The sequence below is a fragment of the Danio rerio genome, chromosome 24 (genome assembly GCF_052040795.2).
Source record: "Danio rerio strain M-AB ecotype USA chromosome 24, GRCz13ab, whole genome shotgun sequence".
Classification (NCBI taxonomy): domain Eukaryota; kingdom Metazoa; phylum Chordata; class Actinopteri; order Cypriniformes; family Danionidae; genus Danio; species Danio rerio.
In genome coordinates this window covers 29221547-29365725 of record NC_141044.1, presented here as the reverse complement: position 1 = coordinate 29365725, position 144179 = coordinate 29221547, and the positions used below count along the sequence as shown (strand labels likewise).

Sequence of the window (144179 nt, the reverse complement as noted above, 5' to 3'; positions counted from 1 at the left end):
GTTAATGTTATGCTGCAGACGGCGCCTAAATTATCTGAGATTATACTTTAAGGTTCCTGACCTTAAAACTGCATCATGTTTCAACAAACTTGTGCAGGATTAGTTTTGCTATCTGATAGGACCTGATAATCCAGTGTACTCTATTCACATTCAGTGGTGATTTTTGTATGCTGCAAAGAAAGGAGCCTAATAATGCAGATACAACACACTTTGGCGGTTATGTGACACCAACATGCTGAGAACAAACACCAGCTTAATACTGAGCTCTGCAATCATAAAGGCAGTTCATGCTCAATTATAAATGAATGACTGAAATTGTTATCCCTGGAGACATGGTCAAACATCTCAGAGAACCCCACGGTTGAGAAACACACGTGATAGTCACAATCAGCTAGTCCAGACACTGGTTAATAATGATTTCCATTGTAAATGTTGATACATACAACTTCTTGAACTACTATGGGAACAAAACATTATTTTGCAAAACTCAAGCTTACAAAAAAGTTACACGTTACATGAAGCATGTATGACTATTAACACAATTAAATATTGTACTGTACGTTAAAAGCAGATAGTACAAACATAAATAAAATCCTAATTAGAACCCTTGAGGTTTGAAGGTCACTTCAGGAAAATCACTTCCTGTTCATGCGCACGTGGTCGCGCAGAATACTTATTTTTTACTCAAATAATTAATAATAAACAATGTTTAGAAAAACAATAATTTAAATAATGTCACACTATGTCAGACCTTAATATTATTGTTAACGAAATGCACTTAAATTTGTTTAAAGTGAGTGTATTTCCGCGAAGGTTACTGTCTATGGGCGATTTGTTAACACACGTAATTTTAGTGCTGTGCATCATCAACATTCAAAAGAATTAAGGTTGTCTTATTAACGCTAAACAACAATTAACTTTAGCAGCATTATTATCTGATAATAATGAAACACATTCTGGTCGAGCTGTCACATTGCAGGCCACCCTGCACATTTCTGTAATAGTAAACGTTAGTAGCACATAAAGATCAAAGCACTTACTTTCAATTAAGATAACTGCTCCTTTGAGTGGTTGTTAGCTCTAGTGTCTGTGTTAAGCTGTCAAAAACTTTTGACGGCGAATATGAAGGGCTTCAGTGATGCCCACGCGCTCGAGTACCACCGCCACAGAGCAGGGGAAGAACTGCACGTAGTAGATGCGCATGCGGAGATCTTCTCAACGTCACTTCCCCAAGGGGGTGTGTGCAGTATGTGTGAAGCGAAATAAGATGCAAGTGTGTGATAGACCATAGATAGACATTATAATATTTTATAATTGTTATAATGTCTTTGTAATAGACCATCAGTAGATGTAGTTTTCATGCACATAAAAATGCATGTGTCTGACTAATTGTTTTGACGTATTTATGACAAGTTATTGTTAATTCTTGTTGAATGTTACCTCTTTTTATGTATATTATTAGGCATTATTATTATTTCTATTATTATTATTATTATTATTATTATTATTATTATTATTATTATTATTATTATTATTATTATTAGTTGCAGATGAAAGGGCATCCTCTGCGTAAAACATATTGGATAACATGGTGGTTCATTCTGCTGTGGTAACCCCTGATTAATAAAGGGACTAAGCCGAAAATGCGTGTTTTCGTTTTTGTTGTTGTTGTTTTTTATTGTTTGCATAAACATAAACATTAAAGGGACTAAGACGAAAATGCATGTTTTAGTTTTTATTATTGTTTGCATAAACATAAACATTAAATGGAATAAGCCGAAAATGCGTGTTATAGTTTTTATTTTATTTATTGCTTGCATAAACATAAACATTAAAGGCAATAACAAAAAAGAAGTAGCCTACAGATATGAAAAAAATAATCCAAAAATAATCCATTAAATTTTAGTTGAACACAAATCGTTTAGGTAATGTTTTGTGTAAAAGACAGTTACACAATTCTGTCTTAAAACATTTACAATGCACCATGTTGTTGCCAAAAAGATAAGTCTTTTTATTGTGGTGTTTATACTGTGTGCTTAAAAGAAGCAAAGTGCTAAATTGTGGAAGCGTCATGCTAAGTATAAGTAAAAAGTGTTTGCAACACCCAAGCAATGATTCACAGCACTGTAGCAACTGCTTAGCAACTGCTTGTTGGTTTATTAAAAGACAATATTCAGTTAAACCCTTTTAAAAGATTACCTTTAAACAAAATTAGCAGAATTTAATGCTTTGTATTTTGTTTTACCAAAGTGTGAAAAAAATGATTTAAACATAGTTGCTTACTGGTATTAGCCTCCTGTAAAACTATATATATATATATATATATATATATATATATATATATATATATATATATATATATATATATATATATATATATATATATATATATATATATATATATATATACATTTATTGATGTTTTTATTATTCACATTATGAACTGTTATGTATTATTATTATTTGTCAATTTGTCAAAGGACACCCTGAAATACATTTAAAAAAAAAAGTACCTGAACATTAAAAGATGATGCTTCCGAAAAAAGAAAAAAAAGAGTTGTGGAAAATCATGGCAGTTGCATTGCAATCCGTTTATGTATTTACATGGCAGCTTTATTTATTTATTGTTTAACAAAAAGTTTATCCCACTCCTCTCAAACCTCTTCATTTTGGTCATTTTCATCCCAACTGAGGTGTTTATATGGATCTATACTATTCTGACTTGACTACGAATTTGCAATAAGCTCATTTAACATGTTTGAACATCATTTCAATACAGTGATTGAATTGAGAAATAGTTTTGTTCTGAACTCTAGACGGAAAAGAGACATTTAGTGGTTGAAGATTCAAAATGTGAAAGTAAATGAGCATTGGTTACCTGTATCCAGAGTAGATTGTGACTCCATAAGATCTGTGGAGATACAACAGATATTTTTTTGTACCTGTGGTACAAATATTTCTGTTGAGGTGAAATTATTCTGTACTTATTTGTAAAGTTGAATATTAATATAAATAATATAATACTATTTCAATCAATAGTGGGATGTCAGCACATTGAAAGAAAAAAAATACTTATAGTGATGGGTGGTCTTAAATGAGAATATATCTCTGAAATGATCAAATAAACTGTGAGCACTTGTTTAAAACTCAAAAAATAAAAAAATATTACAAAAAGTATCACAATTATGCTGATTTGTATATTTCTGGATAATTTAGTCTTACTATAGAATTCCATGTTGTTGTTTTTTTTTTTTGGGGGGGGGGGGGGGGGTTGGGGGGTAAATTGAAAGGAATAATGAATACTTATGTGTTACCATTTAATGACTAATTTAGTAACATTTAATGAAATTGCAATATTTTAACTTCAGAGGAATTAAGAAATATTTCTGGGAAAATGTTTGAATGTTTGAAATGTAAAGATATTTGATCACACCTTTAGAGAATAAAATAAATATTAGCATTTCACTCAAACAATTATACTGTGCCAAGAAACAGAAAACTTTCAATAGTCTTAATGTGATCATGTGAGTGCGGATGATAATGTGTATATAGTATTATTCAGCTGATTTAAATTTAGTCTTTTAAGAATTTGAAACTGCAGGTTTTTGAGGATATATTGCTCAACAAAAAGTATCAAAGTACAGCACAATGTCTTTGATGTCACAATATCAGTTTCCAAAAAGCAGCATTTCTTGACTAATGGCTGCTGAAAATTTAGCTTTGCATCACAGTACTGAAATAAATGTAAAATATACTCAAATAGAAAGTTTTTTTTATATTATGCTTTTTTATAGTATGCTATCAAAGTAGTATCATAGTATATCAAATAATTGCAGGCTTGTTGAGCATAGAAAGCTTCAAAAACATATACATTTTGACCACTGCTATAGAAGTGACAGAAAAAACCTGTGTAATATACACAATGCTTGATCTATATATTCCTAACTCATTTCTAAGTCACATTCAGGTGCAAACTTACCTTTGTTATCTGTGTTGAAGGTACAGACTGAAATGAAAGATTACATTTGGTGGTGTAACAAAATAAGTGGCTAGGCAGGAAATGGTGAATAAAACCCCCTTGTTTTTGTTTTCTTTTAGTCATGTGTGTGCACTGCACGATCCTCCATTTTACAGTGTTTCAGATTACAAGAAGTTTTGTGCATGTTTGTGCACTTTCGATATATTTTTTCGATTTGCAGTAAGAAATATTTTTTTTAAAAACTGAAAATTATGCATCCATATGAGTTTACATTAATAAAGTATTTCTTTTCACCTGGCTGTAAATACCCTGTTGAGCATATCTGACAGTTCATTACCCCAGCAATGAATTTTTACGCAAGTACACAGCAGTTCGAGGTGCCGTATAGGTTAAGTTGGTAATACTTGTTACGTGTTCAATGCCCTTCATAGTAATTACAATCGATTCTGCATAATTAAGTACAACCTCTAAACCTTATTCACATTCAAAACCAAACTATATTAGAAGTACATGTAATTTATTAATACTCTAAGTAGTTTATTTAACCCTGTAACAAGAATTCCTTAAAATAAAGTGCAACCATGGGGTTTACAAAACTAATGCTAGACTTGCTAAAATATACCCCTCTGTCAGCGATGCATGTAGAAGGTGCAAGCAATCACCAGCGGATCTCTTGTTGTGGGAATGCACAAAATTATTGGATTATTGGACTAAAATATTTCAAACTTTGAAAGATGCATTTGACATAGATATAGCGCTTTTGGGTTTTAGAAATGCGCGATATAAATAAAATGCATTATTATTATTATTACTACATGGACACAAATCCACTTCTGGCTAGTTTTGGATTGGCAGTAGATGTTAACCTTTCAGTAATAGTCTAAAAGGCTTTAGCTATACTTTACCATCCTGTTGAAGTGGAAACATGTTTCTCCACCCTCTTTGATGCATGGATAAAAGAAGTGTTTACTTGTATTAAATTGAAAAAAAAAAAACTAGACTATCACTTACTCGTTCTTTAAAGACATTTGACAAGTTGTGGCACTTCTTTTTAGAGTATCTGCTGACAAACTCTCTTGATTCTTAAGCTGAGCAATAATATATGAATACATAATTATTTTTAAATTTATTCATCTTTATTATGTATTTATTTATTATTATTATTATTATTATTATTATTATTATTATTATAAGCTTAATTATTCTTATTTAGTTTTATTAATGGTTAGAGGCTGCTGAGGGAAGGAAGTATTTATTTGGGGTAGTGTTAACATCAATATGGAAGGATAATTATAAAATTAAAGTTGTAATTAAGATTCCATGTTAAAGAAAATCTAATAAAAGAAACTTGAAATAAAATAAAGTGTAACTAAAAGTTAATGACCAACTAATTGGATTTTTGATTAAAGCTAAAAAACTGTGATCATTGACTTCCATAGTAGGAAAAAAGCAAATACTATAGAAGTCAATAATTACAGGTTTGCAACATTTTTCAAAATATCTTCGCTTGTGTTCAAAAGATGAAAGAAACTCTTAAAAGTTTGAAACAATGAAATGATGAGTAAATGATGACAGAGTTTTCATTTTTATGTGAACTATCCCTTTAACAACTGAACTGTCTCAATTATTGTGAAGAGGTAATAAATATTTGAATAAAAACTGCAGGTCAGTGAAGTTTTCATTTTATAAAAAACACAGAAATGTTGGGGAATCAGTAAGTGAAAAAAATCCATGTATTCTTTTCACACACATGCACTGACTGCATGATGATAAAAATACAAAAATATTTGTCAATGCACAGTTCTCAGGAGCTCACAGGTGTTTTCCAGCACTTGCTTTCAAATATGACATTGTGACGTTTGCTCTGGCCACATTTGATGTCAAAAAGTGACTTTAGTTGAGGTTTTTAGTCATTTGAAATGATATATTGTCTGCTTTGGTATTGTATACAGAACTTATACAATCACAATTAAGCTCTGGCCCTCAGTTCTGATTCAGTTTGAATATTCATACTGGAATAAATGTAGACTGTTAAATCAGATTCCTCATCACAGTTTATCATCACTGTCATACAGAACTAGTGAGGCCAGACTGTTAATCATTATATGTATTCTGATGTGTTTGAGAAGCCAGAGATGGGAATATCTGACAAATTACTGCATTTCTGATCTATGTGCTTCAGTCAACGACACCACAAGTACAAAAACATTTTGTGTTCTGCCAACAAAATGGTAAAGTAATGAAGTGATTTGTAATGAAGAAGTTGTACACTCATGTCAAATATAATGCTGTTACCAAACCACACATTAGTAAAGGCTATGTTACAGATGCCATTTAGATACAGAAAATTCTTAGAATTTTTGGCAACACTTTAGGTCACAATTCACAGTATTAACAAACCATTACAGGAGAATGGGGCACAAAGTAACACTTTTTGGTTTTCGTCAAATAATGAACAAAGTAATGGAGTTAGACCAACCATAATTTTTACCAATAACACACAAGCCTCTTCTACCAATGAGCACTGGAATTATGGTCGTCGGACTGTGCAGTATTGCCAAAAGTGCCAGGAGTAAAAATATTACTAATTACCCCACCTGCTGGGCAAGTTGTAACAGACAAAGGGTTAGTTGTAACACATATACAGGCAGATTTTGCAACATCAATTTAAATTCAGTTTACTTTAAACAGTAGCTATATTTCCTCAGTAGTTGGTTCATTTCTTTATTATTCCACATAGCACAGTATGTTTATTTATTTATTTGTTTATTGGATAAACACATTTTGAATCTATTTGCATTATTATCCATTTATCCATTATTATACAATGCATTTATTTGAATTATTAGAAATGAAATATTTATTTTCTGTTAAAACAATTTTTTTTCTATAAAAAAAATATTTTAAAAGTTCTTAACATTACACTCAAAAGTCAAAAAATTATTTTGTTTGTTTAATTGTTAACTAACCCTGCTGTGTTCCTTACATCTTTTAAAATGGTTTAAAATTGGTTTGGGCTAAAATCTTTTAGCCTGGAAAACGATAATCACAACAATATAAGATTTTACGTCCATACTTTCACAGATTTTTTTTTAAATAAAAAAAAATATCGACAATAATAAAAATGACTTTTATGCTGCAAAAAGGGTTTCTCCTGTGTTTCTCATCCAAATTTCGCCGACAATTTTCAATAATCGGCAGCAATATGTTTGCCGACACTGTGGTGAAAACCTCAGAAGCATGCCTCAGAAGCATTTATTAATAGTAATAAGGTAGAAGTTGGGTTAGGTTTTGAGTAGGATAATGATGCAGAATAAGATCATTCTTTAAACAATCTAATTAGCAGTTAATATATTAATAATATGTATTTAATAAGCCAGTAGTTAATAGCATGAGTTATGACCTAAACTAAAGTGTTACCAATATTTCAAAATACATAAACGTTTCACAAGCCACATGCTGGATCTCAATCTGCCCTGAATGGATATTTCTGGAATCGGTTTCAATTCTGATGGGTCTATAATCCCTGATAATGAAAGTCAATTCCTCATTATTGTATCAGTTCTTTATGTTTCTATTTAAAAAGACTGCAGAAACAGTTATCTCAGCATGAAATGTCACTGAAGTGAGCCTTTTTAAAAATATGAAGATATACTAGTAGCTCTGATTTGGGTAGACATGAAATGAACAACAAAAATATATATATAATGAGACATATTTGGCAGAGATAATTTGAAAATCCAGAATCAAGGTATTACAAATCTAAATAGTGAGATTAAAGCTGTCTAAATGAAGTATAGTAATGCCTATTATTATTTAAAAACTATGTTTTAATGTTTTTATGGTAGAAAATTTACAAATGTCATGATATTTAAATGATTTTTGGCTTAAAGATGCATAATTTTGATCAATACAATGGATTTTTGGCTATTGCTAAAATATACCTGTGCGTCTGCTTTAGTCATCCAGGGTGACATATATAAATGCCCAACAATAATATGATAAAACAATTAAAAACAAAACAATTAAAATGAAGCAAGAATAGAGTTTGTAAAATGCACATCAAAAGGAAACTGTGTTGAAACAAGACTACAATATACAATGTGTGTGCAGTTTACCAGTCAATCACATGTGCAAGGTGAAATATTTGTTAGAAATACAGTGCCATTTCTTATAAAGTAGAGAAAAAAAAAACTCTGAATCTATTTTTTTTGGAACTCCTATCCCCAAATGTCAAATGTCTGAACTGCCATTATTTATGTTTAACTGTACACAAATTGGCAATCTTGACAACATGGCGAACCACTTTTCAACCCTTTGGAAAGAAATTGCAAACAAGGTATTTATAATGAAACGAGGTCAATACAGAACACTCGTCCAAACATCATATTCACTCACACACACACACAAACACACACAAACACACACACACACACACCACACACACACACACACACACACACACACACACACACACACACACACACACACACACACACACACACGTTTGTTTTTGTGAAAAGTGGGGACATTACATAGGTTTCCATTCATTTTATGCAGCCCAAACCGTATATTATATTGCCCTCACCCCACCCCACCCCTAAACCCAACCATCACAGGAGATTGTGTGCAGCTTTACTCTCTGATTAAACTCATTCTGTAGGATTTATAAGCATTTTGAGAAATGAGGACGTCACCAATGTCCTCATATTTCACCTCCTTTTTGTAATACCTGTGTCATACCCATGTCATTATACAGATTTGTGTCCTGATATGTCACAAAAACACGTACACACACACACACATACACACACACACATTTTTTGTTTATTTATAAAGAGTCTACCCAAAAATGCATTGAAATGAAGGACTTTTATTTAAAAATACAATAAAGCAAGTGGAATGTAACAGAAAACAAAACCAATGTATTTATATAGCTGCACAATTGTTTATTTAATGTCACTCAAGTGGAAAAAAAATTCCTACTGTCATATACTGCCATGTTTTAAACAGAAGAGGGCAGCACTGATTAACCAAAAGCGGTCATACATTTACCAACAATAAAGACCAAAATACAAAACAACATTTGTAAATGACAGAATCTGTAAATACAAAGTCTTATATATGTAACATTTAAGAATATATATGAAACATTTATATAGTATGTGGATTAGTAAAAAACATAAACTGAATTAGTAATTAGTAATATTTGTTGACAAAATAAAAACACTTCTTAAAACAAAACAAACTTTGACTTCAGAGTAAAAGTAGTGCAATTACATAATGCCGATATAAAGAATATATTATCTTAATAAAGTAATTATAGAGTTTTAGCCTTAAGATAAAGTGGTGAACATGCTCATCGTCTTCGTCTTCATTGTTTCTGCCTTCTTCCTAAAGGGGACAGAACATTTTTACATGAATAAATTTTTTTTTAAGAGCACAACATGTGGTAAGACGGCATTTCTTAATGATGATTGCTGATAATCCTTCTCTTACTTTAGGCATAAGACTCGTTCTTGCGTCCAGTTTTGTGATGGATTAGCGCAGATTGATCTTCCTGTCACGGTGTGGAAACTGAAATGACACAAAATACCTTGAACTCCAAGACATTATCATCGAACATTTGTCTACAAAATCAAGGTCAGCTAATTATTTACTGCTGACATAACTTTTAAAAATGATAGAAATAAAAATGCTTTATGCATTACCATACTTTAGTATTAATTACAAGACAGTTTTTCTTATTTTGTCTTATATTTAAACTGTAAAATAGTGTAAAATATAATTAAAAATAACACTGTACATAAACATTTTATAATTATATAATATAATTATTCATTCATTGATTTTCTTTTCAGCTTAGTCCCTTTATTAATCCGGGGTCAACACAGGGGAATGAATCGCCAACTAATCCAGCATGCGTTTTACGCAGCACATGCCCTCCCAGCTGCAACCCATCTCTGGGAGACATCCATACGCATTCATTCACACTCATACACTACGGACAATTTAGCCAACCCAATTCACCTGTACCACATGTCTTTGGACTGTGGGGGAAACTGGAGCACCCAGAGGAAACCAATGCAAATGCAGGAGGAACATGCAAACTCCACAGAGAAACGCCAACTGACCCAGCCGAGGCTCGAACCAGCGTCCTTCTTGCTGTGAGGCGACAGCACTACCTACTGCACTACCGCGTCGTCATAATAATAAAATTAAATGTATATAATTTTTATAAAAATATTAATCATTACTTTATGATACAATCCTTTTTAAATATATGTTTAACACATTAACATATGTTTGAACAGTAAATTAGTGTGAAAACATTGTGTATCACTGTATTTCAGTCAATTAAAAATAACACTAAAGAGATTTAGGCTTAGTCTCTATTTCAGAGGTCGCCACAAGGGAATGAACCACTGACTATTCTGGCTTATGTTTTATGCAGCGGATGCCCTTCCAGCCCCAACCTAGTACTGGGAACCATACACACTCATTCACATACATTACGCCCAATTTTGTTTACCCAGTTCACTGATAGTGCACGGCTTTGGAGAGCATGTGAACTCCACACAGAATTGCCAACTGGCCCAGACGGGACTCAAACCAGCGAGTGATCTTCTTGCTGTCAGGCGACAGTGCTAACCATTGAGCCACCGTGCCGCCCTGTATATATGAAGAGATCAGATGCAAAAACCTTTAAGTGCCATCTGAAATTTCCTTTGAAAATATAATTTTTCTCAGTCTTCTTTGTTTATATTAAGATATTTCACTTTAAAGACCAGGAAAAGGACTAAGTGATATTACTGAACCTACACACAGGAGCCTGATAAAATGCTCATTTTAAAGGAAAATTTCAGCCGGCATTTAGTGGTTTTTGCATCTAAACTTTTCATATATATATATATAATAAAATTATTAATTAAATGTATATCATATTTAAATAAAAAAATTATTTCATAATACAACATTATTTAAATATATATTTTAACATATTTTTAGCTAATTAAAAGTAAATCATATAATGAATTCCTATATAATGTTTATCAAAGTATGTAAATATATACTTACATGATTGCAGGAAGATCACAACCTTCAGTCATAATTTGAATATCATATCCTTTCAGAAATCCACATCGTCTGGGATTCTTAACGTATCTCAAACAGCATATCGCTGAAAAAAAGGAGGAAAAAGTCATTTTGACATCAACAAAAAAAGTTGTCAAAAGTTGGTCAAAATAATAATAACAAAAGCAAACTTCATCACATCTGCTTTGACACCATTTGTATCGCAAGACTGTTGATTAATGTACAAACACAAGGGTTATGGTGTAAACTCAGCTGAAAGCTTCTCATAACTAAACCGGTAATCTTTTTGTTCAACATTTTCCCCCTAGAGCATGAAACATTACAATGCATATTTACAACTGAAACTGATCCATGCCATAAATGTGTTATAAAGCAGCATGTATCAGTCATAAACACATTCAAAATTTCACAACTCACCGGACTCGGTCTCCACAAGGAAGCTGAGAAGTACGATGAAGTACAAAGTGCAGATTTTAATGTTGCCCATCTTGAAAGTGCTCGAGTGTTTCTAAAAGAGTTGCTAAGAGAGCTGTTATCTTCAGAGAGAGAGAGAGAGTTGTGAAGTGATTCAATTGGATCGATGGAAGACTGGATTTATGCTCTTTATTTGGGATTTTCCCCACCTCTTGACTTTGCATCTACTCCCCTCAGATTTCTGATGCGCAGGGAATGAGTGGAAGGTACAGGTGCGTGTGTGTGTGTGTGTGTGCGAAACCATGAATCTACTTCCTTATTGCTTGCATAACCACATTCCTTCTATTCATGATCTGGCCTGATTTCAAATCTTCAGGTGTTACAGTACTTTGTAATATGTTATACTATAAAAAATATAACATAAATTCGTACTTTTTATTTCAAATTTCGCTTGTGGGGCGGCACAGTGATGCAGAGGGTAGCGATGTCGCCTCACAGCAAGAAGGTCGCTGGTTTAAGTTTCGGCTGGGTCAGTTGGCATTTCTGTGTGGAGTTTGCATGTTCTCCCTGTGCTCCGCTTTACTTCTCGCCGGAAGTAGTAAGTCATCCGGGTACTTCTCGCATACTGATATTAGAGTACTATATAGTATGGAAGTATGCAATTTCGGACGCAGCAGGGTCAGCTAGCTCATCAGTCACTTGCTCAATGGCTCTTCACTTTGCAATCGCCACAAGCCAACTTATCCAGCATATGTTTTACGCAGCGGATGCACTTCCAGCTGCAACTCATCACTGGAAAACACCCATACACTCTCATTCACACACATACACTACAGACAATTTTAGCTTACCGAATTCACCTGTACCGCATGTCTTTGAACTTGTGGAGGAAACCGGAGCACTCGGAGGAAACCCACACAAACACAGGGAGAACCTGCAAACTCCACACACAGAAATGCCAACTGACCCAGCCAAGGCTCGAACTAGTGACTTTCTTGCTGTGAGGCAATTGTGCCACTGCGCCACAGCATTGACATCTTGTTGAAACTACTTCTTTAAAATAATGCTGAAACAACAGTTCTCGTGTTTTTTAGCAACAAATTAATTTTTTTGTTGTTAAATCGACTTAAAATTGTAAAAACTATTAAGTTAATTTATTTGTATTGAGATGAGACAAAGGGATTGTGTGGAATCCAGCATTGTTTTTACAGTGACTCACCTTTTCAAAGTCAACTTTTCTCTTTTCGGCTATGGGTTTACTCACCTTTTTAAGTAAAGTAACTAATTGCTTTTTACATTTTTACAATTACACTTACTGGGTAATACCTGAACCTACCTTAAACCCACATTTTAAAACTTATTTGACCTTTTTAATTACCTTTAGCTTATAATTGTACTTTCTCAGAGAAGTATATTGCGTCTGCATTGTAAATGCACTGTAAAATAAAGTACAACCACAATTTTGCAAAAACTGCAATATGATACAAACCTCTAATTTTAGCTATAAAATTAAATGAATAAGGATTCTGAATCTGTAAAGTTAGTACGATTTAAATTTCAAATGCTGTCACTATAGTTAATTTATTTAACTCAATTTATTATATTTTGTTATGAAATTATTTTTATTTTTTAAGTAATATATTTTGCATGAAGACAAATGTTTCCTACTCGCATTCAAGCTTTCTGAAATTAAGATTTTTAAATAAAAGAGTTATCCATTTATTTGTTCAATTATTTTTTTTATCATACTAAGAAATTTGTTTTTTTCAGACATTTTTGTAAACAAATCTTTTTAGCATTTAGCATTTACAGCTGGTCACACTTTACAGTATTTTACACCATTTATACTTTAGTTGAAATTAAAATTTTTCGATTTGAACCTTCTTTTGAAAGTATTATGATCACTTACGATAAAATAAATGTAAATAAATATTTTGTCTTGGTAATTTAACCCCTGGGATTTCAAAATAACAGTATAATGAGAGTATAATTTCATTATTTGATTAAAAGTCTTTTTTAGCATGTGTTTGCACATGGCAGGTTTGGTTCAGTTTGATTATAGTCTGGTGTTATTGTTTATTTGAAATGTGAATCTGGATTAAAACTTCACAATAGTTCATGAAGAGCTTCTGGCTACGATTTCACTTGTGCTTTTGTTCCTTTTTGTCCTCACAAAATGTTTGTCCTGCTTCAAAGTAGTTCTAGATTACATTGAGAGATTTCACTTGAAATAAAATCTTTTGGTTTTCTTCACTGCAGTTTTTGCTGTTTTTGTGCAACAGATCAATTGTCTTGCAAATATTACTGAAATAGAAAACAAATTACTCTGTTAAAGTTAAATTAATTCTATAAAAGTGAATGAAGAAAATTAAATACAAATGCAATGGTTGAATAAATAACTCTGCAGAAGAAATAGGAAAAAAAACAGCAGGGAGATGGTGCAAATGACACACATCAAACAGAAGCTTTCTGTTATGAATAAATATTATTTTAATTCACAGTGTCACAAATTCCATCCCCTAAAATTGGATAAAATGTGCAGAGAGAAATTAATAATTTATATAGGAAAATGTAAAATTGCACTGGCTAATTTGGATGTGACCTTTATTTTTTTAACTTATGAAAATTGGCACAACAATAATGTGTGAACGTGAATTCAAATGTGTCCTGGTTTTGATGTTTACTATTTACATACAGTGTAGTCTAAAATTAGAAAGCTATGATGACCTTCAAGGCTATAAATAGCACAGAATGACGTTACGTACTATAACAGTGACATGCGTCAACTCCTGTGAGGTTCAAGTGTAAAATACTGCAAATGAGGAAGGAATGTTAAACAGCTTAGATAGTCAGACTAAAAAATGTGAAAAATTACTTTATGAACATAATGTGGAAAAGTTATTTAACAAAATGCATAAATACCTGTGTGCATTTGTTAATATGATTCATTAGAACCTAAATAAATAAATTAGGTGTTTATTTCTCTTGAATGAAAGTTATTTGTGAAGTAAGTTATTTTGTTTATTTTTCCATATTTAATAATATTGCTTTCATTTAGGCTACAATTATATACAGTTGCAGTCAGAATTATTATTCATGCATTCATTTTCTTTTCAGCTTAGTCCCTTTATTAATCCAGAGTCGCCACAGCAGAATGAACCGTCAACTTATCCAGCATATGTTTTACGCAGCGAAAGCCCTTTCAGCTGCAACCCATCTCTGGGAAACATCCATACACACTCATTTACTCTCATGCACTACGGGCAATTTAGCCTATCCAAATCCCCTGTACCACATGTCTTTGAACTGGGGGAAACCGGAGCACCCGGAGGAATCCCATGCGAATGCAAAGAGAACATGCAAACTCCACACAGAAACGCCAACTGACCCAGCCAAGGCTTAAACTAGCAACCTTCTTGCTGTGAGGCGACAGGACTACCTACTACATCACTGCGTCACCTGTCAGAATTATTAGCCCCCCTAAATTATTAGCCCTCCTGTTAATTTTTTCCCCAATTTCTGTTTTTTTGGGGAGCAGATTTTTTTAAATACATTTCTAAACATAAGTTTTAATAACTAATTTCTAATAACTGATTTATTTTATCTTTGGAATTTTATCTTTGTCATGATGCCAGTAAACAATATTTGACTAGATATTTTTTAAGACTATACAGCTTAAAGTAACACGTAAAGGCTTAACTAGGTTAATTAGGTTAACTAGGCAGGTTAGGGTAATTAGGAAAGTTATTGTATAACGATGGTTTGTTCTGTAGACTATTGAAAAATATATATCTTAAAGGGGCTTAAAATTATTGTAAACATATTTAGTGCCAATGAATGCATTCTGTATTTCGTATTTAAAAACATGTTTCTGCATGGTTCACATAGTGAGAGCCCTTAAACACATGTAGTTTATTAATGCTTATAATAGTTCTACATGAATTTTTGGAGTTTATCTTAATGTTTACTTAAGCTCCTAAAAGCTTGTTCTGAAATCCTAAAGTGTTGTTCTGTTAAATATTAATATTACATAGCCAACTCATTTATCACTTCAATGGCCACTTGAATTTTCTGAGCATGAGATCAGTGTTGTTCAAAGTCTGCTGTTTTTCGACAGGGCTTGATGTTAAACATTTGTCTCGAATGGAACTTTCTTATTGGCTTCTCCGTTTCACAAAATGCTCTTTAGGACACATTCATGCTGTACAAAATGTCGAGTTGCTTTGATTTAAGACAGAATGTAAAGATTTTATTCATAAATACATTTCAGGACTTACAAGCGTGTATTTGGCACCCCCTTGTTAACAGAACCGCAGAAAGTTCCTCTTCGTTGTGTAACAGAGATGCACCTTGTGTCGTACTGTTTAGATCCAGTCTCTCCTTCACCGGAGCTGCTCCCGCCTGTTTGAGATTGCGCGCGAATCAAACGCCTAATCTAACCAATGAGTCTATAAATCGGCTAATTTAAATAAACCGTGGATTAATTTAACGGTTGTTGTATCAAATGTAATAAGACTTTGCAGTTTTGGACGTCAATTTGCTAAAGTTCAAAAGTCCAAACTTTAATTAATTACTAAATAATTAATTAATTAATTAATTCATTCATTCATTCATGAAAAAATGAATGCCTCACAGGCTATGAAATTGCCACTATGTATGAGTCATATGACCATATTGTACAGTCGCATATGTGGTAATAAATAAATATATATATATATATATATATATATATATATATATATATATATATATATATATATATATATATAATCATAGACTATGGCCTGTTTACATTTCATTGATCACACATTGGACAATTTAAAAATATTTTAACATACTCTTATCAAGAAGAAAAGTTGTACAATTTTCATTTCCGTTACTGATTACCGATTCTGTTACTGTTACAGTCATGTCACTGTAACACTCTTTTGTACCTGTGTATCCACATGTGAAATGTCATCTTGGTTGCAAGTGTTGAAATATAAGGACTGGTTATATAATTAAAATAATATAATTAAAATGAAAAGTATATTTTTCTTGCTATGATTTATTGTTAATTTTACACATTACCTTATTTGTCCATAACAGAGATGACTTACAATATAAATAATTTTTGTATTCTCAAAAAAATTTATTTATTTTTTTGTATATTTTATTTTACAAGAGTTATTAAAATTGCATTTTCTTTATTTTGTGATAAATATTTATATTTATATTATATATATCTTTTTATCTATGCTTTTTCAATTTCAGTCTTTTATATATGTCATTTTATACTTTTATACTCCTCCGTATTTTCGAACAGAACATTGAACCGGAGCTGAAATGTGCCCGCTCGGCTTGATTCTCTGAGTCCATGGTGCTAGCATGCGACCAACTCATCTGATTTTTCTCATTCTGGTTTTTAATGAAGCGTTGGACAACGCCTACAGTGGTTGCTTAGATTTGAACATGTTTACTTACTCTGGAACAGACCTTTACCAACTTCAACACACTATGCTTCCTGCGGTGGACGTGATACAAGTGCTTCTCTCTCTAAAACTACTACAGTGCCCCTCGTACACTCATCGAGGTTCTCGGTAGAGTTTTCTGGCTCACCAGGCTGGGTTTGTAAACACAGTCTGGTCTCGGAGGTGAGTGGGTTATCCTTACTCTTCAGCACAGGTTTGTTCGACGAATCTTGCATCCGTCCGGAAGGCTTCATCATCCAGTACAGTTCAGCTAAACAATGTCAGGTTTGCCAACTTAAGCGCACGTTGTGTCAACAAAGCAGCTTTGATTTGTGTCTTAATTATTGCCAACAATCTGGACTTTCTTTGCATTTGTGAAACTTGGCGTCAGTCTAATGACTTGTTTAATTTAAATATTTGTGCTTTGCCATGCTACACATATCTTAAGTGCTCTCGCTCCACTGGCAGAGGCAGTTACTTAGCAGTTATTTCCCACTCTCATGTGACTATAATCAAGCTAATTCTGCCTTGTTTTACTACCTTTGAACACTTGGCATTAGAATTGACTGGCACTTCTCATGTGTTATTATTGAACATTTATCGTCCTCTAAAACCTGCTTCCGAATTTTTCTCAGAACTTACCGATATATTGACGGTAGCTAGTGCGCTCTGTCCTTCTCTTCTCGTTACTGGTGATTTAAATTTTCACGTTGAGTGATGTGGACTGTGCTCAAGCTGCTTGTTTACCGGACATATTTGACTTGATCCCGCATGTTGACTTTCCTACACACAAATGTGGCCACACGCTGAATTTGATTTGTGCCACAAGAATGAATATTCAGTCACCTAAAGCAATTGTGGTGCCTTTGAACATAAACTCATTACGTTCGATCTTAGTACACCATCTTTTTCGACTACTGTCAAATGCACAATCACTTTTAAGAAACTTGGTGACATTGACCTTGACCAGCTTAGTCAACACATTGAGGGTTTGCCTATTATGTCTACAGTGGCCCAATACAAATCTGTTTTTAAGTCTCTCTTGATGATATTGTTTCATTGAAAACTCGTTCTGTTTATTTTACGAGATCGTCACCCTGGTTTAAGCAGGAGTTAAGAAAAATGAAGGCTGTTACCAGGCAATTGGAGAGAAACTATATTAAATCTGGGCTTGTGATACACAAACTTATGCTTGAGCAGCATCTCACAGAATATCATAATGCGTAGACGGTCATGAAAAGGAAATACTATTCGCATATCATTTGTGGTCAAAATTCCAACTCTACGACTCTGTTTAAAACAGTCACTAATCTGGATGCACCTCCTAATAATTTCACCCCTGCAACTGCTGAGCACTGTGATGAATTTTTACATTTCTTCACAACCAAGATTACCAATATTTTCTCTTCCATTTCCGGTGATTCTGATTCCACATATGTTGAGCCTTCACCCTCTGTTCTTCCTACTTCTGCCTTCATAACATAGCTGATAATGATTTTATTGCGAAAAACTGTTATGTCACTGAACTCTTCATCTTGTGTTCTTGATCCTTTCCCAACTTCTGTTCTGAAGAATTGTCTCTCAGTGTTCGTGCCTCATACTACCACTATTGTGAATGCTTCACTTAGCACTGGTTTGATTGAAACTGCTCTGAAAACTGCTGCTGTTACACCAATTTTAAAAAAGCCTGGCAGTGACTCCTCTGATCTGACTAATTATCAGCCAATTTCTAATTTAACTTTTCTGGCGAAGGTTCTAGAGCGGTTGGTCGTGGGGCAACTGCAAGAACAATTGCAAGCAAACGCTCTGTTTGATGCATTTCAGTCTGGTTTTCAATCACGACATAGCATGGAAACTGCTTTAGTCAAGGTCGTTAATGACCTACTCCTGATTGCTGGTTTAGGGGCTTGTGGAATTTTGTGAAGTTTATTCATAAACTAATTTTGAGAGGATCTCGTGGTTATGATTGACACGGCTGGCCCCGAGTCAAGCTTATGTATGAACCACCAATCAGACTATTCCTAACCAAGTATAAATAACCAAACACCTTACCTTTAGTGATCTTCATCTTGAAGAATCCCCCCTTCCACCCCTTCTCCTCCTCTTTGTCTACAGGGCAGCACGGCGGCCCAGTGGCTAGCACTGCGGCCTCACAGCAAAATGCATCTGGTTCGGGCAACTACCCAAACGGATAGCATTTTCATGTGGAGTTCATGTTCTCCCCATGCTTGCGTGGGTTTTCCCCAGGTCCTCCGGTTTCCTCCCACACTTCTAAAAACATGACTCTTAAGTAAATTGACTAAACCAAATTAGCACCAAATTTGATTCAATTCTGTCAGCAAAGCATCACCTTAGCAACCCTTACACAGCAGGAGGGGGGGTCCTGCAACGGGAGGGAGCCCCGGGCTCGAGGCTCTCATGAGCTCGGGTCTCTCTCCCGGGACAGCATGCCAAACTAGCTTATTACCAATCATCAGCTAAGTGTGAACTCTTGAAAGTGCTTTTAGACTTAACTGCAGCTTTTGATACAGTTTCTCATCGTATACTTTTTTACAAACTTCATAACTGGGTTGGTGTGGATGGGATTGTGTCAAGTTGGTTTAAATCCTATCTTTCTGGATGCTCACACATCCATGTGGGGGCTCACAGATCGCGTACTGTTCTTTTATGTCATGGTGTCCCCGAAGGGTATGTACTTGGTCCACTTCTCTTCAGTATTTATATGTTGCCTCTTGACCAAATCCTGCCAAAAATTGGGATTAGATATCATTGCTATGCTGATGACACAGATCTATATTAACACTTCTCCCAATTCGTCTGCTTAATGCTTGCTCAATTGAAATTAAAGCTTGGATGCAGCATAATTATCTTAAACTGAATAGTTCAAAACCGAGATTTTATTGGTTGGCACTCCTTCTAACATCAAGATGTGTAGTGAATTTGAGTTAACGGTTGAGGGGTCTGTCTTATCACCATCCCCGCAGGTGCATAATCTTGGTGTTCTCTTGGACTCCCAGCTTAGTCTCAAGCCTCATTTTTAACATGTAGCTAAAATGGCCTTTATCATCTTCGAAATATAGCCCGCTTACATCCTTTCCTCTCAAGGCTTGATGCTGACAGACTTGTCCATGCTTTTATCACGTCTCACTTGGATTTTTGCAATTCTTTGTTCAGAGGGTTACCAGCTAATTCTGTCAAGATTTTACAATACATCCAAAATTCTGCTGCACGTGTGTTGACACATATATCATCTCGGTCTCACATCACTCCTGTACTCTCCAACAGCTTCACTGGCTGCCCGTCAAGTCTCGTATTGATTTTAAGACATTGATTTTAGCATATAAAGCAGTTCATGGTTCTGCTCCAGGTTACATTTGTGACTTAATATCTATTTCCTCTGCCTTTCGCTGTCTACACTCTGCCTCGGGTCCCACGCTGTTTCAGCCTCGCTGCAAACTCAGCACCATGGAGGTAGGGCGTTCTCTTTCCGTGCACCCAAACTAAGGAATGCTCTTCCCACAAACATTAGGAATGCTGGTTCCTTGAATAGTTTTAAGAAGCTACTTAAAACTCATCTTTTTAGGACTGTTTTTAATTTGTGATATCTTTTTTTATTCTTATAGTTGTTTTTTTTAAATATTTTTATTGTTTTACTGTGTTTTGTTGTTTTTGATGTCTTATATGCACTTTGGGTTTTAGAAAAGCACGTTATAAATACAATGTATAGTTATTATATAGAATGCTTGTTAATGGTAATATTTGACCACTTATATCAAAAACATATTTTTCAGCATCTTTCACATATATTTTTAATCAATGCACATACATAGCAATGCTGAGCGCTATGCTTTACAATAGGACTCAAAATAGGACTAAATTTTCTATATTGCATTACTTTACGTTGAGCACCACAGTATCTAAGCTAACTAGTGTATCAGTGATATTAGAATGAGAACAGTTACCAAACTCTAGAAAGTGTGTCACTGTGCAGCGCATGTCAGCTCAATGCTGGTGAGAAGAGAGCACGAGCGAGTAAAGCAAAAGCAAGATTATATCGTTTTAAATATATCTCCAGATTATCTTCCTCAGTGCTGCTTAACTGTTTACGTTCTTTAAGAATTTCTGTTTTATGCTTGACGACTGCATGAAATTATATAAAAGGAAAGTGCGTTTTGTGCTGAGAGTTGTGATGTGCACAGAAATCTGCGCTTTAAGTTCTCCTTCATTTAATGCTGCTATAATTGTTTCATTGAACTGTCATCATTAAAACGGCCAGACATTAATCCAGATAGTAAATGAGCCTGGTTTGTAAAAAAACAGATTTTTATAACCATGTTCACATTGTATGCTGCTTCCTCTGTTAAAATTATATAGCAAAAAAAAGCTATTATCTGATGTGGTGGCAGAGTGGGGCAAGCTCCTGATTGGGTGGGCCACACCCACCCTGGCCCCCCGTGGAGCCCGGCTTGGTAGTATAAAAATTAAGAAAAATATCCAACATGTTGTCATTTTGACATAGCCTCTTTGCATTCCTCTCAAGCTCTATCAGATTGGATGGAAAGCAACAGTGTACAGCCATTTTCAGATCTCTCCAGAGATGTTCAATAGGATTTGGGTTTGGGCTCTGGCTGGGCCACTCAAGGACATTCACAGAGTTGTTGTGAAGCCACTTCGTTAATTTTTTGGTGGTGTGCTTTGGGTCATTGTTCTGCTGGAAGATGAACCGTCGCCCCAGTCTGAGGTCAAGAATACTCTGAAGCAGGTTTCCATTCAGGATGTCTCTGTACATTGCTGAATTTATCTTTCCCTCTATCCTGACTAGTTCCTGCTGCTGAAAAACATCCCCTCTGGATGATGCTGCCACCACCATGCTCCACTGTAGGGATGATATTAGCCTGGTGATGAGCTGTGCCTGGTTTTCTCCAATTGTAATGCCTGTCATTCACTCCAAAAAGTTCAATTTCCATCACTCAGTGTCTTTTGCAAACAGAGCTTAGATGACCGGCCAGCTCTAGGAAGAGTCCTGGTGGTTCCAAACCATGCCCAGGCCCATTTTCCAGATCGTTTGCAAAGTGTGAGTGCTCTGAATCTTGTTCAGGCACGGATCACTTGGCCAGCCCTGGCCTGATTGGAAAAGGTGTGCCTGAGCGTGGTTCACTTGGGCTTTAGCGCGATACGCTTGTATGTAAGTGCAAAATGCGCCTAAGCCCAAAACTGAAAGCAAGACGTGACTTTTAAGGGACTGTTTCATATGGATTAATTAATCATTCTTACTGTTTAATAAACACAAACTGTCGTAGTTTATTAAATACACAAACCCCTCATGCATGACAGCTGGGGACCTTCAGCAAACCTCCTCATTCCTGCAGCACGAGGACTTCATGATTGTTTATGAGCGTCAAATGTGGCTGATCTGTTCGGCAAAATATTTGACTGCGTCACCGCATATCAAACAAATTTAACAATTTAACTGAAGAAATCTCCACTGTGAAATCTTTAAAAGCGCTTCCTGGAAAGTGCTTCATCGATGACGTAAGCCTGCCCAGGCCTGAATGTAATGTGAGTGCGGGCTGTTGGGGGAGACTGGAGGGGGGACAAGCGTGCTTTGGCCCAGTTCAAGGCAACTGTACATAGTGTGAGTAAGCCCTCAGATAGGACCCCAAGTGATCCCACTGGTTCAAACTAATAAGCCTGATAGATTTGTTTATACAAATTTGTACAACTTTATCTATTCACAGGCAATGTAAAAAAATTGAGGTGTAACGGGTAACATGGTGACAAAAACAAACAAGCAAGCAAAAAAAAAAAGGTCTTGTGACATCATATCCTATTTTTGATTAATTTAGATGCCCTTTGTAAGGGTTCCACAAAACTCCATCATGTTGTTCCAAAACAAAACAATTTAGTTAAATTAATTGTTTTTTTTACAAATTTAAGTGGATAGAACAATTAGGTTGTCCCACAAAAACTCAAGAATTGTGTTGATTCCGCTTATTTTAAATAAGGAGTTTGAACAAGAAGCAAAAAGTGTTTACCAGAATGTGACTATAAAATAAAACTAATTTAGTACTGTTCTGTTGTTTAATATTTGTGATGTAAGCAAATATGTGTGATGCTAACTCTATTTTTATCATAACATGAGCTTTATCTTTATCATCAAATGTTTAGTTTGATAACAGAATATGTAATACAAAACGTCCAAAACATAAGGACATTTGCAAATTACGTCAATTTTCTGTTTGACCTTTAGTTTAAATCCTATCTATCATGTCACAAAGATAAAATGTGCAAAAAAAGTGTAGTAAATAGACCCAAACCTGATCATAAAAATAAACTCTTCCTGATGGACACTCAACTTGTTGTTCTGATGCTTTGGCCAATATCCATTTTTAGCTGTCCACAGAAACAGATAATGAGGAATCTATATGTGTGTGGTCATACAATATTCAGCAATCAATTCCACTGAATTAATTATGCCTATTTGTAAAACTATTAAATATATTTAAAACAATTTAAGTAATGTAATGTAATGCAATGTACCAATGTACAAGCTTTATTTTTTAGCAGACACATCCAACGCAGTTTTCCTTAAGTCTATCTTATTTGTAAGATAGAGTAAAAGAGAGAAAGTTCATTTCCATGACTGCATGGGTTGAATACCGGACATTCTTTTAACTTGACTAAAGCTTCCTATTATGCTTTGCGTCAACAACAGATCACATGCTTAAATATCTTTCCCTATAAACTTTAACACAGGTTTTTTTTTTTTTACATTTGTAAGCATCAGTTTTCTTGCTATTATTTTTATTATTTTTTTCTGGAGAAAGTCTTGCCTTGTTTTATTTTGGCTACAAAAAAAAAGTTTTGAAGGTTTTTCAATATTATACACCCATATACGCGGTATTTCCCCCTAACTGTTTACAGAACCAACCATTGTGTTTAGAAATGTGTTGAAAAAAAAAATCTAACTTCCGTTAAACTGAAATTGGGGAAAAATATACAGGGGGCTAATAGTTTAGGAGAGCTATAATTCTGACTTCAACTGTACAGTGCATTTTGTTATATTACAGCCTCATTCCAAAATGGATTAAATTATGTATTTCCTCAAAATTCTACACACAATAGCCCATAATGACAATGTGAAAGAAGATTTTTTTAAATTGTTGCAAATTTATAAAAAATATAAAAACCTGAAAAATCTTGTACAATACTGTAAGTATTCACAGCCTTTGCTCAATACTTTGTTGATGCACTTTTGGTAGCAATTACAGACTCAAGTCTTTTTGAATATGGCATGTGCCTTTGGGAATTTTTGCCCATTCCTCTTTGCATTCCTCTCAAGCGCTATCAGATTGGATGGGAAGCAACAGTGTACAGCCATTTTCAGATCTCTCCAGAGATGTTCAAAAGGATTTGGGTCTGGGCTCTGGCTGGGCCACTCAAGGACATTTACAGAGTTGTTTTGAAGCCACTTCATTGATATTTTGGTCAGGCCCGAATTGGCCAATCGGGAGGACCGGGAGAGTTGGGCTGGTGTTTCTAGCTGCTTGCACTCTCAGCAGTCGCACTTTTTTCATTTACTTATTTTTTTGACCACAGCCTCACTCTTTTTATTCATTATTTTGCCGCAGCTCTGCTCTTCTTATTTATTGTCTCGCAGCCCTATGAGCAAAATACTGCCTGCAGGGTAATGATCATGTAACTATCATTCCGGCCAGACAACTGTAACTGCACCATTGTGATGCACCAATACTGATGTACTGTACATGTGATTTTTCAGGTTTTTTATTTTTAATAAATTTGCAACAATTTCAAAAACCTTTTTTTCACATTGTCATTATGGGCTATTGTATGTAGAATTTTAAGGAATTTAATTAATTTAATTAATTTTGCAATAAGGCTGTAACACAAAAAAATGTGGAAAAAGTGAAGCGCTATGAACACTTTCTGGATGCACTGTATATGAAGCATTGCTCTGAAAATGTTCTTCTAGAGTTATTTTTTTCAGCCTCCTATGTTCATTTAATTCATGTTAAAGACTAAAAATAACATATTCTTTGCCATAAATATGAAATTAATGAACACACACTGTAGGAAACTGTGAAAAATGCTAATTTTAGAAGGCATGTGTCTTTTGCATCGAAACTCTTTATATTTTTAGTCATAGCAAACAGAAACAAACTAAAAACTTTCCAGCTACAGTCTTTACGAATGTAACAGCCCATATAATTGAAGCTTTTATGTACAATCTTGCTTCAAGGAACTCGCATGATCCCTGCTTGATAAAGATAGCGACATATTTACCCCTTCAAAACTACTTCATACAGACTGTTTTATCTGCGCATACATCAAAACATGTCATTATGCACCATTTCCGCAGTACGGATGTTGTTATGTTCTTTACTGTGCTTGAGCTGTTGTTTTTATTCCCTTATGAGTGTCTAATTGACAGACAAGGACTTCTACTGAAAACCTCAGTATGTAAAAATCCCCCTACACTACTACCACATGTTTTGAATAGCTGAGAAACAAATATGAGCTCATACACAAACGGATAACACAGGTCAGTTAAATTTAAAAACAATTCTTAACATTGACTTGACAAAGCCAGGACTAAAGATTTAAACATGACTGAGTTCTAAGTAAAACCTAAAAAAAAAAAAAAAAAAAAAAAAAGCACAAACATTATAGAGAAACATATTACTAACATGTTTTAGAAGGTTGCTAACATGTTTAGTATATTATTAGCATATTTTCTAGCATGAATTAACATGCTGCTAGCCTGCTTTTAGCATGATTAATTAGTATGTTGCTCACGTTTCACGCATAATTAATACCCTGTTAACATAAATTTGGCAAGGCAAAGCAAATGTGTTTATATAGCACATTTCATACGCAATAACGATTTACATAAACGTGAATACAATTTTTTTGGGTTCTGGTAAGAATCCTGGCAGCAGCATTCAAGATGAAATGCAACCGTCTCACTGTTTTTTGGGATGGCCAGTGAGGAGTTCATTACAGTAATCTATCCTGCTGGTCATAAAAGCATGAACAAGATTCTCTAAGTCTTCACTGGAAATGAAGTATCAAATTCTTGCAATGTTTTTGAGATGATAGTATGCTGATTTAGTTACTGCTTTGACGTGACAACTAAAACTCATGATCCTGAGTCAAGGTACTCATTTACCTTGCGAACCTCATCTCCATTCCCAAATGCAATGACTTCACTGGAAGTCAATGACATGTGGTCACTGTGGAGGGGAGGGCCTGTCCGGGCTGCCCACAACAGAAAAAAAGCAGGTTGGGAGACCGGCGGCTGAAAAGTGTAAAATTTAAGACTTTTTAAGACCTTTTTAAGACCATTAAGTTTTAAATTTAAAACTTATATCGCAATATCAAAAACACGCACACACAAAGAGAAACTACAAAAAAAAAATCCCAAAATTAGTGGTAAAATAAATGTATTCATATTGAACAGTACTACATACAGGTTAGATGCACCATTGAACTACAGAAAAAACAAACAAACAAACATCTTAAGGCTGATTTATACTTTCGCCTGGCGGCGCATCGCGCACCTCACGAAACTGATGAGGCTTTCATACTTGACACGTTCACCACTGAGATATTCTTGTAAATAAAAGGGGGCGGTTAAAAGAAACAGACAGTAAAAATCAGACGGATAAACAGAGAAGTGGAGGTTTCAGGAAATTGGTCATATCATTAATATCATTAAAGATTTTTAAACTAATTATTTTTTATCGTTTTTATAATTTATTATATAGATTTTTATAACCATTTAAGATATTTTTAAATCAAATTTTATTTAATTTAAATGATGCATCACTTGCTTTTGATCATATTTCGGACCGTTCTACCTATTAAAGTTAAATATTAAATGGCAACAGAACTTAAGTTGCTCTACAATTATAATTTTTTTTTTATTTACGGCAAGAATAAAAGCAAAAAAGTACACTCACTAAAAATAAAACTGATCTTTTTGCTTTGCCATGATGACAGCAAATTATATTTTACTAGATATTATTTAAGACACTTCTATACAGCTTAAAGTGACATTTAAAGGCTTAACTAGGTTAATTAGGGTAACTAGGCAGGTTAGGGCAATTAGGCAAGTTATTGTATAATGATGGTTTGTTCTGTAAACTATTGTAAAAAATATATTGCTTAAGGGGGCTAATAATATTGACCTTAAAGTTTTTTTTTTATTATTATTAAAAACTGCTTTTATTCAAGCCCAAATAAAAACAAATAAGACTTTCTCCAGAAAATTTATCAGACATACTGGGAAAATTTCCTTGCTCTTTTAAACATCATTTAGGAAAAAATAATAATATTTCAAAGAGGGGCTAATAATTTTGACATCAGCTGTATCAAATACGTAATTTGTTACTATAATTTTAGTTTGCAACTTGTAAATTGTTTTAAATTCAAAATTGTAATATAGGCCTATACATCAGTGTAAAACCTATGAATGATGGAAAAACATATTCTGTAATTTTAAAACCACCTGGGTCTCCACTTTTGCATGGTCTCTTTTTTTAACAAACTTATCCTTCAGGTTTCTCCAAACTTTTCCAAAAACTTTCCTCCTTTCCCACTGCTGTTGCAATTTCTAGCCAAGAATTATTGTTCATCTGGTTCTCCCTGTGATCACGCATGGACGGATCGTTAAGATGTCTGTACAGTCTGTTTTAGACAAAATCTCTTCATATTCAACAAATGAAACACGGCGCCGCAGGAACTGTTCACTTGAGTCTCAAAACATTTTGTGAGCTCCGCCAGCCGAAATCAGTGCGCGCCCAAAGAGAAAAAGAACTACAACACACCGAAAACATATTAAATGAGCATTAGATGTAGCGTTACATGGACATCGGAAAAATAAGACCTGTGCAAAATATTTAAGACCTGTACAGCAAATTTTATTATTTTTTAATTAAATTTTTAAGGCCTTAAATTTAGATTTTTTAATTTTAGACTTTTTAAGACCCCGCGAAAACCCTGTCCTACATCCAAAACTAACTTTACTACACTGGTGCTGAAACCCAGGAGAAGAAGGCAGGGTCGGTTATAAAGGTACAAACAGTTTTCATTTAATTTTCAAAATAAGGGAGCACTTGTGGCAGTCGTACTCTCTAGGCACATCTATCTCTCATTCTGGACCACCGTCTCGCTTTTCAAGCATCTCTATGGCCTGGATGAGCTCTTCAGGCTCTCCTGCTTTGATCGACCCACTCTTTCAGCAGCCGATCTCCCAATCTGCTTTTCTCTGTTGTTTGCAGCCCGGACATGGCCTCCCTGCCACAGTCACCTATTCTGACATAGAAACCTCTTCCTTCAAGGTAAGATCTGAACCATTTGAGGACCATCCCAGTTTTCCAGTCCATCAAAAAGTATGCTGTGATTGATGCTGTCAAATGCAGCACCGTGATCAAGCAATACCAGCACTGTTAGTTTGCCTGAACTGTATTTAGGCAAATAGCACTGATTATCTTTTGAGGGGCGCTGTCTGTACTGTGATGTGCTCTGAAACCAGATTGAAAATTGTCTAAACATCCCTTGGAGGTTAGGAACTTGTTAACCTAACTTTTTCAATACTTTTGCCAATAAAAGTTATATTTGAAACCAGCCTGTAGTTGCTCAATAAGATGATATCCAGGTTGCTCTTTTTCAAGAGGGATTTACAAACTGAGTTTGAAAAAGTCCCTGAAAGAAGTTGAGCATGTATCATTTTTAGGAGATCTCTTTCCAAATCATTCAAACACCATTTTGAAGAATGATGTGAGAATAATGTCAATACTGCAGGTTGATGTTTTCATAATCTGTACAATCTCTTCCAAGATTTTAACCTTAATTTAGAAATTGTTTTATTTCTTAAGTTGTGGTTGAGCCTGTCTGCCAACATGTCAGTACAACATGGCTGATTAGATGAGCTGATTGCCTTTCTGATATTATTTATCCTTTCAGAAAAGACTCATTGCATTTGCTCTTAGAGAGAATAATCCTACTGGGGGTTGTGAGTCTCTATACAGTTGCAAAGAGAGTATAAGTGTTATTTAGGTTGCTGTAATATATAAAAAAAGAAATTCTGCCTAGCCATGCCTTAGTTTCATATTAAAAGCATGACGTTTCATCTTTCTCCACATGCACTCAGCTGGGCTTTTCATCATTTGTACTGCTGAGTACTAAGGAGCAATGATCCATGATGTTCTTAACTTTAGATGTTAAACAAATCAAAAAGAAAATCAAGTCTGCAGATATGCTGTCGATATGACCTTCAACATGTGCTGGTATTTTTTTTATCAGTTTAAATCTACTGATAAGCTTATAAAAATGTAACATCAAACAACACCAGGACAATTCTTCCACACAAATAAAAGTCTGCTGTACGGAGATGGGTTTCTGATGGTTGAATTGAACTGAAATGGCCAACATTCCACTTTGACAAAACATGACAAATAAACAGGCATGTTGGTTTACTGTATTTTTTTATTGTCGCATCTTGTGTCTTATTTGGATTTCTTTAATCGCCTTTGGTCCAAACTGTGTTCATGTTAAAGTCAAACCACACAGTTCCAATCTTTTCAGAGGCTTGTTTAGGGGAAACTTGGATTCAGATAGCAAAGCTTGCACATCTACAAAAACTGCACTACTGTACAAAAGCACAGTAATGGACCTCAACTTTAATTTTGTATAAGATACAATTTTAAAAAGGTTGTGGACATGATTGTTTATTTGCTGGTCTGTGATTGTATGGGGAACTAAACTAAATAAATAACCGAACCAGGATGCAATGAACCACATTTTTTTGTTGACATTGACTACTAATGAATGGTTGTGCTGCCAACTTTATCTTTATCATCTAATGTTTTGATTGTGAATCGAAACATGATCTATTGTCCAACACCTGATGTTTTCAAAAGCAAATAACTCTTAAAGGGATAGTTCACACAAAAACAAAAATTGACTTACTATTTACTCACACTCAAGTGCAGTGCTTCTCAATCACGGTCCTGGAGGACCACCATTACTGCGTGTTTTGGATGTCTCCTTTGTCTGTCACACTCATTACAGGTCTTTCAGTCTCAGCTATTGTGCTGATTATCTGAATCAGGTGTGTTTGGTTAAGGAGACATGGAAAATGTGCAGAGCTGGTGGTTGAGAAACACTACTTCAGTGGTTCCAAACGGTCAGGAGTTTCTTTCTTCTATAACAATCATTGACTTCCATAGTAGGAAAAAGAAATATTATGTAAGTAAATGATTACAGCTTTCTTAAAAGTATATTCTTTTGTGTTTAACAGAAGAAAGAAACTTATGAAGGTTGAAAACAAATAAAAAGTGAGTAAATGATGACAGAATTTACTATTTGAGTTAAACTATCCCTTTAATACATTTGCAAACACATAAAATGTGTATGACTGACCTTCAGTTGACATCATATCTATATTAAAATAAAAAACATTGCAATGCAAAGAAAAAAGCTCAATGACAAAACAACACAAATGCCTAAAGGCTACATGATACACGATAGCAAATGCTACAACAATTTAGGTCCTTAAAAACATTTGATAGTCGTTGAAAAATAACTTGATTGCATGTACTGAATGTAAATGCACATCATTTCGTTGTGTTCCCATTAACTGCAACATTTTTCATGGCATCCACTACGCTAAATATCTGGAGCTGGCCGAATGACTTTCTTTTTTATAAACCAAATGAAGCGACAATTCATCGGAAAAGCTATTAGTTGCTATTAGCCATGACGCTACCTCATGGCTGTAAAGACATTCCCACTTTCTTCGCCTGAAGTGTTTTGCAATCCAGCTAACGAAAGTTGGCATTTTGTTTCAGCCACAGCCTGAATATCCGGTTTACTACTACGTTAAGTCATGTTCATCATGGACACATCAGTTTGGAAATAATTGAAATAGCTTAGACAAAACAATGCACCTCAAAGTGCAACCACTCCACCAAAACGCATTAAATTTCTTGCGTCAACATTCAAACACGGCAGCTGAGAAATCATGGAAAAGTTGAACAGACAGTTATCTGTACCGATCACTTATTGGTTGGCTGGTTGATTCATTGTATCACAGTTCAAACTTGATACGTCTGAAAAAAATGTCACATTCAAAAGGCTGCTTCCTTAAAAAGAAAGCAGATACACGTTTGTGAAAAGTGGCCTGATCTGATATTTTGGTGAACCGCATGGTTTACTTTTTGCAAGACAGGTCTTGCACACATTTATAGAAAAAAATGCACCAGAGCTACTCAAGTTACAGATGAACGTTAAGGCACGTGTTATTTAGCTATGTACTGCACTAGCAAATTACATTCAAACTTATTTGAAGAGGCTCTACAGCCCTGGTCCAAGAGGTCTGTAATCATTTTGTCAAGACAGTCCCTCCAAAATCTTTTATAATACACATTTTCCAGACTTGTAATGCTAATGTAAACAGAAACCTAAAAATGTTTTCTGTCATTTTAAAATGGCATGATCTGAAGTCCCACGTGAAGCAGGTAACACCATTCCCAGGTCATTTGGAAAAGGCCAATCCTCTCAGCGCGGAAGTGTACAAAGCGGAAAGAACGGTCTTTCCTGGGTAGAGCCGTTTTGCATCCCTTTTGGTTTTTCTATTAAAACTGCATGGAAATAAGATGGAAATCCTGGAGAGAGTTTAAACTTATACTAAAATAACACATAAACATTAGGTCATAGCTGAAAGACAAATAAACAGGTTAACCAGGGCACAGCATGATGAAATGATGGGGATGCTCTCTCGTTTTAGGAAGGTGGATTTTGCTGGCTCAGGTGTTCATTTTCAACCACTTCCTGTTGACTTCATCCTTCTGAATTTCCCTCGTCGTTTTTGACCTTTCGAAGTCCTTTGTTGCGATGTTGTTGAATGGCTTTCCAGATCCGACACAGCATTCCACCCCTATGTAGTGCACACAACAACATTTCAAATCAATTCTGCCATTAAAATGTGTTTTAAATCAATACAATAAAGCAGATATTTATACACCCTTGCATTCAAATGTTTGGAGTCAGCAACTCTTGACCTTTACCTTTAAACTAATTAGTGCCACAAAGTTACATTTGAAACCTTAAATACAGATGTTTGATATACTGTAAGCTACCAATCAATAGTTTTGGGTTGGTATTATTCAAATTAAACAAAGAAATTAATTCAATTGATTGAATTAATAATAATAATAATAATAATAATAATAATAATAATAATAACAATGATAATAAAATAAATTTGTGACATATAGTCTGGAGGTAAACTCCATTGTTACCCCTAAAAGGGTCTGGGTTTGTTCAACATGACAATTTTTGACACCCGGTGTCTGCCTGGGTAACATCTTTTATCTATCAGGACACTTACAGTAGCAGATTGCTTTGGCCCTCTCTATTTGGTTTTCAAAGGAACATTGCAGACAAGAAGAAAAAAGGAGGAAAAACCCTTGGTAACATTTTTTTTTAATTCATTTGAATTATATATAATATTTATAATTAATAATATATGTTGATACTTAATATGATGATGCTTAATATATGTTGATACTGCTCCTTAATATATGTTGATATGCTCTTTCAACAGACATTTAACTGACTATAAGAGACTTTGCAAGTACATGTCAACTTACACTAACCCCAACCTTACAGTCTACTTATAATCTAATAAGAATGAGTTGGCATGTAGATGCAATGTAACTTAAATTCAACAAACAGACCATCAAAATAAAGTGTGACCAATCTCTCTCTTTGCTTTCCCTTTTTGTCTATACTTAAACAATCTCCAATATTGAAAAGGACATTTAGAACCCAAGATTTTACCCCAAAGTATCTGTAATGTGTTTGTAACATATGTATTCTCTCCTTTCATTTTCTCTTAATTCTTACACTTGTATATACTCTTTTCAAGGCATTAGACAAACTAAGAATGCATGAATTTATGTATTTCTTAAAGTGTCATGTTTGGTGTCATACTTCTCTGTACACAATTCTACAGCTCATGGTCTAGGACAGGGATTACCAAACTTGTTCCTGGAGGGCCGGTGTCCTGCAGATTTTAGCTCCAACCCTAATCAAACACACCTGAACAAGCTAATTAAGGTCTTGCTAGGTATACTTGAAACACCCAGGCAGGTGTGTTGAGGCAAGTTGGAGCTAAACCCTGCAGGGCACCGGACCTCCAGGAACGAGATTGGTGACCCCTGGTCTAGGACATATGATAACTTGTATGCTTGGTGTAATTTTATACTATGAGTTAAAGTCTGTATGTGTCTTTGGACCACACAGACCAGCGAGGAGGAACAAAGAAAGATTCCCATGCAACTTTTACTCTCACGCCATTGGTCAGTCAGAAGAGATTGGGAGTGACTTGACCAATAATAAAAATCCATCTACACCTTCAAATCCTGGCAGAAGGTCCCAGACACCAGGGAGGACCCTGTTTCTGTACCCGTGTGACATGCTTGAGTCCACGTTTTTTACTTTCCAGCAAATTATAACTTAGCTTAAAGTTTTGTGCTGCACGTATCCTCCGTTCTACGCCGCAAACTCCACGCAAATGACAAAAAGGACTTTGTCAGAGACTTTATCTTCCAAACATCAGAGAAAACTCACACAACACGAGAAAGGAACCCAAAGATACCAGTATTAGTCATGCGTTTGACGCTGTGTCCTTTTTAGGGTGTTTGTATACATGGTGGTTCTTAATAGTCGTGAGAGACTGAAATAGATTTGCCATTCTTTTATCTAAACTCATTATTTTCCTCACTGTTCTTTGTTTTTGTTTATTGTATGTTTGTTTGTTATATGTTAGATTAAAGTGATTAAATAATTTTATAACCACGTTGGATTGTCTTTGTCTTGCCTCACAGAAACCAGAAACAGTCACTTTATTGGTAAAAGATCTTGCTACCAGCCTATTAAGTTTATTAAAACTTCTAAAATTATTCTACTTCACAAGAAGTAAGCTATAATCCCCTTACTAAATAATAAACAATTAGAGTCTGCTCAGACAAGCGGGTGATTTTAATTTTGTTAAATTAAATATAAGCTAATTCTGAATATTCATAATTAATAATAACTTGTTATTATTAATCATTAATATTCACAAATTGAGCTAACTTCATTACAACATTAATTCAGCAAGAGGGCATTAAAGTAATTAACACTGACATTAATTATATTTATAATGTTTCAAAAGATTTTGATTTCAATAAAATGTATCATTAAAAAACATTTTAAAAATGGCGAAAATAATAGAGCTCATCAGAACGCAAAATGTGGGATGTACAGATTGTAAATTCAGGAACACCCCAAAGAGGTAAGGTACTGTTGTTCCTTTTGTTAATTTATCAAGTTTATTGTGGATATTTGCCAGATAAGTTTGTAATTTGAGGTAGCAAACACATGTAGAGGGCTGATTGTTGTGTTTAATACAAATTGAAGCATCATGACTTATCAGCTCTTACTGCAATTTCTCTGAAGTGGAAAAAACAGCAATACACTTTATGAAAGTCATCTGTTTATGTAGACGTAGATAATAAATCCTGGTTGTGTTTACATTTACTTTATAGCTATTTTAGACTCTTTTGTCAAATTATATTTTATCCACAACACAACTAGGGAGTAGAACTGGTTTTTCTGGTGATTTATATTTAATAGCTCCCTCACTCTAAGTTAAATAAACTTCTCCACCACATCAGTTTAAAAGGTTTTAAAAGTTCACTTAGTTTTATTTACTAAATAAAAAACTAAGCTGTCTCCAAAAAAAGCTGTGTTGCGTCAGCTCATTTTAAATATGTAGTTTGAAAAGGTAAAACAATGTTTTGAGTGTACTCTCCATTTGTCTATATATTTTGTACACTTTTATTTCAGAGTACATTATGCTGTAATTTGTTATGTATGTATGTGTGTGTTTGTGTGTGTTTGTGTGTGTGCGTGTGTGGGTTGGGGGGGGGGGGGGGGTTGGGGTAAAGTACTAGAGGGCCTTTCCAGATGTAGATAAATAAAACACTTTTCTCAGGAAAGCCAAAAAAGGTCCCAATCGAAAGTGAGTAAAAATGTTTGTGAATGCCACACCTGGGTTCATCCTGTAATACTGTATACCACAATTTGCCACTTTCCATTACGTTTTGCACTACCTGAATAAAAAGATGATGCTCTAGCAAAAGTTGTTGTAGTCAAAGAGGAAGCCAAAAAAAAAAAATTCTTCAAGAATTTCACAACAGTTCAACAGGTTCACAAAACTCTTGATGCAATAAACAAGAGATTATAATGGCCAGGCATGTCTGAATATGGGTACTGTAAACGAAATCCTGGTTACCTTAAATTTTTAAGCTGATTCAAATTAACCTTATGACTCCATTGCACTTATATTTTGTTAAACTGACTTAAAATAGCTTGCAAAACTTAAGAAATTAAGTTAGAACATGATTAACTTAGTTTAATAAGTTATAATGACCTAAAACATATGCTGTCAGACTAATATATATATTTTTTTACAGTGTAAGTGCTATTGTATTAACTGTCATATGCTTAAAGATTTTCTTATCAATCAGAAGTGTCCGAAAACATTTCATTCATTCATTCATTTTCTTGTCGACTTAGTCCCCTTATTAATCCGGGGTCGCCACAGCGTATTGCACCACCCCGAAAACATTTAAGATTAAGATAAAATAAGATTAGGATTAAGATAATTCAATTTCAATTCATGTTTATTTCTGTAGTGCTTTTACAATGTAGATTGTGTGAAAGCAGCTTAACATAAAAGTTCTAGTAAACTGAAATTGTGTCAGTTCGGTCATAGTTGAATTTCAGTTCAACACACTGTGAGGCTTGTCAGAAAAAAACTCAAACAGAATACACGCCTAAGTAATGGTAATTTTGTAAATCAGGAATAATTTGAAGCAATTATGTGTAATATACATTTGAATGTTTATCCGGAGTCATGGGAACTAGTGGGCATGGGTTTGGTGGTAAAACTTACACCAGCAAATGATGGCTAACAATGCATTTGTTTTAATGTTAGACTTTTTTACAAAGTGGTCTGAGGCTTTCCTACTTAAACCCAAAAGGGCTAAGGAGGTAACACATTGCATTGTCAAGGTTTTTTTTTTTTTTTTTTTTTTTTTTACAAATTTGAAGCTCTTAAAGGCTTTTTAAGAAACTTTTTTTGTTTTATACTAGTTGGTTTTTCCCCCAGGACTTGTAAATATGCATTCTAACCAGTTACATCTGTAAATTAATGCATTCTAATTACCACAACAGCGTTGACTTTTATTTTATTTTTAATAAGCGTGGCACTGTTGTGATGACACCACCACCACCTGTGTGCAGCATCCACTTGGATGATGTGACGGCAGCCACAGGACAACGGCGCCAGTGCGCTCACCACACAGCAGATATAAGGGGAATGGAGAGACAGTGATAGAGCCAATTTGGTGGATGGTGGTTGATTGGGCGTCCTATGGAGGGCTGATGGAGAGAATTTGGCCAGGACACTGGGGTTACAACCCTAATATTTATTAGAAGTTCCATGGGATTTTTAATGACAACAGAGAGTCAGGACTTCGGTTTAGCAACTTATCTGAAAGACCGATATATTGTCATCAAGATTCTCAATACAACACATGGTACAAAAAAGCAACCTTTTATTTAGGGTAGGGTGATAAAATCGTTATTGATATTAATTGACTGAACACTATTGTCAATATCGATTAAAAAGATTTGGTATGAAGTTTCAGTATAAAGCGCAATAGTTTTATTAAAATGTGGCTGCTGAGGGCACGCCTTGGAAGCAGTGCCAATAAGCTTGGGGTGTAAGTTTGTAATTTCCAATGGAGGCACGCGACTTGCACCACATGGATATGGGAGCGACTCGCACATGTTCACACGCACACATTTTCCATTCGCACATAGTTAAAAAAACATCTGAACTTTTCCGAATGCCTCAATTCATGCAAGTACAACTAACAAAACTGTTACAAAATACACATATTTCAGTAATAACAGCAGACTAGTTACCTCAGACAAACACAGTAAAAGGATGTCGCCAGAGTGGCTTTTTGGTTTCTTTTCTTGTGCATCCCAGCCACTAGCACCTAATATAAAAGATTATTTAGCATAGGGGTAATGTAGTCATTCAACTTCTGCTGCAGTGTGTATTTGAATAATAAGGGCTGGTTCCTTTACTTGAAAGCTCAGATTTGATTATCATAATTTGTGTTGCGGACAGATTTACTGTATTATTATTATTCACACCTTAAAGTTTGCTTTGTTCAGCGTTTACACTTTACCATTGCACACACTTTCTAGCATTTTATTATAAAGAGATCAGATATGTTGTTTTAATATTTTTGTTTTTGCCTATTAAAACTATTTGCCTTAGTAATGTTGGTAAACTAAAATAGAGGTTAAATAAAAAAAAAATCATAATATTCCTAAATGTATTGTTAAAAAATATTGACATATGAAACAGGATATCATGATATTGTTTTTGCAATATCGCCCAGCTCTACTTATATTTATAGTCATGCATTCTTAAGCTAAGTAAGACTGAGGGCTCTATTTTGACGGTCCATGCGCAAAGCAAAAACGCAGGACGCAAACGCTTTCAGGGTGTGTCAGAATGCATTTTTGCTAATTTTAGGACGGAAAATCCGCTTTGTGCCATGGCCTAGAAGGGTTGAGTTTATTTTCTTAATGAGTTATAGGTGTTGTTTGAGAATAAACCAATTAGAGTCTCATCTCCCATTCCCTTTAAGAGCCTTGCGTCGCGCCATAAGTGCATTTGCTATTTACATGACAAGTGTAAGTGGAAAAACTGAGCATTTCACAAGCAAACAGTTAACAGTTTTTTTTAAAACAGAAAAAAGTTAAACAGAGCATCTACTGCGTGAGAATGAGAGATAAATAATCTACTTTCACTTGCGCTCTTGGGAAACCTTTACACACAGACATCAATTAGCTTTAAATAATTAATTTTGTTTGTTAAGCGCAAAGATTTGTTTCAAAACTATTTCTAAATTCAGTTCTAATTTCCAGCAAATGAATAAATGAACAATAATAACGAAGTGTGTTCAAAAACCTGAGTTATATCCTAAAACACACGCTGTGCCCCATATGGTCTAAAACTGGCAGGTGGGCAAATCTAAGCTTGTTTTTAGTAAAACAAATATAAATATGGATATAATAAATAATACTGCTAATAATAATAACATTATACAAAAGCAAATTTTTATGAATTACTGAAAAAGCCTCCCGAGATGAAGAAGGCATAAAAGCAGTGGTTTTTCATATTTATGTAGGCTAGAAAATAATATGTTTTATAATATTTTAATCCTTTATATTTATATACTATATATATATTCTTACTACATCAAATATATATCCTTAATATTTTATTTTTTTCATATGTAAAGATATTTGCGTATTGGTCTACATCTTGTGTGTATTACGCAGTGTGTAAGCGAGGCGCAACTCTGCACTCGACTTTAGACCGGGTTTGTTTTGGTCTATTGAAAAATCTGTTATAGTTTCTCAAAATAGCAACGCGACAGAAGAGCGCCTCAACACGCCTTCCTTTTTAGACCAGAACGCCTATGGGTGCACATATGAGCACTAATGCTTTTGCTATTTAAACAGCGTAGCGCAACGCCTCAAAACGACTCTTGCGCCAAGCTGAGCTTTGCGCCGGGTGTATGATAGGGCCCTGAGGCTGCTCAATATATTGTTTCAGCATCGATAACGCAATGTGCACATCCGCAGTAGTTACATATCTGTTTAGCATGAGCCACAGTTCAGAACACAGAAGACTTTTGGAGTAACTGAAAAGTTTAACCATAATGCAGTGAAAGTTGTTAAGGCTACTGACTGTGTAAGCATTTAGATGTGAGAGTTTAAAGTATTCAGGCACATGGAGTTGTTTGCAACATTTGTAACTCTAATAAAGATATATTTATTGAATTATTTATACAGTGTCATTTTACATTTGATTGTTCAATTTCTGTACCTAAATACAGTGATACTACTCCTATCCTATAAATAATAATCCAGAACAACGCTCATAAACTTCCAGAATAATCCCAGAATAATCAGTCAGCTTGAAACAATTCTTTCCAAATAGAGCTCTCCTGTGATGTTATGTTCATGTCACAATATAAATCGAAGCAAAATAAAATAATCGCAACATAAAAAATTTCCCAATATCATGCAGCCCTAACTTACGGAATGCAGTGCAATTTGCAAAAAAGTTTATTATGCCAAAAATACATTTGTTCAGGTATATTTGCTGTTGCAGTTTTTCTATAGCTCAATTTAAAAATGCTGCTGTGACCTCACTGTGAACATCTGTATTTATTCATGCCTGTAATTATGATGAATTGCACAAAAAGAACAACATTAAAAATGACAAAGTGCCAAAACCAGACAGATGTCATTGCGCATTAATCATAATTGCTCATCTAAACACCTTTTCTTAAAAATTCTTTAGATCCTTAGAAATCTGACTCACTCAAAACTGGCATTTTTAGTTTTATGCGCATGAAGTAAAGGTTTATAAACAAATTTTGAGAAGAGCAGATCATTAACAGGCTAATTCAACATTGACACCATTATATAATTATCCAACCAGCAGTAGAACAAGCCCATATAAATAATCTGGTATGTCCTCCCCCATCCCCTCAATCTTCAGTATACCTCCACCACTTTCCATGCACTTACAAATGAATTTACTTAAGGGGGAGCGTTCTGAGGACGGGCTATACACTACATTCTGACCCCTCTCATACTCTCTCTGACCAGGGGAATAACAGGAGCTAAAGTGTCCTTCTGAGCTTAAAGCTCTCTTCCTGGACAGCACAGCAAATACGCCTACATTATTATCTCAATTATCTGTAAGTGCGAACTCTTCAATGTTCATGTTAACTGCACCCAGTGAAAGCGAAAATCCCAGACCAGAAACCGAAAAACACCGGAAACTGTTATATGATTATGTAAAGTTAATTAAGGCATTTTGTCTTGCAAATATAATCAGGACATAGCGCAGGGTGCAAATAAAAAAAGTAAAACTTGAAAATTATTAGCTCTAGCAGAATTAGCACTTCCTGAATTATTAGCATAATTAGCACTCCTTGTGTGTACTGCCTTTTCGGGTGAATTTGCTAAATGTCTCCTCTATTGTAAGTGGCTTTGGACAAAAGCATCTGCCAAATGACTAAATGTAAATGTGAAATGAAGCTATGATGCTCAAGTGGTTTTTCATCTTCATGTTGAGTCTTTTACAGCGCCACTGTTAAAGTGTGTGTAGTCATTTAGTACACTCAAAATAAGATTTTTCTGCTTGTTCAATCTATGTATTAAAAAAGAGCTGAAAGTACAAAATTCTTGAGATTGTTTTAGGGACAACTTGATCGTGTTATGCTAAATTCAATAAAATTTTTGATTTGTGCTAGGACAACATGAATGATTTGTAGGCTACATATGAGTTTATTTACAACCGTTTTTATCTGCAAGCGTTTCCAGAATGCACTGATAATCTACAATAATAATACTGTGAAAATAAAACTTATTTACAGTGATGCTGCTGATTGAACATCCACTTAAGTGGTGTATTTATAAACTAATTTCGAGAGGATCATGTACTTATGACTGCTTGCAGTCGGTCCCACATTATTCAATTTATAAACCTCCAATCAGATGATTCCTGAGCCTCTATAAATACCTGAAGATCCATATAACAGCCATCTTTATTTTGAAGAATCCCCCCTTCCACCCCTTCTCCTCCTCCCTTCCTAGATGGGTGGCATAGTGGCTAAGTGGTTAGCACTGTTGCCTCACAGCAAGAACGTCACTGGTTCTAGTCCTTACTAAGCCAACCGACATTTCTGTGTGGAGTTTACATGTTCTCCCCGTGCTCACGTGGGTTTCCCCCGGGTTCCCTGGTTTCCTTCCACCGTCCAAAAACATGCAACTTAAGATACCTGACTAATCCAAATCTGGCTCTATAGACATGCTCCTAGTAAATAGTTATCTCTTATGAGCATCTGTTCATTAGCTACTGTAGGGGAGTTCTTGAGATCTACCTGAGCTCAAACTCCCCTCTCACCTTGCAAGCGGGAGGGAATCCCATGCTTGAAGATCTTATATGCTCAGGGCTTTGTCCCGGGTTATGCTAAACAAGCTTTATAATCAATCATCAGCTAAGTGTGAACTCTTGAAAGGACAATTAAATGCTGACATTGTTGAGTTATGATAATGCCAGCTAGATGGCCCCGGTGTACTCGACATTAGCTTGAACTTGCTGATAATATATGACTGGTTAAAGGCTCTACTATACAAATACACTACTAGAAGCAGCATAACCAAGGGAAAGAATATAGGAAATAATGAAAGAAATATTCATAGAAAAATGTATTGAAAATAAATAAGGGATTCTGATGTGTACTCTGTTTGGGCCAGCATAGAAGGCTTTACTGGCCATAAAGGCCCACCACTGATAAATACTGTATAGGATATTTTTGTTCTGCAAGCTGAGGCATGCATAATATAGTATAAATAGCAACAGAACGATAGTAATCTTGCCTAGAGTGATAAACGTCTACAAATGGCCCTGCCCACACACACACACACACACACACACACACACACACACACACACACACACACACACACACACACACACACACACACACACACACACACACACACACACACACACACACACACACACACACACACACACACACACACACATATATATACTGTATAAACTGTTTATTAAGAGAGAGTTGAAGTTAAAATGTTTAACCCTCCTGTACAATGTGTTTACTTTAAAAATATTTTCAAAATGCTGTTTAACAGAGAAAAGTTATTTTTCACATAATAGCTTTAATAACTAATTTCTAATAACTAAGACTGTAAGATATTCAGCTTAAAGTGAAGATTAAAGGCTGATTTATACTTTCGCCTGGCGCCGCTGACCTCCGTTGACTGCATGTGCACCTCACGAAATTAATGATGATTTTAAACTTGACGCGTTCGCCATAGTCATATTCTTTAAAAAGACAGGGGGTGGTCGATAGAAACCCACTGTAAAATCAGACAGATAAACAGAGAAGTAGGAAGTCTCCAGAACTACGTCATATTATTATTATCGTCCAAGATTTTTTAAACTAATTATTTATATTATTTGTTTTTGTTGATTACAAAGATTTTTATTCATTCCTTCATTTTCTTGTCAGCTTAGTTCCTTTATTAATCTGGGGTCGCCACAGCGGAATGAACCACCAACTTATCCAGCAAGTTTTTAAGCAGCAGATGCCCTTACAGCCGCAACCCATCTTTGAGAAATAAATATTTTTATAATCGTTCAATATTTTTGTAATCAATGCATCACTTGCTTTTGTTCATATCTCAGACAGTTCTACCTATTAAAGTTACACATCAATGACAACAAAACATGGTTTGCTCTACAAATATAGTTTTTAATATGGCAAGAATAAAAGCCAAAAAAAGTACACGTTGAGTAGAAATCAGGCTTAAACTAAGGTAGGTTAATTAGGTGAACTACAGTAGGCACGTGAGGTTAATTAGGATAGTCATTGGGCAACACTGGTTTGCTGTGTAGACAATCCAAAAATAAAATCATAATTTTAATAATATTGACCTTAATTTTTTTATTATTTAAATGTAAAAACTGGTTTTATCAACCTATTTCTTTAATACACTCAATGTAAATTGTAGGGTCCAGCCAGTTAGTCCAATGACGATTTCCACTGGTGGATGAAGGTTCACTGCATGTTCGGTCTTTCCAGTGCACAATGTTGAATTACTTTAAACTTGACTCATATCTGACTCCAATTTTAGTGTGAGGTGGTTTAGAATATTAATATATTTATCTTTGTTTTATCTGACTCCAATTACAAAACATTGATAAGATTATTATTTAGTTTCCTTTAACATTATTTTAGATTATGAATGAATATTCTCTTCGGTTCATTATTTTATGTTATTCTCGTTCATTCGGATTCCTATAACATCTTGAGTCTTGTACCGTCTGAGTATACAATCTCTTAAGCACAAGCTTGTCAGTCTTGGTCACTAAACAGTGGCGATTGACCGCTATCCTAAAAAGGCAGAACCCTACTTACTCAGATTAGGATATATTTTTATCAAACAGAGCAATTTAGTCATACAATGATCATTACTATAGAATTAAGCAGACCAGTCATACTTAAACTATTAGTAATTTTGAGTAATCACTATACTATCCAAATAGTAATATAAGTTTAACAGATGAAGGTCTATCCCCTTAGATAACCTTTTACAGTCTAAGTATACATGAATTAATGCCAATGTGTCAGTCGGATCTTTAAAAACATTGTATCACGTGCCACGCTGCTCCGTCTACCGTGTTTTAGTCCGTTACTAACCTGTAGAGGGGCTTGTGGTGCTTTAGACTTAACGTAATCTACTAGAGATAATAACATGAACTCTGTTTGAATAATTCAAAACACAATTTATTAGACAGGTAAATGTGTATTATGCCAATTCATTCAGTCAATTCATAAATGATCAATACAAGACATCATATTCTCAAAGATAAATCCAAGATTAAAAAATGCATACCTGACTTCAAAATATACATAACATGGAGTGTAAGCTCCATGTTACGGGCTGATCTGGCTAAGAAGAATCGCGCAGAACATTGTTCAAACATTCCCTTAAGTAATCCAAGAATCCCCTCAAGGAAAAGGGTGTGTGAATAACAAAAGGCATTTGCATTTAGTGCTGCCTGTAGGAAAGGCACACTCTTAACAGTGGTCAAAAGATACCTGAAGTTATATATTTATTGTTTTGATTATGTCTATTTCTTAGTGAATGAGACCATTGTACCAGTCGCACTGAGGCATTTTAAATGATATCAAACATGATAGAAAAAGTCACTTGGGTTGATTTAGAACATTCAGATTTTGAAATGACCATACTGTATGAGTACAGTGTGTAGAGGTGGTGGTTGAACATGGGATTCAAATGTAAATGGAGCAAAAGAGGGGAACTGGTCTTTTCCAGCATTCCCGCCTGCTGGGTTGTGGAGTCAATTTGTCTTTGTTTTTGGCTCATGTATGAATTGTCAAAGACATCAAAATATTTGTGATATTATATGTGTGACCTTCTCTGGGGCATTCGGGGTGGAAGCAGAGCATCACCCATTCACGTTGTTCGGGGTGGCCCCTGAGAACTATCCTCTCAACACAAGACAAATTAAAATGTTAGTCTTTGGTTCTCTTCTGGCTAGAAGATTGATATTGTTTAAATGGTAAGAGCCTATTCCACCAACACATAATCACTGGATAAGAGAAGTTATATCTCATCTTAAATTGGAGACAAGACAGGACATACTATTAAATGCTCTGTTGAGACTTTTTATAAGCTCTGGCAAGCTTTTTTAACTCTTGTGATGGAAATGAACGCACACAACATGACAATATGAGAAAAAAAGGAACTTGTGTCATATTTTCATGTCATGCTTTTATCTTTTATTTTCTCTATGGACATTTGATTAAATATTGTTCCTAGATCTGGTGTTCTGGAAAAAAGGTGTTCTGTTTTTGTTGTGTGTTTGCCCTGTATAATGTGAAAAAATGTATACTGTATATATAAAAACAGTAGTTCATCACAGGAGGGCTAATCATTTTGCCTTCAACTGTATATAAATAATTTTATTCTATACACATCATTTCATTACATGACCCAATTTCGTGACCTTTCACCTTGAGCCAAGTTCATGGAGCAAACAAGTGTACACATTCAATCCCAGCTTAAAGATCTTCCTGCTGAATCTCTCACCTAAGCCTCAGGCATCGAAGATCTTCTTTAGTAATATCGCAGAGAACGTCGCTGAGTGAATAATCTTCTGCAACAAACTGTCACAGACAAAAAACCACAAGCACTTGGCATGAGGGGTTTGTTCGTTTATAAGTAGAAACGTAAAACAATGAGTCATTTTTCCAGCGTGAGAAAGATAATACACAGATAAGGGGTAGAGGTGTTAAATGTTTCACCTTGTCTATCGTCTCGCTGTCTGCTCCCTGCTCCTTCAGCCAATCCGTCAGCTTCTTGTCAGGCTCGGGTTGTGCAGTAACGTGAAATACTGAGGGTGTAGTGGGCATCTCTGCTTAGGGCAAAAAAGAAGCATGTGGGTTTAAGTGATCTAGACCAGTGCTTTCCAATGGGGTCACTAAAGGTTTATGAGAGGTTACTCTAGTGTGGAAACCAGTTTGCTGATACAATAAACTATTGACAGATATCTTGAGGAAGCCTGAGGTAAACCTGAGGTAATTAATCAACAGTTTACCCTTCACTTGTCACAAACCTAGGTTTCTTTTTTTCTCTGGGTTTCTTTTTTTCTGTTAAACACAAAAGAAGATCCTTAGAAAATGCTGGAAACTGGTAACCATTTACTTCTATAGTAATTGTTTTCCTACTACGGGTGCCAATGGTTCAATGGTTACCGGTTTGTAACATTCTTCAAATGTGTTCGTTTTCATCAGATGATAGACTGGATCACACAAAAACAAAAATTGTAGCTTTTATGGACTTAAATGGACATAAAATGGTTCATTCTTGTAAAAAAATTTAAATTTATTTAAATATGGCAAAAAATTAGCAGTTAACACTTGTAAGACAACAAGATTTTTGTTAAATTAAAATCTGGCCTTCATTGTTACTGTTATTTGAATCTTTACACAGTTTCTGCAATTATTAAATACTTCACTACTAATATTTTAAATTCTTGCCTGCTATGGTTTCTTAAGGTTTAAGGACTTATAAAGAATTTTGAATGGTAAAACAGGGGTTGAGAAAGAATCCAATGAGAAGACTACTCAAGCAAAAAGTTACGATATACTTTTTAAGCCAGCTGAAAACCATCTGGTGAAGTGTTGGTGTAAGTTTATCATCAACAGCATTGATAGTGTAATACTTATATCAGAGCTGCTTAATTGCCTGGAGGAGCCCTGAAAAGCACTTGAAAATTACAGGCAGGTGTGTCTGATATGGGTTGCAACTGAAATCTGCAGGAATGTTGATTTCCAGGAACAGGGCTGAGCACCCCTGACTAATATACTCAGAATATAATCTGTGAAAAGTTATATGGATCCATTTAAATGTTTAACTGTAAAATTACTTGAAAAATATGTTTAATTTGTTATGTGAAGGGCTGCAGCTGTGCATTGTACTGTACATCCATAGAAAACAGCAACCCAGGCTCATTCTAAAAATGTACCACTATATACATTTCTGGAGAGCACCAAATACATCCCAGGAGCTAAGTTTTTTTTGCAGATTTTGTTTTTGGGAATCCACCAAAGGCCGCTGTGTATGCTCTTTAAGATTTTAAATTTCACTCATGAGTACCATTTGCGACTGCTGTTCTCGCGTAAAGGCCGTTGTAGACTGACTTGACTGATTGAAAGACTGACTGACTGTCTAATCAACTGACTCACCCTCCTCCTTCCCTAAACCCAACCAATAGTGTTTTCAAAAGCACCGATTGACCCGCCCACCCAATTCCCTAAACCCAATCAAGTTTTTAAACAATCCAGAAAAACAAAAGCCCTGATTTTTACAACTTTTCAGTTTTCTCCACATTCTCTCCCTGCTATTTACTTTTTTGTTTTATTTTTGGCTTCTGTTTTTGTCTTACATGCTTTCTGGAACCGTTCTTTGACAGACTCGAACCCTGTCATTGTGGTCAACTCCTCTCTGCGTCTCAAATCCACCAAATGTACATGGCGAGCTAACTGGACAAACTGGTAACAGCGGGAAAGCCGTCTATATAAAGGTAATTGGTCAGCTGGTAAGTGTGAAAAAGAAAACGGCGTCATACCACCCTGTAGCATTCGTTTTAAAGATGAAATGCAGCCATAAGTACTTCTGGCTACATAATTCCTAATCTCCAGAAATATATATAGGGCTACATTTTCAGAAAAAGTCTATGTTGGAAAATAGAGTGTTAAAATAAATGTTCATATTTTAAAGACACGTTGAGGGACAATGTGCTACGGTGCAGAGCTTCCAGCCCTTTTACCCACTTTAAATTTTGTCGCAATCACAGTAAACACAGTGATGCTGTAAAAAACATTACAGCAATATCATTAAAAGAATAACAATATACTTTAATAAGGCATGAACATACTAATTAACAGTAATGACTAATTATAATTTATTATAAATGAATTCATTATGAATGTAATATTAGTAATAATTGAAAGACACAAACAGTATCATTCTCTATTTGATCAATCTTAGCTCTATACATACATTTTACATTTCAAGCTCTTTTGTTCTCTGAGTACAAGGTATAGCCTTAAAAAATGTAATATAAAACAAAATAAAAGCATATACTGCATTTCTACATTTTTTTCCCCACACTATTCATCATTAATAATCCTGATAAAAATTAAGTTAATTTTCATGCTATAGTAAGTTGCATAAATATTTCCTTCAATCTTCAAGCATTAAAAGTGACATACTAAAAATTATGACTTCACCTTGCAGCTCCTGTTAAAAGTAAACCCTGCCCTAACTGATTGCCATCTGAAATATTTTGGTAGTGGCAAGTGCTGTTGGGCTTATGCACGGAGCCAAAGCATGCTAAAAATGTATGGTTATAATTGAAGAGTTTTACTCTTTCATTAAATCATGTGCACTGTTTTATAATATTGCCTATAGGGATTAAACACAATGGTGCCTCAGATTTAAATAAAAAAACATGTATTTGCTTTGTCCTTTAAACTGGATGTAAACAACTCCAGAGGACATGTCAGGACAAAATCATTTGACACTTTCTCTGTTGACTGAAACCATTGGCAGACCTGTATGCTGAGCTAATAATAGGTATACAGTTGCATAGTAAGTGAGTGTTATGATTTGTTTGCTAACCTGCAGCAGGCTGCTGTCTGATCCTGATAAGCTCGATGTCATGTACCCGCTGTTGGAGAGTTTGTCTCAGAACCTGCTGATATTCTCTCTCCTTCTGCACCAGCTCCTCCAGAAGCCTACAGGGGGCGACAGAACATGGGAACGATGTCTCTCAAAAGCATTCAAAGAGTAGTACACATGCAATTTAGTTGTCTACCAATCACACAAGACAAGACAGAACATGTCCCTCCCAACATAAAACATTCCAAAACCATATTTTAGTTCTTCCTTTAAATCTTGTTTATCATGAATGTTGAGAAATATGCACCACACGTTATATCGTGATAGCATGCTGTAAAATTTTGCTAAAATGTAAAGAAGTAAAAATCGGCAATAAAACTGTTAAAACTTCTTCTAAACGTGCTAGCAACATGAAAATTCATGATAGCAACATGTTAATTCATTGCCAATAACACAATACACAATAAACATACTATAATTCGGTGAGCTGTGTTTATTCTAGCAGCAAGTAAAATGTTAAAACATCAACAATATGCTAATTAATACTAACAAAATGCTAAAACACATTAGTTAAAATGTGTACATATGTTAAAATGTGCTAGCATAATGCTAATATTAATGTGAAAGTTCTACTAACCATGCTAGCAACAAGGAAATTCATGATAGTAGCATGTTAATTTATTGCCAATAACACGATAAACATACAATAATCCTGTCAGCAGTGTTAGATCATTCTAACAGCATGTAAAATGTTAAAACAGGTCAACAATATGCTAATTCATGCTAACAAAATGCTAAAACACATTAGTTATGTTAAAATGTGCTATCATTATGCTAATATGCATGCTAGACTTCTACTAAACGTGCTAGCATCATGAAAATTCATGATAGCAGCATTTTATTCATTGCCAATGAAACATGCAAGAAACCTGTCAGCAGTGTTAAATCATTCTAGCAGCAAGTAAAAATGTTAAAACATGTGAACAATATGCTAATTTATGCCAATATAATGCTAAAACACATTAGTCATGTTAAAATGTGCTAGCATTACAATAATATCCAAGTTAATCTTCTACTAATTATGCTAGCAAAATGTAAATTCATGACGACAACAACATGTTAGTTCATTGTCAACAACACAATAAACATACAAGAATCCTGTGAGCAGTGTTAGATCATTCTAGCAGCATGTTTAAATGTTAACACAGGTCAACAATATGCTAATTCATGCTAACAAATGCTAAAACACATTATTTATGTTAAAACGTGCAATCATAATGCTAATATGCATGTTAGACTTCTACAAAACACACTAACAACGTGAAAATTTATGACAGTAGCATGTTAATTTATTGCCAATAAAATGATAAACATGCAGGAAACCTGTCAGCAGTGGTAAATCTTTCTAACGCAGCAAGTAAAATGTATAACATGTCAACAATATGCTTATTTATGCTAACAATAAGCTAGAAACTTGTTAGTCATACAGTATTAAAACAGACTAACAACAACAAAGTAAAAACATACACAAATTCATGCCAACATTCTACAGGAAACATGTTAGCAATATGTTAATTCATGCTAGAAAAAATACATATACTTGCTGCTAGATAAAAATATACTTGCTAGCAGCAAGCTAAACATACTAGCCCTGTGATGAAACATGGTACAGGCATTCCAGCACCACACAGATCCATGCTAGCAAGTGTTTAAACATGCGAACAACATGTTACAGTAATCCTGCTAGCAATAGCAACATGTTAAAATCTTCTTTTGTTATTTACTCTGAGTTTAAACTTAAAATGTTCAAAGCTATTTAAAAGATTCAGACTCTTTGTCTCCACCCATAGAACTGTTCTATCTAGTCAAATAGGCCTACATATACATATATTGTGTTATGTACCTGCAAGTTTCCTGTTTGAGTCGTCCCAGCTGTGCTCCTAGGGGGTGCTGTAGCCGCTGCGCATCATGGGATATGACTGAACTAAGTGTGCTGACTCCAGACGTGAGAACTTGATCTTCCTGTGTTGTACGTGCTACTGATCCAAAGTCTGCATCGTCCTCTTCATCTACTTCATCTGCATCTTTATCTGCGCCCTCGCTCTCTGATGCGGGACCGAAATGTGTCTGCAGCTCTAGTAGACACAGAGAGATACAAAAGGAGTCACAATGTCCTTTTATTCACCTGCATGGAGGAAATCTTTGAGTTTCTTTCATATACCTGGAATTAAAATGGTAACAGCTGCCTGCACAGCCCGTCTGATGATGTTATCCATGGCAAACATCCAGTGTGGTTTAATGTGGTGGTTCCTTAACACTTTATTCACCTGAGACACAAACAGAGATGTCTTTTTACCCAATGCAAACACAGGAGGGAGACACTGAAGTTCTGATTACATCTGGTCTTTTTGCACCTGTTTTGCATGTAATAGTATTATTTGGATGTTGATATGTTGTAAACATTTGATTTTGTTAAAAAGAACTGAATGGAAAATAATTTAACTTATTGTTAATAAATATTGTCTTTCTATCTTGTGCTACTTAAAATTCAGAGTTTGTTTTAGTATTTAAATTAAATTTTATTGTTTAATATTAATAATAATAATAAATGACATGAAATAAAAAATAAATAAATTTCATTATGCAAAAATCAAATTTAAACCTTTTTGCGTGAATTATTGAATCGCAACATAATATTTTTCCCAAAATTGAACTTAATCATGTAAAAATCATGCCCTTTTGTCAATATCCTATATTTGAGGGAGTTACATAAGTTTACATATGATTAAAATCTGAGTAAAAGTATTTCCAATGACTTACGGTGCTTTCACATCTGTGGTTCGGACCAAACCAGTTGAAAAGAATCAAAATGAAGACATGTGACAAAATCCACATCACTTATTGGCCAGATGTAATTGAACGTATTTCCTAAACTGCTTTTCGGTTGGTCAGAATTACGTGGAGGGAAATGCCAATGGAACTCTCGCAAGTCAACAAACCGGCTAACACAAAATGTTGCCTTTTACTATGGAGCTACGACTGCGCTGGCTGATTGTATCCCTGGTCATAGTATACTATATAGTTTGTACACATCCTATTGTTTTACACGAACTATACATTGCGAAAATGAAGCGTGGCTGAAAAACAATGTTTTAATGCATTGCAAACAACAAAGGAGCGTTGCAAGTCACTTCAGGAGGAGGCGTGAATTAATTCAGCTAAACTGCGACATGATCATCTTCTGAAAACGATTATCAACAATTCATCAGTAATGTTTTTTCCATCTCTTTCTTTTTCTCTCTCTCACTCACTCTCTCTCACTCTCTCTGTTAAAAAGTGTTGGTAACGTGATGTTAACAAATATTTTTTTCTCCACATTCCATAATGCAAGCCCATCAGACAACAGCAGCTGAATTAGTCCAAAAAGGCACAGTACTTTTTGCGGTTGGGTCTGTTTTAGTTTGGATCGTGTTCTCCCCACAAATGAACCGCTCCAGGGTTCTTTGGAAAGTGTATCGAGACCAACTCTTCAAGGAGGACTGTACAATTTTTTGGTCCACTTTTGGTGTGTGATTGCTACATTCACACCTGCCCGAACGAACCGCATAAAGAGGGAAAACGAACTAGTGTGATTTAATCAAACTAAATAAGGCAGGTGTGAAAACACACTCATTTACTTATTTTTATTTATCCGGTTTTGTGAGAACAAAATTATCTAACACTTATTCCTGTGTTACTAATAGCCACCCCTCTGCTATTTTGGATTTCTCAATATTTCAAAATAACAAAGGGAAATACAGACAATTATTAAATGAAATTACAGTTTAGTAAATTGTTTAGGAGTTCTGCACTTTGGTTGGGTTATGGTCCTATATTTTAAATGGTTTAAAATGGCTTCCAAATACCTGTCCAACATTCATGAAAGGTTAAAATAAGTCATTTTTGGGATCTAACCAAATGCGCCCAGAAGATTCAGTTTCAGCCCATAATTAAAATTTTCAGCATAGCTAATTCTAATTTCTAAAAAGCCACTTATTTTACCAAGATTTTAAATGATTGCGAATTGTGTCTGACATATGTTTTTTAGAGAAACCCTCCACTATTTGTTTGGAAAAAGACTTATTTTACAACTTTTGTAGAGTTAATAATTTAGCCAATCTTCAGGTCTGGCGGGAACTCTTTTAGCTTAGCTAAGCATAGAACACTGAATCAGATTAGAGCACTAGCTTCTTGCTCAAAAATGACCAAAGAGTTCCAATAATTATTCTTTCGTAGTTACATCGTGGACTGGCAGAAAATAGAAAGTTACTAATTTTAAGGCATTATCAAGGAACTTTCATCGAAGTTCTAGAGATGCTAACGCTCTAATCCGATTCAATGATATATGCTAAGCTAAGCTAAAATTGCTACCGCTCGACCTGAAGATTGGAAGAATAGTTTAAAAAATTGTAGAAAAATAAAATAAAATACCTCTAAAGGACTTGCAAATTGAGCCTATTTTGAACAAAATAAATGAGTGCATCAACAAGATTTTAAAGTGTAGCATGTACATTTCTATTTACACTCCACGTACAGAGTCCTGAAAGCCGAACAGAACGAGTTGAATCTGGTTGATCGATGTGCTATCAAAGTCCAGGTCCAGTTTGAGTTTTGAGATGGTGGTGGCCATAACACGACGTTCAGGGCAGCGTATGAAGTCTCTCAAGATGCAGATGATTTGTTTAATGTGATCCACAGACAACTTCAGCTCCTCTTGACCCTACAAGACAAAGACACATCTATCACTGTAGGATTCACACACATTCACAAACACACAAAACTAGACAAGTGCACAATTATACACACCTGGATGTGGTTCTCCATGAGGTTGGAGGTTACTTTATCCTGGTCTTCATTGAGGACCTTGTAGAGAATGGCCCGTCTTTCACTGTCTTTCTTGAGCAGGAAGAGACCAGAGTCGCTGTTCTCAGAGGAGGCTGGAGAGCTACGGTCTTCTGCTGTCGGACTCTCATCTGGAACACTGAAGCACACACATTATTGATAATGATTTTCATATTGAGAACACCTCAGTTGAAATTGTACTATTTTGCTTTGCCCAGTGCACAACTTTTCAAAAGCTTGGACTTGACAAGATTTATGTTATTCAAGTAAGTCTCCTATAGTAACAAAGGCTACATTTATTTGATTAATACAGTAGTATTATTGCCACATAATCCTACGGTTGATATTGGGGTGTAGGGGGGCGCAATGTTTGTCTTGAGTAACACCGTTGAGTACCAGGGAAGTGGGGGTGACACGGTGATATTTGTGGTGTTAGTAACTGTACTATGTACCCGGGGGTGTTACAGACTGTACCAAAAAGCTATAAACTGGGTTGGGTGGGGATGTATACAGAGTTTGCTGGGAGAAATAACTAAAAGGGTGGCAGGTGTTGGGTTTAAAATACAGGAGACTCTCAGGAAAAACAGGAGTGTTGGCATGCATAGGTATGCATATTACTACCATTAACGGTTTACTTTCAAAAACATATTCTGAAATTTAATTTATTCCCGTGATACAAAGCTGAATTTCCATCATCATTACTGCAGTCTTCAATGACACATGATGCTTCAGCAATCATTATTTAAAATAGCTTTAAAATAATACATGTCTTTACTGATTAATTTAATGCATTCTTTATAACAAATGTCTTTTCCTTTTCATGATCCAATTTTTTTGTTAGCGATTTGTAAATATTAACGCTTTAAAATACAATTTACCTTTTCGTAAATGTTTGCATTTACCAGAGATGCCCAAACTAGGGCCCGTGGTAAAAATTTTTTGTCCCGCCATCCCATGTGAGAGGAGATGAAGAATGATGGGGATGGTTTAAAGATTGTCATTTTGGCATCCCTGGCATTGACAATGAAATGTTTGATGATACTGTAAAAGTTGCAGTATAATTTTATTAAGCAATATATAATTTATATATAAATAATTATATAATTATATAATTAATATATAATTTACCCAATATATTAAGTAAAAGAAGAAATATTATTTAAAGTTTTCTTTGTGGATTTTTTTTTAAAAACTAATGAAAACTGAGTTTAATTAAAATACACACACACACACACACACACACACACACACACACACACACACACACACACACACACACACACACACACACACACACACACACACACACGTGTTATTGTGTTTTTCCCCATTCATTTAATTAATCTAAGACCTCAATGTTAACTATAGCAGCCAAAGTATAAATAAATCTGAAGTGGTGATTAAAGCATGATTTCATTTGAGCAAAGAGGAAGCGTGGTTAATATGTAACGGTGCCGAAACCGAGGTGAAGAAGTCATCAGTAAAGTGTTCATGGGATTATTTTATGAGCGGCCAGAGAGTACCTGCTGTAAAAGGCATTATCTCATTACACACACAGTACATCCACCTGCCCAGCACACCTGTCTCCTCATTCCTCCGTGTTAATTAAACACCGTTTCCAAGCAGTCGAGGGGGCTGTCAAGGCAAGCTTCAGCGCATTCATCCCCAGGATGGTTGATTTACTGTGAGGCTGAGAGGCGAAGTGGCTGCTGCGACTCCAGCTCCATAAACACAGTCTCATCATTAACATTCCAGATGCTAACCATCAGCATAACCGCATACATATACACACTGTTATCGCTGTGTTAAACCTGTCCGGACTGGATTGATGATGGTTTCCATCATTTCCCAAAATATCAACAGAAAAAAAGAAACGCATACAGTTTTGGAAAGTTTGAAGATGAGGGGATTTTTGGTGGAACTGTCCCTTTAACACATTCACAACACTCTGACAACACTCTGATTAACAATCTACCTTGTAGACAGAGATTTTAATTAGCCTAAAGACTTGTAGATATATTAATCTAATAGCATAGGATTTTTTGCGGCTTTTTGCGAAAGGATAAACACAAACAGCATCGCTGAAATCTCTGACAGCAAAAAAAGTTTTCACTTTACATTAAAGGGCTCCGATGATGAAAATCCTCTTTTATAAACTGTTTGGACAGAACTGTGTGTAGGTATAGTGCGTCCACAGTCATGTTGGAGTTTTATAAACCCAATGAGTCTCTTTGTTATAAATTCCTGACGTTAAAATAGGATTTTATTAAACTTTGAGGCTCACAGCAACGTAACGTAACAGTGCGGTTTTCCCCGCCCACCGAATTGATTGACTGGTGCCATGTTGCTATAATAAAATGCATACATATATCCACAGAACTTTTTTTTTTTTTTGCAAATGAACTGGGATTAAAATATGTCTTTCATCTCTCCGTGATTTTTATACGTTTTATAAGTTAAAACATTTTTAAAACAGAGCATGTTTGTATTAAAGAAAGAAAAATTGAAATCTAATTTCCAAATTACTACAATCACCATGGCCGCATAGTGTCTTTAAATGCACATACTGTAAATAATGTATATGTGTGCGTGCATTAGTGACGGGAGGTTCGGATTATTTAACTGACTCTGACCTTTGAGTCTCGTTCATCAAAATGAATAAATCTTTTTGAGTCATTTCATTCATTTTATTCAATTTGACAAAATAACATTAAAATGTTACGATATCCTTTAAAACACATCTATAACTTGCCCAAACGTTGATTACACTACTAACAATTGTACGATTAGTTTACCTATTGAGTCTTTGGGTTTATGTAAAGAGATGACTCAAAACCAAAGACTCAAGAAATTAATGGATCAATTCTTTTTCTGGCTCTGACTGCATATGATTGGCTCCTGTGTTTCACGTAATGAATGAAAGACTCAAACCAAGAACTCGAGAGATGAACGGATAAAATCTTTTTCCGGCTCTAAATGCATATGATTGGCTTCTGTCTTTCTCTCGATGAATGAACGACTCAAACACGATATAGGACTCGAAAAATTTACCAATCTTCTACCCCACCTGCACAAATGTGCACACGCCCAAATTAACAAATCACTTCCTAAGGGGACTCATCGTTCTTGAGTCACATAAAAGATTTGTTCAAAATGAATGAATTGTTCAAGAATGACCTATCACTAGTGTGTGTGTGTGTGTGTGTGTGTGTAATGCAAACGGCATTTGTCCGTGACTCATTTCAGAAATGAGCTATGAGCTATGTTTGAGCTATGAGCTATATTTCAGCTTCATCCGAGTCTGTCTCTGTCACTGACGGCTGTTTATGTGGTATAATGCAGGAGAAGCAGACACGCATGTGGTAACGGTGGGCGGGGAGAAGCAATTCATCAGAATTTAAAGCCACAGGCTACAAAAACAGCTACACTGTAGTCAAACACCAAAATGGGCAGATTCTGGAGGCTATAATAAAAAATCTGATGGGTCTTTGAGCTGAAATTTTACAGACACATTGTGAAGACACCAAAGGCTTATCTTACCTTTTGTAAAAAGGGTAAAATAGGCACCCTAAAATGTCCTTGACTGATATGTACTTTATCAAAATATAATAACAATATACTTACTGGATGCATAACGTATAGCAGAACACTTCTGGTGTTTTTGTGGTGGGAAAGAGGTAGGGTTAGGGACAGGTTTGGCGGTATGGATAGGTTTAAGGGTGGGATTAGGTGTAAGGAAAGGTAAACAGTGCAATTACAGAAATTAATTACAGATGTAAATTCATGCAGGTTTTTAATAAGTCATAAGTACAATGTGAAAACATGTATTTACACAAGAAGTGCATTGTTATGAATTATTAATTTCAGAGTAAGTGCATGCTAGATAAAACCACTTAATAAAAGTGGGAATAAAAAAATGCTTTAAAAAAGATTTGTGTATGTTTTTGCCATTATCTGTTTGCAAGTATAGCATGACTATTAATTACCTTAAATGAACGCCCAAAGCTGTATATGTTGCCATAAGGAAGTTAAACAATAAGTTCATACCTAAAATTCTGGAGGGAATGTCAGGGTGTGCCATCAATTAGTCTGTGTGTGTAAAATGAGAATGTGTATAAAAGCAACTCATGTGAACACCACCGCACAAATTGTTTTTTGGTTTCGCACATCAGCTATGAATAATCACAGCCCAGGCTAAGCTTACATTTTTATTATAGACCATTTTGAGGGATGTGAACAATAACAATGGTCCTAACGTTTTTCCTGTTTTACACTTTTAATTTCTAGAGCTTCCAAGAGTCGAAAAAAGAGCCACAAATTGATCAATAATGTTATGATCACTGTTTTAACTTTGAGCAATGATTGAATTGCTTCCTCCCGTTGGCAGAGCGAGAGGGGAGCCTGAGCTCGGTGGATCTCAGAACTCCCCGGCTGCGGTAGCAAAGGGAACACATGAGAAAAGGGGCTAGACAAGTGCTTGATTGTTATGTATGTTGTATATATTTGGATGGTGGGAGGGAACCGGAGAACCCAGGGAAAATCCACGCGGACATGGGGAGAATATACAAACTTCTCACAGAAACACCTACCGGCCTGGCAGGACCAGGGCCAGCAGTGTTCTTGCTGTGGGGCTCACAGTGCTAACCACTGGGCCGCCATGCTGCCCGATCAGTGGTAAAGGAGGAGAATAGGGGAGGAAGGGGGGTTTCTTCCAAACGAAGATAAAATGGACTGAAAACTGTGGTTTTTTATAGTAGCTTACGGCTCATATTATTGGAGGACAGTGATTAGCTAATACGAGACGGCCATGATAAATCATAAGCACGTGGTCCTCTCGAAATTAGTTTATGAATAAACTTCATGTAGTATTAGTAATAAGTAGTACCATACATTGCTCCAGGTACATTTTGTTGCAGGTTTCAGATGACTAAACCACTAGTGGGCGCTGTCTACATTTCTACAAATCTGAATTGCATTACTTAGGATGTGTTTTGTTGTACATTAATTATAAAAGCCCTAATGAAGATAAATAGGCGAGATAAATATAGATAGATAAATATAAACATTTTCGATTAGAAATCAGATACCTTTAAGTTGTTTTGTGGTATTTATTTTGGTGTTGATCAAAGAATTACATGAAAGCAATCCTTGATTTGGTGATTATATGTCAATGTAAATAGAATTAGTGTGAAAAGGATGAAAGCTTCATGCTGCCCCATAGTGTTTATTTTACAAAGAAACTGCAGTCAAACTTGTGTTCAAGTATGATTATCTGGTTTCACCATTGAAGGTGGAAACATGTATTTCTGTTGAATAATTAAAATCAGTGCAGTACTACTTGCGATCTGACCTGAGAAAGGTTGAGCTGGGTGGTTTAATGAGGTTTTCGGAGCTTGAACGCTTCTTCTTCTCGAAAAACACATCTTGTTTGGAGTCGCAGTCTGGAGAGACGGAGCCCGGCTCACTGCTGCTGCTGCCTGTGGCTTCTGTCTGCAGCTGGACGGGTAGAGAAACACTGCGGATGTAGTCTAAAACACAGAGACACACTGCATTAAATCAAATACACACATTCAGACAGAACAGCTTACTAGCAGTTCTCACTTATGTTCTAATCTTTAATAATCTAAAATAATACTGAAGGAAAAATAATAAGGGGATCATAATTAATAAATCTATACAGTCAAGCCTGAAATTATTCACCCCCCAGGCAAATTCTGACTTATAGTTTTTGTTCAAATGTAAATAAAAGCTTTTTGAGACATTCTTTTCCCCCCCAGAATGGTTCCTTGTAAATCATCTTATTTTCCCAAAAAAGTAGAATAAAAGTAATTTTAATTCAGAATTTGCCAGGGGTATGAATAATTTCAGGCTTGACTGTATTGATTATTATTATTTAGGCTTGACTCTAAGTAAGATCTCAAGTAAAGGGTTGTATTTTTATTAAATTAGTTTTACTCAGGTGCTATCCACTGAACATGTAATAAATTTTTATTAGTAATAAAAAAATATTCATATATCACATAGGCCAATAATATGCTCCAGGGATGATATGGGTATGAACTCAAACCATTTTACTCACTTTAATGACAAATTTTCTTAATGTCTGACATATACTGAATATTGACGAGACTAACTTGGATTATTAAAAATATTGAATTAAAGTAATTAAGAGCTCCCAAATTTCTGACATTAAAAGTATAATGTACACTGATTAAACAATGAAAAATATATTAGGAATAAAATAAAACATAAAAATTAAATTAAATTAAATTAAATTAAATTAAATTAAATTAAATTAAATTAAATTAAATTAAATTAAATTAAATTAAATTAAATTTAATTTAATTTAATTTAACTTAGGTGTCCATCACAGTAGGGTAAAGACTGAATTGTTATTAATTTAACTACAAAACATAATCATAGTAAAAATTATGAAAAGTACTCACCGCAGTTAAAGCATTAGTTAAAATAATAAATTAATTAATAATAAATTAAAATAATAAATTAATGGAACTTAATTGTAAAGCATTAGCCACAATGCCACAAAAAAAAGCTCGAAGCGAAATAATAATAAACCACAGAAAAACAGAAATCAAACGAAAAATCAAGAGAATGAGGAAAATACTCACAGTAGGACACAAACCCAGGGCACAAGAACACAAACACAAACAACCACCAGAAACTGTCAAAACATCACTGATCACAAGATAAGAGTCCTCAGGACACACAGACGGGAAACACAAACCTTGCCACACTGTTATACAGAATCCAAGCCAAAACAGCCGATCGCAGGCGTGTAGAGAAAAGGAAATATTAAGTTGTTAATATCATTGCATGCATGTTTCAGATGTAAAGTCTGTATTAAAATATACCTGCTCATAAAAGAAACATTTCACTTATCTGCATCTTTCACGTGAATTACATTTTAAACAAAGCATTGGAGTAAAGTGAAACTTAATTCAATATAAATGTTAATGATAAATTACTGTTTAAAACTTGTGGGGCTTGTAAGACTTAAAAAAAGAAAAAAAAAAGAAATTAATAAGTAATTACAAAATATTTCTATTTAAAATAAATGCTTTCTATTGTACAAAAAGCCATGTAAAAAGTACAGAGGTTTTCACAAAAAGATTAAGCAGCACAACTTTTTTCCCCATTCAAATAACAATAAAAAATATTTCTTGCAATATTAAAATGCATATTAATTAAGCAAATTAAAATGATTTCTGTATAAAGCAATAATTTATTAATTCAGCTTTGCGTTAAAAAATTATTACATTTCATAATACATATTTATTAAAATATAACACAGGCAAAATGTAAATTGTTTTTCAAATATTTCCAAAGGGCTGTTTATGTAAAGAAGATTTTTCAACACATTTTAAAACATAATTAATAACTCATTATTGGGACCAGACAGAATCTGCAGACATTTTATTTGCTATTACTGCAAAAAAAATATTCTACAAAATCTCTGGATTTATGCAGAATTATTTTACTAAAAACTTAACATATGAAATAAAAAATAATGCTGTTTTAACTATTATTTAATGTTTACAATGTAAATTCGATTAGATCCATTTATCTGGTAAACGAAGTCTATTGTGTAATGTTTCTACTAAAAGACAGAATATATGACTTTACAAAAAGCATTGTAAATAAACCAAATAAACACTTTCATATTAGTCAATAATATTACTGAAATTAATACAAAAAAATTATTATTATAAATGTACACACATTTACATAAGTAAATAAATAGACTCAATGATGGGCCAAAAATCTGCGAAAATCTGCAGGAAAAGTGGGCCTACTCATTTCTAATAACTCATTTATTTAGTCTCTGCTACAAGATGTTAGATTTCAGGTTATTGTGCAATTAAAAGGTTTTACCTGGCCTGTTACGTTAATTAGGCAAGTCATTGAACAACAGTGTAAAATTTAATAACAACAGTATATAATATAATATAACATAACATAACATAACATAACTTGACATGACATGACATGACATGACATGACATGACATGACATTATATTATATTATATTATAATATATTATATTATATTATATTATATTATATTATATTATATTATATTATATTATATTATATAATATAATATAAAATAATATAATAAATACAAAAATAACGTGTATTTATATAGCTCATTTATCATATATGGCCATACACCCAAAGCGATTCACAATCATGAGGGGGGTCTCTCCACACCGCCACCAGTGTGCAGCATCCACTTGGACGATGCGACGGCAGCCACAGGATAATGGCGCCAGCACGCTCACCACACACCAACTATTGGTGGAATGAAGAGACAGTGATAGAGCCAATTCAGTGGACGGGGATGATTGGGAGGATGTGATCGGTAAGGGCCGGTAGACGGAATTTGTCCTGGACAACGGGGGTTACAACTAGGGCTGGACAATAATCGGAAAAGTTATCAAAATCGACATTCAGAACCTATAATCTAACAAATTTTTTCCAGGTCAACATTTAATTTTGTTTCCAAAAGTGCAAGTTTTGTTATTTTCACTTTTTATAAGAAAAAAGGTGACTGTTGGTTTTAGGCAATTCGTGTTTTCTGTAGTTCAACGTTGATGTTCAATAAATAATTATAAATTATAGATAGTGTGCGTTTCCTTCAATTCTTTTAAAATCAAATAATGCACCTTTCATTTAACGATCTCTCACAAGTAAAAATCAGAGAACTATGAGGGCAAAAAATAAATAAATAAATAAATAAAATAATTATTCATCAATCGTGATTGATTTAAAATGTTAATCAATTAATCGTGATTTAGATTTTAGGTCAGATCGCCCAGCCCTAATTAAAACCCTATTCTTTACGCTCACTGACAGTATGGTGTCCCCTTTACTATACTGGGGCATTATGACCCAGCTCGCCTCACTAACACCCCTTCCAACAACAATGTGGTCTCCCATCCAGGTACTGACTCAACCCTGCTTAGTTCAGGGTCTTGGGCTGCAGGGTGATATGGCTGTGGAGGCAGTAGTTTGTTCTGTAGCCAATAAAAAAAAAAGTCTAAAGTGGGACTAATAATATTGACCTCAAAATGATTTAAGATACCCTAAAGAAATGAAGACTTTTTTTCAGAAGACAAATATAATAGGAAACACTCAAAATGTCTTGCTCTGTTTATCATCAGTCAGGAAATATTTGAATAGTAATTCAAATGTCCCAGGAGAGCTAACTTCTTCTTTTAAATAAATAAAAGTGTACTACTGTACACGGTTTTATAATTAGAGTATCATCCCATCGGCTTGTCAACACGCTCACATTAATCTGCTCACTACTTATTGAAACAAGACAATATATTTGCTTAGCAGTTGACAGCTTTCAAGCATTCGTCACTCACTACTGTTATTATCTTCTGGCAAGTGTCAAAGTGAAACCCGGAATGTTTTCTGAGAAAGCCCAGCGTATGTTTGTGTGTGAAACACCACACCCTGAGAATGTGCTTCATGGACAGCATGTGCACACACTTTTCTAGTGTAAGCTCAATCTGGCCAGCAAGCATCCGTCCGGCTGAGGGCAGTTCAGGCCTGTTTCAGTCTCCCAGACAGAGGAGAGATGCAGGAATGCTGCACTGTGGGGGGAATTCGACAGCTCTGTGTGTTTGCCAGCAAAACGGTCTCTCTCACGACACCCAAAATGCCTTGCACACCATAGATATGACCAGGAGATAAGAGCATTATTGAGCAGGTTCACATGCAAGCCACTACATATATCACATATAAGTTCATATTTGGATTCTACATATATAAATGTCATATAAGCAACATGCTTTTTGAAATATTGCAAATGGGGTCGCTTTTTTTTTTTAATTGTTACTCAATTATAAATATGTACATACTGTATATGTTCAAATATATTAGGTATATTTATCCATTATATATATATATATATATATATATATATATATATATATATATATATATATATATATATATATTTATATATATATATATATATATTTATATATATACACAACAGTTCTGTCTGGCTTTCGAATCTAATTTGCTAATAGCTGTATGATATATTGCAATATCAGACAGCCTCTTCACTCTTGTGTATTCCTGAGTGGTTCCACGAGTGGCGAGCAGAGGACTACAGTTTGACAAATATTGCAGCTGTTGGACAACATAATGCACTTTTGAGTCTTTTATAGGTGAGAATGTAGCTGTTTAGATTGCATCTATGAAGTTTATTTATAAGGATAGTGCCTATTTTAAGATGTTGATCATTTTGCAGATACAGCGTGTCGGCTGTATTAGCTAGTCATATTGAGCAGAGCAAAGATGGTTGACATTGTCCATCCATAAGATGGTGACAGAGACCGCATAATAAGCCCTCACAGGAGAAAAACTCAGCATAAAACTACAAACTACAGCCGATCAAATCATTCTAAATTAGGTAAGTGACTTTCTAAGTTGATCTTTCTCTTCTGTATGTTGTAGTGGTGTATTTATAGCATAGTAATGGAGTAATTTGTATTGTATGGAGTGTGAGATGAGACTCACATATCAGGAATGTTTGTATTTTGTGTTGGCCACTCTGTAAAAGCCTAAGTTACTTTTTTGTTTGCCCTCTGTTTGTTTTTAATTAAATTTCTGTTTTTGCTACTGCAGACTAGTTCAGTAAAAAGAAAGAAAGAAGAAATGCCTGTATGTGTTTAGTGTTTTTCCTTATCGCAAACACAACAGTAGTGTTTGTGCTGCTTTGGCTTTTTCGGGGTTAATTATTGTAATGTCCCGATTGCAACAGGGAAATACTGGGAAATGTCTATAGACTGATGGCATTTCATGCCGTTCAGCCTAATAATCTTAAAATGTCAGCAAAATAATCACCTCTTTGTCATCACTTTAGATATTACGCTAGAGAATCATTCAAATACTAGCTCTAAAGTGACGTTTGTGAACTGGCAATGGTTTCTGCTGTTCTGATGTCAGCTGCAGATGCGAATAAATGTAAAGCACTTCCTCGTACAAAATGGTTTTTAGACTCTCGTCTTTGATTTTCTTTTTTATATACATGATTATGCTTTCAAATTGTTGTATAAATGCAATATCACACTTGTAGCACTGTGATATAGCTGTATATCGTCACTGGTGAGACACTAAGGCACTTGACTTGCGGCCTCGTGCCAAAGTACGCCTCCCACCAGTGCTGATATACAGCCATATCGTGCTGCTACGAGAGTAATATTGCTCATTCATATATGGCCTTATATGAACACATTACATATATGCAACACATTTGAAATACTGCAAAAATAGTCACTAGTGTAGTTTAACATTTGACTTATATTTGATACATGTGAAATCCAAATATGAACTTGTATGTCATATGTGTCATTTGCATATATTGCCATAACAGATCTCTGTAAGAGATTATTTTCGAGCAATGACAAACAAAATGTAACAATTTGCATGTCTATCTCTGTATAAGACTATAGTAGCCTGACTTTTGTAAATGTGTGTGTGTATGTGTGTAATTTTCATTCTAACATTGTCATTTTATTAAAATTACAAAACACAAATCAGTTCTGAGTATTTGTACCTTAAATGGCCATAAAATCACTGCATGCATTTCAGCCTCGTCTACCCATTCATGTGCCTTTGAATATGCGTGCCTCTGTTGCCTAGCAACCTTCTGATGACAAAAACATAACTTTCTGTTACGTCTTTTAGACTTTCAAAAAGAACATTTTCACTGCAGTGAAATAAATAGACTTTGCTCTCTTGCTTGACAGACAAAGTGAGTGTTGCATGTTCTCAGGCAGTCTATAGTAACCAGTACACAATTATAGTTTATATAAGGGCTGCATGATATTGGAAAAAGATGACATTGCGATGTTTTGTTTTTCTGCGGTATATATTGTGAAATTAATATAATTTCACCGGATGACTTAAATAGATTTATTTGGAAAGAATTCATAGTCTTATATTGATTTTGTAGAACAAATAATCTGCATGAATTAAACAGATAGTGTTTTTTGGAGAGTCTAACAGTATTTGGGTAGGGAAATGAATTAAATGTGAATAAATAACACTGCATATAGTCTTCATTTTATTAAAAATAACTACTATTATTTTTTGATAATACTACAGATGTTATAAATTCTTATACACAAATGGTTTAAAAATACATGTGAAATCTCATAGGCCAGTCACAGGCCTGAAAAACAAAGAAAACAATCAAATGAAATACTTTTACTCTAATAAGGTTAAACTTCACAGTGACCCCACACAATGTGACTCAAAACTAAATTTTCCAAATAAATGAGTAAAATAAAACTGAACTTAAACATAACTGGCATTGCAGATCCTGCGATGTGACTATTGTGGATTTGCACATTGCAATATCGATGCTGAAACGTTTTATTGTGCAGCCCTAGTATATATTATTAAAAAAGATTTTAAAAGTTAGGGTATATGACTTTATAAAATATAATGACAGACACTCAAAGCTGGGGGTTCATTTTGCTCTGGTGACCCCTGATAAATCAGGGACTAAGCTGAAGGAAAATGAATGAAAGAATGACATTCAAAGCTTGCTAAAAGCTAATGCTAAAATGCTAAAAGCATACAAAGCTACAAAAATCTCAATACTAGCTTCGAGTTTTGAACAACTTCAAACTGCATGAGACGAGAATACATTTTTATAAGTCTTTGGTTCAGCAAAGCATCTATTAGAGTGTATATTTCCTCCCCTAAGTTACTGCAAAACACTTTTTCTGTCACATATCGTATATACGCACTTCAGTAAACCCACAGAAAGTACATTAAAGGGATAGTTCACACAAAAAATGACAACTTGCTCAACCTCAAGTGGTTATAAATCTTTTTTTCTTCTGTTGAACACAAGAGAAGATATTTTGAAAAAAAAATGAAATCCTGTAATTGACTTCCATAGGAAAAACAAATAATATGGATGTCAAATCTTACAGATTTACACAATTTTTTACAATATTTTTTTGTGTTCAAAGAATTGAAGGTTGTGTAAATGATGACAGAACTTTTTCATATTTGGATGGACTATTTCATGAACTATAAACTATCATTGTAAAGCATTTATGATCATACTGATAAAAGAAAATGTGTAAACAGGTTTTCACAACCACTACATAGCCCAATAAATAATCCAGTACATTGTTGGCTTATTAAGGATAATCAGGTTAAGAATGTGCATGTAAACACACTCATTGCAGATGAACAGTGTGTTTGTTTTGGTCAGAAACATTACCTGAGGGTTTGAAAGCGATCTTGTTCTTCTTGCCTTTGATGTTCTGCCGCAGGAAGGGGTCTTTGAGCAGGTCGCCGGCCATCGCTCGTTTATTGGGATCAGGCTCAAAGCTGGACAGGATAAAGGATTTTGCCTCCGACGAAAGAGACTCCGGGATCTCCGGATGGATCTTAAACATGCCCACCTGATGCAAAAGAGAAGAGGAATGGAGGAGATGAGGTTTAATTAGAAATTTGATTAATATCCTATTAAGATGCCCTATAAGATGAATAAGTCTATTAAGATTAAAGAACAGTGTACCATATTTTACAACAATATTTTATTTTACATTATTTTTTCTTTAAATAAAAAAATAAAATATATTAATATAATATAATATAATATAATATAATATAATATAATATAATATAATATAATATAATATAATATAATATAATATAATATAATATAATATAATATAATATAATATTCATTAATTCATTTTCTTTTCGGCTTAGTCCCCTTAGTCCGCCACAGTGGAATGAACTGCAAAACAACACAAAACAACATGCAAAAAGTAATGTGTTTCTCTAATTTAATAAAATCAGACTGAGATGATCCATATTTTTTTTTGTAAAACTAATTTTATTTTATTTAGTTTTTTTGAATCAATAAATATTTATAGAATTATCCTTTATAAAATAAATGGTAAATATCTTAGAATTTGCACTAAATGGAATTTTTCTTAAGTATATTCAATTATATTTAATGCATAAAAAAGCAACAAATTACAGACACTTAATTATACCATTATATTTTTAAATTTAATTATTGTTAATTATATTGCAAACATTTTGTATTTGAATTATTTACAATTTATAGGACTACACATATACAATTATCAGCCCCCGTTTATTTTTTCCCCAATTTTTGTTTAATGGAGAGCATATTTTTTCAACACGTTTCTAAACATAATAGTTTTAATAACCCATTTCTAATAACTGATTTTTTTTTTATCTTTGCCATGATGACAGTAAATAATATTTTACTAGATATTTTTTAGACACTTCTGTACAGCTTAATGTAACATTAACAGGCTTAAATAGGTTAATAAGGTTAACTGGGCAGGCTGGGGTAGGGTAATTGTTATTGTAAAACAATGGCTTGTTCTGTAGACTATTGAAAAAAAATAGCTATAGGGGCTAATCCTTATTTAATCCTTAAAATGTTTTTTTAAAAATAACATTTAAAAAAATGTATTTTATTTTTGCCGAAATAAAACAAATAAGACTTTTTCCAGAAGAAAAAAAACATTATCAGACATACTGTGAAAATGCTCTGTTAAACATAATTTGAGAAATATTTTAAAAAGCAAAAAAAAAAAAATCAAAGGGGGGGGGGGGTCTAATAATTCTGACTTCAACTGTATATTTGCAGCTAAATTAACTGGGGTGCATTTCTCAAACAACAATGTAACTCGAGGCTGAACTATCATAGTACGATGCATCATTTGGGAAAAGAACGATGTAGTGATGAGTTTCCCAAAATTGTAGTTTCTCTGTCGCAGATTCATCATTTAAACCACATTAGTTATGACATAAAACGTCCATAGTGACACTCTAAACTACTTCTTTAATAAAAAAAAACATCATTTTTGTGCAAATTATATTGTTTTACACATATGCATAAAAAAATCCAATATTAGTTTTGGATGCACTGAAATTGAAATAATTGAAATGTATGTACTCGACATATTTAGTACCTACAGTATGTTTCCTTTAAAAATGTTAGTCCATTTAAGATTGAAGAATCCATTTAAAATCACTAAGCTAACATGTATTCCAATCTCATATATGAATCCTTAATGGTCGTAGGCCTAATTTACAGCAGGCTATTTATTAACAAATGAAAAAAATACTTAATAATAATTATTATTATTTATTTATTTTTTATTTTATTTTTTTCAATTCGACACATTCAAACCACTGCAGAAATGTTCTAACCAATAGGCCCATGTCATATACAGTACAGTAGGCTACAGATACTGTATATTTATTATTAAATAACCTACTATAAATTATAATCATTAACGTATGCTATATATTTTTTGCTTTGGAGACGTAGCATAAATATCACTTTTAAATAATTGGTCACCTATAGCTTTCGTTATGCTGTTCTTCAAAATGGCATAAATGTTTTCAAAGTGCACTACAAAGGGTACACAATTGTCAATATGAAGATCACTAAAAATTGAACTGTAAAACTACTTTGAAAGTGAATAACATGCAAGAGAGATTACTTCAATGTATTTTTTTTTTAATAATTTCAAGTTTAAATGTTAGAAAGTTTTAAAGGAATGGGTCATAGGCGAGATAACTGGGAATAGAACACAGCCAAGAACTCTGCTTCTAACTATAGCTCTAGAGGTGTAGCTGCAAGTGTACAAGTTTGCGATGCAGTTTGCAAATGTTTGTTGGAACAACAGATTTGGGAAATGCCAAATCAACGAACTATGTTTGTAACAACGGAACTTGCGACCTTGGTTGGCTAACGATGGTTTTTCTGAAATGGACCCCTGTACAATTAAAAAAACAACATATATTTAATGATTCAGTTAAATTTATAACAATTTAACTATTTTAAAACTACTTCAGCACTATAATAACTGTTCAACATGACTTATAAGTTGCTACACTATTCATATGTTAATGGTTTTTAATGTCACTTTCAATCTTTATATAAAACTCAAGCTGCTATACGTTGCATGCATTCTTAACAATCTTCATTAATACCTTAAACATGGCGGCCTGTGGCTCTCCCAGCTCATGGAAAGGAGGTTTGCCTGTCGCCATCTCAATGATGGTGCAGCCCAAAGACCAGATGTCAGCAGGGGCCCCATAACCTCTGGGTCCCTTATCGATGATCTCAGGGGCCATATACTGCAAGGTGCCTGGACACAAATTTGCAAGCAAACCGTCATTAGGCAAGAATGCGCTTGTGACAGGAAAAACTAAATAAAAGACGGAGAGCAGAAGTGCTGAGGATGAGCGCACCTGCCCTGATGCTTCAGCGCTCACTAATGAAACACAAACACACTCCTGTCGCAGACACTATGCTAATCTAATTACTCTCCCAGAGGAGACATTCTCAGGTTACCAGTGATGAGCAGTCGTAATCACTCGCAGTGCTGAAAACAACACTGTCAGGAAATAAGGGTTATCTAAGCCCAGGAAAGGTGAACCGGTTCATGCCAGCGGTTTGGTTTGCCAGCTGGCCCAACACTATTTTTGGATATTTTAGATATTTAACTTTTAATAAGGAATTAATATAACTTTTCGTGAAAAATTATTATTTTTTGCCATTACAGGTATTTTAAGTAAGGGATAATGCACATCCAGCCGGTTGTGTTGTTGTATAAAAGACTAAAGGGCTTTATACTGAGTTAACAACAGTCTGGATGTACATTATCCTGCTTAATGGAAGACTCCACTTTTTTGGACATCAATTCAATTCAGTATCAATATCAATTCAGCTGATCTCCAGGTCTGGGGGGGGGTCACTTTTAGCTTAGCTTAGCATAGATCATGAAATCATATTAGACCATTAGCATCTCACTCAAGATTAAAACAAGATGTCCTCGCTGTAGTGTGTAACCATGATGAAGTACTGGACCAGGCCCACTACGTAGTGGACATTGTATCGCCCACTAAGATAACACCCATGCTACTGTGACGGTTGGGTTTAGGGTTGGGGGAGGTGTAGGCGATTGTTCATTACGTAGTTGACCTGGTCTAGTACAACATCAAGCTGCGAGCTGCAGTAAGGACTGTCTCCAAAAAAATCAAAAAAGAGCTTTGATATATTTTAATATAAAGCTTGACACTTCTGTAGGTACATCAGACAGACAGAAAATTAAAAGTTGTAATGTTCTTGGTCAGAGGTGGGCAAACTCGGTCCTGGAGGGCCGGTGTCACTTTTAGCTTAGCTTAGCATAGATCATGAAATCATATTAGACCATTAGCATCTCACTCAAGAATAAAACAAGATGTCCTCGCTGTAGTGTGTAACCATGATGAAGTACTGGACCAGGCCCACTACGTTGTGGACATTGTATCGCCCACTAAGATAACACCCATGATACTGTGACTGTTGGGTTTAGGGTAGGGGGAGGTGTAGGCGATTGTTTATTACGTAGTTGACCTGGTCTAGTACAACATCAAGCTGCGAGCTGCAGCAAGGACTGTCTCCAAAAAAAAAAAAAAAGAGCTTTGATATTTTTTAATATAAAGCTTGACACTTCTGTAGGTACATCAGACAGACAGAAAATAAAAAGTTGTAATGTTCTAGGTCAGAGGTGGGCAAACTCGGTCCTGGAGGGCCGGCGTCCTACACAGTTTAGCTGTAACACTAATCAAACACACCTGAACAAGCTAATCAGTGTCTGCAAGATCACTAGAAATCTATAAGCAGGTGTGTTTGATTAGGGTTGGAGCCAAACTGTGCAGGACACCGGCCCTCCAAGAACGAGTTTGCCCACCCCTGTTCTAGGTCAATATGTCTAGGAAATATACTCTTAATTATCAAGAAACATTGCTGCCGTACCATAGCTAAAGCATGCACAATAATTACTCAGCACTTGACAACATTACCCAGTTAACTAGGTAACTATATTAACATGTAAAGTGAACACTGTAAAAGTTCTGAAATTATTTATTTAATAATGGGTTATTTTACCCCAAAAATTATAATTTACTGTTGATTTTTCTTTAGTAAACAATAAAGAAGATTTCTTTTATTTACTTTTTTTTGGTTGTTCATAAAATGCAAGTAAACAACTTTGAGATTCTAAAAAAAGTCAGGCAAAATTAATATCTATGGCTCCTGCTGCTACACAGAACTGTTTTGCTTTATAAGAGCTACTGTAATTGAATCATCAGGAGCCAAAGTTATATATCTTGTTTTGCTGTTGTTGTTTTTCTCAAAGTGCAGTAAGTGCTAACTTACATCTTATAAATCACCAAGAACCTCAGATTCTGCAAAAAAAAAACTTTTTTATTCTACTGAAGAAAAAAATGATTGGTAACACTTTATTTTGATGATCCATCTGAATATTAGTAGACTGTCTGCTTAATATATGTTGATACTGCTTCTTCAACAGACATTTAACCGACTATAAGAAACTTTGCAGGTACATGTCAACTTACACTAACCCTAACCCCAATCTAACAGTCTACTTATAATCTGATGAGAATTAGTTGGCATGTAGATGCAATGTAACTTAAATTCAACAAATGGACCATCAAAATAAAGTGTGACCAAAGTCTTCAACACATTATACAGCTTGAGATTGAGTAAATGAATATCTAATTACCATTTTTGATCAAACTATCCCTTTAATACATTCTGACTGAAAAGAGCAGGTGCCAGACACTGAAAGAGGGGGATTGGAACTCCCTCAGATGCTGTTTGGCAGGGCTAATGAGAGACTAAACTTTAACTTAACCCAAAAACCCTGACAAGGCAAGACCAGCAGACTGTATGATGATTCAGGACACACAGCACAGGTCAAATGAAAAACCAAGAGGGTCAAATTCTGTACCTAACAAATAAACAAAAGTGAAAGAGTTACTGTACCAGTGAAGGTCTCAGTGCAGGGATTGACTCCAGCCAGTCTCTTTGACGTGCCGAAGTCGGAGATTTTCAACACGCCACTGTAAGTGTTGACTAAGACATTGTCTCCCTATAGAAAAATAGATAGTCAACATTGAAATATAAGCTACTGCTCAAAGTATTTATTTACTATTATTCTGATACACTTTACAATGTGTATTAGTTAATGTTAATTAATGCATTTACTAACACGAACAAACAATGAACAATACATTTACTTTAGTATTTGTTGATGTTAGCTAATGTTAGTTATTGAGAATACAGTTCGTTCATGTTAACTCACAATGCTTTAAGTAATGTAAATCAACTTGAATTTGGATGTTAATAATGCATTAGTTAATGTTGAACTATGATTAATAAATGCTGTATAAGTATTGGCCATACTTAGTTCATGTAAGTAAATACATTAACTTTTATGAACATTAACTAATGAAACCTTATTGTAAAGTGTGACCATTATTATTATTATTATTATTTTTAAAGAAGCCTATTATGTAACAAGGGTAAATTTATTCACTCAAAAATACTGTAAAGCAGTTGTGAACTATTATTGCAATTTAAAACAAGAGTTTTTTGATTAAATGCAGTTTGAAGGAAATAAATTGCTGTGATTCAAAGCTACTCCTGCCTCATGATCCTCCAGACATCATTATTATGTGTTATTCAGCTGCTCTTTTATGATCAATTATTATTGGAGGTCACTCATTAATAATAATTGTCATTAATAATTGTCAATGATGAAAACAATTTTCTCTGCTACATTTTACTGTTCAGAATTTTTTGATAAAATAAAGTTCAAATAAATTTTTTTTTTAAATAAAACCTTTTTTATGCTTGAAGAATTCAATAAGTCCTTGATAAATAACATTTTAGTGGTTGTTTTGTAGTGCATTTTTAGTTTCCACAATAATATGAAGCAGCCCAACAATATCAACAATGAGGAAAATAACAAGAAGTGTTTCTTGAGTAGCAGATCATCATATTATAATGGTTTCTGAAGGATCACGTGACACTGGAGTAATTATAATTCAACTTGAAACTACATTCAATAAGAAAACATAATAATATTTCCCAATATCTACAATTTTTTGCAGTTTTTTTTGCTTACAGCTTCACTATAAAAATGTTGGGTCCCACATGATCAATTTGTGTTGCAACAACATGAAAGCATTGAGCTCAACTGAAAAGTTTTTACAAATTTAAGTGGTCTGAACATAAAACAATTAAGTTGTTTATACAAAAACTCAAGAATTGTGTTGTTTTCATTTTAAATAGTTTAAACAAACAGCAAACATCATTTTGAGTGTTCTAAGCAGAAAACGCTAAAAAATATTGTAAACTCCTACTGATCCCAAACTTTTGACCAGTAGTACAGATCCAACACATTTGTGCCAGCTCTTACTTTGATATCCCGATGAACTATTTGGTTTTCATGCAAATAACGAATGCCTTCTAGGATCTGCCGAGTGTAAAAGATTATGGTGGCTTCTTTCAAAGGACCCCACTTTGAACGCAACAATGCTGACAGACTTCCTGTGGGGGTAAAAAAGATCAAATTTTAAGCTGTAAAGACATACTAGATTATTCATTTAATATTTGCACATGTACCTCCAGGGACCTGCTCCATGAAGATCTTGATATAGCCATCCTCTGACACTGAGCCCAGGTACTGAACTATGTTTCTGTGTTTTAGGTACTTGTGAAGGGCGATTTCCTCATGCAGTGGTTGGGAATACCTGAATGCATCACATGGATTAGTATTGCAGAAGTACATCTGAAAAAAATATCTTTATTTACTATTGCCTGCTGAAAAGACCATCTAAAGACCATCTAAAACATTGTTTATTCATTTGTATTTGATCAGCAACTTCTTATTAACAATTATTAATGAGTGAAACATGTTTTAAAAGTTTTAAATGTGCTGTTATAGTTGTTTTCATTATAAATTGGGCCATTAAAAAAATAAATAAATAAAAGGACTGTTAAAACATTTCTAAACCCATATGACAGACAACTGTTGTACATGTAATTTAAAAAAAAAAACAATTGAAAACAAGCAACACTGCAGCTTGTTACGCAAAAGAAAAAATTTCAAAACTATGTTTCATGTTCCATAGTTGAAAGAAACTCATACAGGTTTTAAAAACATGTGGGTAAGTGCATGATTTCCCAATTTGAATTTTGGATGAACTATCACCACCTGATAAAAATACCAGAATCCAAAACACAACATGCTGGCATGCTGGTGATCTTCTATGCTGTTTTTGTTTAGCTGTTGTTGTTATTTTTTTAGATGGGTTTGACTCAAGTCTCTCACCTGCTGTCTCTCTCAGGGATCTCCTTGATGGCAATGCGCACCTGATTGCTCAGGTCTCTCCCTGCGTAGACAACTCCATAGGTCCCCCTGCCCAGAACCACCCGGTCACCGTTCTCATTGTAGTCATACTCATACTGTAAGACCAATCAGGATGCAAGTACACCAATGTAACAATATGAGATTCTCCATGAATTTAAACATTACTATAGATGCACTGGTCGACTGGCTAGAAAATAGAACAGCAAGCATTTGCTCAAAAAGTTTTTGCTTTTGTAATAATTTTTACTTTAATTGATTACCTTTTAGGATTTTTTAATAAAAAAATATTTATAATAATTAAAAATATTTTGTCAGGAAACATTTAGAAGAAAAGTATTAATACATTATACTGCATACTGCTTTTATATTTTACAAAATAACTATCTATAATATATTTATATCTGCAGATATTCTACTTTGTTCGCTTCATACTGCATAAATAGAACATTAAAAAAGATTGTACTGTTAAGACTTTAGTGTTGTTAAAAGCTACACTAAACATCTACTGGTAATACATTATTTCTATATAGTTGCTCATCTATTGACTTCCTATAATGTGAGGCGTTTGGTTGAAACTTGAATGAAAATTCTACTGGATTTGGGGGGTGGGGTGGGGGGGTATATTTACTGTCTAATTATCTATAAGGGGAGCCCACTAATTTCAGATAAGTTTAGATGTAACTTTTTTTTGTAGATTATCTCTATATTATGCATCCTAAACACTAGCTAAGCTGCTTTGTTTACAGCAGTAACCCTGGAAGCACTGTAATAGTTTAAATAGAAAAATACAGTTTTAAATTTTTAAAAGCCATTTTAAGGTCAAAATTTTAAGCCCCTTTAAGTTATATTTTTTTTGATAGTCTACAGAACAAACTATCTTGATACATAAAACTTGCTTAATTACCATAACCTGCCTAGTTAACCTTTAATAACCTAGTTAAGCCTTTAAATGTCACTTTAAGCTGTATAAGTGTCTTGGAAAACATCTAGTAAAATATTATTTACTCATTAGAAATGAGTTATTAAAACTATTATGTTTGGAAATGTGTTGAAAAAATCTTCTCTCCGTTAAACAAAAATTGGGGAAAAAATAAACAGGGGGCTAATAATTCTGACTTCAACTGTATATATATATAAATAATTCAGTACTGATTTTTTTTTAATACAGTAGCTATGAAAAGTCAAGATTTGTGAATCAATACAAACTATGATCATAGTTTTCAATGGTAAAATAAGAAACTGTGACTTAAAGGGCCTGTTCACACAAAAATAAAAACGTCCACTTAGTTGCACTCATGTACACAAAACAAGATGCACTGAAGATTGATGAAAACAGAAGCCATTGACAACCATAGTAGGACCAAAATCAAAAAAGGCAATGATTTGTTTTTTCCAACATTCTTCAGTATATCTTCTTTCGTGTTCAACAGATGCAAGACACTCAAATAGGTTTGGAAACAAATGGAGGATAAGTAAATGATTCAGAATTTGAAAATGACAATATTTTTGGTAAACTATCCTTTTATGAAACAAATAGTTGAGTCTTTGAAGCTCTCACCTCCAAGGTGTCTCCGTCTCCTTCGCCCTCCAGCTCAACAGCATTTCCAGATCCATCTGTGATGAGCTCTTTCACCATTGAGCAGAACCTTTAAACAGGAGACAGCCATACAAAAATTAACCTTGGTGAAGAGCAAAGATTTGATACACATACAGAAATAATACAAAGTGATGGGTGTCATTGAATGCCAACCTGCCGCACTGGTCCTCTGTGGAGAAGTAGATCTGAAAGTCATCTGAATTATCATGGACGTACAGAAAGCAGCAGCGCTCATCAAACTTTGAGATACTGGGGAGCGAAAAGATGAAAAAATTGTTTTACATCTCTGAGACTATTAATAAACCATATTAAAATGAAAAGATTGGAGTTTCAGGTCCTAGAGGAAATAATCAGGAATGCCCTCATTTTAAAACGTTGGTACATTTATGTTATTTTTTTCTAATTAAAAAAACTTTGTAAATGTTACAGTACATCATTAATAATGTACAGTATAAAATAGATATGTTTAAATTTAATTCTGTGTTATTACTGTGTTATTACATATTTGTGATACTGTTTACATTTTTGAACCTTTTGTAACAGATCTTTTTATTATATTTTTTAATTTAATTTCCATGTTCATTCTCAGTTTTACTAATACTTCTATTTGGTTTGTCTAATATTATTTCACAGTTGCAAACACAATCTTTATTTTTGTAAGTCTGTATTTTAATAATATACATTTATAATGTATTTTAGTTTTCACTTTCAAATAAACATTAGACTGCTATTATTGCTTTTAAATGGTTACTTTAAATGGCATCCATGTATTAATCTTCTAAATTAAATTGGATTGGATTTTTTGTTTTAAATACTTTTGATATTATTTAAAGAGCCCTTATTATGCTTTAAGAGGGACATATTTTGGTTTAACAAATGGTTGACGAATCCCCCGTTGTAAGCATGTAGATTGCACTCGTCATAAAAATGTAGGGAACACAGCAAAAGGCTGGGGCTATAATGCTGAGGTATTTTTGCAAAAATAAACTTTAACCACTGACTATTGACAGCCTCATGTTTGGGTAGGGAAAATAACACTAACTTTCCCTCACACTTCAGAGCACAGCGTCTTCACGACATGATTCAACCGGGATCTGCTACAAGGTTTGTATTCCACTCTATCTTTCTATAGTGTTTGTTGGCAGGGCCGGGTCTGTGTTCAAATAAGCAGGGCTTGAGTTCTGTATCGACGTCATTATTAAGACGATTCATTTGAAGCACTGTAAGCCGATTCTTTTATAGATGAATCAATAGTTTTAAACATGGTGCACTTTCAGATTTAAGCCCTAGCTGGATATTTCACTTTACTTAGAGCTGTGTTACACACTGAATGGAAGTTCATTTTCAAAAACCCATAACAGGGGCTCTTTAATGTACATTTGTTTCATTTAAGCAATGTTACAGTATTACTGCAATTTATTTGCTCTATTTTTAATCCATGTCACTGTAATAACAAAATTTACAACATATTTTTAAGTTACAATTGTTCATCTGATAATTTTTTATTTATTTATTTTTTTACTGTAATTGGATATTTTGTTGATAAAAAAATAATTAGTTTTAGATTTAATTCAAATTAACAATAGTGAAGTGACTTTAATCTACATGCAAAAACTGTTTGCTTTTAAATATCTAATATCAACCAATATGATTAAAATAACTGTAAAATGTCCATTATCCAATATGATATCAGCACTATACATCTTTGTCAATAAAATCTTTGACTTTCGCTATGCTGATGATTTTGCCAGGTAGCAGAACTAGTTTCTTGAGTAACATCTTTTTTTGTTTATTTAAGAATAGCTTTCTGGTTAAACAAACCCACAATGAACGCTCCTAAATTCAAGAACAACAAACAAAAGACTTAACCCTCCTTAATCTTTAACCCTTACTTATGCTAAATGTTTTCAAATCACTCAATCTGTCCATCTATTAATCCCCCTACACAACCCAAACATTATTTTTCTAGACAAATTACTAGATTTGATCCAGGAATTCAGTCTTAGATAACCTTTTATCTAAAAAACAAATCATTTTAGGTTTGTGCTATAGATAATCCAAAAACAGTACATGGTGAAAACTGAGCGAGAGGTATGTTTGTTTTTATTTAATTTTTTATCCATCATGAAAATAACATTAAATTAACATTGAGGTCACATGGTGGCTTACAGCGAGAAGTTCGCTGGTTCGAGTCCCGTCTGGGTCAGTTGGCATTTCTGTGTGGAATTTGCATGTTCTTCTCGTGTTCACATGGGTTTCGTCCGGGTGCTCCGGTTTATCCCACAGCCCAAAGAAATGTGCAATAGGTGACTTGAATAAACTACATTGGCCGTAGTGTATGTGTGTGAATGAGTGTGTTTGGATGTTTCCCAGTACTGGGTTGCAGCTGGAAGGGCATCTGCTGTATAAAACATATGCTGGATAAGTTAGTGGTGCATTCCGCTGTGGTGACACTTAATGAATAAAAGGACTAAGCCGAAGGAAAATGACCAAATTAATTTTAACATTAACAGTATGAAAACACAGCTGTGGCTAAAGTTCTTTTGAGTTTATTGCATTTTGTATTCCCTATGGTACAGTAATCTCAATATAGATTCACAATATTGCTGTAGAAAGAGTATTTGGGGATATTCTTGGTCTGCTCAAAGAAAGGTTAGAATTAATTAGCCTTTTTAGTATTTATTTTAGTTTCATTCATTTTCTTTTTGGCTTAGTCCCTTTATTAATCCGGGGTCGCCACAGCGGAATGAACCGCCAGTTTTATTTTATGCAGCGGATGCCCTTCCAGCCGAACCCGTCACTGAGAAACATCCACATACACTCATTCACACACACATACACTATGGACAATTTAGCCTACCCAATTCACCTGTACCGCGTGTCTTCGGACTGTGGGGGAAACCGGAGCACCGGGAAGAAACCTCCGCACATGCAAACTCCACACAGAAACAGCAACTGACCCAGTCGAGGCTCGAACCAGCGACCTTCTTGCTGTGAGGCAACACCACTACTTACTGCGTCACTGCGTTGTGTTATTTTAGTTTATTAGTATTTATTTACATACTATACCTAAATTTGCTGTAAAATTCAGTTTGTTTTATTAATAGTTTAGTTTTTGGGGTAGTTTTTTAAACACATTTCTATGTATTTTTTACATGTTAAGTTTTAGTTTTAGTAAATGTATAGTTAACAGAACGCATCCAGTGTCAAACAGAGCAAAGTTTAGTGTTTGCACAGCTTACATTAACACTTGTGCAAACATTTTGATAATAAAAATGAAATATTTGTTTGAACAAACACTCAACCCAAAACCACACAAACGGAACTTAAACAAATAAAATTAAAAGATCTTTTAGACTTCTTCATATTAAAGATCATATATGCAGTTAAACAAGCCTTGTTTACATTTGTTTAACTCTAAGAAGCTGCAGGCCAGACTTTCCACCACAGAATGAGTGCTTATTAATCATTCATTCGTTTTCTTTTCAGCTTAGTCCCTTTATTAATCCAGGTCACCACAGTGGAATGAACCGCCAACTTATCCAGCACGTGTTTTACACAGCGGATGCCCTTCCAGCTGCAATCCATCTCTGGGAAACATCCATAAAGACTCATTCAAACTTATACACCATGGACAACTTAGCCTATCCAATTCACCTGTACCGCATGTCTTTGGACTGTAGGGGAAACCGGAGCACATGGAGGAAACCCACGCGAACACAGAGAGAACATGCTAACTACACACAGAAATGCCAACTGACCCAGCCAAGGCTTGAACCAGCGACCTTCTTGCTGTGAGGCAACTGCAATGCCAGTGCTTAATAATTCTGAAAATAATTATTATTATTGCTGCTAAGTCTATTTTATTTTAGTTGATTTTTAAATGGCTGCTCTTAGTTTCAGTTTTTCACATTTTATTGTGATTTATTTATTTATTTATTTGTTTGTTTACCTAATTTTTTCCAGTTAAAATGTTTTTGGACCAATGGTTTTAGTCTTAGTTTAATTTTTTGTTTACTAAAATGATCTTAGCTCAATGTCTTAATTCTATTAAGTTGCTGTTTAACATTCATTCTGTGAGGAGAATAATGACATCTCAATGAATACACTTTTAAAAACCTTTACTAATTGTTTACAATTTAACAGTAGTTAATCAAACAATTTGTGCAAAGCATCAAGTGGCATAGGAAAAGGGTGTATATGACAATGCAGAGTAAAGAAAATACAAGAAAAACTGATAGACAAAGATCTCACCTGATGCCTTTAATGGACGACGCAGTGAAGTTCCACTCGTGTATTCCCTTCTGTCACCAAATCAGTTAACAAAAATTAAACAATAATACACAAAACTATTTAGCCAACATGGTGTGAAATGAATGACTGACCGTCTCAGCGGGCGACACGTGCCATATAGACACATTCTTCTCTTCTGCTTCACTGTTAATCGATACATACGATGGCTGGTAAACTTTAGTGGGCTCGAGAATCAACACCTGTGCATTAGAAGAAACAACAAATCCATTAAACGTTGTCTTGATCTATATGTGTGTGTTTTTGGATGAGACAATCATGTGTGATACCGGAAAACGGAGGCCGTTGGTGGTTCCCTGTGTGGCCTCCACGATAATGTCCATCCAGAAGTTGAGTCTCTCTCTTTGAGGCGAGTGTTCAGTGTTCTGCTTCTTAAAATGCTGAATCAGCTGGAGGTTTTGGACCACTGACCGCAGGTACCTGAAAGGTGAAATAAATGTGAGTTGCATTAGCTCTTTTTAATTACCTTTACAGTTAAAATGGCAAGAGTAGAAGGTGGTGACAGAGTGTATGTCGAACATTGTTTCTAACAAATCCATAACAAATTTGTAAATCTTTAGATAATGAAAAAGAATAAACTCTTGTAATCTTATAATAAAGATTCTGTCCCCCAAATGAAAGTATATTCAGGAAATATGCTGATGCTTTAAAGCATTCATAAAATATTTAATAAATAATAAAGTGGTTTAACACAAGACTACTAATAAAACACAAGACTCATTAGTTATTTTGGGGTTGAGTAAGTGATAGAACATAACTTTCCTTTTGTGGTGAACTAACCCTAATAACTCTAATGCTTAATTGATTTTGTTATTGCAATTTTTTGGTGTATGTATAAAGCATATGTATACACAGTTACATGGGCATATTTTTTGAAAGTATATACTAAGAAATAATATTCGACTTTTTATGTGATAAATATTATAATAAATAAGGTTGCATTTTATTTTATGGTTCCCTTGTTAAATGTAACTATTCATTTAACAATATTAATATTATAGTAATATTAAATAATTGCATGTACGTACTATATAATTAGGGTCACACTGTAAAATATTTTAGGCCAGAACAAAAAAAATCATAATTCTTATTTTCTTTCGCTTTTTCTTGCTCACTCAACTTTTAAAAACACCAGCTGCACTGACCTCAAATTATTTGTCAATGACACAAAAACATTTAGTTGGGTCAAAATAAGATTATTTATTACTTTTCTGGAGAGGTGAACTACTCAGTAACAAAACTTTTTAGTTGTGCCAACTGAAATTTTTTGCCTGCAGAACTAGAATGTCGGGGCGTCACAGTGGTGCAGTGGGTAGCACGATCACCTCACAGCAAGAAGGTTGCTGGTTTAAGCCCCGGCTGGGTCAGTTGGCATTTCGGTGTGGAAGTTGCATGTTGTCCCCGTGTTGGCGTGGGTTTCTTCCAGGTGCTCCGGTTTCCCCAACAAGTCCAAAGACATGTGCTATAGGTGAATTGGGTAAACTAAATTGTCCGTAGTGTGTGTGTGTGAATGACTGTATATGGATCTTTCCCAGTGATGGGTTGCAGCTGGAAGGGCATCCCCTGCGTTAAACATATGCGGGATAAGTTGGAAGTTAATTCCGCTGTGGCGACCCTAGATTAATAAAGGGACTAAGCCGAAAATAAAAAAATGAATGAACTGGAATGCCTGAAGTTGAGCAAACAACAACAACAAAAAAAACAATCCTCATTTCCTTTTGATTTTTCATGTACTCAAAATTCTTCTTCTTCTTATTATTATTTTTTTCACTTTTAATTGATAGGACAACAGAAAGTATAGACATACATGGGGAGAGGAGCGAGGGGAAAGATCAGCATAGGACCTCAAGGGAGGAATTGAACTCAGGTCACCATGAACACCGAAGTGCCATGCGTTGACACAATAACCCCTACACCACTGGGGCCAACGTACTCAACTTTTGAAAACATCAGTTGCACTGACCTAAAATGTCTGAAGTTGAGTAAACAAAAAAACTCTTGTGTAAATTGGTACTAAGAAATAATACATTTTCAGAACAAACAAACAGTTCAATTAAAAAACAAAACTGAGACAAATGTTAACAAAACATTAGACACAGAATTTGAAACAGGACAGGACGTAAAACAACAATAATGGTAAACAAGACAAGGATCAAAACATGGCAGGACAAACAAGGAAAAATGCTTTGTAATGTATTATTTCTTAGTACCAATTTCCACAAGAGTTTTTTATTCACTCAACTTCAGACATTTTAGGTCAGTGCCACTGATGTTTTAAAAAGTTGAGTACACGTCGGCGCCAATGGTGTAGTGGTTAGTAGGTTGACACATGGCACTCTGGTGTTCATGGTGACCCTAGTTCGATTCCTGCCTCAAGGCCTATGCCGATCCTTACCCTCTCTCCTCTCCCAACACTTTACTGTCTATACTCTGTATTGTCCTATCAATTAAATGTGAAAAACAATTTAGTACAAAAGAAAACATTTTTGGTTCACTCAACTTCAGGCATTCCAGTTCTGCAGACAGAAAATGTTCAAAAAAAAGTTGTCAAAGAGTATTTCACCTCTCCAGAAAACTAATAAATAATATAATGTTTGATATTTTTATGACTTTTGTTCTGACACTGATATTTGTGCTTGTTAAACTGACACAAGAGCAAACATACAGAATGAATATTCCACAGGTGTCTTATATAAATCTACCATATAGGTGGTTTGAGCTTGAAGAGTTTCTCAGCGGCCTGCACAGCTTTGGGGATGTCATTGGCCAGCATGCTGACAGTAAAAAACTGTCCAACGTCCCAGTAGTTATTCATCTTCTCCAGACTGCCTTTACGGCCCAGCAGACTGTTCAACCTTACACCTGAGAGAGAAAGAGGGAGAGAGAGCAAGAGAGAGAGAGAAAGAGAGAGATGATGAGAAGGAAGCTGTGCTCTTAATGAAGTGACTGAACGGAAAAAAAAACAAGAAATATTTTTCCTCCTCACCGATCTTCCTGAGTTCTATGGAAGTCTCGAACTGCTGCCCGGCTACTATAAGCAGCACTGCTAGATTAATCCCTGAATAGAGCGTGGGCTGAAGCTCGAAACCTTTTCTATACCTGCAACACAAGCAACAAATAACAATTAGACAATATCATATTCTAAAGAGGTGTAATTGGAACTCTGCAAAGTCACAGCTGCAACAATGGCAGGGTCTCATAAAGTACATGTACATGTAGGTGGATTCCAGGATGCACATATTTGAAAGGTGTAATTTGAGTATGATTATGTGTGTATACTGGTATGCGTATCATTGTTTGTTTTGTAAGTATATACTGGAAAATTTCTATGTGTGTAAGTGGTCATTTTTATGGGGTAAACATTATAATACTTAATTGTGTAATATAGCAAATAAAAATATCCATATCAAAAATAAAAAATGCACAAAATTAATGTTTCTAATCAATGACATATTCAAGAATAATAATTCAAAATATATATATAAAAATTTTGATATATTTTTAATATAAATAAAAAAACATCAGTTGCATGCTGTAATTTGAGAGTGGCTGCAGCTAAAGCCTTTTCTACAACAAATACACAATAATTGGAAACGCACTGCCACAACGGTAAGGTCTTTGCCATTGGATTCCAGGCAACAACTACAATAAAATGTGTGTCTGGTTGTTAGTGCTTGTATTCTGGGTTTTAGCATGGTTGCTATACAAGGGTGTTCTGCCTGATTCATTGAATTGAATTGAATGTAGCTGGTAGGTATTCTCAAGAGTTTTCAATATGTAATATGCTTGCTTTTAGCATTTATTTCAGTATTTATTGCTGTTGCGGTCTCTGGGATTTCAGCACATTTACTGTGGTCACTGAGTGGTCTGAATTATTTTTAATATTAGGCATTGTTTAGCATTGTCCTCTGTGTGTTTTAGCAGATTTAATCTGGTTGCAAGAGGGTTTTATGGCATGCAACGCAACTTCAAGTATGTTTTAGTGAATTTATTAAAGCTGCTAGGGAGACCGATGCCTTTTTACTCCATTTACCTCAATGCAGCTTTTAGGTATTGTGGTTGTTGGGGTAATCTGGATGTTTACGGCACTAAATGTTTTGATAATCTCATATTAAATATGTTAATGTTTAGTGCAGCTGCTTTGTAAAATTTGAATTATTAATATATATTATGGGCTGTACTGTGATGCAATGGGTAGCATGTTCGTCTTGCACCAAGAAGGTCATTGGTTAGCCTTGGCTGGGTCAGTTGGTGTTTCTGTGTGGAGTTTGCATGTTCTCCCCGTGTTCGTGTGGGTTTCCTCCAGGTGCTCCGGTTTCCCCCACAAGTCCAAAAAAAACATGTGGTGTACAGTAGGTGAATTGGGTAGGCTAAATTGTCCTGAGTGTATGTGTGTGAATGAGTGTGTGGGTGTTTCCCAGTGATGGGTTGCGGCTGGAAGGGAATCCGCTGCATAAAACACGTGCTGGATAAGTTGGTGGTTGAATTGTGCTGAGGTGACCCCAGATTAATAAAGGGACTAAGCGGAAAAGAAAATGAATGAATGAATGAGTATATATCATTTTTTTTATCATGTTCTGTGTGTTTAGCATGGTTGCTAGGGCCTTTGAAGGGTCTTTAAAGCTAGCACATTAGAAGGGGTTACTAGGGTATTCTGGATGTTTAGTGCATGTCATGTGGCCGCTAGTTTTTCCTCTGGCTGTCAGCACATTCAATGTTTAAATCAGTACATGTAATGCCTTTTTCGAATATGTTCTAATTTTGTCCATTTTTTTTGCATATAACCTAGCCTTCTCTATTACTTATATATTTTTACTGCATTTAATGAGGCTAATAAGTAGGCCCATGTGGAATCTTCGCACGCAGAATTCTGCAGATTTTCAGCACATTTTCTTCAGATTTTTAGCCCATCATTAATTCTGTTTATTTACTTAAGCAAATGTGTTAATCTATATTTATTCAGTTTTTAAATGAATTACAGTAATATTATTTACTAATATGAAAATGTTCATCTGATTTATGTACAATGCCGTTTGTACAGTATTATTTTCTGTCTTTTAGTAGAGATATTATATGAGGACTTGCTTTGTTTAAAAAATAACGTGAATCTAATTGAATTTGTATTTTAAACATTAAATAAAAGTTAAAAAGATATTATTTCTTATTTCACATATTAAGGTTTTAGTTATGATACTCCCAAAATAATTCAGCAGAAATCCGCAGATTTTTACCAAAATTCTAAGCAGAGATAGCAAAAAACGTCTGTTGATTTCGTCTGGCCCTACAAGGTATAGCTTTGTTCGCTAGGATGTTCTGGGTGTTTCAATGTATTTAATGCAGTTACTAAGGTGTTTTTAGAGTAATTAATGTGGCTGCTAGGTATTCTCAGTGTTTTTTATTGTTTTTAAATATGTTACTATGGTGTTCGAGTCTTTTGCATATTAGCATGGATGCTGAAATATTCAGAGTATTTTGCTCCGGGCTTAAAGTATATGTACTCTGAGCATTTCTCTGCAGTTAATGCTGCAGCCAGTGTATTAGTATTTGCTGCTGATATTTTAAGCATATTAAATGCAATTAATGGGGTCTTTGAATGTGATTGATGTGATGCTGTACAGTACATGTTTTTATGTTTAAATACTAGGGGGTTTCAGTGCATTTAAAGGGATAGTTCACACAAAACTCACCCCTTACTCACTCTTTACTCATTTCAAACCTATATAAGATTTTTTCTTCTGCTGAACACAAAATAATATAGTTTGAAGAAAGCTGGAAACCAGTAACCATTGACTTCCATAGCATTTATTTTTCCAATTTTGGAAGTCAATGGTTTCAAGTTTTTAGCTTGCTTGAAAATATCTTGTGTTGAACAGAAAAAAAAATCTCAAAAACATTTCAAGTAAATAGAGAATATTTGTAATTTTTTTGCAATTCAATTTTTAAACTATCCCTTTAATGTGACTGTTCACGTTCTGTGTGTTTTAATACATTTAATGCTTTTGATAGTTACATAATTTCATGTCACTGCTTTTCAGCAAACTAAGGGACTTCCTTTATTTACTTATAAGACCTTTAAGCATCATAAAACAGTATGCTTCCAGCAGTGCATTAAACTCACTCACCACTGGATGGCGTTGTCTCTGTTCTTGGTGTCTTTACAGTCTGAGTCTAGGAAGATGTCTTTATATATGCGGCCACACAAGCAGAACATGTCAGGAGCAGGGTGTTCACACGATTGAAGAACCTGCAACATCACACGCAGCGCCTGCTCTCGATCACCAGGGCTGTTTCGTCTGAGTTTGCACACACACACACACACAAATATAAATGCATTTTTTCCTGAGATCAAATCAGCGTATAAGATAAATGTCTGTTTGCCAAGCATATGAATAGGAAAAAATATACCACACAATGCAGATTTGTGGTCACCTATTGAGCGCAAAAGCATAGTGGAACTGAATCATGGGCTGGTTGGCCAAGTCACAGGTGGGCAACATCTCAATGGTCTGCACCAGTTTAACCATAGCATCATAATCCTGAAAAAAAACATCACCAAAGCCCATTAAAACCAGCAGTACAGCTATTAATGATATTTTAAATGTTTTGATCTATTCTACACCATACCTGTATGTCTCTGTAGGAGAAAAGCAGGTTCATGACAATATCTTGAGTCAAAACCTCAGTGTTGTCGATGCGGAGTTTGATACGGGAAAGCTCTTTGGCCAGCTCCTCACCCTGGTATTTATCTCGAGCTTTTCGGATGTCATTCAGGAGTGCATCTTTGTATGAAGCACTGTAGGAATTAAATGTTAGTGATGCATTGATATGAAGATTTTGTCTGATACTAATAACTATTATACAACTGTGATATACACTCACCAGCCACTTGATAAGGTACACCTGTCCAACTGCTCGTTAATGCAAATTTCGACAATCACATGGCAGCAACTCAACGCATTTAGACATATAGACATGATGAAGACGATCTGCTGCAGTTCAATCCGAGCATGGGGAAGAAAGGTGATTTAAGTGACTTTTAACTTGGCATGGTTGTTGGTATCAGACAGGCTAGTCTGAGTATTTCAGAAACTGCTGATCTACTGGGATTTTCACGCATAACCATCTCTAGGGATTACGGAGAATGGTCTAAAAAATTTCCAGTGAGCCGCAGTTCTGTGGGCGCAAATGTCTTGTTGATGCCAGAGGTCAGAGCAGAATGGCCACACTGGTTCCAGCTGATAGAAAAGCAACAGTAACTCAAATGACCACTCGTTACAACCGAGGTGCACAGAAGAGCATCTCTAAATGCACAACATGTCCAACCTTGAGGCAGATGGGCTACAGCAGCAGAAGACCACACTGGGTGCCACTCCTATCAGCTAAGAACAGGAACCTGAGGCAACAATTCACACAAGCTCACCAAAAAGGCCGTACTTAAAAGGCCTCCATAGTCACCAGATCTCAATCCAACACAGCACCTTTATAATGTGGTGGAAAGACGAATCGCATCAATAATGTGCAGCTGATAAATCTGCAGCAACTGCGTGAAGCTATCATGTCAATATGGACCAAAAACTCTAAGAAATATTTCTAGTACCTTGTTGCATCTATGCCACAAAGGATTAAGGCAGTTCAGAAGGCAAAAGGGGGTCCAACCCGGAACTAGTAAGGTGTACCTAATAAAGTGGCCAGTGAGTGTATATGCTGATTAATATATTATAAATATATCTTGATAATAAACTTTAGTACAAAAATAGAACTCATAAAAACAAATAAAGCAGGCAACTGAATTTGTTTTAAAACATTAACTACGGAAAACATGGAAAGTGCAAAGAAACATTTAAGGTCTTTTTCCCCCAAATCATTTGCAAATAGCTACATTTCTATAGTGAAAAACCCACACACTGTGCACCTCTTGTCTTTCTTCTAGCGTAAACGCTTCTGAAATATGCACTTGGGGCATGCAACATATCACATTGTGCACAATCAAAGCCAAGGCAAGGCAAGCAACATTCATCAATTAGTAAATATTATACAATTTATTGGCATTAGCCATAACTTTAAAAAAATAAACATTAATGAGCCGATATCAAAATAGAAAGGAACATATTATGTTTTACTATTAGGAATAATGGATTAAATTCACTGTTAACAAATTAAATGTGACCCTGAAATCAGACCCTGGAAAGTCTTATGTTGCATGGCTATTTCTTGCCAATAAAATGAATCAGATCATGCCAAAACATATATATATATATTATTCCATGTAGATATTTTGCATATTTGTTATGGTGAATATATCAAAACTCAATATTTGATTAGTAATGTGCATATATGAGAACTTAATTTGAAATATTTAGAATTTTTGAAGCTTTCAGATTTTCAAATAGTTGTATCTCGTCCAAAACTGGACAAAAATTGTATCTTAACAAACCATACATCAATGGAAAGCGTATTCAGTCAAAATTCAGATGATGCATTAACTTCAATTTCCAAAAACTTAAATGATATGTATTATCAAATCTCAAACGAGAAACTCAAAGGCGATCTAATTAACTAATTAATTAAAAACATCATGTAAAATAAAACATATTGTCTTGGCCAGCTGCAAAGTGGGCTGGACTTTATACCAACAGACAAAAATCCAGTAACACAAGAGCAATTTGTACTGTGTGTTATAAGGTGTGGAAACCTTGGCACTATAGAAGTTCCAGGCTTTTGACATCTGAGCTCCAGGTGAAAGGACACCCTGATACTTGTTAGAGGCTACTGCAGTTCCTAATAAATCTTGCTGGGTCTTGTGCATGTCTGTTCTTATTATATAATATGGCTGATATAACCATCCCATTTGGGTTGAGTCCCAGTTATTCACTACATGGACGATAAGATGTGGATCATTTAATACTGAGTTCAAGGGAGAGTTCATCCAAAAATGAAAACTACCTCATCATTTATTGTGGTTTTAAACCTTTATGCGTTTCTTTCATCTGTTCAAGAAAAAAAAGAAGATATTTTGAAGAATGCTGGCTGCTGGCAACCATCAACTCCTTTAATAGAGACAATGGAAGTCCATGGGTCCCAGCAATCAGCATTTTGTACAGAAGAAACACATTTAAGGGGGAGTAAATGATGGCAGAATTTTCATTTTTGGGTAAACTATCCCATTTCAACTCTGTAATTCAATGTTAACTACAAAAAAAGAAATCATTATATAAAAATGTATTTTATATGACTTGTTTGGTTAAAATTAGGAAGTGTTTGCTTGATTTACGCTAAGCAAAACATGACATGACACCATCATGTAACGGATCTGTGAAGCACCGCATGGGAGTTGGCATCCTGCCAGGGGTGATCATAACATGAGCAGTCATACCAAGACGTGACATGAATGTCTTTGAGAAGGCTGACGAAGCGGTCCACCAAAGGGACACACAGAGGTCCTAAAAGGTTGTCCCAGTTGGGCTGCATGTACTCTGATGCTCTGCGCTGGGCCACATTCTCACAGCACAAGTACTCGTTGTTGGGTGTCATCAGGTATGGGATGAAATAGTAGTTCCCACTAGAGGCCTAAAAAAGGAGAAAGCAGTTTTAAATGCAATTTCATATCATGATAATGTAACAATAACTACACAACAAAAAAGCATGTTGCCTTAAAGGTGCAGTAGGTGATTGTCTTTAGAAACATTTTTTGTTGTGCTGGTTGAAAGTCTCTTCACATTCCAATAATAATGAATAAAGTAAATGATCTAAATGTATTTTTATATTCTGGATAAGGCGTAAGACTAAAAAATGTTTGTCCAATTAAAATTTGTCGGGTCCACAATTCCCATAATTCTGATAAGTAAATATCAATAATAAACTGATTGTAATCAAATGTAGATTTGTACATCTGTGCACCCCTCTTCACACAGACCTGCTGTTTGTGCAATCAAGTGCGTTCACTTGCACATGAGAGAGTGACAAGAGTAAAAACAAATGCTGAATCAAAACTTTTTAAAATCCTGAATAAAAAAAAAAGCTTATGCTTATGCAAAGCTTATGTAGATTGTGTTGTTTTAAAAATGGGTTATATGCACGGAAGTGTTGTTCACCCACTGAAATTTTCTGGCGAAAGATTAATGTGATTGTTTTCAATTTTATAAGGAAACTTTTACAGCATCGATAATGTAGATTTTTATTTAGATTAACAACAAAACATAGCCTGTTTAACTAGCCTGCTTTACTGAGGTGAAGTTGGTTTTATATTCACAATGGTTCATTAGTTTGGACAATGACAACCGGTGACAGACTCCCTATATCAGTGTTTCTCAACTGGTGGGTCCTTTTCAGTGGGTCGCAGAGTGTGTAGACAAAAATACAACAAAAGTTTCATTTCTAACTCGTTTTGACTTTTATTTTGAAATGCGTGCACGACCACCCTACCGTTTTACATGTGAAATTTCATTTAATTATAGCAACAAATATAGTGGAGCGCAAGTACGACCCGGAAGGTTTAAAGCAGGGGTCACCAATCTCGGTCCTGGAGGGCTGGTGTCCCTTCAGGGTTTAGCTCCAACTTGCCTCAACACACCTGCCTGGGTGTTTCAAGTATACCAAGTAAGAGCTTGATTAGCTTGTTCAGGTGTGTTTGATTAGGGTTGGAGCTAAAATCTGCAGGACACCGGCCCTCCAGGAACAAGTTTGGTGACCCCTGGTTTAAAGTATGGATTTACATATATTGACGGCAAAAAAAGACTTAAAGCTTCAGTTTGTCATAAGTAGCGAGGTGCTTTCACAAGAGAACACGAAACTTTCTAAATTAAAATGACATTTAGAAACCAGACAACATGTTTTATTAACAGTTCAGTTTAGTTCATGGTAACTAAACCTTTCCTTACCCTAACCACTTTTTACAGTATTTGTCGTTTTCCCTTTGTAATATTTCTATAACTTCATATATTTCGTTAAATAACAGCAATAAAATACTGTCTATTTGTAAGTCTTGGTGATTTTCTTATGATTTATCTGTCACTACTTGTGCATGTTAACAAATAAATACAAATTAATTATAATTCCTAAAATTGTATTATAGTTCCTAAAAATTTGGGTCGTGGCTTGATGACCTTGTAAAAATGTGGGTCCCATAGCCAAACCAGTTGAGAACCCCTGCCCTATATTTTTTACCATGCTAGTTTGTATATTCGGTCTGAAATAGCACTCAAGTATGGCTTAGTTATAGGTATAATTCCTGCACGCCGCTGGCCAAGCACTAAGCATACAGTAGTCGACTTAGTACAAAGCACATGAGAGAGTGAGACTAGCGATCTTTGCATGCATGAAATATTACACATTAAAGTTTATCTTGCTATACTGGAAACGTGCTAAATATTCATTTATTCATTTTCTTGTCGGCTTAGTCCCTTTATTAATCCGGGGTCACCACAGCGCAATGAACCGTCAACTTATCCAGCAAGTTTTTTACGCAGCGGATGCCCTTCCAGCCGCAACCCATCTCTGGGACACACACACACTCACACACACACACACACTCATACACTATGGACAATTTAGCCTACCCAATTCACCTGTACCGCATGACTTTGGACTGTGGAGGAAACCGGAGCACCCGGAGGAAACCCAAGCGAACGCAGGGAGAACATGGAAACTCCACACAGAAACGCCAACTGAGCCAAGGCTCGAACCAGCGACAGCACTACCTACTGTGCCACTGCTTCGCCACGTGCTAAATATAATACGTTTGTTTTTTATTTAGAATTGTAGTATTATAAAGTATTGTGAAGTCTTACAACTGGCGAATGACATGATCTAGTGGGCTGTCTATTGTCATTTTTAATGTGCGCGTTCATGATTTCAGGAGGTGTGGCTTTGGACAGCAGGGGAGGGACTGTGTTTTCAAAGCTTTTATGCTAACAGAGCATTTTGGCAGATCCCCCTTTTTTTATTTGAATTAAAATAAAAATTTTAGTCATCTAAAAATGTAGCCGTTGAAATGATTTTTTTGTCATATCATTTTTACAGTCTATATTATTGTCCAAACCTACAGACAATATCGTTGTATATTTTCCAAGCTCATGCTGCAATTTTGCCATTTGCAGTTTTTATTGCCCAGGCTTTTAAAGGCAGGATGGATTCTGATTGTTTCTCCTACAAAATAATTTTTCAAAAAATTCAGAGCATTAAGTGTACATGTCTCGTTACTAAATAAATCTATTTTTGAAAGAAAATTTTGAAAAAGAAAAAAAATAATTCAGGGATCTACTCAAGAAGAGAGTCATTAATTCATTTCAAAATGAATCAGCTGTTTTGAACGAATTGTTTGAATGAATGATTCAGTGAAGAGACTTGCTGCCCTCTACTGCCAGTTTTGTGTCATTTTACCATAATAGGCCTAAATCAACACAATTATTATTTACTTTAAAAGTTACTTTGCTAATATTGCACACCACTATAAGAATTACTTTCATAACTAGATGTTCATCATCATAGTTATCATCTTTGATGTAAACGGGCCTTGATAAGCACAGTAAACGCACTTTAAAGAACACTGGAATGTGAAATATGTGTCTGGAATAGTGTAGAAGTACAGACTGTTAGAAATGTCTAGGTGTTAGTGATCATGTACTCAGCTGCTGGCAGCCAAGGAATGCAAAGAGGCAAGGAAATCTTGTTGACACCTTTGTGTGATCATGTACTGTCTCAGAATTCCAGAGTGAAATGGAGGAGGTGGCCAAAGCCCATCTTAGCACACTGCCACATCAACACCTCAAATGCAAGGGGTCACTTGCAAGACTCCTTCAACTCAGCACACACTACTAGACTATTTCAATTATTGAGGCCTGTGGTCTAAGCATAAATACTGAGCACATTTTCAATTCTTAAGACTCGCAGTTGAAGCATCGTGGAGGAAAATACTATTTATAAAGCCACAGGAAGACTTTGGTTCCACTTATGGCTTGTTTCCATTGAGCAGTACAGTACAGCACAGTTTTCATTATCAGAAGAACCAAAAAAGTGTACCCTACCATACCACTTTTTAAGACCCTTTCTTAAGGGTATCTAGCATAATATATATAAGATATTCATTCATGCATTTCCCTTAGGCTTAGTCCCTTTATTCATCAGGGGTTGCCACAACGGAATGAACCGCCAACTTATCCAGCATATGTTTTACACAGCGGATGCCTTTACAGCTGCAACTCAAAACTGGAAAACATCCATACACACTCATTCACAGACATACACTACGGCCAATTTAGTTTATTCAATTCACCTATATCGCATGTCATAAGACTGTGGGGGAAACCGGAGCACCTGGAAGAAACACACAAACACGAGAAGAACATACACAGAAATGCAAACTGACCCAACCGGGACGCGAACCAGCGACCTTCTTTCTGTGAGGTGACAGTGCTAACACAAATGTCAAAAAACGGTCAAACTACTTGCTCTACAAACAAGTGTGTTCATGACTATACAGACAAAGCAGAATAATATAATAAGAGAATATCAGTTAGCAAAATCAAGCAGCATAATAAACTGTTTTTAATGTCTAAAAATAAATGGAAGTAAATAAGAGCAGAAGTCTCAAGCCAAAAAAGATTCAAACGATTGCGCCCACTCGTACACAAAGAATAAGGTCAATAGAATTGTAGTTATTATTCGTTCGTAGTGTGATCAACGATTGGGTTAGTTGTGTTTGTAAGCAACTCATAATATTTTTATAATATTTTGCCAATTAAACAAAATGAGCCAAGTGAATAGAGAAAAATGTATTAATCTCAATGAATGAGACTCAAAGGTCAGAGTCGGTAAATTGATTAAAAATCCCATAACTACTGCAGCCTGGAGACCTCCAAGTGGGAGGAATTACACCGCAAGTTGATCAGGTGACCTCCACGTGGGAGGGACTTATGACACAAGGGTTTAGCCTAGACGTTAATAAAATTCAACAGGTTACTGTGAGGTTGGGTTTAGGGTTGGGGTAGACATTCTTAAAACAGGATAGGGTGGACTCTGTGTCATGTACAAGACATTAAATAAATCAAAACTCCATTAGGATTGTGGAGCTCCAATTCCCACCCACTTGAAGCTGACCAGCCTATTTGGAGCTGGCTCCTATATTTTACACCCTTCTCCAAAAGAATGTTTGGTACGAAAAGGGTTGAGCTAAAGCTGATACTGTACGTTATTGGTTTACAGACAATCGTCACTTGCGTGTGCAGCTAGTCATGAGAATGACAACACAGGAAGTGCTATTTTTAGTACATAATACAAGACACTGCAATTATACAGAATGCAGCAATGCCCAAACAAAACTTGTCATCTTGTGACAAACTGCTACATGTCAAAGAACAAGATCAGAATCTGCTGTATGTCCTCTATTGTTATTTATGGAGCCGCTCTCTAGTCATGTGTAAACTTGGATATCACAAGGATCACCACTTCCTCTCTAAAATGTATCTGCGTCTACATTTAAATTAAATGTTCCACTATGACTGCACAAAAGATGGGATATGTGTGCGGCCCATACAGAATGCTTGATAAGATTGATAATGATAGCAACTTTCAATCTGATGTATTAATGACAAAAAATAATTGAAAATTAATCAAGTTGTTTTTGAGCAACAAATAACTAACTGATTTATTGAGTTCTTAGTTCCTGAATTGACATGTCAGCTAATGATGTAAGATTCCAACGCATGCAAACAGGAGTTCCCCACAATGCACTAGCATGCTAGAGTACCTACTTTGTTTCTTAGGCCGGAGCCTCTGTATTCGGGAGGCAGCTGCACCCAAGGGAAGCCTATTTTAACTGGTCTTGCAGCCTACTCCAGGTAACACACAAGATAAAGAAAAAGAAAGCAAAAGGAGAGCAAACAGTGAAGGGAGCGGAAAGGAAAAGAGGAACGATAGTGACAGGTAATTTATAAACACACTAAATGGTGTTAACAGAGAACGAAAAACAGAGAGTAAACAAAGAGTTTTGAGAAAGCAGAAGGAAGAGTTCACTCAAAAATTTGGTCATCGCTTACTCATCATTATATTGATTCAAATCTATATTAGTTTCTTTCTTATGTGCAACATTTTTAAGAAATGTACTGATTTTTTCCATGCATTTATGGGCCTGATACAAGTAAATGAATATGATATTAAATCCACTGTCTATTTGTTTAAATGATTAATTAAGTGTCCTCTGTGACAACCGAGATATTGGATGCAAGTGATTGGACAAGTATTGTTTTAATGGAATTTGATACTGTGCCGTATAAAAAAAGCCTCTGCATTTCGCGATGCAGGTGTCTGTGGTCCTTCACTGACTCGGTAGGTGCAGAGAACAGTGTCATAGACTATCTTGTCCCAAAATTAAAATGAAATCCTACACTTACACATAAAACTTAAGGGCTATTTTCTGAAATTTCAATCGTTTTATTGCATTATTTTGATGCTTAATTTTTTCGATACTCTAAAGTAAGAAAGTTGAAAATAACCATAGAATAATACTGACTGAATGTTTGAGTGAACTACTCGTTTCAGCTGAGAAAGTATAGTTGAAGGTGAAAGCGAACATAGAAATTCACATCTATCCACAAAATGTTGAAAAGTGTACTGGATCATTTCACAGCTATAAATCACCATCAAGGTCAGCTTCTTTTCACCAGTTGCTCAATAAGACATTTATTTAAAGTCTAGCACACAACGACCCTCTCTTTTTTATCAAAACCACTAACACCCACTAACTCAAATGACCACAACACCTTCACAACCCTTATGAACTCTTCCGGACCAGCACCAGTCTTCAAAGTGACACACTAGAACCTTCTGTGCTCTTACAACTCTTGCATACAGCTTCTGCTCACAGTGGTGGGTTTATTTTAGGGCCATGAGCATGTAAACGTATGTCATCATAAGATGTTCAAAAATAGTCTAATACACAAAGCTATTGGCACACCAACAACAGACGCCAAACCTCATCGGATTACCAGTCCTGCAAGGAGTCTTTTGACACTTACTGTGTTTTTCTGTGCCACCATGTCCTATGCAAGAGAAAAGAGAAGAGAGAAATTACTCAACTGCAATATTGCAATATGTATTTTTTTATATCACATGATAATATCAATCACAAGACCGTCTTGCAGTGTAATGCCATTCACTCCATTATTAATAGGGAATGAATCAGTTGGACATGAAAAATGTTAACAAATACACAAGTGGATCGCGTGACGCTTCTCCCCAAGCGTGATTGTCATTGTTACAGTTTGCCAGAAGAACACATGCCTTCCAATGTCTCTGTGTGCAACGTGGCCATGTGCAGCTGTCCTGGGACTGACTGCATGCCTTTGCTTGAAAACAGTGCGTGTTGTTCTGGCAGCTCTACTGTCCAGTGCCCAGAAAAGATAAACTCCTTCCTAGGCTCAGAATAGTAGGTCAGGGCCTAGTGGTGGGCGGCCTCTTTGTTCAGATGACAGAGATACTAAATGTGAGAATATGAGCCTGCAGGCTTGAAGACATAACTTATCACAAACCCTTGCAAGCGTCTTTGTAAGGAGAAATTCTAATTCTTAAGTATTATAGCTAAGTAAGGCAATGTCTATGGGTTTTTTATAAACATATTTTTTCCCCAGTTTCCTTTGGAAAAAAATCTCTGTCCACATGAAAACACAAAAACACACTGTGTTAAGGGCACGCCGAACCAATGGTCGGGGATAAAGACAAGTTTTTGCCACACCAAACAGTAATTAAGTATTTTCGTGAGTAAACTGCATACAAATCAATGCAAACATGAGAAGAGAGGGAGATTACCATCCTGCGGTGAAACAAAGTGGAATTTGCGATGTTTGTGTTATGTTTGGGTTGTGTTATGTTATGTTTGAACCAGTGAAATTTGCTTTATTCACATTTTCAAAGTTTGGTGTATTAGAAAGGAGAAAACAGAGCGCACGCTGAGCTCATATGGCGGAAAACTCCTCTTGTATTTTCTATCTAACCACACTGTACCCAAAGTTTTCCGAAAGTTTCAGTTTCAGTCACTCGATGCGTTTTTGTGTGGACAAACAGAAACTTTGTAGAAAACAATTAAGATTTTAAAAACAACTGTGCTCGTGTGAACAAACAAGTCCTTTTTTTGGATGTCGTTAAAAGGCAAAAAGTACTTATGTAAGGGTAATTTATATGATAATAAAAGAGTTGTTTAAATAATGTGTGTACAGGAGATAATGGTCAACAGAACCCTTCCACACTGATAACTGAAAGCTACGAAAAATGCTGTTTTATTCATACCAGGCCAGCAGACGGCGATGTAACTTTATAAAGAAATACTGCACATCTGCACACATACGATTTTGATGTCTATCATTATTGTTTTAGTTGTAGACATGCATGTCTGTAGACTGAGACTGCGTCCGAAATTGCATACTTCCATACTATATAGTACACTAAAAACAGTATGCGAGATAAGTAGTATGTCCAAATTCATAAAATTCGAAAAACAGCATGCGAGAAGTACCTGGATGACCTACTACTTCTGGCAAGATTTTGTAGTGCGCATTCGATGAACAATACACTATCCCATGATAAAAATTCATGAACGGGAGTGAAGTACGTCCAAATTTCATTCATACTACTCACATTCATACTCTATCGAATGTACTTTTCTAACAATCGAGTAGTACATTTAAATTCAAATGCAGTACCTACGCACTGAGTAGTAAGAAATTTCGGACGTAGTCTGAATGCATAAAACATGCACATGGAGTCACAGTTTTCACAAAATGGTGCTTTGAAATTTTACACAGAAATGACAATGTTACTTTCGAAATCTTGTATCTTAGCTAAATTATAGGGGTGTCAAAATGTATTGTTTCTTTGGTGCACCGCAATGCAGATGCAGACAATTCTGTGTCCATTCAGTAATAATCATAACAGGTTATTACGTCCTGATGTCATTCATCTCATATGCACTGTCGCGGTAGCTAACTATGGCAAGGGATGTGGCGTGAGTAATTGAAACACTACAACTACTTAAAAATGCAGAAACTGTGCACAGAGCATTAGAGAGAATTGCCGCCCATTTGTGCATGTCAGAAAAATGAGTGAGTAAATGCATGAATATACAGTTTAACCAATTTAATGCAATTAGGTTCACATCATGAGTGGATGTTACCCCAGACCACTTCTTTCAGGCACAGTTTGAGTAGTTCAGAAGACCCCGATAACATTAGCCAAATGAACTTAGCGTGAAATAAATGCAGGTGCGGACTAAAAGTGTAAATGTGAAAAACCCCTAAAAGTAAACTAGTATTTTTCAAATTATTTAAAATAAATATTAAGTATTTGCTTTAGAGGTAACATTGGTTCTGGATTATTTTGTAGTCATATAAGTGTAGCATTAACTATTAGCAAAGTCCCTTTAAGACATGTCATTTCACTCAGCGCTCTTCTTTGAAACGCCTCTTGGGCAGTATGCTTGGGCATACTGTTTGAATGGGGAAACATCAAACTCTTTAAAACCGCTTACCAAGCTTATGATTCGATTTTTATATTAGGAATCACCAATAAAATTAAACAACAACTATCTCTTTAGTTTCTTTTCTAAACGTCCAAATCACACAAAATCTACAGAAACTCAAGTCTGGTCCTCCCCCCGAGTATTGTCAGTCTATATCGATCGACGATTGGCTCCTATACTAGAAGGCGGGGCTAGAAGTGACCTGTTCACTTTTCCCTATATAAAACAATACGAGTGACATGTCTAGTGTATTCTATAGTCTTTGTTTTTGCTTTATTTAAAAGCACAGCTGCAAAAAAACACAACTGCAAAAATATTCACTATTACCAAACAGTTTCCACAACACACTCCTCCTTTTCCACTGTTTGGACAAAAAAAAAGTCTCCTTTAGTTTTAGCTTTTGCTATCAGCACCTCCCCAAACAACTGAAACTATTTTCTGGACATTTATTTATAGTACAACAGCATTTTGGAAACAGATTTATATTCGTTTCTGAAAACTACTGATATCATCATACACTGTAGTATGTGTGCTCACGGTATATGAAAGTGCTAGACACCTTGACAAACATTAGTTTATATGTACGTGTGTGTTTTAAACCATGACTCTCACCTTAAGGGACTGTGCTGTGTCGGGGTCCATGTCGTGGTAGAGGATAACATTGTTGGCCATGTCAAAGCTCTCACGGACCCCGAGGTGATAAAACAAAGAGGGCTGTCTAAACACATCACTCATGTCCACAACTGCAATATCTGCAATCAATCAGAGACACAGTGAGCATGCAGGAAGATCACATAATGCAGAATCCTACTACTGCAATCCACTAGAGTAGTTTGCATACTTTAGTGCCAGCGATTTAAAAAAAAACAAGCATTGAATTTGATTTTTATGAGCTTCTTTTGTTTATTAAGACTTTCCATGACATCAGACACACTGTACAGTCTTTAAATAAGCTTTGTGTGTTTAAAATAGTTCTAAGGGCACATTTGCTCTCCCATATATGGCTATATTTGTTCTCTTCCAGTCAAACACGATCTGCGCTTATTCTACAGAAACTATGCAAACATCTGAAAGCCGTAACCTACAAAATACAAGACCAGACTTGATGCAGCTGAGCTGATGCATGACTCAATGTTAGGAGAAGGGAGATATATAATAACAAGAAAATTAGTCAGTTGTAGTCAACAGAAATGCATATGATGAAGAAGCTATATTTAAAACTTCAATTTTGCAAGATGGGCATACAAAGATTCAACTCTAAAATGCACTTTTTTGATCCTCTAAATATCTTTCCCATGACAAAAATGGCTCCAAATGAGTCATGTAGAAACAAATACTGCATGACTAAAAACACCCTGCGTGAGTTCTAAAAACATTGCCCTTTTCACCCATTGAACTCATCTGGAAGCGTGTTGTGATCAGCCAGAGTAACAGCCTCACCCGCGTGAGACACTTCATGCTAGACCTGGCGAGTAAATTCCAGGAAAAGAATGTGCCAGAGGCAGAAGACCACAATCAGGATCGTAATACTCCTAGACGGAGTCTGCAGTGATCTTGTAGTAACACCTTCCAATGGGAAAGCCCACTGACCCCCAAAAATGGCCATTAAGAGAAGTACTAGCCAGTGTTTTGGTTGATTCAGGTCAATGGTTTAAATGATTCACTCATAAACTGGCCTGGTTGCAAAAGCCAAAGTTCAGAAGAGTTTATTATTACCTGGGAACAATTATTCATCCATAACAATATATATTGGACATACATGTTAATTCATTTGAAAAAAACACTTATTTTTTTATTTACTTTATGATATACAGTGCTTAGCATAAATGATTACACCCCATTTTACAAATGAATATGCTAGTCAATTTCTTAGTGAATATTGGTAATATATATTGCTGCATTTAAACAAAACAGATTTATTAAACAGATATATTTCACAAAACATCTTTAGAAATTGAAAGATAATATATTTAAATTCATGCAAAATATTGCAAAAAATTACAACATTTTAACAAAATTGTAGATATTTTTTGCTTCTCTTGATTTTTGCTATTTTTGAAAATGTTATTTATTATTTTACCCTAACATATACATTTGGGCTACTAATTTTTGAAACATTATTGTAAGTTATTTTGTTGGATAAGCTTCAAATTTGGCTTCAGTACTGACCAAACTAATGTATATGCACAAATATAATATTGTAATCCTTCTTTTAGAATGTATTCATTTAAATGAGAGATTGTGAGGGGTGTATTCATACTGTATATGCTGAGGACTGTATTCTTTTATAATTCATTATATAAAATACACTTAGACTGCTATTGTTTATTGTTGCATTATATAGCTGCTGTATTCATATTTTGAATAATATTTTATATATTATATATAATAAACTTTTCTGATCATTTAATAGTAAATTATAAAAAAAATGTTTTATTGAATGTGTTCACCACCATTTATTCAGTTTTAGTTAACTGTTTGTACTGTTTTTATGATGTTTTGTTTATGAATATATATTTTTTTTTACTATGCATAGACACTAGTATTTTATAACGTCATAGAATTGTGATTCAGAACATATTTATTGTATAAAATTAAAGTATAAATATATTACATATTTAACTAAATGTTAATAATGTTTCTTTTCATTATTACTTTTTACTATTCTTACAAATTTCCTATAATGGACAATAACTTGGTTCAAATGCACACACATCTATCAACACTTGTGCAAAATCTGCTCTTCTAGAGGGATATGATTAATGGAAGCCCCCAATACTACAGATTTTGGAAATGTTCTTAACCCAACACACCTGACTCAGTCTTAAAATCATCCTCACTTTCGCTTTTAGAAGTTTCAAACCCTAAACTGGGTGTGCCAGAAGAAGATCCTCCAAAAACAAACCCTAAACACAGTGCCATCCGAACCCACCTGCATCGTAAAAAGTATCAAGCACCGTGGTCTCCCCAAAGTCTAATCGTCCGAAGGTGACTGTGGTCAATATGGCACTCTCCGCGTCGCAGGCGCGCTGGAGACACTGGAGAGCCCCGGACTCCGGGCTATTCGCAGCCACTGCCTTCAGTCCATCATTCAGCACATACACAGCCCGCAGGGACCTCTGTTTGCTCACCGGACTCGGGCTGGTCACATCGGCTCTCTCCATGCCCGCAGACATGGAAACCGCATTGGTGTGGTCGCCACCAGCCTCTCCTGTAGGTAGATTGGACATGATCTCCATACTGCGAGTAGCCTAATTGTTTTGTCCCTCCGCTGCGCGTTCCTCCTTTTCTTTCCGCTGTTAATCAATAATGAATAACCAAAGTTTAGTGCGCACCTGTGGCACGGCTGTGACGTCCAGCGTCTTGCGATTCATTAAAGCAGCGCGCATCACTACATATTAAAATCTGGTCCAGTTTTATCTCGCTTATTCTAGTATACAGCGCGTGTGGATTGAGTGCAGAAAGTCAGGCAAAGCTGAGATGAGATTTGCGCTGGGTCTCCAAACACATCCTATATGAGGTAGTCATTCCTCCTGCCCTCTTTTGCAGAATGCAGACTGCACTATCCGATCATTTCCTCAAAGGTCTGTCCTTCCGTTCAGGCGTGCGTACTGTATTTCATAAGCGAAGAAAGCTGCGCAAATGTTGACCGCGAGGAACGTCTTGCCACTGTTACTGCATGTACAGTCACCATTGAATCATCTGGAGCAGACGTCTAAATATAAAACTTGTCCGTGTTGAATGCTGATATACGCGCATGGCAAACGGAGCTCAGCAGGTCCACAGATCCCGTAGTCCAGCTGGCCGACCGGGCGACTGTTACTTTCGGTCATTTTAGATAAAATCTCAAGTGAGAAACTGGAACTGTAAACAAAGTACCTCTCAAGGCTTCATGGGAACTACGTTAAAGGCTGTTTTGTAGCTGTTTGTATCATTTTGTGGTGGAAACGTGATTTTGTTGAAAACACACAAATTCAATTTTTACACTTTTTGTACAATTCGAACACGTATATGATTGATTCTGTTGACTATTTTTCACCTCATATTTACCTCAGACACTTCGCTGTTATCTTGTAAACAAATCTCGGAGGAAGAGTTAACTTAAGGCGGCATCACCACCACCATTAATAATTTAATTGACTGGAGTCCATTATTCTGCTTATATGGTTAAATCACCAAAAGACATTGTTTAGTTGATGGATTTCCAGACATTTGTCAGGTTTTTGTCTTCAAACAGCTCCACATCTCATTGAAAATCCTTTGTTTTGATTTTTTTGATTAGTTGTAGATTGTGAAGAAGCCAAGGTGCGAATTACAGGGGAGTTTGGGGGGATTAACCCCCCTAATTAACGCTTGATCCCGCCTAAGGAGGTCAAAACAAGATGTATGGGGGATCAGTTCTTAATTACTCAGAAATATTCCTCTATGATCTGTATTTTAAATAATAATGTAAATAAATATTTGATAATATAAATATACATTTGACCACCCCTATGATGGTTCAAACCATTGTGAAAGCATAATCCCGCCAATCAGTCTATTCAAGTAAAAAGTCTGAAAGGGGTGATAGACATCGTGTTCTCAAGACTTTGTTTTCTCGAAAACAAATGTATCTATATTTAGCCTGAAAATAAAATATAAAATAAGACACATATTTTGTAGTTTAACCTACAGTAGCATTTAAAATAGCTAATCAGGGAATATTGATGGTCAGAACACACACTGTAAATTAAAAATGTTATTTTATAGTTTTTTTTTCTTCCTGGCAGCAGGAGTGCTGAAAAAAGTCAAATAACGGCCATTAAATTACAGACATTTACATTAAAATTTATTCATTCATTTTCCTTCAGCTAGGTCCCTTTATTCATGAGGGCCCAGGGGTTGCCACAGTGGAATGAACCGTCAACTTATCCACATGTTTTACACAGCGGATGCCAATTCAGTTGTAACCCAGTACTGGGAATTTACCATAAAATACTCATATTTAAATTTCCGGTAAATTTATATAATTAACTGTCTGTTTTTCTACGGTAAATGTCTGTACTTTGACAGCGGTAATTTTAGTTTTTTTTGGCACCCCTCAAAATGCTGAACTAGATGTAATAATAAAAAAACATAAATGACTCAAACAATAATTACACAAACTAACCGAAACAGTTGACCACCCTGATAGTCAAAAAATTTGGGACTGCTATGGAACTGTATTGTGGTTGGAACTAAGACAGGCCTGGAACTATTTTACTGTAGCTGTGCGGTTCACCAGCCAATCAGAATCAAGCCGTCAACAGCGGCAAATGAAAAAAACTTGAAAATTCTTTGGTTTTATTTATTTATTTACTTTAAGTATTATTTTTTGTTTGTTTTAGCCCATTAAAATACATATACTTTTACCAATGTATGAACAGAAAAGTAATAAATCAATACTGTAACTAATACTGTAAATTAGTCAGTTTTTTTTTTTTTTAATTAGCATGAAAGGTTACCAGTTAGTTCTAGTCGTTGATTCTGATTGGTTGATTTGTTTTGTAATTTCTCTACAAACATATGCCTGTGACAGTTGCTCAACAACTCCATAACATATACAGAGGCAAAGAAACAGCTTTATTTGTTTTGTTTTGTTTGATAATACCTGTATATTTGTTTATGTAATCAATAACTATTTTATAAAAAGCAGTAAATCCCATGAAGCCATGGCCTACAGTGAATACACGGTAACAGCTAAGGGCTTAGCGGTTAAGAATTTAATGTAAACCAAGGCTTAATAATTATTAATAATTTATGCAAACACATACCTCATCAATCCAGTTAAATGACGATTAACTGTGTGTATGTGTCTTGATTGCCAATAATGGTTTAACACATGTCTCAAACTAGATTCCTGGAGGGCCACAACACTCCACAGTTTTGCTCTTACTCTAATTAAACACACCTGATCCAACTAATCAAGGTGTTCAAGTCTTCTAGAAACTGTTAAGCAGGTGTGAGTGGGAGCTGGTTGGAGCTAAACTGTGCAGAGCTGTGGCCCTCCAGGAATTGAGTTTGAGATCAGTGATTTACCAGGAATAATAATGCAGAAGGGACATATTCAATGTAAGTAATACAAACTTCCTTAACTCACACAAGTTACACAAATATAATAATTACGACACAGGATTGGTTTCTTCAGACGTGCTGGCAACATATTGGCGTCACTGACAGAAAAGACTTGGCGAAATTGTTTTTAAGATGTGGTGTAACCCTGAACTGTAATATCCCACATTCTAACCATAACTGAAACTATAACTTGTACAAATATATTTAATACAATTAATAAAATAACACTTACAATTGCAGCAAGACTACAGTATTTCATATTCTGTGTGATTTTTACTTGCATTTAGAGTATGGCAAGTGTTAATTTAGGTGTTTGAAACAACAAATTAATCCTCGCTTAACCATATCATGTCCTTAGGCATTGTTAGAATATAACTGGCATCAAGCACTATTTCATAAACTCAAAAAACCATATGATGTCCTCAGGCACTGTTACAACAATAAAAAGGTAAAATAATAAAAGAATTGTGATTTGATAAGCGCAACCAAATCACAGAAATGTAACTGTAAATCACTAGTTAACCAGAAACACTTTTCATTTTGGGATTCTTGCCTTTATTATGATAAGACGGTATTAACAAAAAGTTGTAGAGAATGAGGGGGATGAGATCGGGAATGATCTGCGAGTCAGGACTTGAACGTAACTCAATGCAGTCAACACAGTTGCACTACAAGGCTATCAGTGCCTACACACTTAATAAATTCTAACTATGCCTGAGAAAGTGATTTATAGTGAGAATAGCAAACAGTACACTAAACTAGATAAACAGAGATGAAAATAGTAATGAAATTAAAATGTACCTAAAATATACAGTTTTGCTTGTTATAAATGATGCAATTGTGCACTTAACTTTTTCGTAAAAACTGAATTGCCAAAAACAAAACTATAACCTTCCCTCCCAGCTAAAAACCATTTTTCTTCACCTTTAGTCACATGAAATGTAATTAGGGCGGCCTATCCCGTCTCTTCGGTAAAATCTAGATAGTGATATGCACTTCAATATAGCAGCACTTTTTATGACACTGATATTAACAATAATTAATATTTTTTCAGTACTGTGTTGGTTGGGTTTAGGGTTAGGGTAATGGTAGACGTTACTGTGACGAGTTTAGGGTTGGGGTAGATGTTAATAAAATACAATCAATAGGAAAATTAATAAATAATATAAATGACTTTGGTTAATTTCAAATCTGATCTAGCAACAACACGTTTCTGCCTTGCTTTTATCTAACACTCATCTTCCAATGATCCAATCAGCTCCCAAAGGTTGAAATCATGCACATCCCTACATTTTTTTTCTCAGTTCAGAATGATAGTGGTCTTAACTTCTGATTCATGCCGACTATAAAGTCTACAGGAACCTGACTTTGCTGAGACTTTAATTTTAGTGTGTTGATATATTTCCAACTGAAGCTGAATAGTAGTAGAAGGCAAAGCTTTCATCTCTCGTAGAAAACTAATGGCGAGAGGGGCATGGTTAAGAATATTGTCTGAGTATATTGTTAAACTGACATCAACAGAGAAAAAACACCTCTCCAAACGTAAAAGCAAATGGTCAGACTTTGATTGAAGATTACCCAAACATTTTGTTTTAGTGGATTCATTTGCACGGATTAATCGTTCAACTAAAGATTGACAATGTGGGCTAGCTAAAACAAACATTGTAAATTCTGACTTCATACAGACTTTAAAATAAATGTTAAAACTGGGTTGTTAATATATATTTTAAAAGCAGGGTCAAAAATGAGTACACAAAACTTTTACTTGTGTGTTTGTTATAGCTAATAGTAATGTGATTTATAGAGTTTATAGAATGTGGTTTATAAAGATGATCAAATTACAAAGATAATATTGTATTTGGAATATACAACAAGGTATAACATTAACGCTGTCTAAGTGGTAAATACAAGAAAAACTTACCATTGGTGAGTACTTGTTTGCCTTTTCCTTGTTTAACCCTTGTGCACTCTTCAAATGTACTACCCTTGAGTTATGTTATGGAGCTAATAACATGCCAAACAATCTGAATGTGAATTGTGTTATTTTGAATTATTGACAATTGTAATTTAATAAATCTAAATTTTTATATGCTGCTAAAATTTGTTTTGAATTTCTTAATATGAATTTCTTAATATGAATTTGAATTGTACTACTTATATTGAACATTTGAAATTAAAGACAACTCAACTTTTCAAGGCTGATTTTTTATAGGCACATTTTCAAACTTTAGATTTTTTGTCTTCTGAATACATAAACTGCAGATATCCAGTTTGTAAAAATATTTTCAATTTTTCAAGATGATGAAATTCAGAAAATCATATTTAATACTCTAAAATTCAAAAGCAAAAATTCAGATCATGAAATTCAAATTCACCAGAAATTAGGTCAGGGGTTTTGGACAAATGCAGGGTCTGAATTATGGGGGTATGTGGTTTAGAGGGGTCTGGAAATAGAAAAAATAAATGTTTTTTTTTTAATCTACATATGTAAAATTATGTAAAATTAAACTCATATTTAAGTTTGAAAATACGTCTATAAAAAATCAGCCTTGAAAATGTCAGTTGTCTTAAATTTCAGATGTTCAACATTCAAGTTGTGAAATTCAAATTCAGAAATTTAAATTAGGCGAGGCAGTGGCGCAGTAGGTAGTGCTGTCGCCTCACAGCAAGAAGGTTGCTGGGTCACTGGTTCGAACCTCAGCTCAGTTGGCGTTTCTGTGTGGAGTTTGCATGTTCTCCCTGCCTTCGCGTAGGTTTTCTCCAGGTGCTCCGGTTTCCCCCACAGTCCAAAGACATGCGGTACAGGTGAATTGGGTAGGCTAAATTGTCCGTAGTGTATGTGTGAATGTGTGTGTGAATGTTCCCAGAGATGGGTTGCGGCTGGAAGGGCATCCGCTGCGTAAAAACCTGCTGGATAAGTTGGCGGTTCATTCCACTGTGGCGACCCCAGATTAATAAAGGGATTAAGCTGACAAGAAAATGAACGAATGAAAAATTTAAATAAAGAAATTCAAATTCAAAACAATTTTCACAGCAAATAAAAATTCTGATATATCATTAGCTCCGTATGTTAGGGAAGAAAACATATACTAAATTAAACTGCTGTAAAAATGCATCAATATATATATTGTATTTATTTCAATTTTTTTTTTTTTTGCATAAATCTGTTAGTTAACCCCAGCCCTGATCAAAACTACTAAATGTTTAAAAAAAAAAATTACAGAATGTTTACCCCTTAATTGTCAAAATCACAAATGACGTTAAAAAAAACACAAAAATTGTTTCTTTTCAATACAAAAAGTAACTGTGGACTGGATTTTTATTTTTATTTTTTTACATTTTATCAGTCTTGGACATGTGAACATTTAGTCACAACATTGGCTTTAATGCATTGTTAGATTTTCATTTTCTTTCTCCCTAATTTATTGTTGGTGGCTGTTTTTGCCCCATTGAGTTACATTTTAACCACATTTGATGGTGCATAAATACCCAGTCTTTGTTTCTATTTACTCCATGTATAGTTCTGAGAGCTAAGATGCATATTTACATTTTTGGTGAACACATCAAGGTAAGTGCGTAAAGGTCACTCTCACACACTCAGACACACATACACATACTTTAATTTGCTGTTATGCTCCATAAAATTCAGAAACTACATCTAAAGCATTAAATGATATTCTAATTTTACCCTTTCTCAAAAGGGAAAACCACCAACAATCAAAAATGGATGGTGTCATGGTTTTGTAATAAGAAAAAAATGGTTATAATGGAAGTAAATAGGGCAAAAACAGCCACCAACAGTAAAAAAAGGAGAAAAAATGAAAATTAATTAAAAACAATGTATCAAAGGCAGTGTTGTTTCACATGTCCAAGACTTTGATAAAAGGTTAAACAAAGTCCAGTCCACAATTACTTTTTATATTAAAGCATGTCATTTTGTGTGTTTTTTTTATCAGTGACATCATTTGTGAATTGGACAATAAAAAGTTAAAATAAAAATTATATGCAATTTAGTAGTTTTGATCAGGACTAAGGTAGATAAAAAGATTTATGCAAAAAAAAAAAAAAATCTCATGCAATTTTACGACAATTTAATTTAGTGGATGTTTTCATCCTGTACATAACAAAAAAAAAAAATCTAAACATTTTCTCAAAATATGTGTCTAAAAAGATTTGTCAACAAAAATTATTCCGCTAACTTAAACACAGAAAAAGTTTTGGCCAAATTAAGACTCAAAATCACCCCATGTGACCAAATGTGAATAAAAATCGTTGGTGATAACATGAATAATAATAATAATAATAATAATAATGCTTAAGAACATGATATGTGCCATCAAATTGAAAACGCATTGAAATATAAACAGTAAACAAGACCTAAAATAAACACTCGCCGTGTGGCAAATGTGAGTGAAAAATGCTGCCGAGCACACAAAACTGTTAATCAGCTGTTGCCCAGAAACATATTGTTAGCATGATATGGTTGATAGTGATCATTAAAGATTGCACCGTGGCAAAAATCAGCATTTGTGAGTATATTAAATGGTCAGCAGTTGGCTGTGGCTCACATAGGCTGGTTGGACATCCTCTCAGCACACAGATCTGGCATCATTAGTGGTGTGTTCGTCCTTGGAGACTCAGTGATCTGCAGGCCTCACTGGACCGCAACCAGGAGACCTGATCCTCAATTACCAGATCAAACACCATAAAGAGCAGCACATGCCTATGGAGTGAAATCAGCGAATGTCTGAAATCAGGGTGTATGCGCATTAGATACAGACGGACTGAGGGTTTCTGAACTTAAAATGACCTTCATCTCATAAACCATCTCACATATACGTGACCTTTAAAATGCTGTCTAATAGTAAACCTGATCCTAACTCGTTTATTCCAATTCAGAGTTCTGCTGACACTTGTGATGCAGTTGTTACACTGTAAAATGCTGGGTTCCACACACTTCCTTCATGATTATAGTAACAATATTGTTTTTAAATTGGAGTGGATTGAACATAAAACAATGAAGTTGTCCTCCTTTCAGCTAAATTTAATTAAATAGTTTGAACAAGCAGCAGAAAATATAGTTTAGAGTGTATATACACTTGGTTTTGTAATGGGGAAATGTGCTTTCTTATAATATTTTCATATAGAAGACCAGTTGATGAGAAGTTTCTAATATATTTTAATGTTTCTAAAGTATTTTAAAGGCATTTAACTTTTGCCTGGATTTTGACTACACTGTAAAACACAAGAGTCAACTTTATCAAATGAAATGAGTGTAGTTAACTCAAAATTACTGAAAGTTAATTCTACTCATTTGAAAAGAGTTTTGAACTCAGTGTTGAAGGTAATGAGTTAATGAAATACCTCATAAGCTCACACGGAATCTGCAGATTTCAGCAGATTTTTAGCCCTCCATTGAGTCTGTTTATTTACTTGAATAAATGTGTATACATTTATATTTATTCAGTTTTTCAAATGTATTCCAGCATGATTATTGACTAATATGAAAATGTTCATTTAATTCATTCATAATACAGTTTGTAAAGCAATATATTCTGTCTTTTAGTAGATATATTATATGAAAGACTTGCTTTGTTTACCCAAAAAAAGGGGATCAAATTGGATATGCATTGTTAAAATTAAATAAAATTTAGGTATTAAAAAAGGTATTATTTTTTATTTCATATATAATTTTTTTTAGTTATGATACTCCCACAATCACTATGCATAAATATGCAGATTTTTAACAAAATTCTCAGCAAAAATGTCAGCAAATTCTGTTTGGCCCTACTGCAACTTAAATGGAGTTCACAGTACTCATGTAGATTAGTTTTTGTACTCAAATGGTTTGTAGCAATCTGTTTCCTCCAACGGTTTGAGTTGCCTTAACTTATTGGGTTTTACAGTGTTCCCAAATTCGAAAGCTTCCCAAATCCACAGGCAGAGCTGTAAATGCAAATGTTTGGTATCATTTTAAAGAAAACCATTTGAATTTTATAAAACTCTGTTGAAACTGTTTAATTGTAAATGTTGTCTGTGTTATAATAAACTTCTCCAAAAAAGAGGCTCTTTTTTTCTTTTCTTTTGTAAACTCAAAATTGAAAGTATACCTTTCAGGGTCTGTGTGGTCTAGGTTGCTGTAATTAATTTTGTGGGTTTCTGCACATGCCTGTAATCATAGGAAAAAAGAAAAATGTCTCATTGATGATCTATGCAAAAAGCTATTCTATTCCAACTGATGAGAGAGCACAACCACATATGGGGGTATTGGGCCTGAACGGACCTTTCAAATTTAAACAATGTGGAAGTAAATGTTGTCACGGACCCAGTATGCAGAGTTTAGAAGGATAACAAAAATAAACGCTTGAAGTAAAACTAGTTATTTACATTAGTTCATTCATTTTATGTATTTTCTTTTCAGGCTTAGTCCCTTTATTAATCCCTTTATTAATCTATTAATCTTTATTAAACCGCCAACTTATCCAGCATATGTTTTACCCAGCAGACCTTCCAGCTGCAACCCATCACTGGAGAACATCCATACACACTCATTTACACACACATTACTGACAATTTTAGCTTACCCAATTCACCAGTACCGCATGTCTTTGGATTTGTGGGGGAAACCGGAGCACCTGGAGGAAACCCACACGAACATGGAGAGAACATGCAAACTCTTTTATTGGGTATTAGGCCAGTACAGACCTTTGCACAGAGTTAGCATGTTCTCCCTGTGTTTGCTTGGGTTTTCTCCGGGTGCTCAGGTTTCTCCCACAAGTCCAAAGACATGTGGTACAGGTGAATTGGGTAAGCTAAAATTGTCCATAGTGTATGTATGTGTGTGAAAGAGTGTGTTTGTGGGTGTTTTCTCAGTGATGAGTTGCACCTGGAAGGGCATCCGCTGTGTAAAACATATGCTGGATAAGTTGGCGATTCATTCTGCTGTGGCAACCCCAGATTATTAAAGGGACTAAGCTGAAAAAAAAAATGAATGAATAATAATATTTTTAAAAAATAGAACGAAAAAAGTGCATTGAGTTACACTTATTTGACCCAGATGCTCCTCCTGGTGGTCAAGCATATTCATGAGCAAAACAAAAAACTCTGTAATAGTTGGTTTGAAGTATCTTTTTTTTTAATAAAATCTGCACACATAATTGCATTTAGTACATTAAAATATAAAAGTATATATAGAAGATTTAAAAGAAATAACTTCAAGAAGTCAAGAAAACAAAATGTGAGTTTTCTCATTGTCGTCACCAACGTAAAACAAAGAAGAAAGACTGAAGAGTTTGAAAATAAACAAGGCCTCTTATGGGTTGCTGATGGGGAATAAAACGAAACTCGTCTTTGCATATAAAGAAAAGAACAGAAGGCCTCCGAGTCCAAAGAAAAGAACTTAAGGTGAACAGTATTTAAGTAAAACGCCACGGTTTCTCCTTCATTTGATGTGTTCAGTACCAGAGTGTGATGGATGATGGTTAACTAGTCACAGATGTGCAGGTGACCAGCTAACCAAACCCTTTAACCATATGATGACCCACAGTAAGGCCAGACCCGGGGCGACGGGTCTGTGAGTCTGAGTAAATAGCAGAAAAACAAACAAACTAAAAAAAAGCAGAAAGAGTAGAAGAGAAACGGGGGTAAACAGTTGTTTTAAGCAGTTGTTCTGATACATTTTTGTTCTTTTTTTGGCACAATCTACTTCAGCCTCGACACATCCTTCATCTTACACATCCTGCATGCTGGAGTTCATTTGGAGAGAGACTTCTTAATCTGCTCCACTTCCATCTAAAACGCAGATTTAAACAGAGGTCTGGTAAACATTTCATTTTGGGGGGGATAAAACAATTATGATTTTTATATATTTGTAAACAAGAACTTATCATTTAAAATATAATAGAATTGAAAGTAAAAACACTTTGTCCTAACAACATGTAAAGCATAATTTCCTGAGGGGGCTTATAATAATAATAATAATAATAATAATAATAATAATAATAATAATAATAATAATAACAACAACAAACTGCCTTTTTCCAAGTAAATGAAAAGAAATAAGACTAGGAAATATTGGAAATATTGTGATAACTTCCATGCTCTACTAAACTACACTTGGGATATAGATGAAAAAAAAATTATTCACAAGAGAGTTAATAAATATTGCATTCAACTCTATACAGTTTATATGTAACAATGCCAAACTAAAAGTCCTGTGAAGTGCTTTGAAATTTGCATTTTTTTCCTTGCAAGTTGACATAATCACAACTGATAACAGTGCTAGATATATAGCAACTTCGCCCCTGTATAAATAAGAGTCCGTTTAGTTTAGTGTTTAGTTTTTATCACAGCCTCTGCCTCTGCAAGCTTTGCATGTTTTTCATCTTCTAAATGCATATTTTGTCTTTGTTTGGAGCACATTCGCTTATAGATATCCTTAAGATTATTATACTGATACTGACAAATACTTATTTTGATTTTACAGGACCCTAGGTATTTTACAGCACCCTAACAATTTATCCTCCCTCAGCTGGTTGACTGCAGTATAGGTCACAAACCTCCACTATTTACATGTAAACGAATATGCTTGATATGTATTTGTACACTACTTCTTAAAAAGCTGATGTGATAAGGAATAATGGCAGGTCTCCTCACCTGCAGTGATATACGAATCCTCTTCTCCTCATCCAGTTCACTCACCAGCTGTTTGATTTCTTGTCTAAGGAAACAAATTCGAAATTAAAACACATATCAATCAATCAATCGATCAACCAACCAACCAACCAACCAACCAACCAACCAACCAACCAACCAACCAACCAACCAACCAACCAACCATTCAATCAATTAATGAATAAACCAATCAACCAACCAACCATTCAATCAATTAATGAATAAACCAACCAACCAACCAACCAACCAACCAACCATTCAATCAATTAATGAATAAACCAACCAACCAACCAACCAACCATTCAGTCAATTAATGAATAAACCAATCAACTAACCAACCATTCAATCAATTAATAAATAAACCAACCAACCAACCAATCATTCAATTAATAAATAAACCAACCAAACAACCAACCAACTAATCATTCAATCAATCAATACATAAACCAATTAATCAACCAACCAACCATTTAATCAATTAATACATAAACCAATTAGTCTACCAACCATTCAATCAATTAATGAATAAACCAATCAATTAACCAATCAATCAACCAACCATTCAATCAATTATTGAATAAAACAAATCAACCAACCAACCTACCAACCAACCAACCAACCATTCAATTAATCATTGAATAAACCAATCAACCAACCAACCAACTATTCAATCAATAAATAAACCAACCAACCATTCAATCAATTAATGAATAAACCAATCAATCAACCAACCGACAATTCAATTGATTAATACATAAACCAATCAACCAACCAACCAACCAACCCTTTAATCAATTAATAAATAAACCAACGAACCAACTACCCAGCCAGCCAACCATTCAATCGATTATTGAATAAACCAATCAAACAATGAATCAACCAATCATTCAATCAATAAATAAATAAACCAATCAATCGACCAACCAACCATTTAATAAATTAATATATAAACCAACCAACCAACCAACCAACCAACCAACCAACCAACCAACCACCCATTTAATCAATCAATCAATCAATCAACCAACAACCACTCAATCAATTAACCGACCAACCAGCCAATCAATCAATCAATCAATCAAATAATCAATCAATCAATCAATCAATCAATCAATCAATCAATCAATCAATCAATCAATCAATCAATCAATCAATCAATTATCCAATTAACCAACCATTCATCCAATCAATCAATCAATCCTTTTGTTCTTCCTACAACATATCATCCTAAATGTCTCCCTTTTCCTGTGCTTTATTCTCTCCACTCATCTTTCATGTAAGCCGCCCCCACTGGTTCATACTTGTGCTGGCTCTTCATGAGCTCTACAGTTCCTTTCAGGTCTCGTAGTTGTGCTCTGAGCTCCTCCAGCGTGACGGGACCCTGTTCGCTCTTCCCTCTGGCATCAACTGAAGGCGAATGAGGCCGCAGTCCAGCGCCGCCCTGGTGGAGAGATGACGATGACGATGAAGATGATACACCGCTGGGCTTAGGAGGTAAAGATGATTTCTCAGGAACCTGTGGAAAACCCCCATGAGACATCAGCGCAACAGTTCATTGAACACGAAGAGGGACGTCTTTGGTTTCGGCCATTCTCCAGAGCCTCAGTCTCTCTGTATGTGTGTGTGTGTGTACGAGTGTGTAAACAATATAGTGGCACCTTCAAGTTTTTGGACACTTAATGCCTTTTTCAATCAAGGACGAAGAGTATAACTATAATGATATAGATCTAAAAGCATAAAAGATTATAATTTTCTTGGCTGATAAATGATTAAAAAACATTGGCAGCCAATTAGAATTCATTTTGGTTTGAAGATTGTGAACATTTAAAAGTAGCAGAGAATTTTTTTATAATAAACAGAAAAACAGCATCATCATTGGTGTGGATGCTCAAAAAGCAACAGTAAATAAATTGAACAGTCTGGGTTCTGTCATTATTTAGTCACATCATGTCATTCTAAACTTGACTTTCTTTTATCTGAAGACATTTTTAAAAACTGTTTTTTTTTTCTTTCTTATAATTAAAGTTGGTAGGGTCCCAAACAACAAGCAGTGCTGCTTTCACTTTTGATAATTGATTTTAGGCTTCAGAATTCAAGTAATGAAGATAATGTTGAACAAAATTTATAGGAATCATTTGCTTTTGTTGGTCATGGAACTTATTTTTTCTACAAAACTTCTGTTGAGGGGCTAAAAATTAGTGGTGAAATGGATCACAAAGTTCAAGGTTCGGATCACATGGCTTTTTAGTCAGGATTGGACCATTTTTTGGATCAGTCAAAAAGGGGAGGAGACAAATGTAGTTTGCTTTCCATTTATTACAAAAACAGTACTGTAGGAGACTTTTGGTCTCATAAAATAAAATTAAGAAATAATCAGCTGAATAAAAATAAATGATAAAATATTCAGTACTGTGAAAAATTTACTGTTACCACTACTGTTGCTGATGACACTAAATATAAAAATCTAACAAAATTAGCCCCATATTTATTTTTAATTGTTTTATTATTTTTATTATTTTTATTATTTATTTATTTTTTTCTCATTTTCAATAAATGATTCAGTTATTCACTCAAAAGAAAGAATATTATTCAGTTATTCACTCATAAATTTGAAGAATTATTAAGTGGCATATTTTTGATGGCTGGTTGTCGCCACATTTTTTGGTTAAATAATGTAAATGCTGAGTGCAACTTTCATTTTTGAGCACATGACAGTGATTTTAATCTTTACCATTAACACCAGTAGTTTTATCTAAATTATAAACTGTTATCCCAGTACTTCTGTGTTATTTGGCTGTTTGTAACTTCATAACTAACTCAAAATACTGAATTTTGAGAACTATTTTGAATGCATAATTTTGAAGGATTAATAAATATATACAAATCCCAATCATTTTTAATTTATGTTGTGTTGAGATCTTGATCGTTTAATGATTAATTGTGCAACTTACACTGAATGCATTGATGCAGGCTAAACAAATAGTGACAGAAAACACCTTTAAGTGAAACCTCCCACAACTTCGTCATCATTATATTTTACAGGAAAGCCTAAATGTTTTCATACATGTGATTTGAGTGACATGAGAGGCGATCTCTATGTGATCGTTACAAATTTAGGATTAAACTACAAGTAAAAATTTATTAATCCATGGGTCTTGTGTGTTCCGAACCATGAGTTGTGACCCTTATGAATCACCGATCAACCATGATCCATTACACTCCTACTAAAAATACATATTTTGTCCCCAGTGACTCATTGAAGAACACAATTTTCAAAATACACAGAAAAGAGAAAGTCATACAGATTTGGAAAGACACCTGTGAGCAAATGATGAATCATTTTTCATTTTGTGGCGAACTGCCTCTTTAAGACATCTATTTTATGATTATTTTAAAAATGTGACTTAAGTATCCAAAAAAACAATTCTTTTTGTGTCACAATGCACAAAAATGCTTGACGGTGGCGCCCCCTTGTGGCAGGACAGGAATGTGCATGCAAAAAAAGGGGATGGGTGTGAGGGGTGGAGTCAGGGAGAAGGGGTAAGGCTTACTGTTATAACTGGCACTGCTTTGGGCATCTTCTTGGAGTTGTCATGAGTTTTGGGAGTGAATGAGTCCTGCTCCTCCTTTCCCGTCTCCTTGTCTCTCCTCTCCTCCTCTGGAGACGAGGAGTCCAAGAGGTCAGGACTAGAGAGAGAGGACTAGAAGGAGAGGGAGATTTAAAGCACCATGACCAGAAAACCCACAGACAGGCGAAGCAGAAGGTAAGCCCATACCTAGCAAATAGCACAATCATATCTGACGAATTATTGATGTACAACTGAAAGGTCACAAATATATGACAGAATCAGCTGATTGCATCTAATATGTGTTAAAACAATTGAATGTGATTGAATTGACATTCTGATTGGTTAATGATAAACAAGCACGCACACTTGGGAGGGATTGTTTTTGTTAACTTTCATTTTAGATTTAATGTATTGTACATAAGGGACTAATTATAGTGTTTTGCATAATGGATTTCAAGTATTTTACATTTATTGAAATAAAATACCGAAATCACTGAAAAAGATGATTCCTAAAATTTACAATTTTTTTAAGGTAAGTGGTCTTAAACAATTTTATTTAGGAATTTAAAGTGCCCCTATGATGAAAATCCACTTTTGTAAGCTGTTTGAACAAAACTGTTTGTTGGCATAATGTGTCCACTGTCATATTGAAGTAATACAAACACAAGTCTTTTTTTTTATTTTTTAATTTCCTGACATTAAAATGGAATCCCAATCTGAGGCCCACCGCAACGTGACTTAAAAGTGCGGTTTCCCCGCCCACCGAACTGATTGACAGGTTCCATGTTTCTATAAAAACATGTATAAACATGTCCACAGAACATTCATTCATTCATTTTTTTTCACCTTAGTTCCTTTATGAATTCGGGATCGCCACAGCGTACTGAACCACCAACTTATCTATTAAATGAGCTATGTTTCAGCTTTATCTGTGCATGTCTCTGTCACTGACTGCTGTTTATCTGGCGTAATGCAGGAGATGCAGACACGCATGTTGTAGCAGTGGGCGGGGAGAAGCATTTCATTTGGATTTAAAGCCACATTCTACAAAAACAGCTACATTCTAGTCAGGCATCAAAATGGGCAGATTTCAGAGGCTATAATAAATAATACGATAGGTGTTTTGGGCTGAAACTTTACAGACACATTCTAGTGACACCAAAGGCTTATCTTGTATCTTGTAAAAGGTGTAAAATAGGTGCCTTTTAAACAAACAAAGTTAAGAACATTACTAAATTTATTTTGTTTGTTTAAATTCAACCCATATAAATTGTTTGCAACAATGTTGCAGAAATCATTTTTTTAGTGTTTGTTATTTGTTTGTTATATGATTTTAAACTTACTTAAAACATAAGATTCAATATTAATGATACATTCAATATTAATGATACATGTAATTTATACATACTGTACATCCTTGTATGAAATTTGTATGGAACATTTAATCTGATCATTACCAGTATTAACCTTATATGAAATGAAATTCTTTTGGATTTGGAACCAAATTAATACCAACTAAAATGGGCTAAATTTAAGTTTATTTTTATTTTTTTTACTTGCTTTAAGTTTTACTTTTGGAGAAAAAAGTCATTTTGCAATAATCTGTCAAGAGGTGTACATACATGTCAAATATAATCTAGAACAAGGGTTTCTAATAATTTCAGCCCGCAACCCCCAAGATAACAATGCCAGTGACTCTTAACCCCCAAACTCCTGTGAGGTGGTTATAAATATACAAACATCGCACACACAACAATAGGCCTAAATAAACACAACACACACACACAAAAAAACTGTCTAACAACCATATAATTTATATAGTCATTAATTCATTTGTCTAATTTCATATTTACCTCACCTAGAGAGTCTCCTGGGCACATTATTTTTAGCACAAGTCTATTCTTGGTTTAGTTTTGGAGACCGCCAATCGAAGATCCTTCTCAATATTTAGTTGTGACTTTGTTTTTATTCTACAGTATTTGATTGCCATAAAGGTGTCAGAAAGTTCAACCTGCTGCTATAAAGTCTGTCGCAGCTTTCCCACTTTGGGAACCACTGATCTAGAATATTTAACATTTTGGGGATCTAATAAAATTGTCATAGATTTACTAAACTTAAACAGTCAATTTTATTGAAATTACTTTATTATTACTTAAAATAAAGTTAAAAACTTAAAAAAGAAAACATTTCCAATTTCCAAAGCTCAATTTACCATACATTATTTTAAATACAGATATTTTATTAAAAAGATTATAAAAATGACAAAGCAAACATCAAAACTACTTTAAAATTAAAACAAAACAATTTCAAAATAATTCATAATATAAATAATCTAATAGTAGCCTAATACTAAATGAAAACAGTGATAAATGTGTAAAATAATATATAAATAATGCAAATAAACAGTGTGACTCACAGATGTGAAGGTCTGCGAGCGCGGCCGTCGGTCCGTCACACGGGGCCGTGACGCGGTCGGGTGGTTCAGCTTTTCTGTGGACAAGACGATGCAGTCGAAGTCTTCTACATCTTCAGTCGAGCGTCATACACAAATACAAACATAAACACACAGGACCACATATATATCACATGCATACACGTCACAAACACACACAGAAAAAACACGCCAGACTATGATCGCATTTCCAGAATGGAAGTGAAGGAAGTGAAATGGACAGAGAGCTGTTGTAATCTGATTAGATATGGATTATTATAAGCTTTATTAGTCATGACAGGGTTATTCTGGACTGAAGGACGGGGACTCACCAACATCTACAGATTTGTCTGCAGTGCCGTCAGACTTTGGACTCTCACATCTGTGCAAAAGACAACTTTATTACCACAAGAGAATATTATTATTAATATTAACATTGGAGATTCATTCTTGTCAACTGGTTTATTGTTCTAATTTAATCCACTGAAAATCTGAATGATTCACTGAGACTTTGTAATCACTGAACAGAGGTTGTTTGCAGAGGTAGTTTAAAAATTACATGATTCACTGATTCATTTTAAATTCTTTACATAACCTGTTTTGATGCTTATAAATCTTTCTGTAAACAAAACATTTCACTAATTGAAATCACTGTTCAGTTTTCATCTGAAAGATTTAAATTAATTCAATTATAAATGTTTAGTGAGCCCTGAATGAATCTATTTTAAAATTATTCGACGGTGGCGCCCTCTTGTGGCAGGACAGGAATGTACATGCAAAAAAAGGGGAATATTTCATGCTGAATGATTAGGAACTATAGGACCTATACCATCATTGTGGCAATTAAATGATTTTTGCAAAGCTAACCTAAGCTAAGCTAAAAATGCTCCCGCCAGACTCAAATATCAGCTGAATGTAGGACCTATACCATCACTGTGGCAATTCAATGATTTAAGCTAAACTAAGCCAAACTTAGGCCGTACTCACACTAGGTACAGTTGCCTCGAACCGGGCCAAAACACGCTTGTCCCCCTTCCTGTCTCCCCCGACGGCCCGCACTCACACTATATCTGGCCTCGGCAAGCTTACGTCAACGCTGCTGCCGTGTTCAGTGAGAAGCGCTCTCTATGGCAAGCCTTTTTAGCATTTAAATCTTTGTTCTGACTCCATAAATATATTTAGAGATATCTCTAATTATATTTTGACTAGTCATAATTATAATTGGACTACTCAGAATGACAATTAGAGATATCTGCAATTACAATTGTACAAGCGTACCGTGCCAAAGCCCAAGTGAACCGTGCTCAGGCACACATCTTCCAACCGGGCCACGGGTCAGATGGCATAGTGTGAGTAGGCCCTTAAAGTGCTCCTGCCAGACTCAAAGATAAGCTGAATTATTAGGAACTATTCAAACTATACCATCATTGTGGCAATTTAATGATTTATGCTAAGCTAAACTAAAAGTGTTACCGCCAAACTTAAGCTGGTTAGGAACTATAGAACCTATTGAGGCAATTCATTGATTTAAGCTAAGCTAAGCTAAGCCAAACTTAAAGTGCTCCCGCCAGACTTAAAGATAAGCATAATGATTAGGAACTATGACTAATACCATCATTGTGGCAATTCAATGATTTATGCTAAGCTAAGCTAAGCTTAAAATGCTCCCACCAGATTCAAAGATTAGCTGAATGATTAGGAACTATAGGAACTATACCAATATTGTAGTAATTCAATGATTTATGCTAAGCTAATTTAAGCTAAGGTAAAAGTGCTTTGATCAGACTCAAAGTTAGCTGAATGATTAGAAACTATAGGACCTATACCATCATTGTGGCAATTCAATAAATTATGCTAAGCTAAGCTAAGCTAAAAGTGCTCTGACTAGATGCAAAGATGAGCTGAATGGATAAAAAAAATGTATAACTCTAGGGGACTTGAAATGAGCCTATTTTTAAAAAAAATATATGTTCCTTTAAGATGTATTAAACCAGTATTTCATGAAAAACTGCTCTGTAAGCCAATGAAAAACTCAAAAACAGACTTGATCCAGCATTAACACTAAAGTAACATACCTTGTAAACAATAGACTAAGAACTTCGACCAGAAATACAGTATGTGTAAGATAACTAAGTGTCTATATAATGCAGTATGTTTTGATGCTGTTAAATGTGTGTTTGTGTGTGAGACTGACGGTATATTGGGCACAGCTGGTCTCTCGGGTCTGTCCGGCCGTTTGGGTGGCAGGGATGACGGTCGATTCAATGACGAGTTGTTGTTTTTCGGGGGAAGAGGCTTCTTCGGAAGAACCACTGGCAGTGACGGCTTTGGAATCTCACCCAGCCTCGACTCCTCGCCTACATGTGACCATCATAATCATTATGTATGATCATAAAATGAAAGAGGGGTTTGTCAAAGTTAAAAAAAAAGTTCAGAGAGACATTACCTACCTTTTTCTTCAGCTCTGTGTGGGAGAGATTCAGGCCGCTCTGGTGGGACCTTTTTTGTCTCTGTCTTTTTGTCTGTGGATCAATACACACAATATAAAGAGTTCAACAGGGCCCAGCTGATACACTGACCAGCTTTCAGCTGAAGTGACATATAAATGAGAAGAATTAGTGTACGAGATCTCAAAGTATATGGGATTCGAATTTAATTATAGTTTCGAAAAATACTGTGATGCTTAATGTTTGTGGTTAAAGATGTATTTTGGCTCATCAGATCACCAGTAGACAATAGAATTGTTGCTAATAAACAGTTAATTCACTGAAAAGATTCATGATTCATAAATAATTCAAGGAAGCTATGAAAAACATCAGTCTATTTATATTTTGAGCTAAGTCTGAGTAAGCCGGTTCCTCCTACACAAATTCACAGACCAGTGAACACTGAAATGACAGAGAATGCTTTCTAAAACTCATTAAACAGACACATGTTAGATTTTACACCACAAGGAGGAGCTAGAGATCACTTGAATGGATATGTTAGTTTAAATGAGATATATCAAATGTTGTTAAATGATTTTTTAATACAATATATTATGAAACTGAGATCACATGACTTTATTTGGACATAGAATATGTTTTTACATAATATAATTGTTATGAAAGCCCTTTTTGTAAAATCCTAATTTGGCATATTATGTATAAACAGTAGCAAAATATAATATAATATAATATTATAATATAATATAATAACATAATATAATATAATATAATATAATATAATATAATATAATATAATATAATCGATCAAATCAAGAGAATTGCTTTGTGAAATACATATAGTATCTATATAGTGTACTCTCACTGTATACAAAACACTTTAATATCTGAGAAGTGATCCACAAAAAGTTGTAAATGTAGTATGATAGTATGTTATTCTGAACACTCCCATCCGTCGTTTTCTGATTAAAAATCAGTTTGTAAAGCATGTTTATATACCCACATATGAATGGCCACAAAGGCATGTAAACGTAAAAGAAATCAAATGTAAAAACGCAGACAAAAGAGTGTGTTACCTGTGATCTGTTTAGTGGTTGGTGCTGCAGGAGGAGGTGGTTTCTTAGGTCTCTGTAAGCACATACACAGTTGAAACACACAGTAGACCTACTAGAACACACACGTTTGGCTCGCCCTCATACTAAAACACATACAGCTAACCATATACAATTGTCCAATATGGCAAGACACTGCAAAAAACAAAAGTCAGTTCTGAATTTCTGAGCATTTGGGATTTTTATTCAGTGTTTTTTTGGGGTCTAATTGAAAGAAAACACCCAGAATACACATTTTCAACTGATGCCAAAGTATATCATTTTTCTCCTGCCCTAAGCTTAAATCTTAAATCACTTCAGCAGTTCATTCAGATTCCCCAATAACACCCCTGTAAAAACCTTTGACCCTATTATGTAAAAAAAAAAAAACAATCATTTTAAACATGACTTCCAATAATGAGATTTTTGTGCTAGAAATGCATGCAAACTAGCTCAAATATAACTAAATAATGCATAATTTGCATATATAAACTTTTTTTTTTTTTTTACTTGATGTATCTAGTCTAAATGTAATTACTATTGTTCTACTGGATATCTTTTTACCCTATTCACCTGCAGTGTGTTGTCTTAAAAAAAAAAAAAACAATCCCTTCAAACCAAACAGCACTAAAACATTAAAGCGCATGCTGCTCATTCAGGCAAAGGGTAAAGAGAGAGGCAAAGGTAGAGGACATAGGGAGGACATAGCGAGAGGACATAGTGTGTCTGTGAGCATGTGTGTGTGTTTCGCCCGGAGACTGAGGCCCTCTATCATTGAGGTCAGTAGGAAACTCCCCGCTGGAAACGGCTGAAGTGTGTCAGTGAGAGACAAAAATAAGATCTCACCTCTTTTTCTACCTCAGGGATAAATAACTTTACAAAGTTGTCTGGAAACACTCCTTTTTTGCCGTTCAGCTCTCCGAGCCACCAACCAGCGTCAGCGCAGTCCTACAAACACACATTTCATCAGCCTGTGGCCTAACCAGACTAGACGTTATGTCAGTGACTGTTTGTCCACTGAAATGGCAAATACTGAAAATGTAAATGGCAATCAGAAAAGTATTTGATGTAAAATAAAAAATTCCACAAGCATCTATATACACATCTATATGCACATGGCTGGTATATTTTGTCAACTTACTGGTAAAATCTTCGACAATGAAACTTAACCAATTAAGTGAGCTTCACAGAGTCAATATACAAAGCCAGTGTGATGAATGAGCATCATAACAGACAGGCTGCTATAGCCATATCTTTGGTCCCTAATTTATTAAATCAATGCCAAACACTCAATGCCAAACCTCAGTTTCAATAGTGTCAGCAGCAAAAATCTTAGGCTGGGGACAATGTGAAACATGTATTGTTCTCTGACGAGTCCACATTCACTGTCTTTTCCACATCCAAGAGAATTACGGTTTGGAGAAGCCCCAAAGAAGCATACCACTTAGACTGTTGCATACCCAGAGTGAAGTATAGGGCAATATCATGGCATTGCCTAGACCTTACTTGTGCTAGATGGGCATGTCACTGCCAAGGACTACCAAACCGTTCTGGAGGACCAGTGCACCCAATGCTTTTGTATTCTGAAGACTGTGTATCAGGATGATAATGTACCAATACACACAGCAAGACCGGTGACAGAGTGGTTTAATAAACATAAACATATTATTAAGCCACTTTGCTGTGGAGTAGCAAGTCAGGAAATGTTTACCTCCACCATCATCATGTACTGACCAGGGGCCTCATGTACGAAGACTTGCGTGGAAATCTTACTAAAACATTGCGTACGCACAAAGCTGTAAATGTGCGTACGTAGAAAAAAATTCATATGTATGAAACACTGCGTATGCCGAATCTCATGCATATTCTTTTGTACATCCGAATGAACGTGAAACTGAGCGCAACATGCACGAGCACAAAACCCCTCCCTGCCTCCTCCCCCGTATGAATATGCTAATGACTATGCTAATGGCAAAACCCAACGAAAAAGCAATGACAAAAGCAAGCCAAAAGAGAAACTTTGAACAGAGTGTGAACTGGAGGTGCTGCTTTCGGAGGTAGACCGGAGAAAAACGGTGTTATTTGCAAGTTTGTTCTCCGGAATTAACAAGAAAAGAAAAAAATAGAGTAAGAGAGTTTAGCTGATGCGGTTAACACAGTTGGGTCTGAACATAGCACTGAGTGAATTAAAAAAGAAATAGTGTGGTTTATAGGTGTAAAATGGTGTAGAACCCTTAACAGTCTCAGTGGCGCAGCTCGTAAGACGCATGTCAACATGTTTTGACACGTTCGAGCATGAACTCAGCTCGAATCCAGCGTCTGATGAACTCTTTCTTCTTTTTTCCCCCGCTACATATCAGATTTTGCCTACTATTTATCACGAGAAAGACAAGTAGGAATCATCAATAAGTTTGTGCATCATATTTTATTTGCACATTTATTGAATGGAAATGTTTATGATTCACGCATGCAAATTGATCTTCAGAAAGTGTCTTTATAGCAATATGCGTGCAGTAGATAGCTCAGATTACATTGGGAAAACAGGCGACTGCTGCAAATTGTGCTTTAATGTTTAGCTGGTCAAATGTGTGGTATGGAAACCTTATATACCTGCTAGATGAACCCGTCTCATACCGCTGCCATTGCAAGGCTCAGACACTTTGTAGAGAGCAATTTAACACAACTGCCTCTAGGAGTCGCCAATGGAAATAAAACAGACACACAAAAAAATGTGCGTACGCCAGCCATAAAGCTGGCGTGGAGCTGCGCACATTCCCACGTTCATTTCATTGTTAGTAAATCCAAACGTGAGCGATTCTGAGCGTGCAAAGTTTTTGTGCGTGCGCAGCGTTGATACATGAGGCCCCTGGTCTCTATTCTGCAAAAAGAATGGCTCAAAATCCCTCTGGTCACTGTGCAGAACTTGTTTCTGTCATTCCCAAGATGAATTGATTCTGTATTAGCCGCAAAAGGAGGCCCTACACCATACTAATGAACTTTTGGGGCTCTATTTTGACCAGTTTTAATTTCTAGCAAATGAATAAATGAACAATAATGACCAAGAGTGGTCAAAATACTGAGTTATTTCCAAATACACCTGCCATGCCCCATATGGTCTTAAACCTGACAGGTGGGCAAATCTAAGCTTGCTTTTAATAAAACAAATATAAATGTGGATATATTAAATAATACTGCTAATAATAATAACATTATACAAAAGCAAATTGTTATGATGAATGAACTGAAAAAGCCTCCCGAGATGAAGAAGACATAAAAGCAAGGATTTTTCGTATTTATGTAGGCTAGAAAATAATATGTTTTGTAATGTTTTTATCCTTTATATTTATATTCTATATCTATTCTTATTATATCCTATATATATCCTTAATATTTATATTTTTTCATATCTAAAGATATTTGCGTATTGCTCTACATCTTGTGCGTATTAAGCAGTGCGTAAGCGAGGCGCAACTCTGCGCCAGAGTTTAGACCGGGTTAGTTTTTGGTCTAATGAAAAATCTATTATAGTTTCTCAAAATAGCAACGCGCCAGCGGTCCGCCTCAGAACGCCTCCCTTTTTAGACCAGTACGCCTATGGGCGCACAAATGAGCGCTAATGCATTTGCTATTTAAACAGCGTAGCGCAATGCCTCAAAACCACTCTTGCGCCAAGCTGAAACTACCAAAAGTAGCGCCTACCCCACTACCACAAACTACCACGCCTACCAAACTACCACACTGCGCCAGGTGTATCATAGGGCCCATAGGGTCTAAAACCAGGCGTTTCATTTTCATTGTCCAACCCCAGTATATACAGCACAGTAAATTTATAAATCATACCAGCCATATGCATTGTTTCATTAATAAACAGACAGACCAACATTTTATTAATTATCAGAAAGCTCAAACTCACCTTATTGATAATCGTAACAATATCTCCCTCTTTGATTGACAGCTCATCTTCATTCTGAGCTTCGTAGGGGAAAATAACTTTGCAAAACTCCTTTGCTGTAATTTGAATTTCCACAGTCACATCAAGAATCAATTGCGTTGGATTTGCATGCAATTTGTATACATAAACAGTTTGAATCGAAATGATGCACAGCAGCACACGTGTGATATAATGCTGATACCTTTGGCCTTGTTCTCATGCTCCGCCTTCATGGTCTCCTGGCCAATTGCTGGAGTCGCTTTCTTAACCATCTGAGGCTGAGGAAAAACATACACATATTTTAAATTATGACAAGTGATATACACTGCCATTCACAGAAAATACAGTAAAAATATTTATATTGTGAAATATTACAATTAAATATAACAATGACATTTTTTAATCATTATTGCGCATTTAAATATTCATTAAAATATGCTGATCTGCTGCTGAATCCCTTGACTATCGATCTTAACAACTTGTTCTGCTTAATATTTATGTTGAAACTCTGATACAGTTTTTAAATGAATAAAAAAACAACAGCATTTATTTATTTTTAACGATTATGTCTTCACTGTCATTTTTTAAAATACATACATTCATTTATTTTAAAACCTTTATTGAAGACATTAGAAATCATGCTATTATGCTAATTTGATGTTTGATGAAGCAACATATTTTCTTACTACCATTGTTGAAATTTTACTTTTTTTTTGCTTTTGAATATTTTTGTGGAAATGAATAAAAAAAATCTTATTTATGAGAAATATGTATTACTATAATATTTATATTAAAATATTAACAAACGTAAAAAATAGAAAAATTAAGATTTAAAAAATCATGCTATTATTTAGTGCTTCATGAACATTCATTCATTTTCTTTTCATCTTAGTCCCTTTATTAATCTGGGGCTGCCACAGTGGAATGAACCACCAACTTATCCAGCATTCATTTTACGCAGTGGATGCCCTTTCAGCCGCAACCCATCACTGGGAAACACCCACACACACTCATTCACACACATACACTACGAACAATTTAACATACCCAATTCACCTGAACCGCATGTTTTTGGCATTCAGAGGAAACCCATGCAAACACAGGAAGAACATGCAAACTCCACACAGAAATGCCAGCTGACCCAGCCGAGGCTCGAACCAGCTACCTTCTTGCTGTGAGGCGAAAGCACTACCCAATACGCCACTAAAACATGGTAAAAATCAGGCGAGGGTTTTTCTCTTTCTGAATTGTTTTTTAAAACTGTCGGTTGGGTTTAAGGACGTGGGTGGTCGGGTCAATCGGTGCCTTTGAAAACACTATTGGTTGGGTTTAGGGAAGGAGGAGGGTGGGTCAGCCGATCGGTCAGTCGACAGCTGCATTTAACTGAGAACAGCAGGCGCGAATGGCACTTGAAATTAGAGATTTGAAAAAGCGTACACATCGGCCTGTAGTGGATTCACGTCATAATTTCATGCCAATTTGTACAGCTGCACATACCTTTATAACATTGTATATAGTAATATACCTGTACATACACATATTAGTTTGTATATATTTTTTAAATGTTTTATTTAATTTATTATCTGTTTTTAGTCAGTTGCACTGCAGAAGCTCAGATTCTAAAAAACATCACTGTCACTTTAAAAAAAACTACAGCATCTTTTATTTTTATGTATCTTACTGACTTTCAATTGTCAAAATATTATACATGAAAGTTGTAGTTTAGAAATAAATAAAAAACCCAATGTCAACTCACATAAAAAAGTAAGACTATTGAAGAGTGCATTAGTGTGAATGACAGAACTTAGAGGTGGAAACAAAGAACTGGCATGACAACTCTAGCAAAAGATGTGAAATGATGGCCATAGTTGAAAGTCAAGTTTCACCCACCCTTATTTAATCAACATAAACATTGCAGAGGTGTTAATCCAATCAGCTTGACAGTATCAACCACTGAGACAAAAGGCACAGCTCAGCATTTTACATTACTTTGAGACCTATATATTAAAAATGTGTAATTCCAAACTAGCGTTAAGATGTTGCACAGTCGTAATGTCATAAAGAAGCTGTCAGGAGTCCAGTGAACTCAAACATGCATGTGTGAATATGTGAATAGCACACTGTCCGTCTGGCTGTGTTTATCTGGACTCTTTCCGGCAGGAGAGCCACAGTCCTTCCACAAACATGGCAGGGAATCAATCCAACCCGACATACAACAAGCTCTTTAACATCCTGCGCTCCCAATGTGGCCTTACACACACACAAACACACACACACAAGCCTCACCCACTCTTCCCTTTCCTCTCATTTAAACTAGTCATGAAGGAGTCGGACTAACAAGCACCATGTGGCAGCCAAATATGGCAAGCCATTTTTACAGCTACTAGTATCTGTTTTCATGCTACTAGTATAGTACTATAATGTAATCACTTGCTACTAAAGCTTATAATGCTTATTCATTGCATATTAGGTCTTTTTTATTTATGAATTAGAACTCATTCATTAGATACGGACAGCTACTGAACAGACATTGATAATAACTTTTCAGTAGATACTAGTACTTGTTCATTTGATACTAATACCTATTAAATACATATGGTACTCATCTTTTAGATACTATAACTTATTTTGAAAAGAATATTCATTAGATTTACTAAGTTATTTTAAGGTAACTGGTTGCAAACATTCTATATGGGATGAATTTAAAAATATTATTAAAATCAATTTATCTTCAGTTCAAATAAATACAAATGCAACCTGTCACCTTAAAAATTGCTAATTTAATGAATGTTTTTTTTCAGTTTAGTGGCTGGCAACTATTTTTTGTTACTAGTAACAATTTTATTTATTTTTTTCAATGGAATAGAATAATTATGGCGATGCGGTGGCGCAGTAGGTAGTGCTGTCTTCTCACAGCAAGAAGGTCGCTGGTTTCAAGACATGCGGTTCAGGTGAATTGGGTAAGCTAAAATTGTCCATAGTGTATTAGTGTGAATGAGAGTGTATGGGTGTTTCCCAGGGATGGGTTACAGCTATAAGGGCATCTGCTGTGTAAAACATATTCTGGATAAGTTGGTGGTTCATTCCGCTGTAGCAAGCGACTAAGCTGAAAAGAAAATGAATGAATAGAATAATTAAAATTACAAATAAAAATAAGTTAATAAATATTAAGACACAGCAGCTAATAAATAAGTACTAATACTTAAAGGGGAACAATTATGCAAAATTGCTTTTATAAGGGGTTTAAACACAGTTGTGTGGCAACAGTGTGTGAATATAGCTAGCCACTATTGGTTAAAATAAGTTATATCTATTTTTTATAATCACTCCTTGTAAAAAGTCTGCAGAAACACTTTGATTTTTGACTGAACAATTTGACATTCTCCCTTTGTACATGTCATGGCAGGAGGAAAAGCCCTGCCCATTAGTAACAATCTCTTCCACATTACCATAGACAGCCCTGAGTGAGAAGCAGCCATCCAATTTTTTACCCATTGTAGCTGCCAAGGATAATGTCTGTGACTATAACAGGACTATAAATGTGGAGTTATAGGATGCATAAATGAACAGCGTATCTCCACATCCTTTTTATGAGCTACTTCTTTTGATATGTTAACTGAGACAACATTAGTATTGTTTTGAATCTGTCACTTGGTTGACACATAGGCATTTGTAGCTTTGTCCCCTTTTGAAAACTGAGAAAGGACTGAAGGACCGAGAGTACATTTGAATTTAAAGTGACAGTCACCAAAACGCAATTTTAATCTTAAATTTGAAAAGTGTCAGCTTCAAAAAAAATTTTGAGCTGAAACTCTTGGGACTTCAGCGATTTATTTCACATCTAGTAAAAAGAGGCACAATAGGTCCCCTTTAATAGATAAAATATCAGTATCTATAAAAATGTAACAGAATAGAATAGAACTACAATAGAATAGTTACTAGCCATTAACAAAATGAATACGTGTCTAATGAATAAGTCCAAGTATCTAAAAGATAACTACCAGTGTGTCTTTTTATTATAACCAGAAACTAATAAATAAAACTACCATTTAATAAATAAATACTATTCTCAAATAAATAAATACTAGTCTATTTTTAAAAAGTACTAGCGAGTAAATAATAAGAACTAGCATTAAACTTTAAGAACTAGTAGCAAATTCATATGTACTAAAAGTTCATTGAAAGGGTATCTAATAAAATGCAATAAAATTGAATATATTACTGTACAATAAAATATTTAATAGACATTAATGAAATGAATGCTACTATATAATTAATAAGTACTAGTATCTAATAGATTTCTACTAATGTGTATTTCATTAGTACTAGTATCTAGTAAATAAGAAATATTATTTAATAAACAAACACTCATAATGAATAAGCGATTTAACTATTAATACGCTAATTAACTATTATTTAAACTTTAAGAACAAGTAACTAATGCATAAGTACTAATTCTTAATACTAGTCTCTAAAACAATGATAGCAAAGGTTTAAAGATTGATTGTTTAAACTGCTTGTCACAAACAAATGATTTAACTGAATAAAAGAAGCATCATTACAACTTCTTGCTGTGAAAGCTTCATGTAGTATCTCTGAAGCCCTTATGTGAAACCTATGACTATGTGCACAAGTAATGCCTGCAACAGGAACCCATTAGCAAGTTTCAGTGTAAGAATAGTACTAGAATAACTATTGGTAAAAAAAAAAATGTATGTACAAGTCACAACCAGAAAACATATTGGATAGTTTTTGTGTCACAAATACAGATCCCCATGAAAGTCAATAGCAAAAATGTGAAACCTGTTAATAGAAACAACAGAATAGTTACTTGTCACTTGTGAAATAAGTTGGAGTATCTAATGAATAAGTGATATCTATTTAATAGGTTCCAGTATTTAATGAAGAAGTAGGGTAGACTCCCATGAAAAACTGGAGTGTTGGCAGGTATGCTCACACATACACTCTGCACTCTGAGTACTTCAAAATTATTGATAAGCTGTGCTGGCCATTTCTCTTTGTCTCGCGCTTAATGCAGTCGACCAATCATAACACACTGGGTCATCGGACCAATCACCGAAGATTAGCAACACGCTAAGGAGTGATTTGGGAACAAATGAATCACTTAACGAATCATATGGGAGTTATTGGGATAATTAGCTAAAAATAAATCCACATTATAAGACAATGAAAGTGTTTTTTTGTCCTTGCATGCATATCAGACTGTTGTCGGAGACCTACAAAACCTAAATAAGACCCTTTTTAATGAATAATAGGGGCTCTTTAAAAACAAACATTTTTATTAAAGTAGTAAAATAAAATAAAGTAGTAATTTACATGAAAAAGGTACTGCTTATTTTCTATTCGGTTTTTATGTATTTCTAATCTGAGTTTGATTACCATCTGCGTGACAATTATAGCCATACTGAAAGCACCTGCAGATAGTTTATCTCATTATTAAAAATAAAATTAAATAAAAAGCAACGTTATATGTATTTATTATAGTTTGGTCTAAAGTACAATTTTACTTGGAGTTTAATTTTAAGTCGATCTAAAGTAATTAAATTAATTAATTGCCTATTTTATTTTATTTTTTACCTTTGAGTCATTATATTCTTTCTTTCCTTGGGCAAATAAATGTTTCGATTAATATTAAAATAGTTTTTTTCATTTTCAACCAAGTCAAAACTATAATTTGAGGGTAATTTATCATTTTAGCTGTAACAAATTACAGTAACATAAAAAATTTGGTTAAAAATATCCATATTTCAGTGTAGTATTTAATGAATAAGTACTCGAATCCAATGAATAAGTACTAGTATCTAATAAATAACAGTGTCTAGTGAATAAATACTAGTATATTTAATAAGACTAGTTTGTAATAAATGAGAATTAAAGTAGTATGCATGAATAAGTTGTAATGTAAAGTGGACGCTGACAACGGAGTGCGAATCCAAACGCAAGATTTACTCAACAGAATGGTCAAGCAAGCTAAGGTCACAATCAGGAGCAAACAGATGTATGCAGGCAAATCCAGAGTCATAGTCAAATACACAGGCGATTGGTCAGTACAGGCAGGAAACAGACAACATAAACAAACAAACAAGGCGAGGGTCAAAAACACAGCAAAGCAAGGCAAGGAAAACGTGTCGTAATGTTCACAAACAGTATAACAAGACTCAGCCCTGATGTGTGTGTGTGTGTGTGTGTGTGTGTGTGCGTGGTTTAAATATTCCTGTCATCAGTCAATGAGCAGCTGTGAGTGTTTGCAATCGACAGTATTAGGAACCGGTGTGTGTGCAGTGCATGACTGGATCTTGTAGTCCATATAATGACAGATTTGTTGTTCTATGCGATCTGTGTGTTTAACTGCAGCCTCTCGATTGCTGGTGATCAAAACATGAGTACTAGTGTTCCCAAAATATTGTTCATCCACATTGCAACAACTGAAGACGCTTTAGTCCCTGTACTGCACATGCATTAAATCTTAAGATGCTCTGGAATGAGTCCTTTCCGTCTAGCATTTATTTACTTTCCAGCTCATTACGGCATTATGACGAAAAGAACAGTTTCATAAATGGACCGACAGTGTGGTAGAGTTGTTGTTGCGAGTAACAGAGAGGTATAAATGAGCAAAAACAACAGAGAATATAGACTAGAGCAGTGGTTCTCAAACTGTGGTACATGTACCACTAGTGCTATGCAGGCTTCCTTCTAGTGGTACGCAGAGGAAACAAATATGTCATTTGTACATGCTACATATATTATAAAATACATAAAAATTATCAAAAATGCAAATACAGGCTGCGTCCCAAAATCGCCTACTACTGCATTTGAATTTAAATTACTACTTGGCCATTAAAAAAGTACGTTCTATGCATTATAAATGTAAGAAGTATGAATGGAATTCGGACGTACTACAGCCGACATTTTTTCATGGGATGCGCACTTCAGAATCTCGCCGGAAGTAGTAAGTCATCCGGGTTCCTTTGCATACTGATTTTCGAATTCAATGAATTCAGACATACTACTCTGCTCGCATACTGATTTTATCATACTGTATAGTATGGAAGTATGCGGTCTCGGACACAGACATTGCCTATATTTCTGAGGTGCAGGCAACATTTCCAGGTGTTCATAAATTGGCTACTATATGTTAATACTTTACAGTTATGTATATGTTAATACGTTAAAGTATTAAAGTTTTTTTATTTTTCACTTTTTAGGAACAGTAACCTTTTATTTTTAACTTTTAAAATCATATTTTAATTTAAACATTGTCATTTTATTTTTATTTGTTTGTTTTTTTACATATAAGCACAGGCACAGTACCGTCTTAATTCATTCATTCATTTTCTTTTTTGGCTTAGTCCCTTTATTAATTTAGGGGCGCCACAGTGGAATGAACCGCCAACTTATCCAGCATATGTTTTACGCAGCGGATTCCCTTCCAGCTGCAACCCATCTCTGGGAAACATCCATAAACACCCATTCACACCCATACACTATGGACAATTTAGCTTACCCAATTCACCTGTACCGCATGTCTTTGGACTGTGGGGGAAACCGGAGCACCTGGAGAAAACCCACATGAACGTAGAGAGAACATGCAAACTCCACACAGAAACGCCAACTGACCCAGCCAAGGCTCGAACCAGCGACCTTCTTGCTGTGAGGCGACAGCACTACCTACTGCGCTGCCCCTACAGTCTTAATGTTTGAACTGTTTATAATGTTTAAAGGGGCTGACAATTATAAATATTTTTAATAATAGGAATTAATCTGCCTCATTTTTTAACTGTGCAGTGATGTAGCTGCTTCATCGGGCCTACTACTCAATACTGCTCATTATAGTGGTACTTGGAGAGACAATTCTTTTCTTAGGTGGTACTTGATGAAAAATGTTTGAGAAACACTGGACTAGAAGTCGTGTCAATTCAACATCTCTGAGAAAACATTCTGTGTCATTTAAAGAAAAGCAATCTGAAGCATGCACAAATTGACATTAATCTTTGCTGTCAAAAAGGATAGCATCCAAAACAACTGCTGTAAAATGTTGTCCACCATTTTAGCGGAATTGGTCACATGACTAAATATGCGCCATCATTTTCAAAAGCTTCATTTAAGAAAAAAGATACAGTATCATTTCTGAAAACATGTCATAATAGATATAAAAATATGTGTTTTAAAATAAAAATGTATTAGCGTGGACATGGTCTTAACTAAATATGTAACAAGTACCTGCATCTAATAAATAAATTCTACACAGTAAAATAATATCGGATAATTATCAGTTTCCGTATTTTGTGATTCACAAGAGTTTTCCATTTATGGCAGTTTATTACCAGGTTTTTGTAGCATAATATACAACAAACCCTGACAATATATCACTTTAAACTATTACAAATGTTAATAAAAGTCACTTTTTTCAAAAGAAAAATCAACATCCCATAATGCAATTCAAAACCATAAATAAACAGTTTTTTTAGTGTAGTATAAGTGGTTATATATATTTTATGTAGTATATGATATTTACTGAAGAATAAGCACTAGTAGCTAACAAATAAGCACAGATAATGGTAAAGATTCTAGTATCTAAAATAAAAAACAGAAACAAATACATTTCTCACATTGAATGCTAAAACAGCCTGCCATAGCTAAGAGTTCAAATGGCTTTATAAGAACATCATTACAACATCCTGCTGTCAAGACTGTGATGGCCCTAAAAACTATGACATTTAACCCCATAATCCAATTTGTATAAAACAAAGCACATCCATATTTAATAACTCACAGTTTTAGCTTAAAATAGCCCAATTAAAAAATCAAAACAAAGAAAATTAAAAAAAAAAATACTTATTTACCTTTGCCTTTGGTCAAAAAAAGTCTTCCAGTGTTGAAACCTATGACTTTGTGCAAAAGTCCTGCCTGCAACAGGAACCTTTAGCAAGCTTCCAGTCTAACTGCGTCTCATGACAGTCTAGTTCTGCTTTCAAACAGCCCTGAAGCCAGGAAGCCGCTCAGAGCAAGAGAGAGAGAGAGAGAAAGAGAGAGAGAGAGAGAGAGAGAGAGAGAGAGAAAGAGAGAAAGAGAAAGAGAGAGGAGACGGCTGACGGTGGAAAGAGAGTCATGTTGGGGTGTGGTAGATTTGTATGTGGGTAAACCTACAGCTCATAAACGACCCTGCATTTCCATATTCCACCCATCACCCGCCTTGCAAAGCAGAACATTGTCTGTGTTTGTAACAGGTGGAAGTGATAAGTAATGGAAATACAGTATGCAACGATAGATGTTCACAGACTGTCTGGAGAGATTTCCTTTGCTTTCGGACTCAACACAATGTGCGGAAAATGCCCCACAAACGCTTCGAGTATGACTTCCTGCCTCAGTGGCTGAGAAAACCACCTCAGCTGTTTGCACAGTTGCTATTGGCATAATCTGGGCAGTTTTTCTCAGAGAAATGATAGTTATGATTAGTTACAGTTTGATTACAGTTAATAGTTTACAGTTTGCCACAATTCATCAGCCTAATTGTCAGGTCCTCTGTCTGATCACCTGGGTTCGTTTGTGTTTTGCACTTGTTTACATGTATTTCAGCACGTGTGGTGTTTTGATCGCTCTCTCATTACATACTTGCTTTGACACATCTCCTCCCATCTTCCCACTCATCCCTATTATTCAATTAAACCAATTTCACTCACCTGTCTTCCCGTAATTTTCCCTCTATTTAAAGCGCTCTCCTCATGTTGTCATTTGTCAGATCGTTGTCGTTTGGTTGTGGTCAGCGTGCACTGTTTCACTAGTCCAGTCCTGTCCAGTCAGTTCCTGTTGTCTCGAGCCCGTCTTCTGGTTGGTTTTTCCTTTTATTTTATTTCTTCATTTTTTGACCCCTCTCTGTCATCTGCAGGACCTGTTTCTGTTTTGTTTATCCGCCGTGGTTGGCCGATTGTCTCCGATCCCCGGCTTCAATATTCCCTCCCGTCACCTGCTCCACTCTTCTTCTCCCTCTCGGCTCTGCCGCCCGCCGGATCCAGTATACCGCTGTATCGCCCCCTGCCGAGTGAACTTGAAATTACACCCTGAAAGACATTTTGTCCCTTCTACGGAGCGGTTTCTGTTGACAGTTTTTTTTAGCTCTTCTGAACAACCTTGAAGTTTGTTTTCGTTTCATTTTGTTAATTTTATTTGCCTGAGTCCCTTTAAAGATCCCAGTAATAATTATATCCTCTTCGGAGCAGTTTTTGTTGAACTTTTTATTTTTATAAATTTTTGATTAGAATTTTTCTCCCTGTGCTTAAGCCCAATAGGGTCATTTTTGTCACTAATAAATTCTGAAAGAGACCTGCACTTGTGTCCGTTCTGTTTCCTGACAGAACGATCTGACCACTATGGACACAGCAGGTCCAGATCCTGTCAGAGCAGCAGTTGCCCAGCAGGGGGTGCTTTTGGGCCAACATGAGACCCGACTCAGCAACACCAGCAGAGAGGTGGAAGTGCTTTCCAATCAGGTGGCTGAACTTACCAATCGCTTGCAGGAACTCCAGTATGAAACCACACGGCAAGGTTTTCGCCTTGAGCCTGAACCACGTTGTAATAATCCACCACCATATGATGGGGACCCTAACTCATGTCGGGCCTTCTTGGCACAATGTTCGGTGGTATTTGCCCTTCAACCACGCATGTATGATGCTGAAGAGACTAAGGTGGCCTTTGTGTTGACCCTCCTTACTGGTAAGGCCCGTGAATGGGGAACATCCGTTTGGGAAACAAGAGCCCCCTGTTGCGCCTCTTTTAATGATCTCCGACTTGAGATGATGAGACTATTTGACCGGTCTGCCAGAGGACAGGAGGCTGCGGATCAGCTCGCTCGCCTCCATCAGAGTGGGCGATCGGTCACGGAGTATGCCATCTTGTTCAAAACCCTAGCAGCATCCTGTGACTGGAATGAGGGGGCATGTCGATCCATTTTCCGTGCAGGCCTTGAGGAGGACATCCAGGATGAGCTCGCCACTCACGAACTGCCACACAACTTTGACGATCTCATTAATCTGGCTCTACGCATCGAGGTTCGCCTCAATCGCCGACACCAACGTAAGCTGACCCGCTCCTCTGGCAGGGTGGAGGGCACCCTTTCATCTTCCACATTTCCTGCTGCACATGACCCTGAACCCATGCAAGTGGGTCGTTTGCGATTAACACCCCAAGAGAAACAACTACGTCTGGCCCGGGGTTTGTGCCTTTATTGTGGCAAACCAGGACACTTTGCCGCAGTCTGCCCAGCAAAAGCCAAAGCCCACCAGTGAAACGGGGGATCCTGGTGGGCGCTATTCCCCTTCACTCCCCCTCCTCCCGTACTCTGCTACCCGCACTGATTCAGTATAGAGGTTCTACCAATGCCTGTTCTGCTCTCCTCGACTCGGGAGCAGAAGGAAACTTCATGGACAGCTCTGTGGCCAGCCAGTGGGGTATTCCAGCCATTCCTCTCCCTGATCCTATCCCTGCCCGTTCCCTTGATGGTACCCTGATTGCTACTATCTCCCATGCTACTCCCTCCGTAAGTCTTGTTATATCTGGAAATCACCGTGAGGTTACCACACTGTACCTTCTTGACTCTCCCAATGCTCCCATAATTTTGGGACATCCCTGGTTGGTGCAGCATGGTCCTCATGTGGATTGGTCTGGAAATTCAGTTTTGTCCTGGAGTCAGTCTTGTCTTGAGTCTTGTCTTGGTCCTGCCCCGTTTCCTGTTTCTGTGTGTCCTGTTTTTCAGGTGAATGCAGCGGATCTGACAGGGGTTCCGGCGGAGTACCGCGATCTGGGTCTGGTGTTCAGCAAGTCCCGGGCCACATCCTTGCCTCCTCACCGACCCTATGACTGTGCCATAGAACTCCTCCCAGGCACTTCTCCGCCTAAGGGTCACTTGTATTCCCTTTCTAGTCCTGAAAGAGAGGCCATGGACAAATATATAGATGAATCCCTTAAAGCTGGCCTCATCCGCCCTTCCTCGTCTCCTGCAGGCGCTGGGTTCTTCTTCGTTAAGAAGAAGGACGGCTCCCTTCGTCCATGTATTGATTATCGAGGGCTGAATGACATCACCATAAAGAATAGGTATCCCTTACCTCTCATGTCTTCAGCCTTTGAACTCTTGCAGGGAGCCCAGGTCTTCACTAAGCTTGACCTCCGGAATGCCTACCACCTTATCCGTATTCGAGAGGGGGATGAGTGGAAGACCGCCTTTAACACCCCTACGGGACACTTTGAATATCGGGTCCTTCCGTTTGGTCTGACAAATGCCCCGGCTGTCTTCCAGGCCCTGGTTAATGACGTGCTGAGAGACATGGTAAATCAATTTGTCTTTGTGTACCTTGATGATATCCTGATATTTTCTCCCTCCATGCAGGTACACACTCAGCATGTTCGTCAGGTGCTGCAACGATTACTGGAGAATCAATTGTTTGTTAAGGCGGAGAAGTGCGTCTTCCATGCTAAGTCAGTTTCATTCTTGGGGTTTGTGATTTCGGCGGGTGAGATCAAAGCTGACCCCTCTAAGGTAAGAGCTGTTGCCGAGTGGCCAACTCCAGACTCTCGTAAGGCACTGCAGCGGTTCCTGGGATTTGCCAACTTTTATCGGCGATTCATCCGGAACTTCAGCCAGATTGCTGCACCCTTAACAGTGCTCACCTCTCCTAAGGTACCGTTCATTTGGGGTAGCAAGGCACAGGAGGCCTTTGATAATTTAAAGTCCCGTTTTATCTCTGCTCCTGTCTTGTCTATTCCAGATCCGAAACGACAGTTTATTGTTGAGGTGGATGCTTCTGATGTCGGAGTAGGCGCAGTTCTGTCACAACGGTCTCAACGGGATGAGAAGGTGCATCCCTGTGCCTTCTTCTCCCACCGCCTGAGCCCCACAGAACGGAATTATGACATTGGTAATCGGGAATTGTTGGCAGTCAGACTGGCCCTGGGTGAGTGGCGTCACTGGTTAGAGGGTGCAGTGCAACCTTTTGTGGTCTGGACAGACCACAAGAATTTAGAATATATTAGCACGGCCAAAAGGCTTAGTTCTAGACAGGCCCGCTGGTCCCTTTATTTTAGTCGATTCAACTTTACACTCTCGTACAGACCAGGGTCAAAGAACACCAAGCCCGACTCTCTCTCTCGCATGTTCAGTGCCCCGGAGAGGGAGGTTTCAACTGACACCATCCTGCCCAGGGGCGTGGTGGTGGCTTCCCTCTCTTGGGACATCGAGAGAGAGGTTCTGGGTGCTGTACGAGAGTGTCAGATACCTAGAGGGACTCCAGCGGGCAAACTATTTGTTCCCCAGTCACTGCGCTCCAAAGTTATCCAGTGGGGTCACTCATCCAGGCTGGCCTGTCACCCAGGAGTCAGGAGATCTCTGGCTACTATCCGTCAAAGATTTTGGTGGCCCTCCATGGCCAAGGATGTCAGGCGGTTTGTGTTTGCCTGCCCTATTTGTGCCCAAAACAAGAGTGCCAATTCCCCTCCTGTTGGTCTGCTCCGCCCCTTACCCATCCCTTCCCGTCCCTGGTCACACTTAGCCCTTGACTTTGTCACTGGCCTACCTGAATCGAAGGGCAACACCGTCATTCTCACGGTGGTGGACCGCTTCTCTAAAGCGGCTCATTTCATTCCTCTCCCAAAACTCCCCTCTGCCAAGGAGACTGCTCAGGTGGTGGTTGATCACGTGTTCCGGATTCATGGTCTTCCGGTAGATGTGGTCTCCGATAGGGGCCCCCAATTCGTCTCCAGGTTTTGGAAGGAATTTTGCCGACAGATCGGGGCCTCTACGAGTCTGTCTTCAGGATTCCATCCCCAGACCAACGGGCAGTCTGAGCGGGCAAACCAGGATTTGGAACGTACTCTCCGCTGTCTGACATCCAATAATCCTAGCTCCTGGTGCCAACAACTATCCTGGGTCGAGTATGCCCATAATACTCTACCAGTTTCTGCTACGGGTATGTCGCCATTTCAATGCTGTCTTGGCTATCAACCTCCTCTGTTCCCCTCACAGGAACCCGAAGCTGCGGTCCCGTCTGCCTTGGCTTTTGTTCAACGGTGTCGTCGCACCTGGAGGAAAGCTAAGGAAGCCTTGGCCCAGGCTAGGAGACGGACCAAAGCAGCGGCTGATCGTCATCGGACTCCAGCTCCCCACTATGTTTGTGGTCAACGGGTATGGCTTTCCACCAAGGACCTGCCTCTCAGGGTAGCCTCACGCAAGCTGGCACCCAGGTTCATTGGGCCATACCGGATCACTAAAGTGCTGAGTCCTGTGGCTGTTCAGCTCAAGCTACCTCATACGCTTGGTCGGGTACACCCAGTTTTTCATGTCTCTAGGGTTAAACCTGTGTTTTCCTCCCCCCTTGTTCCCTCTATTCCTACCCCTCCCCCTCCCCGTCTAGTGGATGGTTCTCCAGTTTACACTGTCAGGAGGTTACTGGAGGTCAGACGAAGGGGTAGGGGCGTTCAATACCTGGTGGACTGGGAGGGCTATGGACCAGAGGAGAGGAGTTGGGTCCCAGCCCGGGACATTCTGGACCGGACGCTGATTGCGGACTTCCGTCGGAGACGAGGTGAGCCCCCCCAGGGTACGCCCGGTGGCGACCATGGAGGGGGGGGTACTGTCAGGTCCTCTGTCTGATCACCTGGGTTCGTTTGTGTTTTGCACTTGTTTACATGTATTTCAGCACGTGTGGTGTTTTGATCGCTCTCTCATTACATACTTGCTTTGACACATCTCCTCCCATCTTCCCACTCATCCCTATTATTCAATTAAACCAATTTCACTCACCTGTCTTCCCGTAATTTTCCCTCTATTTAAAGCGCTCTCCTCATGTTGTCATTTGTCAGATCGTTGTCGTTTGGTTGTGGTCAGCGTGCACTGTTTCACTAGTCCAGTCCTGTCCAGTCAGTTCCTGTTGTCTCGAGCCCGTCTTCTGGTTGGTTTTTCCTTTTATTTTATTTCTTCATTTTTTGACCCCTCTCTGTCATCTGCAGGACCTGTTTCTGTTTTGTTTATCCGCCGTGGTTGGCCGATTGTCTCCGATCCCCGGCTTCAATATTCCCTCCCGTCACCTGCTCCACTCTTCTTCTCCCTCTCGGCTCTGCCGCCCGCCGGATCCAGTATACCGCTGTATCGCCCCCTGCCGAGTGAACTTGAAATTACACCCTGAAAGACATTTTGTCCCTTCTACGGAGCGGTTTCTGTTGACAGTTTTTTTTAGCTCTTCTGAACAACCTTGAAGTTTGTTTTCGTTTCATTTTGTTAATTTTATTTGCCTGAGTCCCTTTAAAGATCCCAGTAATAATTATATCCTCTTCGGAGCAGTTTTTGTTGAACTTTTTATTTTTATAAATTTTTGATTAGAATTTTTCTCCCTGTGCTTAAGCCCAATAGGGTCATTTTTGTCACTAATAAATTCTGAAAGAGACCTGCACTTGTGTCCGTTCTGTTTCCTGACACTAATAGGTTTTACTGAATTGTCAATCGATTTTGTCATTTTTCAATATTTCAAAGCTGAAATAATATTTTGAAAGAGCACTTTATGTTTTCTATATTTTATTAAGCATAAATAAGCAGAGAATATATTTGTTGCTGTTATGCTTTAATGTTGAATATTGTAATATTTCAACACATTTCAACAGTTTGACATCTTAATTACGCAAAAGTTATTTGAAACAATAAAGAATACACTTTTTATTAATCATTTCGTTTTATTCAGATTATTATTTTTTTTTACTATTAATATTGTTTATCAAGGCGGCATTTATTAAACGTAAAAGAAATTGTTAATTTGTTAAATGATTATTAAAATGTTATATAACTGCTTTCTTATTGTATGTAGTTTCACATGAAATTATTACTCCGGTCATTATTGATTTTATTACTATTATTTGTATTATTATTATTATTATTATTATTATTATTAATAATAATAATAATAATAATAATAATAATAATTAATATTAGAGTTATTTCTGAAGAATCATGTGACTGAAAACTGGACTAATGAAGCGGAAATTTCATCTTTAAAATCACTGGAATAAATGGTTAAATTAAATTATAAACTGCTTTTGAACAGAAATAAAAACACAGGCATGTTAATGCCATTTTAAGTTTAAAACAATCAATGCCAATAAAGAAAACATTGATTTCCGTGTTGGATTCTAAGTGGACTGTAAACAAATGCCAAAATACAGGCATTGCAGATATGGAAAATTATAATAGTAATAATAAAGTATCGAATACAAACAATTGTACTCAATGCAGGGCGGGACTGGGCCAAAAAATAAAAAATCGGCCACTGGCACTTTGGGCTAGAGCGGCCCACTACATCAATCAAAACGCTACCCATCTGTGCACGTCCTTGAATATGTTTACCAACTCTCTATATCAACATTCTATAAAAGCACTAAAGCTATATATAAGAAATAACGAGAGTTGACAAATTAAAAACTTACATTTTTTTATTCATCATTATAATAAAATTATAATCCACACTGGAAGTCCATCTTGTGTGTGGTTGTGTGTTTTAAGGGAGCCTAATACATAATGAAAATAAAAACTGCCTGCTGACTCACACAGTTAATGTTGATTTATGAAATAAAGATAAATAATAGCAATGTATCAGAGACCCTTAAAAATGTTTAACTCAACAATGAAACATCAAACATAGCTAAAAGATTTTACATTGTCAATCAAATTAACTTAAACAATGAGCCTACATCATGCAGACAATCAAAAACACAATGTCATGATATCTCATGCGATTGTCTTCTGACTGAGGGCATCTTAAAATACATAAATGACACTCCTCATAGAGCTTGAGAAGCATATATTCTTTATAATTTGTAAAACAAAGACTTGCAGGTTAAGAAAACAGCATAGGAGGAAGTTGCCGCGGGCCGTGGTGCAGATTAAAAGTAAAAATAATAAAATTTTAAAAAGTATATTTACAGTATATGCACAAATAGGTAACTAGATAGAATGGACAGGAATATATTGATCTGTGCTCCGCTGCATGTTGCAGAGTGCAGACGCAAAAGGCGTGACTCTCGACTATTTTGACAAATACACACCTACGTTGCATGCTTACACATAGCCCAACAAGGAAGTTTGTGATTGGGTCAGCCGAATGTCAATAAAGAAAAGAACCAATGGGCTGCAGATTATGTCATATGGGCAGCACTGTCCTGGCCACAACAGGAAAAAAAAACTGCAACTGCATTAATTGCGTAATTTTTTTAACGCTTCAATTATTTCAAATTTATTGCATGCGTTAACGCACTAATTGTGTGTGTGTGTGTGTGTGTGTGTATATATTGACAATTTATTTATTATTTTATAGCTCACATAGAAGTTTTGCACAGTAAATATGCTCAGAAATTGCAAGTGAGAGACTGAATGAAGAGTGCATTACT

General features: G+C 35.5%; 4 protein-coding genes and 1 long non-coding RNA gene across 35 annotated transcripts in view; 1 reads left to right on the top strand and 4 right to left on the bottom strand.

The window, feature by feature from the left end:
* The window catches only part of tfr1b (transferrin receptor 1b), a 15700-nt gene extending 14508 nt beyond the window's left edge, over nucleotides 1–1192 (bottom strand). Inside the window, exon 1 of one of the 2 annotated variants that reach the window (XR_015524425.1) lies at nucleotides 1041–1188. The gene's annotated coding sequence lies outside the window, so the exon portion shown is untranslated. 2 annotated transcript variants of the gene reach the window in all.
* Nucleotides 1193–8832: 7640 nt separating this feature from the next.
* Nucleotides 8833–13297, bottom strand: ccl20b (chemokine (C-C motif) ligand 20b). 2 transcript variants are annotated; one of them, XM_087308773.1, is made up of 5 exons: nucleotides 12540–13297; nucleotides 11492–12422; nucleotides 11057–11159; nucleotides 9479–9556; nucleotides 8833–9373 (listed from the first exon to the last, which is right to left on the bottom strand). In XM_087308773.1, exons 2-5 carry the CDS (start codon nucleotides 11559–11561, stop codon nucleotides 9316–9318), a joined length of 309 nt encoding a protein of 102 aa, XP_087164899.1. In that variant the 5' UTR covers nucleotides 11562–12422; nucleotides 12540–13297; the 3' UTR covers nucleotides 8833–9315.
* A 16133-nt stretch (nucleotides 13298–29430) lies between these two features.
* On the bottom strand, nucleotides 29431–102326 carry map3k15 (mitogen-activated protein kinase kinase kinase 15). 13 transcript variants are annotated; one of them, XM_087309626.1, is made up of 30 exons: nucleotides 101441–102326; nucleotides 99121–99260; nucleotides 96014–96037; nucleotides 94751–94828; nucleotides 89377–89570; nucleotides 86628–86796; nucleotides 86433–86539; nucleotides 86126–86296; nucleotides 82990–83102; nucleotides 82706–82865; nucleotides 80273–80423; nucleotides 80078–80185; nucleotides 79947–79996; nucleotides 75846–75941; nucleotides 75654–75741; nucleotides 74057–74190; nucleotides 73348–73475; nucleotides 73142–73272; nucleotides 71704–71809; nucleotides 68862–69019; nucleotides 66091–66274; nucleotides 58157–58352; nucleotides 52771–52945; nucleotides 52499–52684; nucleotides 50147–50252; nucleotides 49829–50060; nucleotides 47926–48041; nucleotides 45045–45157; nucleotides 44830–44906; nucleotides 29431–31900 (listed from the first exon to the last, which is right to left on the bottom strand). In XM_087309626.1, the coding sequence occupies exons 1-30, from the start codon at nucleotides 101745–101747 to the stop codon at nucleotides 31804–31806; spliced, it is 4095 nt and encodes a 1364-aa protein (XP_087165752.1). In that variant the 5' UTR covers nucleotides 101748–102326; the 3' UTR covers nucleotides 29431–31803. The 13 variants fall into 13 exon arrangements, with proteins under 13 accessions (XP_087165752.1, XP_087165753.1, XP_087165754.1 ...); XM_087309627.1 differs by having other exon boundaries at nucleotides 45045–45154; XM_087309628.1 differs by having other exon boundaries at nucleotides 58157–58334.
* Nucleotides 102327–111714: 9388 nt separating this feature from the next.
* sh3kbp1 (SH3-domain kinase binding protein 1) overlaps nucleotides 111715–144179 on the bottom strand; it is a 114800-nt gene continuing 82335 nt past the window's right edge. For 4 of the 17 annotated variants that reach the window (XM_087309694.1, XM_087309695.1, XM_087309696.1 and 1 more), the window contains 12 exons: nucleotides 126943–127018; nucleotides 126723–126817; nucleotides 123656–123757; nucleotides 122795–122846; nucleotides 121725–121796; nucleotides 121469–121631; nucleotides 119607–119656; nucleotides 119260–119369; nucleotides 116826–116975; nucleotides 114576–114790; nucleotides 113257–113320; nucleotides 111715–112392 (listed from right to left, as the gene is read on the bottom strand). In XM_087309694.1, coding sequence (XP_087165820.1) covers nucleotides 112354–112392; nucleotides 113257–113320; nucleotides 114576–114790; nucleotides 116826–116975; nucleotides 119260–119369; nucleotides 119607–119656; nucleotides 121469–121631; nucleotides 121725–121796; nucleotides 122795–122846; nucleotides 123656–123757; nucleotides 126723–126817; nucleotides 126943–127018 — 1188 coding nt within the window. In that variant the 3' untranslated portion in view covers nucleotides 111715–112353. Of the gene's footprint in view, nucleotides 112393–113256; nucleotides 113321–114575; nucleotides 114791–116825; nucleotides 116976–119259; nucleotides 119370–119606; nucleotides 119657–121468; nucleotides 121632–121724; nucleotides 121797–122794; nucleotides 122847–123655; nucleotides 123758–126722; nucleotides 126818–126942; nucleotides 127019–135604; nucleotides 135732–136441; nucleotides 136748–144179 lie in introns of those variants that run through there. The other 13 variants (XM_087309700.1, XM_087309701.1, XM_087309702.1 and 10 more) reach the window with 8 other exon arrangements.
* Nucleotides 129596–142578, top strand: LOC147838061 (uncharacterized). Its single transcript, XR_015525112.1, has 3 exons — nucleotides 129596–129639; nucleotides 134595–136278; nucleotides 142228–142578. It is a non-coding gene; the product is annotated as an uncharacterized LOC147838061 (long non-coding RNA).

Excerpts from the sequence above, each read along its gene's own strand:
- ccl20b (XM_087308773.1), bottom strand. The coding sequence starts at position 11,561 with ATGGGCAACATTAAAATCTGCACTTTGTACTTCATCGTACTTCTCAGC. Across the intron at positions 9,557-11,056 it reads TGTGATCTTCCTGCAATCAT|TTTCCACACCGTGACAGGAA; the intron begins GTAAGTATATAT and ends GTGTCATTTCAG. Across the intron at positions 9,374-9,478 it reads GAACGAGTCTTATGCCTAAA|GAAGAAGGCAGAAACAATGA; the intron begins GTAAGAGAAGGA and ends TGTCCCCTTTAG.
- map3k15 (XM_087309626.1), bottom strand. The coding sequence starts at position 101,747 with ATGGAGATCATGTCCAATCTACCTACAGGAGAGGCTGGTGGCGACCAC. Across the intron at positions 94,829-96,013 it reads TGGTGGCACAGAAAAACACA|GCTGCAAGACCAGTTAAAAT; the intron begins GTAAGTGTCAAA and ends TACCTGGAGTAG. Across the intron at positions 73,273-73,347 it reads CATGGAGCAGGTCCCTGGAG|GAAGTCTGTCAGCATTGTTG; the intron begins GTACATGTGCAA and ends TTACCCCCACAG.